Genomic DNA, 144179 nt, shown 5'->3' with positions numbered 1-144179 from the left:
TACAAAAACATAGTACAATCCAGATAAAAATTCAGCTTTTACAGAGGCCTGCAGTTTCGAATTGCAGCCATCCGTAGGTTCCCTTTGAGAGCAGTTTTGAAGGAGTCAAGGGATTCACATGTCTTAATGACTGTTGGTAGGGCGTTCCACATTTTGGTGGCATAGGAGCGAAAATAATTTAGTCCCTTGTTTGTGCCGAATCTGCAGGGTTGTACATGGTTTGTTGCACTCCCTCTGGTGTTGTGGGTGTGGACTTCGCTGCTGTCCGTTGTCGTGGCAACACCCCCCCCCCCCCCCCACCACCTCAGTGCCTGGGTTCAGTGCCTCAGTGTCTTGTTCAAAATTGGGTATTTGTGGGGATAGAAGACGTAGGGGAGCTCCCAAAAGGGTGAAAAGGGAAAAGTTGAATTTCATGTTGTAGGAATGTAGGACCTTTAGCCTACATGTTGGAAGGAGTGCATGTGGGTTGAGGTGCAAGGATCTGCCAAAAGGACTGTGGAGCAGGCCTTCTAAAGACACGGGCGGATAGAGAGAGAAAAACAGGGAAACACTTAAGTCAGACCTCCCATTAGTCCGACCCGTGCTGCGGTTTTACAAAATCACCCGTGCTGAACAGGGGCATAAGGCCCGCCCGCCCGCCCGGGCACCTTTACTATAACCTACAAAAGATACTCTTCGTCTAATAAAGTTTCACGGGAGAAATGGCCAGAGGTTCCGCGTTGTTGTCACTGTCGTCTTGTTGTCTCAGGTGTGGACTGAGATAAGGGTACAGTTTCATGCCGCCGCCCAACGGACACCCCGTGAAAGAGTAGATGTGCGAGCCGGAGCCGGCGCCCGCAGTCACGTCATAGAATGACACGAGACCCTCGCAGCGGTCCACAAACACCCCGACCTTCCGGGGCTTCCTCCCTCCGCCGCCGAGGGCGAGGCGAGTCGGCGGGGCCGTCATGGCGGCGTAGTGCTCGTCGTCGTAGTGGACGGTCACCCAGTAGCCGCTGTCCGGATTCAGACCGAGGTGCCCGTGGCGGCTCGCGTCGCCACGGGCGACTCCCAGGTCCCATCCCGTCTTCTTGTCGCCGACGTCCACCTCCCAGTACGACTTGTCCGCGCTTAGGTCGTCCCTGCCCAGGACGCTGGCGAACACGTCGAATCTCTCCGGGGCCGCCACAAATTCCTCCATCTTCTCCTCCGTGTTTCCTCCACCTCCGTCGCTCACTCGCGTCTCGCCGTCGGACAGAGTGAGACGTGCGTGTGCCGTGTTTGGGTCCAGCTTCACGTCCACTGCAAAGCAAAAAATTCACAAACTGATTTCATCACTCGACATGAACCAGTTCATATAATGGCCTGTTGTGGCGCTGTCATTGGACCCAGAAAAACCCATAGCCTCATAGAAGTCCATGTATTTGGGCCCAACTTCACCTAGACTGTATTACCGTAATAAACATGGTCATGAATACTTTCTGCTTCCAGTCACTAGTTTAAAGTCTCATTTCTAATGTCATAATATTCTTTTTGGAAAATGATGGTCCCATTTATTAAAAAAATTACCATAAAGTCGCGTATGTTCTGAGGGGCGTGGCTACCTTTACAGTCTATGATCGGGATTCCCCACCCACTCGAGTCAAAATAAAAACCAACGGAGAAGAAGGGAGGAAGGGGGGAAGTCCCGCCTCGTTGTCTGGGCCAGCCAATGGCTAGCTGGGCCAAAACGGATCTAGAAAGATGGCGACTTACAATACAAGGACTGACAGGCTTCATTTTACGTTCATGTTGGACCCGGAGAACGCTTTGTCCGTATTTTTTACAGTCTATGACATGAACCCTATATCGTCCCTATTCTGGTGGCGAAGGTTCTGTGGAAAAATAGCTGATCTGCACGCTCACAATATTATACGTTTTATGATTGGCTATTTTCACCTCATCTTTGGTGAGATTTGGTGTAGAGGGGGGGGAAAGGAGGGGGGGCTTAGTATAGAACACTGGGGGATTCCGGTCAACAAAGTATAGGGTTTATTTATGTGGTAAATTAATACATAAATAATTACACACCTGCAAACTGTGGAACCCTCTGGATTTCTGTGAAGTAAAACAATTGCAGTCATCATTTGTCATATCTATACATGCATTATACATTAACCCATTAAGACCTGAGGCCTATATTTCTTCTTCTAAATCCTAACAGTTTTCGGAACAATTTATGTTGCTATAGTCTATTTTCTTTGGTTCAAACTCATGTGTAGGACCCAGATCTTCGTGCCACGCTATGAGCTTGTAGATCTGCTATTTTTTGAATAACCAATGTGCTATACATTGTGCATCATTCTATGCTGTCTCGGTTTCAACGGGTTACGGTTTTAAGTTTAACGTTATACCAATGGAGGTGAGTTTCTCCAGCTCCACCTCAATTCTCTCCATCATGGCGGCCATGATGGATCTCATGGTGCCGAAGGATGTTGTCGTGTCAACGGCTACTGTTGTCCAGTCCCGGGCCACCTCCTTAATACCTGGATGCTGGTATATCTGACAGACAGACAGACAGACAGACAGACAGACAGACAGGCGATTGATTGATTGAATACTTTAATAGTCAGAAATATAAACGGCACGAGGTATAGTCAGAGATATAGGCTAGACGGTATAGGGTTGTCCCATCCAATCGTGTGATTGGAAATCACGGGCCGATCACGTCATTTGCATAAGATCGGAATCAGATCAGGAGCAAAGAAAGACAGCAAGATAATTGCAACTGGGAAGATATGTGTTATTAATATATTCATAACATTTCTTTACTCTATACATTAGCTTGTCAAAATGTGATACACTAGCACAGCATACAGAATATAGTAGAAACAGACAGTAATAGTAAGTAGTTGTGGTATTAAAGATGTCCTAAGTATCAGAGTATAGGTTTAACAGGACAAAATGGCTAAAAAGCCATCATTCTTCATCATTCCATTACATGTATTTGGCCATTTATTTTGAGATATGGCGTGTGCAACTGGATTTTGTTTATAATTATTATTTTGGCACGTGGAGTGAGAGGAAAGGCCATTGCTTCACCCAAATGAGTTGAGGCCGTCCTCCACAAAGAAATGCATGTGCTCGTGAGTTTCACTCATAGACTGTAAAAAATATGGACAAAGCGTCCCGCGGGTCTAACGTGAACGTAAAATGAAGCCTGTCAGTCCTTGCAATGGAAGTCGCCATATTTCTAGATCCATTTGGCCCAGTTCAGGCCAGCTGGCCCATTGGCTGGCCCAGACAACGAGGCGGGACTCACGGGACAAAAAGTATTCATGACCATGTTTATTAAGGTAATACAGTCTAGGTGAAGTTGGGCCCAAATACATGGACTTCTATGGGGCTATGGGGTTTTTTGAGCCCAATGAGAGCGCCACAACAGGCCATTATATGAACTTTCATTTCCTTAGTGGCTTCACAAAATATCCGTCTGACTGCCCCCCTGGTTTCACTGTTATGGCAACCTTTATCTTGGAAGCAAGTCTATGCAAGTCTTGTGTGCAAGTGGTAAATGTGGCACTATAGAGGAAAGGCATCAGATTCAGCCAAATCAGTACTAGGGACATCCTCTGGAGGTCATGAAGGTGCACTGAAGATTCAATATGCCAATCCAAGTAGTCTTTGAGATGTGACTTTTGGGGCTTAATTATTATAAGTGACTTGGGGTTTTTCTGTAAAGTTGCTTGTAAATTATTGGTAGTTGCGGTTTGCAGGGTTTTGGGCTCGTTTGTAAGATGTAGTTGCTTATTTGGGCTCGTTTCCCAACAGTTGTTCTCAAAATAATGTTAGTCAAGGACCCCCCCCCCCCCCCCCCCCCCCAAATGAATATGTATATTTGTCCATATTATAAATATTTGAAAATAGCAGATGCAAATAGGTTTTTTTGATTAATTGAACGAGGTGGACCCTCTTGTAAACAAGTGTAATGCTTTATTGGGTCGTCCACTGTCTTTGTATTGAGTTGTGCTTGGATTTGTGCTTGGATTTGTGTACTGTGTACTGTAATTCTGTAATTGTGTACTGTAATTCTGGAAACTGTTAATAAATATTTCAATCAATCAAAAAATGTAACTGCTCATGTGGCCTCTAATAGTCGCTTCTTTTGGGCTTGTTTTCCTAGACACTGTTTGGGGGGGGGACGACGGATGGACTATATTACACCTAAAACCGAAAATATGCCCTTTTAAAGGTAGAGTAAGTGATTTCACTTAATTCAAATATCACTTATTTTTTTGTTTTGTTGTGATTATCCTCTCTACTATAGAGTGTGCTGACCATATAAGGAGTTCCTCCCTGTCCTCAGTTAACCCCTGGGGGTCAAAAAACCTTAGGTTTCGTTTTTGACTCTCTATCCTGATTGGACGAAGGCTTAGGTCCCACAGCCAAAAACGAAACCTACGGTTTTTTGAGTGAAATCACTTACTCTACCTTTAAAACATGATTTCAGTGAGTGCTTACGGGCATCCGAATCGTAGGCCATGATAAACTCTCACCTGAAGGAAGTGGATATGATCCTCCAAGGCAGACAGGTCATCCATGTCGGCGATGGCCTTCTGGAGCTCGCCGATCTCTCTCTGCATGTCGTCCGTGATTTCTTTGGCCTCTTTCTCTGCGGCCTGTCTCTTTACTTCCAGAGGCCGTCGCGCTGCGTGCTGGGCGTCCTCCACGGCCTTCATTACGGCCGTGAACACGGCCTCGATCGACCACCACTCGCCGTCCAGCTGGTCCTATTATACAAGCAGGAGAAACTATTATGTTGTTTGTTATTTTGGAGTGGTGCAACCAGTCCCAAGGAACGGCAATGTCCGTGTTAGTTAACCTATGTGACGTTATTGAGCACCAGTATGAGTACAGGTAGGGGCGCTGTTGTGCCAGAAACGGAGAGAGAGAGAGAGAGATAATGCTGCACTGTTGCCTGCTAATATGAGAGAGAGAGAGAGAGAGAGAGAGAGAGGGGGTGGACGGGCGGAGAGGGGAGTTGCACCACTCAGTTCACACGGGATTTCTTTAATTCTAAGTCATTCATTTGTGTTATTTGCTCTTTCTTTTTGAGCAATGCACACCGTTCCAATGACTGGCCCCGTGTGTCCCTATGTACTACGTTTGTCGTATGAACAGCTGCAATATATTCACGGGGTATGACATGGCTATGTGACTATAAGCTATACTAAGTATAAACTAGCCTAGTTAACACTAGTCAGGCTTACTTTGAGGTCAGACAGAGATGTAGTGATCTCCTTCACCTTCTCCTCTCTCCTCTGGACCCTTTGCTGAAGCTCCGTCTTGGTGTCGTCAAGCTCCGACTGTGGCCCACAGACACACACACGTTAGTATTGGCACATGAATCAATAAAGACGCTAAATGAAGTATCAAAACTTGTTCAAACTGATACTGCACGACACAAACCAATTCATTACTCCATTACCTTCCTCCGCTCCCATTCCGCCTCCAGGGACACGACGTCGCCGCCTTCCTCCATGCAGAGCACGCAGACGCAGCGCTGCGCCCGCCTGTCGTAGACCTCCAGGGGGCGCCCGTGGGTCCGGCACGCCCTCTCGTCCAGGTTGTGGCCCCTCAGCCTGGCGGCCGAGTGCAGGCCGCCGTCCAGGTGCGCCTGGCAGAACGACGCCAGGCACACCAGGCACGACTTGTGGGCCTTGCGCTTCTCGGTGCCGACGCACGCGTCGCACGGCACCTTTTATAATGAGAATTATTTGTAGAATGCCAATCTGTTAAAACAACACTCCTCCACAAACTCTTAAAGGAGAATTCCATGCTAGATAGCTTTCTTACCTTTATTTGTAGTTGTTACGTCGCCACCAAAGAGGTCCAGGTGTTATTCTGTGCAAAAGCGCATTATTGGCTATTTCCTCTACCATAAGCCCTCAATGAATTGCATTGAATTGCATTGCATTGAATTGGGCTACGGGGTGTAATTCGCTTATTTCCATCGCTCAAAAATCTATATTCTTTGTATATATTCTCTCTTCATAATGTAAATAGTATCCCGAGCGGTACACTTTACTACTTATTTTGATGGAAATAAGCGAATTAGCACAAAAACCCAACCCCCATTGAGGGCTTATATTAGGGGAAATTGCCAATAATGCACTTTTGCGCAAAATAACACCTGGACCTCTTTGTTGGGGACGTAACAACTACAAATAAAGGTAAGAAAGCCTTCTAGCATGTAATTCTCCTTTAACCCATTCTGGGCGGGAACCCCTTTTGGCGTTTCAACTAATCATTATGTTATACTTTAGCTATTAGAAAATAGCAAATCTGAAAAAAGAAAAAAAGATCTGCTATTTTCCATTATAAATTATAAAAAAAGAAAGAAAATGTAATAATTATATTGTGCATGTAATGTGGTTGTACCTGTATACACCAGATTAGAGGAATTTTCAAAATATGGATAAAAAAAAAATAGAGAATATAAAAAAAAGAACACGTCTTAACGACTGTGGCATCCGGTCCATAATTGACAATAAAACGTCTTGTCGTTTATGGCTCTTAACCCATTCTGACCTGAGATCAGATTCATATGAGGTTTCCACATGGACACACACTGGTCTGATTAACCCATTCTGACCTGAGATCAGATTCTAAAAATGTCAGTCGTTCTTCGATTTTTCAAAAACAGCAGACCTACAAGCTCGTATAGTGCGCCACTCGGTGGCGCGCTATGAGCTTGTAGATCTGCTGTTTTTCAATAGCTAAAGCATAACATGATGCTAAACACCAAAATGGGTTCCCGTTCAGAATGGGTTAAATATTTTCCACAATAACCTCGTCGGCTGCACAGGCGGACTGTTTCAGGTCCTCCGCCAGGTTCCTCAGGACGATGTTCACGTCCGGCGTTGTTGTCGCGCCGCCGTGGACCTTCTTGCACAGCGGACAGCGGTCGCTGTGCGTGGCGTTGCAGGACACTAGGCAGCGCTTGCAGAAGGTGTGGCCACAGGCCAAGGTGACGGGGTCGTCGAACACCTGCAGGCAGATGGAGCAGGTCAGGTGCTGCTCCAGAGAGTTGGACACGGAGGACGATCCGGGACGCGATGATGATGAGGCGGCCATTGTCTGTTGAAGCGGGGCACACAATGAGGTCAGTCGTCGAGAGAGTCCAGAGACTCTTGTAATTAAGGGTCAATTTAGACTTAGTAACTCGGAGAGTCCCTGGAATCTCAATTCACTTTTGGGAAGTTATTTACCTGTCATATACTGTATATCGGCAGATCGACAGTGAATATTATGAAACCTGAATGAACAGAATAGTCATTTTTAAAACATTCTCTCATATTGGGGATGTTGTGAATGTTCTCGTGCTACGTAAAATGGCAGCCTCTGGTGGACAGTTCCCTTCTCACTGTTCCCCTGTAGCACCAATAACCAACAGGTGTCTGCCATCACTACCCCGATTGATTAGCCAATATAAGTGCAGGTGTGTAAACACTCAGGGCTCATACATATTCCTTGATTTTTGGTGGTGGGGTGACGTCACGAGCCGCGGTGAAGAGGAAACCAGTGAAACCGCCGCCACCGCTCCAGCCCTTCTCTCTGTTTTTACTCTCCACCGCCCAAGGTTTTTTCAGCTCCGGTGGTCAGCTCACCACCGGAGCGGTGGTCACCTCACCACCGAAAATCCAGACTATGAATAGTCACTCCACAGTACTCACTACTGCTACTACTGAGCCTAATCACTCAGCAGTCATCCCATCTCCACTGCAGACCCAAGCCATGCGTGAATGATAAAAAATGTAAGCTTTTGTTTCCCTATTGTATTTCCTTATTGTTTATTATATTTTGAGTTACAGATCTGATTTACTTTACAATATCTGATTTTGCACCGTTTAAATGCCTGGTATTAATTTGTTCTGTTTTGTATTGATTCTGTCAGAAGCATGGTTATCTGGAAATGGGGAAAATATAAACGCCAAACTCTTTTGAAACCAGTAAATGGTGCATTTATATAGCGCCTTTAGCCAAGGCATACATAGGTTGTGCATTACATTCACCCACAGATTCATACACTGATGGTGGCAGAAACCATGCAAGGCACCAACCAGCCCATATCAGGGGTCAGCAGTGTGTGTGTGTGTGTGTGTGTGTGTGTGTGTGTGTGTCCGAGGAACATCCCTTAACACCCCCCCCCCCCCCCCCCCCCGCAGCGTACATCTCAAAATGAATACATCATTAATATGATTTATATAATCACATTACCCACACTGTATACATAATTCATATATGAGAGACTGTGGAATTTCTGGGTGGATGAGTCAGATTTTCTAACAGTCAACCTTCACTGCATCACCAGAGCAGAGTTTAATAGCTCTGTCACAGGTATTATAACCAGTTATATAACTTTACATAATACAGAGGAGCCCATCCCGTGTAGGGGGCAAATAATTAACTATGGGCTTTATATAATGGGCTTGCCCCAAAACAAACAATTATTTTTGGAATTTAGCGTATAGGCTATATAAGGCACTGCGCCTGTGACATATCACTTTTTAATGAAGATGTTTATATTTTGTCCAATCTGTATGGTATCGTATGTTAATTCAATATAACTTGTACATCACTGTAGATTGTGATCTACCAGTAGATCGCAAAGGCTGTGCAGGTAGTTCACATGACACACACACACACACATAATATATATATATATATATATATATATATATTATTTTTTTTGACAGCAGAAACTGCCTGTCATAATTTAAGTATGTATTAAAGAGTGTTGCTGTGCACAAAAACGTTGGTAGCATTAAAAATTAAATACAATACTTAAACAATACAAATACTTATTCCATTTCTTCCCCCTCTATTTCCCATTCCAAGTGCATTTGTCTTATATGCAACGACAGCTCCGCTATATTCCAAAGCCCCCTCGGGTACATTACATAAACTATTTTCAGCAATGGTATACATATTTTTTTCCGGTGGGTATAGAACTTGTTGAGCTGGTCATTTTGAAAGTACAGTAGCTCTCACGTCAAAAATGTGTGGGCACCCCTGTTGTACAAGTTGTACAATCGGGGTGCTTTTTTTGTATTTTGTCTAACGCATGCTCTTCTATCGTGTCAAAGGTCATGTTTCACATCTGATCTGACACGGATTTTGACCTTGAAGGTCAATATTTGATTTAGCCCCTGAGCAAGTATATAGGCTCTGTTACTAATGGTAACTTAGAGGAAAGTTACATATAGTGCAGCTTTTTCTTAACACAATCTTCATGAAATGTTATATTTCCTTGACACACAATTAACATATTATTAAACATGGGATATGATCATGTTCATTACCTTATAGTGCTGCTGAGAGAAGGTCAGATTATATAGTCACTGCTGTTTTTACACCTCTTTCTGTCTTTTACTCCACAGCTGTTTATTGTAATCTCTGTGGTTTCATTTCCCGGTAAACGCTCAGCCAGTTAGTTTCATTTTATGAGTCACTCAGACGAATTATGCAAACTACAAGGTTCAAGGTGTGGGGGGGGTGTAGGTTCAGCGTTTGTCTCTGGGTGTGACTGTGATATACAATAATATACAGTGACTGCAGTTTTTGTGTTTTAATAGCTGAAATTCTACCCATCATTTTCCAATGCTAGATAAGCAAAAGTGTCAAACTCCCCAAAATTCTTTAATGGTTGAAAATCATGAAAAACGACATACTGTAATGTATGACCTAGTTTTTCTATTATTTTCATCTTTCTGAGTGGTGCAACCACTCCATTACACAGCTATGTGTGTCCCCGGGTCTGTCTGTCTGTCTGTCTGTCTGTCTGTCTGTCTGTCTGTCTGTCCCTGGGTCTGTCTGTCTGTCCAAGCACGAAAATAGCTTGGTTGGTATAACTCTGTCATTTCTCGACCGTTTCGGACATGGGGCGGCTCGCCAAAACCGGGCCAGCCCCCTGGGCACTTTCCTGGTGGTCTGGATGTTCCGGGGACCCTCTGGGACCCCCACATGGTAACTGTCATTTCTCGACCGTTTCGGCTAGCCGGAACCGGGCCGGTTCCTGTGGGTCTAGAACTTCCGCGGACCCCCCGGGTATGCAGAGTCCAGAGAATCCAATCGTTTTAAGATGTTAACCCATTTAGGCCTGACCTCAAAAATAGCAGACCTACAAGCTCGTAGCGCGCCACTCGGTGGCACGCTATGAGCTTGTAGATCTGCTATTTTTCAATAGCTAAAATATAACAATGTTTAAAACACCAAAAGGGGTTCCCACCCAAAATGGGTTAAGCTCCATGTGTGGAGGAGAGAAATTCACTTAATGTATTTTATATACATTGTTAGATAATTAACAAACTTTACAAACTTTACAGAAAATATTTGTAGCGAAAAGGTCCATGCCCTACAGCTTATTGTGCCTATACCCTTTTTATCTGGTATTATAATAACACAAGTAACAACTAAATGACATTATGTTAATATTTCTCTTTATAATAACAATAACAACACGTCGACATGCAAAACAATCCAGGAAGACATTTGGTTTCATCATACCTGGTGTCGATAATGAGTTATGAAAGGTTCATAATAAATAATGTTTTATATTTCTCAAATTATAATTATCTTTAAACATTTTCTCAGGGGGTTCAAACAGAAATGCAACAGCATCGGCGCTTCCTGTCCCCTCATAGTCTCGCGGTCAGCTCTTCAGAGCGCCGTGCGTCTCTCGTTAGTTTCACACCTGCCGTCTCCCCGCCTGTACCGAACAACAGAGAAACCACACAGTGTGTATTAGGCTATATGTGACACATCCTGTCCTCATTAAAGGGCCGTGAGAAGGAGAGGCTTGCTCAGTTGAGAGTGAGTATACAGTCTGGATAACAGCAGCACCACCGCTACTGTCCTATACACACACACAGATATGGATACAACATGGATTCTGGTCTACCTGCTGTGGAGCTCAGGTACAGTTAGTTGGCACTATAAGGTTTTAATGTCTGCTTGACCATATAAGGCAGTGCAGTGTGCAAATGTCTGTGTGACAGGCCTAAAACAATATGCAGATAATGTCATGATGATCCAAATGTACAGTATCGTGTGTGTGTGTGTGTGTGTGTGTGTGTGTGTGTGTGTGTGTGTGTGTGTGTGTGTGTGTGTGTGTGCGCGTGCGTGCGTGCGTGCGTGCGTGCGTGCGCGTCAAGATGGTGTCAAGATAACTGTCACATTGGGTGATGTTGATGACCTGATGTTAATGACCAGTACCCAGGGGGAAAATTTGTCATAACATACAAAGTTGTCCACCAGAAATAATATCTATGACCCCATAGGATCACAACCTACGGATCACACACACACACACACGCGCGCGCGCACACCGCACGCACACACACACACACACACACACACACACACACACACACACGTTTCCTCATCATCAGTGTTTCCTGTCCCCTAACTCTCTTGTGGTCAGCTAGACTCTAGCTGCTAGCACTAGAAGGTCTGAAGTAAAATCAGCTAAATTTGCATGTGCTTAAATTCATATTTAGAATTTTCTTCAGATGTCAATATTTTCTGAGATAATATAATGGTGATGGATGATGATGCTCATGGAAGGGGAACCTTCTGAAAGCTTCATGGGCAAAGATAATCAACTTCAAAATAATTTAAAAAAACGGTCAAAATGACCTCTCAGACCGGAGCTAGGAGCGTTGAGCGCCTCTTGTTTGTTTGTGACTTCCTGTGAGTAAGAACACCGTGAAGTACAAAAAAATCACACCCGTGTGAAGTGAGGGGCGCTCTTATCATCATACATCATCTCATGTCTGGCCAATTTCCATGCTGTATTGATGTTTTACCCTTAGGAGAGATAACAGGCAAACGTCAATCAAAATAATAATTATTTTAACTCTTGAGAGTGTAAAATGAAACCATATGGACCCATGCGGGTCCTTTATAAGTGTGTGTGTGTGTGTGTGTGTGTGTGTGTGTGTGTGTGTGTGTGTGTGTGTGTGTGTGTGTTTTACTTTTGATACTTACAGTAAGTGAGCAACTTTTATACTTTTACTTAAGTAACTTTCAAGTAGAATAACTGTACTTTTAACTTAAGTAAAAATATTTTAGTGATTTTTCCACACTGTGGTTAACATTGTCCATTGTTTTTCTCCTCATCTCTCCATGCTAAACCATTGTTTTTCTGCTCATCTCTCCATGCTAAACCATTGTTTTTCTGCTCATCTCTCCATGCTAAACCATTGTTTTTCTCCTCAGCTCTCCATCCTAAACCATTGTTTTTCTGCTCATCTCTCCGTGCTAAACCATTGTTTTTCTCCTCATCTCTCCATGCTAAACCATTGTTTTTCTGCTCATCTCTCCGTGCTAAACCATTGTTTTTCTGCTCATCTCTCCATGCTAAACGATTGTTTTTCTCCTCATCTCTCCGTGCTAAACCATTGTTTTTCTCCTCAGCTCTCCGTGCTAAACCATTGTTTTTCTGCTCATCTCTCCATGCTAAACCATTGTTTTTCTCCTCATCTCTCCATGCTAAACCATTGTTTTTCTCCTCATCTCTCCATGCTAAACCATTGTTTTTCTCCTCAGCTCTCCGTGCTAAACCATTGTTTTTCTCCTCATCTCTCCGTGCTAAACCATTGTTTTTCTCCTCATCTCTCCATGCTAAACCATTGTTTTTCTCCTCATCTCTCCATGCTAAACCATTGTTTTCCTCCTCATCTCGCCATGCTAAACCATTGTTTTTCTCCTCATCTCTCCATGCTAAACCATTGTTTTTCTCCTCATCTCTCCATGCTAAACCATTGTTTTTCTCCTCATCTCTCCGTGCTAAACCATTGTTTTTCTCCTCAGCTCTCCGTGCTAAACCAACAACATCAGGTGAACAATCAACGCTCATATACTATTTTATATTATTATTGTTCAGGGATATAATTTAATGAAAGTAATAGTAAGTTTTACGGCTTACTAATTTTGATCAGGAAAACACAAACACCACATTATGTTTGGATGATGATAATGAACAAGATGAAGATTATTATTATTATTACTCTTTAATCCGACCATTCCCTGTAGCTCAGCGCTGTGCCTCCATGCCCAAAAGAACAGTGCACGGCCGCGTGCGTATAGAGAGAGAGAGAGAGAGAGAGAGGGGGGGGTCCAGTCCCAGGCGGCACGACACATGCACGTTATGAGTATAATTTTACCACCATAGATTTCACTGTGTAGGCTATAGTTTATGAATGGAACACATTGATAAAGGTCCCCCCTGCTGCGTTTCCAATTGCTGCGGATGACTGAATATGCAAGAATCCCAATTTCTCCGCCCATTCGCATCGAGTCTACCGAAGTATTAGGTGGGAATGTGACCGCGGTTTGCATTAGGTCTATTATCTTAATGTCAACATGGCCGCGGTCTGCATTAGGTCTATTATATTAATGTCAACATGGCCGCGGTCTGCATTAGGTCTATTCAGCCCTCCGTTGACTAGGCTTCCACCTCTTGGTTCTCCAACATCACTTAAGACTGAGCTTCAAACCTCCCGAAAAGGAGCAACTTGGACGCTCAGGCATGAAGGAAGCATGAACTCAATAAAAAATAAAACTCAAACAAACACATTTGACTAAATTATAGGGCCCATTGTGTTTTATTTTGTTGTTATTTTTCATGTCTATGAATTGATTGCGTATAGGACGTGAATGGAAACAAGACAGCAAGGACTTTTTTGTTGGTGCTATCCCTTTTGGAATAAGTGTTTGACTGTACTATGTTGCTGTTCTTTTCCATTTATGTCTAATTAACTAATCAATCAATCAAAGGTAATAACCAATCAGCTCTGTCTTGTTACAGACCTGCTGTTTGAGCCAATCCTCAGCGTCTCCTGTCCCATGAAGGGGGTTTCCGAGGGCCAGCATCAGTGGCTGTGGGTGATGGAGGGGTTCAACTTCTCCATGGACTGCTCCGTCCGGCCACAGTACCCAGGAGGCTCCTTCCAGCTCACCTTCACTGGAGCCAACGCCACACACAGCTACACCCAGACAGCTGTCAATCACTCTGCACACTTCCTGTTTCCTGCTGCCGACCATGCCCGCCACCAAGGAAACTACAGCTGTGTTTATCACGTCACTGTGTTCGGCCATAACTTCACCTCCGAGAGCCACTTCCTCTCTCTCACTGTAGAAGGTAACTAACTAAACTATCTATCTATCTATCTATCTATCTATCTATCTATCTATCTATCTATCTATCTATCTATCTATCTATCTATCTATCTATCTATCTATCTATCTATGTCATGTGAGGTTGTTTCCTACATGATGTAATTATGTTAAGTATTATTAATCATCATATTTCTCTCCCACAGCCTCTCCTCTGAAGGAGAGAGTCATCAGAGTGACAGTGGTGATGATCATTCTGTGTGGACAGTTCATTTTCCAATATTTCTTCTGGAAGAGGAGGGTAAATATACTTATCTTTTATTCAAACACAATCCTTAACCCTAGAACACTAAACCCTAGATTTCACCCTAGAGCCTAGAACACTAAACCCTTTCACCCTAGACCCTAGAAGACTAAACCCTTTCACCCTAGACCACTAAACCCTTTCACCCTAGAGCCTATAACACTAAACCCTTTCACCCTAGACCCTAGAACACAACCCTTTCACCCTAGAACACTAAACCCTTTCACCCTAGAGCCTAGAACACTAAACCCTTTCACCCTAGAATACTAAACCCTTTCACCCTAGACCCTAGAACACTACACCCTTTCACCCTAGAGCCTAGAACACAAAACCCTTTCCCCCTAGAGCCTAGAACACTAAACCCTTTCACCCTAGAGCCTAGAACACTAAACCCTTTCGCCCTAGAGCCTAGAACACTAAACCCTTTCGCCCTAGAGCCTAGAACACTAAACCCTGCGTGCCGGAACCGTGTCCGGGTGAATTTCACCCAGGTTTACTGAGAAAGAATACCATACTCCCATCCCATAGGCGGGTGTTCATATACCCATCCCATAGGCGGGTGTTCATATTCCCATCCCATAGGCGGGAGTTGCACCACTCAGTTCACACGGGTGTGATTTTTGTCAAAGTGTCAAAGCAAAATAAGTGACAATACGTACACTCTAAAGAAGCACTCCTGTTATAAGACCCAAATGTTTCCCCGTCCTTTCATTCCTGTACAAAGCACCATCTTTAGCAGCGTTTTTCTCTGAAATTTTTCTCCATTTTGTAGCTCGATGAAAAATCTTCGCTGTCTCGCGGTGAGCATATTAGCGCTTCTAGCAGCACCAAAAGCAGCTCTCGGGTGGCTCGGACACTCGGGTCACGACTTTCATTCAGCGACCTCGCGTGCAAAAGCGCATTATTGGCTATTTCCCCTACCATAAGCCCTCAATGGGGGTTGGGTTTTTGCGCTAATTCGCTTATTTCCATCGAAATAAGTAGTAAAGTTTGCCGCTTGGTACATTATCAAGAGAGGATATATTTTAAAGAATAAATATTTTTGAGCGATGGAAATAAGCGAATTAGCACAACAACCAAATTAAATTAAATTAAATTAAATTAAATTCAATGAGGGCTTATGGTAGAGGAAATAGCCAATAACAAGCTTTTGCACAAAATAACACCTGGACCTCTTTGGTGGGGACGTAACAACTACAAATAACACCTGGACCTCTTTGGTGGGGACGTAACAACTACAAATAAAGGTAACAAAGCCTTCTAGCATGGAATTCTCCTTTAAAGGCTTAAATGTTAATGGCATCATTACACTGATCCAGTCAGTTCAAGTTGGGTTCAGTGTTCTAAAGGGTTCAGTGTTCTAAACGGTTCAGTGTTCTAAGGGTTCAGTCAGGGGACGCACCCCCTAGTGGCCCTCTCTGGACCAACATGCCCTTTTGTCAAGTCCATTTGGTACACTTTTCTTTCTTGTTTTGTATTATTTGTACGTGTATAGTATTTGGCCCATGGTGACCCGGTCCAAAAAGTTGCACGGTTGCACGGTTCAAGTTAAATTGATGTGTTGACGTTATTATGATATTTACCATAGGCAATATGCCAATATTGAAAAAAGTTAAAATGACCAGTGAGCAGGCTCATCAAAAATGTAAGATTACAGGCTAATTTTTGCTGTGCAGACCCGTGTTTGACCCGAAAATAACGACTTTATGATCGGAAATAACCGATTTCTTTTGCACGGGCATGTGGGCCGGTAGCAATTGGACCCCTCCATCTGTGAAGTACTGGATACGGCTCTGTGTCTGTGTGTGTGAGTGTGTGTGTGTGTGTGTGTGTGTGTGTGTGTGTGTGTGTGTGTGTGTTAGAGAAATGTTTTGTTGCAGCTCGCTGCAGCTGGTCGTTCCACGCGCCAGATAAGGTGCCCTTTTGTTTCACTTGAGTACACCTGCCCCTCAAAGTGTCTGTGCACGCCACTGGGTTCAGTGTTCTAAAGGGTTCAGTGTTCTAAAGGGTTCAGTGTTCACGACACTGATCCAGACTTGTGTGATCCAGTTCAGTCAAAGTGTGCTGCTACTGCTGCTGTGTGTCTCCCTGCAGGCCACCAGGAGGCAGCGTGTAGACTTGGAGAACGTGGAGATGCATTACGTTAACGTGGCGGCTTCCAGCGCCGACGCCAGACTCAGTGAAGAAGAAGACGGCTACGAGGAGCCAGACAAGCTTCTGGAATGATCTCGGCTCATTAGGAGACTATACGAGGAGCGTCTGGAATTATCTGAAACGGGGTGGCGGAGGCTCAGGGGTAGAGTGGCCGGATGGTAACCGCAAGGTTTCCAGTTCAAACCCGGGCTCCCCCAGAGTTAGCGTCGAAGTGTCCTTGAGCAAGACTCTGAACCCCTAATTGCTCCTGATGTGCAGGTTGGTGCCTTGCATGGTTTCCTCCGCCATCAGTGTATGAATGCGTGCGTGAATGGGTGGATGTAATGCACATCTATGTGCATCTATGTAAAGCGCCTTGGATAAAGGCGCTATATATATGCACCATTTACCATTTAAAACAATATGTCACCATTTCTGTCCACTCACTCTGTTGTTGCAGATGAAACAATGCAGTCTACCCGTTCATTGTCAATGGAAGCCAGCGACAGACCGAATGCTCCTTTAATGTACAGTCCCCTTCCTTTGTGCCAACGTTGGCACGGTACTGACATCAACACATTCTTAAAGCAGCTACCAAAGTAAAAGCTCTGGATGCTTTCATTCTTAAAGCAGCTACCAAAGTAAAAGCTCTGGATGTTTTCAAACTGGCATCACAACATTCTTAGAGCAGCTACCAAAATAACAGCTCTGGGTGTTCTCAAACTGTTTTGGAAACAGCAGACATGATAACAAAGCTATTCTGCTATTATTGAAGATATAAAATATGAATTGGTTAATGTATGTTTGGTAAGTATTGTAATATTGACATACTCAATAACCTACCTCCTAACCTACATCTAAATTGTGCATCTAAACTCGTCGCAGAGATCGCCTTTTTTAAATATAAAAATTGATTACAATTCAAAACTGATCTGTAAGCGCTCGTAGCACTCCGGTTCCGGTGCGATAGGAAATATTGGGGGAAAAAAGAAGGCTTATGCTGTCATTGAGTTGCAAGCATCCTTCCAGGATTAGTTCTGATGTAATGTTGTTGTGTTCACACTGAGAACAACCAGGATTAGTTCTGATGTAATGTTGTGTTCACACTGAGAACAACCAGGGTTAGTTCTGATGTAATGTTGTTGTGGTCACACTGAGAACACCATGAGGATTAGTTCTGATATAATGAACCATTTTGTACTTTTTGTATTGTTGCTTTTTTTTTTACATGATCTGTGAGCTCAGTTAAAGCTGCAATCCACAGGTTTTGTCCAGCTCAGGATTCATACACAGATATTGACTGTTAGAAATATATATGTGTGCATTTCAGGGGTCTGCAACCTTTTTAAATGAAGTGCCATGTTTTCTATTGTCTAAATTGTCAGTGTGCCATGTCAACATTCATTTAATGACACCACATCATGTAAACATTCATTTAATGTCACCACATCATGTCAACATTCATTTAATGTCACCACATCATGTAAACATTAATTTAATGACACCACATCATGTCAGCATTCATTTAATGTCACCACATCATGTAAACATTCATTTAATGACACCACATCATGTAAACATTCATTTAATGACACCACATCATGTCAACATTCATTTAATGTCACCACATCATGTCAACATTCATTTAATGTCACCACATCATGTAAACATTCATTTAATGACACCACATCATGTCAACATTAATTTAATGACACCACATCATGTCAGCATTCATTTAATGACACCACATGTCAGCATTCATTTAATGTCACCACATCATGTAAACATTCATTTAATGTCACCACATCATGTCAACATTCATTTAATGACACCACATCATGTAAACATTCATTTAATGTCACCACATCATGTAAACATTCATTTAATGACACCACATCATGTCAACATTCATTTAATGTCACCACATCATGTAAACATTCATTTAATTTCACCACATCATGTAAACATTCATTTAATGACACCACATCATGTCAACATTAATTTAATGACACCACATCATGTCAGCATTCATTTAATGACACCACATGTCAGCATTCATTTAATGTCACCACATCATGTAAACATTCATTTAATGTCACCACATCATGTCAACATTCATTTAATGACACCACATCATGTAAACATTCATTTAATGTCACCACATCATGTAAACATTCATTTAATGACACCACATCATGTCAACATTCATTTAATGTCACCACATCATGTAAACATTCATTTAATTTCACCACATCATGTAAACATTCATTTTAATGACACCACATCATGTCAGCATTCATTTAATGACACCACATCATGTAAACATTAATTTAATGACACCACATCATGTAAACATTAATTTAATGACACCACATCATGTTAACATTCATTTAATGTCACCACATCATGTAAACATTCATTTAATTTCACCACATCATGTAAACATTCATTTTAATGATGCCACATCATGTCAGCATTCATTTAATGACACCACATCATGTCAACATTCATTTTAATGACACCACATCATGTCAGCATTCATTTAATGACACCACATCATGTAAACATTCATTTAATGTCACCACATCATGTAAACATTCATTTAATGTCACCACATCATGTAAACATTCATTTTAATGACACCACATGTCGGCATTCATTTAATGACACCACATCATGTCAACATTCATTTTAATGACACCACATCATGTCAGCATTCATTTAATGACACCACATCATGTAAACATTCATTTAAACATTCACCAAACACATGTGCTAAAATAAAACTTTGAATTACAATATGTTGTGGATTATTACAGCTTCAAGAAGCAGTTTGTATGTGATGTATTTTCTTATCTCTATGCCCACATCATTTTGGACCATGGGCTATAGCCCATATCGTACGGCATACTATAGCACGCCGTTTTTCATCATTTTTGAGGATTTGAAAAAAATGAAAAAAACGATGGGTTATAGCAGTGATACTCAACCTCAGGCCCGCGGGACACATCAGGCCCGCGGGACCATATATGACTGGCCCACCAATGAAAATCTAAAAAAAAGAAGAAAAAAAAATCTGGAAAATGAAATAAAAATAAATAAATCTGAATGAAGTTATCTTTAATTACATTATTATAAGTAATACTATTAGAGTTGTACTATTACTCGAACGAAAATAAAAGCTTGGGGGGGGGGGGGAGATGCAATGCAAATGAAAGACATATACTGTGTATCCCTATTCCCTGACATAATTTTATAGCTAAACGGACAGAATTCTATTTTATTTGAATGATGAAACCCAGCTGCCATTAATAGTTGGAAATGGAAATGGTAATTGCGGAAATTGTGGAAATGGAAATTGCGGAAATTGTAATTGCGGAAATTGCGGAAATGGTGGAAATGGAAATTGAGGAAATTGCGGAAATTGCCGAAATGGTAATTGCGGAAATTGCGGAAATGGTGGAAATGGAAATTGCGGAAATGGAAATTGAGGAAATTGCGGAAATGGAAATTGCGGAAATGGTGGAAATGGAAATTGCGGAAATTGCGGAAATGCTGAAATGGAAATTGCGGAAATTGCGGAAATGTTGGAAATGGAAATTGCGGAAATGGAAATTGAGGAAATTGCGGAAATGGAAATTGCGGAAATTGTGGAAATGGAAATTGCGGAAATGGTAATTGCGGAAATTGCTCTTCACTTATAGCTATCTATTTTCAGGTAGATTGTTTTATTTTACTCAGTCAGCCATATCACTACTCATTTTTTTTCATGAAAAAGGTCATAGCTGGGTAATCTATTTTCAGGCAAATTGTGTTTATTGTATTTTATTTTACTCAGCCATAACAATTTATTTTCTGTTAACCAACTTGCTGGCTGGCAGGCAGGCAGACAGCTACTCATAGACAGGCAGACAGACAGACAGCTACTCATGGAGAATTGGACAGGCAGGCAGTCAGACAGCTACTCATAGACAGGCAGACAGACAGCTACTCATGGAGAATTGGACAGGCAGGCAGACAGCTACTCATGGACAATTGGACAGGCAGGAAGGCAGACAGCTACTCATAGACAGACAGACAGCTACTCATGGACAATTGGACAGGCAGGAAGGCAGACAGCTACTCATAGACAATTGGGCAGGCAGGCAGACAGCTACTCATAGACAGACAGACAGCTACTCATAGACAGGCAGACAGTAAGACAGCTACTCATTGACAGACAGACAAATAACTACTCATGGACAGACAGACAGACAGGCAGGCAGGCAGGCAAAGAGCTACTCATGTTATGTTATGTTATGTTATTATAACAGCTACTCATGTTATGTGCAATAATTTGTGCAGTTATGGAAACAGCTCTTTGTGTTTATGCAAGAAAATGTAACACATTTATTTATTTACATATTGTGTGCATGCACATTGTACTTTGATACATTTTGCGAAAATAAAGCAATTGAAAGAGAGAAGTTATCAAGTATCATTAATGTCGTAATTTTATCTACTGGCCCCTGGCCCCTTGCCATTTTTGTAATGTGGCCCACAGGTAAATCTATTTGAGTATCCCTGCGTTAGAATGAACGTTCAACGTTTACAATGGAAACAAGCCTCTGGCTCTTCTGTCATTATCTATTGGGCTTTTTGTACACAGCAAGCAGTGTTTCACTGGGTAAAGAGCCTTTCCTGGGAATCAGGAAGCCACAGGTTCAAGTCCCAGCTCCAACCGTGTGATTGTGACAAGTCAAATGGCTTCAAAAGATAATTTCTGAGAAAATCAATCCTATAGTGCAGTGCATAGCATAGTCAACCTAATTTTATCTACAAAGACAATCATTAGTAATATATAGTAGCCTATGTCGTCATGTAGTTTTTTTTATTGTCAAACGATAAACGGAAAAAAATGAAAATCATGAAAAACGACATATACTACTATACGTATTTTGTTTGTCATGATTTTCGACGACATTTTCATGAAAAACTGTCGAAAACCATGAACTATAGTATGTCGTTTTTTCATAATATTTCTTTTTATTGGCGAAAATCATGAAAAACGACATACTATAGTAAGACCATGAACTACTGTATGTCGTTTTTTTCATAATTTTCTTAATCTGTGAAAATCATGAAAAACAAAATACACGAGTATGTCATCCAAAGCCATGAACTTCGTTTTTCATATATATTTTTGGATTCATTATTTGATCCCTGAGATTAAAACCAACTGGTGTCATCATAGAAGAACATATAGTCTACAGTCACAAGGGGGCGCTATGTACAAAGACGCTCTGACCACGAGTATATGAACTGGATGAAAAATAAAACTAGTGTGTTCTTGAGATGAGCAGGACAAGGAGGTCAGAAGCAGTTAGTAGAGAAAGGTGAGGAGGGCAGCAGCCATGGTGTCACATTCCCCTCAGCTGTATGGTTGTATGTACAGTGTATGTGACAATCCACTTTCTGGAGGTGATGGAAGGAACACACCAACCCATCAACGAATACAGGCAGATTTGAACCGGTAACACATGACACCTTCTGGAAACCCGGGAACTGACCAGTGAGAATCAGTCACATGACTCACATCACAGGTTTACAGGTGTAAAGTCACTCTGGGCACACCCGAGCGTCCATGCACGGCCAAAAGAAGCTGTCTCTTCCGGGTTTTTAGACAGCTGGTGGATGGAAATGAAGCCCGGACATCCACCATCTGTCTAAAAACACGGAAGAAACGCCGGCAGACAGCGTCTTTTGTCCGTGCATGGAATCTTAGGTGTGCTTACACTGAGTTGGTGAAATTAGGTTTGGTGTTAAGTCCACCATTTTGTAGCAGCTGTACGTAGCAATGCCACTGCACATTATTATTATTACATATTAGGGCCCACCTCCTGGCAGTGGTGGTGACTGGGTGTTGTAGTTTTATTTTGTGGCGGTGGTGACTGGGTAAGAGGTTGGCACGGGTCTGCCCGGAACCCGAAGACCTGAACAAAATATTGACTTGTCCCTCGGGTACAGTCAGTTCTGTTCTGTATGGCCCATACTATACAGATTGGGATTTGTAGTCTTATGTAGTGGTGTGGTGGTGGCTGGGATTTGTAGTTTCACTTAGCAGCGATGGCCTGTAGGGTGTTGGTTCTCTTCATGATGTTTGGAACAAACAGCAGCCCTGAAGCTCTCTCGATGGTTTCTATGGGAACCAGAAAGCGCTCCAGGGGAATCTTTTCGTCGACGGGCGAGTTGGGCATGATGTAGGAACGAAGCTCCACCCCTTCTGACCGCTCCAAAATCAACACCTGGACACGATAGCAAACAGCAATAAATTCATGATGTTTTACCCATAATTTGTAAAAAAAAGGAAAAAAGAAAGAAAGAAAAACATATATTTTATGTATTCGTCATATCTGCCCTGTGCAATGTTTGTTTACCTAGCCTGGGAAGCATTCATTTTTGGGTTCATGATCTTATGTCATGTTGTAGTCACTGATATACCGTACTGTACTGCAGGAAACCCCATGATCAGTGGCCTTTTAGGGCCTACACAATAAAAGTCTTGATGTTGCGTATGAATTCGGACACGTCTGGAATAGTTTGTTTGGTATATTCATACTTTCGTAGTGACTGGCGAGACTAAAAACAAACAGGGGGGGGGGGGGGGACCAAAACAAACCGCACGCCAAACAAGCTGGAAACCACAATTAGGAATAAGAGGTTTTCTATTTATTTTATTTTATACCCTCCGGTCTGGACCGGATCGCACAGCAACTTAGAACACAGACCAGGCTTTTCCTTCCGAGGTGGAAAGCCTGCAGCGCGAGGTTATCGTTTACCAACATTGCATTTTGCATTGTAACAAAAGGAAATGTACATTTTATTCACATGTTCCCATGTTCAATGCCAAGAACACAATTAGTGTAAATAAGTTAAGTCGCAATTATTTGTATGACAATTAAAGAATCGTGAAGTAAAATGTCATGCATCGTGAAAGGCGAGGGGCTATAAAAACAGGAGTCCCACCTTGAAGAAGTGTGTCGGCACGGCAACGTGGTTTCGTCCCAACACCTGGTACCTCACATACAGCTTCCCATCAGGCTCCTGTCTGCACGCACACGCACGCGCACACACACACACACACACACACACACACACACACACACACACACACACACACGCAAGTCATGAAGAACAACGCCTTGACCAACGCACAGAATGCATCCTACCGAGATCTCGGTAGGTCAGTAGACGGCTACTGAGACCATTCAATGCTCTGATTAAAACGCACTGAGTAAGTAAAATTAACAAAGTTTTCAGTTCATTCCAGGTCAGGTGTGTACTACTGTAGTAGTTGTACTGTACCTGGGCAGGTACAGCGGTCCGGTGCAGACGTAAACATTGCGGTAATGTTTGGTCAGTGAGCGACACATTTGCTCCAGATTGTTCCACGCCTTCTGGTTCATATGGGGATTCTAGAGCGGAGGAGAGGAACAGAGGATAGGCTAACTGTCCTTTTTTTCCCATTCCGCCAAATTCCAGCACTTCCGCTTAGTAGACCATTTTTGGTTAGCATCATGTTATGCTTTCAAGCTATTGAAAAATAGCAGATCTACAAGCTCATAGCGCACCACCGAGTGGCGTGCTACGAGCTTGTGGGTCTGCTATCTTTGAAAAATCGAAGAACGACTGACACGGAAACGTAGCTTTTTCAGAAAACTGTCAGGATTTAGAAGACATTTTTAGAATCTGATCTCAGGTCAAAATGGGTTAGACAAAGAACAGCGTAGGCCTTGTCCTGCCCAGCGTGGGTGCATGGTAGGACCACTACCAGTTGACCTGTAGTAAGTCTCATGGTCGGGGGGGTAGGACCAAGTCTCATGGGATTTGGGATTTGTTTATAAACATTTTGGTATTTGTTTATAAACATTTGTGATTTGTTTATAAACATTTGTGATTTGTTTATAAACATTTTGGGATTTGTTTATAAACATTTGGGATTTGTTTACAAACATTTGGGATTTGTTTATAAACATTTTGGATTTGTAAGTCTCATGGGGGGGGTAGGACCACTTCCAGTTGACCTGTAGTAAGTCTCATGGTCGGGGGGGTAGGACCAAGTCTCATGGGATTTGGGATTTGTTTATAAACATTTTGGTATTTGTTTATAAACATTTGTGATTTGTTTATAAACATTTGTGATTTGTTTATAAACATTTTGGGATTTGTTTATAAACATTTGGGATTTGTTTACAAACATTTGGGATTTGTTTATAAACATTTGGGATTTGTAAGTCTCATGGGGGGGGGTAGGACCACTTCCAGTTGACCTGTAGTAAGTCTCATGGTCGGGGGGGTAGGACCAAGTCTCATGGGATTTGGGATTTGTTTATAAACATTTTGGTATTTGTTTATAAACATTTGTGATTTGTTTATAAACATTTGTGATTTGTTTATAAACATTTGTGATTTGTTTATAAACATTTTGGGATTTGTTTATAAACATTTGGGATTTGTTTACAAACATTTGGGATTTGTTTATAAACATTTGGGATTTGTAAGTCTCATGGGGGGGGTAGGACCACTTCCAGTTGACCTGTAGTAAGTCTCATGGTCGGGGGGGTAGGACCAAGTCTCATGGGATTTGGGATTTGTTTATAAACATTTTGGTATTTGTTTATAAACATTTGTGATTTGTTTATAAACATTTGTGATTTGTTTATAAACATTTGGGATTTGTTTATAAACAGTTTGGGATTTGTTTATAAACATTTGGGATTTGTTTACAAACATTTGGGATTTGTTTATAAACATTTGGGATTTGTAAGTCTCATGGGGAGGTAGGACCACTTCCAGTTGACCTGTAGTAAGTCTCATGGTCGGGGGGGTAGGACCAAGTCTCATGGGATTTGTGATTTGTTTATAAACATTTTGGTATTTGTTTATAAACATTTGTGATTTGTTTATAAACATTTGTGATTTGTTTATAAACATTTGTGATTTGTTTATAAACATTTTGGGATTTGTTTATAAACATTTGGGATTTGTTTACAAACATTTGGGATTTGTTTATAAACATTTGGGATTTGTAAGTCTCATGGGGGGGGTAGGACCGTGCATCCCTAGTAGTGTTATTACAGTCCAACATGCGGCCTACAGTACCTGTGGTGAAACGTTGCTCAGGTAGAAGGTGTCGTCCATGGCCTTTTGGCTCCACTTGTGATTTCCTGCTGCAGCCAGGTGGCCTCTGTCGAAGCCACTCCCCCGGTAGTCTGCGTTGGTCGATCGGTGGTACACATGAACGCTGGGAATCAATCAAAGCGTATAAATAATGGTCCACCAACCAACGGAAGAGAGCAGCGCAAAACATCCACCAATAGAAGAGAACCGCATACAACATCCACCAACCAATAGAAGGACCACACAGAAAATCCACCAATAGAAGAGAGTCAATCTGTTTCATGGAATACGATGCTGTTAATAATAACAATAATACTACTGTTACAACAGCAACGGTACTAACAATAATAATACATAATAACAATAACAACCTGTCATCTTCTCTGAAGTCACAGTTGTTCCTGTTTGAAGGTCCAGTGATGGAGGAGGGATTCAGCTGTTCTATTACCCAGGATGCCGTGCGGGTGCGGGGGTCATAGGAAGTGACATAGGACTCTCTGGTCTTGATGTTGGCCAATGAGGGGAAGCCGTACTTTGTTACCGCCCCGCCCCCCTGGAACACCTGCACAGTAGACCATAATAATGACCATTATACTCAAATCAAACTGATATAAATAAATATTAATGAATGAATGTATGAATGAATTCATTAATTAATTGCACATGCTGAATTTACTAATAGAAGCATATCACTCGAGTTTTTCTGTTTTCTTTTCATCTGTGTGTTCAAATGTGTTTACTTTGCTTTATGTCTTGATGTCTTGTTTGGAATAAGTTTGGAAGCACTTGTCGAAGTCACTGAACGGCCCTGCGCACCACCTGTTTCGAATTTGCACATAATGCTAGATGCATCACGTCCCGTCCCGTTAATAAAAAACGAGTTCTTCCAAACTCCAACACCTGCACAGAATTTCTCCAACACTACTTTCTTGACAGAAAGTGGCTCATAACATGTCTACGGTGGATTCCCAGTTTTTATGACACAAAAGCTTGGCAGATTGAAAGACGGTAATTCAAGCTTGGCCTAGAGCTTGGTGAGTTTAACGTCGTTTAATGCAGGCAGATGGCAAAAGCAAATTGGATGAATGGGGAGTCAATGGAGGGTACGTATTGCAACTCAAGATTCATCCCGTCTGAAGTGAGTGGTGCTGTACTGTATTGTAACTGTACTGTACTGTACTGTACTGTACTGTACTGTACTGTACTGTACTGTACTGTACTGTACTACTACTGTCTCTCCTCCCTGGCCTCTGTCTGTGTGTTAGGCTGCACAACATTGACTGTTGGAGCCAAAATGCTTTTTGTTTATTTGTTTTGTTTATTTACACTAATTAATGATGTCTTTCTTTACAATGACGTCATGATAATTGGTTGTCATGGAAACGTTCATTTACCGGTCCCTCTGATGGCACTCAGGTGCGACAGGGGAAGACAAGACAGTTTCGACCATGCGAGGTCGATTTAGGTTCAGTTGTTTGGTTTGTTTAAGAGTTACAGTATATTTACGTTGTACTATTGCTGAAAGAAAGTAATAAATGGATTGACATATCGAACATAAGACAAATCTCTGGACATTTGAATTAATCACACTGCACGCGTCAAACACGTACAACCCAGTTGCCCTGCTGTAAAGCCTAGTTTGAGGCTGTAGTGTACAGTGACACTTAATTGCTATTTCCGACACAGACACACACACACACACACACACACACACACACACACACACACACATGTCTATAGGAGTGGTTGGCTGCACCACTCAAAAGTCTTGAGTTGCAAATTGCGGCTAGACTCTACACTACAGCCAGTGTATTTGTAGTTTGTATTGTATTTACAGTAATGAGTGACCACTGACCACTGACTAAAAGTGTAAGTGGATTTACAGTAGCTCTGGTCCATAGCTCTAATACCTTTGCTCTAGTCTATAATTAAAAGGTAAACAGACTAACCGTGAGCTCCGAAGAGGCGGCGGCCTCTACACTGGGTATGGGGACGACAGGGAGGCGACCCAGGAGACCACCACCGGTGTCCTGTTCATGTTGCTGCTGCTGATCCCTGGAAGAATTCGCAGCCACTGAAAGCCCCAGGGCCGTTCCAACCGACACCGACACCCCGCACACAAACCACCGCGACGTCAAAACCCGCTGCATTATTATCACCACATACTGTACGCTCTATCTATCAGATAATGCAATGATATTATTATTATTATTATTATTATTTGGGTCAACCCTCTAAGGGTCAACTTGCTGCAGTTCTCCAGTCGCCGTGGGTCGCGGGATTATGACGTTGCTCAGTTTGTTGTAGTTTTAATATGGCGAATTGACAACGTGCACATTGCACAGGCAATGCATTAGCGCCACCTGCTGTTCAGCGTTGCCTCAGGGCACTTAGCCGCGTAGCCAGACAACAGTCTATATTACATGAAGTCTTTAGGTCGGCGTCCAGATTAAATCCATCTATGCTCGCGTAGGCACCTATATTTATAGTGTTGAGATGTCAGAGGTATGTCGGAGTGACGTCACCTCTGAAACCCCGGTTATGATGTCAGAGAGGCACTTCGATCGTTCCTTCGTAACACTTACACTTTATTGAATTAGACGGGGTGTGCTATAATAAAACCTCTCCATGAAAAAGCTCACATATGTTTCAAATTATACACACTTTACTAGGCGTAGAGATTAATGACAGGCCTATAATATTTCATCGTACAGTCAGTACGTCTGTTACCTTCCACTGTGTGTTTTAATTACAACTTAATTTAATGATTGTTAAGACTGCAGGGTCAGCATTAAAGAAAGAAATGGAATAGGTCACTCTCTGTTGTCTGTTCATCAACGGAACGGTCAACACCTCGTGTGCTTTGACAGCAAAGCAACAGGCTCTATGTAAGCATAGCCTACTGTATTCTGGAAGGAAAACAAGGAAGCATTCATTAAAAACACTCACACCTCTGAATAGGACCTCAAAACAATCAGTAGCTTTCCCTTTCCAAGCCTCACTGTGTCAATCCTTTCCAGTGAGAATTGAACATGTATTTGTTAAACTTGTAGAATGCTCAAACATTTGATTCAATACAATAAACACGTGTGAATGCAAAGTTGCATTATATGAGACTCTGAATTAGGTTATGTTTCATTTTGGACACAAGGGGGCAGTGTTCACCATCTGTTTGCTTACAGGCATGCAGGATTTTTACAGGCATAATGATTATGTATTTAGTTTGAGGACACTATAGTATCAACCCAAACCAATAGAGTTTGGTTAATCTCTTGCTAATACAAAATAGGCTACTCTTGAAAAGAACTGTCATGAAAAGTATAGGAGCACATCTTATTTTATTGGGTAGAATTATATGTTTCACGGTTTCACCTCTGATCAGTGTGTTCAGTACATCTCTTACTCGTATCGTTCAAGCTCACATGCAAACGATCAAAAACACTGTATATTGTCGCTGTTGTGCAGAAAACCCTCATCTCCATATTTCAACGTTATAGGATTCACATTGGCCTATATTATAATAACAGTGGTTTAGAACTTAGAAGCTTCTCAGAAATAGCAGATATAACGGTACAAAGCTCACTCACAGTCACAGCGTGACACCATCGCCGCGCTGCAAGCTTAAGTTGTAGGCCTACATCTCCTATTGTTGAACATTTTAGAAAAGTCTAGAAAGTGTTACTTAAGGCGAGACACCCCAGGTGAATAGGGGAAAAAAGTTAAATAATAGCTATCACAATGAAACTTCTCCAGTTGATTACTTATATTAAAACTAAGATTTTTTGTATTACAAGTTTTCTGAAATTATATGTTTAAATATGCAAATTAGGCATTATATGCGCTAATTTGCATACATTTCGGGACGATAAATCTGAAGATCGGATAAAGCCAGGTTCAAAATTATCATTTCATTTTGTTGACACATTAGAGACAAAGAAAATTACACATGGGATTTTTGATATCTCTAATTATCACTCCACAAATCAGAAAATAGTGTCAACAGGCATAAAAAACCCAATTTTCGGCATTTTTTTGGTATAAAATGTGATGTAAATCAGGCTGTGAATGATATATCAACAAATCCATGTGTAAATGTCTGCGGAATATAGTTAGGAATAAGACTGGAAAGTTTCGTGTATGTGAGTTCAACTGAAGTGGAGATTCTTTGTCCCAAGTATGAGGAAAACTCATTTTGAGAAAACGGCCTTTAAAGATTTGTATTGTAAAATTCCAAAACGTTTTATTTGAAGCCACTATTTTGAGACAAAATATCTCATCCAAACCTTGGCAACAACATATAATGGCATATATCATTGGAAAGGTCTGGACCTCAAGCTGACTGTGGTCTGATCCAAATATGGTCACTTCCTTTGTACCAACAACCAATCATGAAAATAGAGATGGTGGCTTTTCACCCCGAAAAACGAGCTGTCATTGGCTAAAATAAACTATCCAACTAAACATCTAAATCTGTATTTTTAATGTGTATTTTGCTTTAGTTTGAAAGAAAACATGTTTAGGAAGCAAAATAGCAAAAAAAAAAAAAAATGAAAAATCATGATTTCACCTGGGGTGTCTCACCTTAAAAAGGATCCAAAAACTACAAAAATCTCTCTTCTGGGGGTCCCTGGCACAAACATCTTAGATGGGGGTAAGCGGGCGAAAACCAGTGATTTTGGCAGCAAATTTAGATTTTAGTTTTGTTCATAGTCTTTGGAATAAAACTTAATTTAGTATTAGTCATATTTTAAGTCATCTGAAATGTTTTAGTGTTAGTCTAGTTTTAGTCGACTAAATAAGAGTTTAGGCAACTAAATCTACAGTAGATTTAGTCGACTAAAATGTATTTTGGCACAGATCTACAAGCTCAAAACGTGTGGCAAGCGCAACGCGTTGTGAGCTTGTAGATCTGATATTTTCAGCATGCAAGTTAGTTTTAGTCATCATAGCTTAGTTTAGGCCCATCTTTTTGGGGGTCCCTGGCACAAACACATTTCAGATGGGGGTAAGCGGCCGAAAATCTTTTTTTGGGCGTTCTTGGCACAAAAAAAAAAAACGTTTGAGAACTACTGATTTAGAAGGCATTTGTAGAATCGGGCTCAGGTTTGAGTCATATAAGCCATTAAGTGTCATCATGGCATGTCGTCAATGATGTCATTCATTATGAATGTGTGTTTTCACACTCGTGTCGTGCCAAACGCCTCACAACTATATGTGTGGAAGCCTCTGATGGAAAGGAATTACATTTACTGAAGATTACTGGCAAAAATAAAAGAATAAAACATCATCTAAACATGGAGACAGAAACATTCTTCAACATAAGACTAAAACACTCTGCTAGAGGTTGCAGCCACAGTGCTCACATTTATTTTGATAAAACAAATCAGTGTAAATTAATTAAAGTTAATGAAAACATATTGATTACCCGATGGTCGCAAAGTCCTCTATATGAATTAAACCATTCTTTCAATGTCCGCCAAAATAATCTAGTTGAACTGGGGACCCCCCAAAATAATTAAATTTGAACTGGGGACCGCCCAAAATAATCACATTGAACCTGGGACCCCTCAACATAATTTTATATTTAAACTGTGAACACCCAAAAATAATCAAACTGAAATGGGAGCCCCCAATATAATCATATTTGAACTGCGGACCCCCCAAAATAATTATATTTTTTGACTCCCCGTACTGTGGCGAACTGCCTGTGTAGACTGGGATGGGGGCAGGGGAGCGCCAGCATCTCGGTGCCGGCGTCCCTTTACCGGGGCTGGCTGATGTCTGTGGCCTCTGTGGACAGTAGGGGGCGCCGGCATCTCGGTGTCGGCACCGGCGCCGGCATCTCGCTGCCGGCCGTCCCTGCTGGGGCTGGCTGATGACGGCCTCTGCGGTCAGTAGGGCGCGCCGGCATCTCGGTGCCGGCAGTCCCTGCTGGGGCTGACTGCTGTCTGTGGGCTCTGCGGTCAGTAGGAGGCGCCGGCATCTCGGTGCCTGACTCTGTACACAACACCTGAGGGACAGTAAATCTCTCTACATGATCAGGGTAAGGTTGTTGTTGTTGTTGTTGTTGTGTTACAGTCACCTTCCTCTTCTCCTCTGACAGAAGGAGCTCTTCGATTATTGTGTTGATGTCCAGAGGAGAGGAGTCTGTGAGAACACGACAAGAGAAAATCCAAACCTCATGAACCTCATTGTGTTTAGACTAGTTAGTTATAGTCTCTCAGATCAAAGTCATTAGAGCTTTAAATGACAACACATCAGAGTCAACATCAACATCAACATGGACTCACATTGTAAAAAGTCCTCCCTGGTCTGAGGCTCCGCTGGATGTAAAACATCACCTGCACACACTGGAGACACAAGAGAACAGTGGACGTCATCATGACGTCACACTGAAGAATGCATCCAACTCAAGTGTCAAAAAGTTAAAGCTATTACAGCTCCATAGTATCAGATCAGTTTCATTCTGAAAATAGCAGACCTACAAACTTACAGCGCGTCTCAGCGTGACGCGTTGTGAGCTTGTAGGTCTGCTATTTTCAGCATGCAACCAAGTGTAAAATCAGCTATTATGACACCATAAGCCTGCTAAAATACATTACATAAAAACATCTAATATATTTAGTCGACTAAAACTAGACTAACAGTAAAACTCAGTTTATAGTAAAACATTTCAGTTAACTAAAATGTGACATATATTCAAACTAGAACTGCACTCTGTCGAGTGCAAGTAGGGGAGAGCCGCCAAGGTTGTAACACTTTGCACGTTTCATTTTTTTACTCAAAGATCCGTTACACATGTAACATTTTCAGGTATGTCTGCTACCATAAACCACTTCAAGTCGGGAGTTATTAAACCGAACGTGGACGCTGTTCCAGTGTTACATTTTCTGCGCATATCGGATTAATTGTAACGGTATGGTATGCGTGATAAATGTAACAACACTAAAAAACACCATTAAACATATCGTTTTCAGCTTAAAGCAATTATATTTCATTGAAGCAACTCCTTAACATTGTTTTCATACCATGGATGTGATAAGAAAATGTATCGAACATAAGGGAAATATTAAATAGTACCGGGTGTACCAGTTTGGGCGTTTGAGTCAGTTCAATGGGAAAATACATTGATTAAACAAACGTTTGATTGATTGAGTTGTACAATGTTATACAACCCTAAACTAATTTAGAATACACTCTTTAGAATACAAGACATCCATGTGGATTTTTATTCACCAACATCAAAGAAAAAATTTGTAGCCCACATATACTCCAGGTGTAAAATGTTAAGCTTTTTGGGAAAAGTCAATAACTCCCTGTATGATGAAGGTAAACACTTAAAATGTCCTGGGCACGTAGAGTACGTTGCTGTACCTAAATGTACAAATGTACATACTGACGCGATGGCGTCATGATGGCGTTGACCAATCAAGAGATAACGTTCATGTTACAACCGTGGCGGCTCTCCCCTACTGTAGACTGCTACAAACTTTCAAATCTCAGCCTCTCCGTGAAAGAACGTTTGCAATATTTAATTATTAGGTTTAGCTATTTGCTACGTACCTTGCTTTTGGAGGGTAAAAAAGTAGTATTTTGAAGTATGGTAATGATTAATTATGCCTGTTATGGCAGTGGTGTCAGATTACATACATGTATACATACAGTAGGGGCAATACGTTAGGTCCACCCGACACTGAAACATGTCATTGTTACGTCACCATCGATAACCAATTATACCCTGGCATTGGTACATATATTCATCACATCATATGCTCATATGTCTATATATACAGTATGTACTAGAATTCCGCGGACCTTTGGCGCGCTCATCCCAGAGTTACGTTGCGGCGCAATATGGGAAGAAGGAAATTGCGGGAGTTGACAGACTCCACTTCATGTTGCAGCTGTGTTTGTAATCCCAGTATTGTGTAGAAACGGATGGGTTATTAATTATTATTATGTGTTGTTGCGCGCGCGCACACGCGCACACACACACACTCACACTCACACTCACACTCACACAGTCACTGGTTACTTTGAATCCGTGGTGGGACTGGGAGATAAATAATGCGCGGAAGAACAACTAAATGTAAATGTAGTAGATACAATATGACTGGTATAGAAGAAGAGTATAGTTACATGTGGCTGGAGAAGTGGGCATTGAGCGGAATATTCTCATTCTGTGCCGCATGTCCTCCATGATCGCATCTGAAAAGTGGAGATTGGTGCGATTTAGGTCTATGGTATAGGCGTTTTATTTTGTGCAGATAGTTGGTGTACAATGTGTATGCCGTGTGGGAAGTTGTTTGTGTGGCAAAGTGGTATTTGTATTGAGGCATGGAAGTACAAGTCTGTGTCATGGACACAATGCTGCAGGGGTGATTATCAGATAACATGTTACATGATTGCATACTGTACCTGTGGCCAGAGGCTGCTCCTCCATGGACCTGGTGCGACTGTGTCCGTGGTGATCTTGGGCATGGCAGCTCTGCACAGCTGAGAAGTGAGAAGGCTGTGTTAGTGGTCTGGGTTGTGTGGTTTGTGTTACTATGACAGCAGAATGTCAGTAGTGCGCGGGCACACACACACACACACACACACACACGCACACACACACGCACACACGCACACACCGAGCAATAGCATACATTGACATGTATGCTTTATGAAGGTGACACAATGGCATCCCCATCAAATGTCTGTTCTGTAGAAATTCTGAACGTCCAATGTAATCTGTGTTTACGTGCCAAGGCTGCTCCAATTAATTGATTAGTCGTCATGGAGTTGCCGAGTGATTGGCAACTAATGTAGTGATAGATTAAATTGAATGGGCCTGAATAGGTCTGTGTGTAGGCTGCAACGACTATTTCATAGAGCGTATGTATAGTTGAGGTGAACGTTAAAAACGTTTTGAACAGATGTCTTAATTGAGTTAACTGAACGGGCGTGCTTTGTGTAAATGGCCGTCGTGAGGTTCAAAGAGTACTGTTCCTTTTTAGATGGACATTCCACGGCACCAGCGCCATGGGGGAGGGAGGGGGCACACACACACACACACAAACACTGGGCCCAGCGTGTAGGCGTACTGTAGTAAATATAGGCGACTAATAATGTGCATGGAATGGATAGTGCGTGAGTGTGGGTTCAGCGCACACTCGCAATTGCGGCTGGAGGGCGACGCGGCACACACACACACACACACACACACACACACAGGGCGATGTGTGGATAAATCACTGAGAGTTGGGGAAAGCGCACGCAAGCACAGAAAGAAGCAACGGTGCACGGGCGTGCAAACGATTAAGCACGCACAGTACCCAGGGGGCAAACCACCCTTTTTTTTTAGGAAACCTGCATTTGTCATTTAACATACAAAGTTGTCCGCCAGAAATAATATCTATGACCCCATATAGGATCGCGACTGGCTCGCAAATGTTTGGCGGCACGCGTGTGTTCAGAAAGTGCGGTGCGTTTTCTTTGTGGCATGATGTGTTTTTTGGGGGGTGATGATGGCAGAGTATTCCAGTCCAGTTGTTGTTGGCGGTGGCAAGCATGAGTCGTCGTTGTTTGTTGGCGAGTCAGTAGTACAGTGCAGTCAGAGAGTAGGTCACACACAGGAGCAGTGAAAGGGGGATGGCTGGGCTCTGTGCTGGTGGAGACCTTTGTGACGATCATGACGTCACAGCAAGTTGGCCCGTGGGATCGTGTGGTGATGTAAAACAATATTTGCACAGTAAATATGACAGCTGCGTGGATGCAATGTAGTGCAGCTGGATTCTGGGAGCGTGCAGATTTTGTTTTTGCATGGAGAGATGTGTGCTAACAGTGTGGTTTGGTAGGAGAAGGAGCACGGATAAACACGGATAAACGGCCATGTGCGTCTATTAGGGTATAGAAGGATATGTCTATATGTATGTATTATGTAATTTCTGAGTTGGTTAGTGGTATAATGTGCAGGGGCGGTTTTTACCGCTACGCAAACTACGCAGCTGCGTAGAGCCCCGACGGCTAGAGGCCTGAGAGTTCTCCCTGAAAAATGTTTAATATCGCAGCCCCGCCAGCCCGTTCCGTCGCAGACTCGCAGTTGATTTTTCGCCTATTGCGGTCGGTTAGGGCCCCCCCCCCAGGGCCATGGCCCATGGCGTCGCTTCCTCGGCGTCACTTCTTCATGATCCTCCCCCGTTAAGCGACGCCGGGTCGCGGCCATCCGTCCCGTCATGGGCTCCCCTGTTGGTCTTTGTCCCCCTATACTGCGCCTCAAACCCGGCCGTCAGAACGATTCAACGTGGAAATAATGTTGCAAAACAAAACAACAACAAAGTCAATCATACAGCCTAAAGGAATAGGACCTTGGCGCAAAACGTCATATTTACCCTGCTCTTCAATAACAAAAGTGTGTTCTTACATGATACTCCATTTAACGATTTAAACTCTAGGTGAGTAAATTAATTTAATATGAAAGTTTTCAGTGACGTAAATTGCAGATCATTCTCCTGTCGAAAATGATTGTTTGGGTATTAATACCAACCAATTGTAATTACAACAAATAGGCTTCCTCTACCAATAAGGTGTTCAGTGAGTGTCATGCATCTGTTCTCTGGTTGCATTTTCTGCTGCATCAGTTTGTTGTTCATTTGCGTTTGTACTAGTTTAGTTGAATGAGTGAGTCAGAGTGCAACTAAGAGCAACACCAATCATGAAACGAGTTTACCCCAGTGGATCTCAAAAGGACAAGAAAAAGCTGAAATGCTCCGGGGCTTCTTTACCCAACAAGTTATTTCAAGCCAGCAGAAGAACCCAACCCAATTTTAGAGGAGAGAGAGCAAGAGGAAGTGTTGCACCAGGAGGCTAATGTAGACACTAACAATAACAATGAGGTTGGTTCTGAGGCTGCAACTACTAGTCGATTGACTACAAGTGAGTTTGCTGCTACTAGGGCTGCTACTAGCATCAGTGATGATGATGATGATGATGATGATGAAGAGTTGAAGACGACGATGATGATGATGGTGGTGGTACTACTGGGGCCCCAGTAGTACCACCACAATCATCATCGGCTAGTACCAGTGAGGCTGCTGCTGCAACTAGGGCTGTTAATATTATTACTAGTAACAGTAGCAGTGACAGTGATAATGATGATATTGAAGATGGAATTGAAGATGAGGAGCCAGAGGAGGAGCTATCTGATTCTGAAGCACCTGCAGTGCCAGTGAATGACATCATAACTGATGACCCAGCTCTTTGGCCAGGACAGCTGAGTGATAGGGAGCGGTGTGACATTGTCATTAAAGGTCCTGTCCAGGTGAAAGTTTTCCCCCAAAACAATTACAATTACAATTCCACACATCCGCTTTAATTACTATAGTCTATATTATGAGTAGGCCTATTTTTTTTTTATGTCTAATGTATTTGCATTTAAATTCCTAAATTTAACATAAGAAGTAAGAACATATAAATGTATTTGTATTTCCACACGCTACGTCCAACCAGGGAAACTCCCCCCTGTCAGGTGTAAAGGAGCAAATTGGACACTCAGGCATGAAGGAAGCATGAGTTGAAGTCCGTTGCTCTCCCCTTGTCCCCCATATATGGGGACTAGGTTGGTGGAGGGTGTGTAGAGCCCAGGATCACATTAGATGATTGACACAGGGGTGAAAAGTGGGTTACAAAATCATGGGATAAAAAATATATTAAAAAAAAAAGTAAGGCATGGCTGTAAGGCATCAATTATACTATAATGCTACCCATACAGTAGTTCACCCTGCAGCAACAGAACACATTACAGATACCAAGTTACAGCAATGACACTACTGCATGGGGTCTAGTCGATCTACTTTGTTATAGCAAATGCTCCACAACAACACAGTGAAACAGTGAACAGTGAAACATTCCTTTAAATTCTGACAGTGACATGAATGTAATTATCTGTTTTGAATCTCAGGAATGTTTCCATTGCATTGTTGTCTCATCAACCTATCTGTTTTGAATCTCAGGTATGTTTCCATTGCATTGTTGTCTCATCAACCTAGAGTACACACCTTAATGAACTGACACCAACTATTTAAGATACGTTGACAAACAAAACTAGTTTAGCCTGTAGAACTTCCTGTCTCCTCATGTCCCCAAGTAACACTGTCCTCTGAAAGGCCATCTGCAATAATTCACCATTCACCTTTGCAGCTAAGGGTCCCTTTCTTGGACTGCAACTGTACTTACTGTATAAGACCCATTTATTGAAATCCCAACATGGAATATACTTGGACCATGCATTATGCCACATAATGCCTGTCTCAGGACGGCCACCTGCCAGTATACAGTGGATAACTTCCCAGTCTTGCTGGGTAAGTTAGTTGGGTAACTATATATCCAACTACTTTAACCCAGACATCCTGATTTTGGGCATGTCATTATAGGCTAAGAAGAAAGGACAATTGCTGATCTACAAGGTCACAACATGCCGTAACGTAATGTGTTGTAGCTTTTCCCCAAAAATAAGTTTTGATAAGTGCAGTGGAATAGAGTAGACACTATGACACGTCAAGAGTCTATTAGTACTGTAGGCTATACATTTGTGTTCTGGTAATATCATTGATCACTTGTTTTGCATGTCCGTGGCAAAAATAAAACATTAATGCAAATGTCGATCACATGCACAAGCTGGCATAATGCCCCCGGGTGCAGATAGCTCCTGTACTATCATGGTTATTGGTGGTGAAGGCAATACTAATAATGTTAGTCTGGATATATCAAATCCTGTGTTGAGGATCGGATCACACAAGAATAGCATGCACTTTATGAACAAAATAACACCCAAACCAGACAATTAATTAAAAGGTTTCATAATTACAGTCTGCTTGAGGTGTAATGCCGCTTTAAACAAAATAGCAGACAGGCACTGTTACATATCTGAACTCATCTTCTCCTCCTACAGTGCGTGTCAACCACATTACCACATAGAAGCAGCATGGTTATTGTTATGTGCACACCGTACACACCCATGGTACTGTGCCAAGATAACTCACAAATCAAGATAAACGCCCGCACAGGCAGTCAAGTTGTCTATCGATGTTAACCATGTCAAACCCTCACCCTAACCTAACCTCCCATGGGACAGCACACCTAAACCTAACCTAACCCACCCCACACCAACCTTAGCCTATGTCTAACCAAAGGATGCCTCCCGAGCCACTTCTAATGTGATTGAACTATAGGCTCTGGGGCTGACAAATATTAGCCCCAATGTTGAGTAAACCAACAAAGGTGTGGCGGCACCAGGAGAGTGTGACCCAACTTAATGTGTTTTAAGAGTCTGTTTAATTATTTAATAATTTCGTTTTATGAAGGTTTACAATTAATACTGTGAATTAATTGCACTAGCAAAGTGTAACATGCAGTGAGGACGGAACGTTTGTTCTAGGCCAGGTTCTCTGGGATCCCAATATAAGGAGCGCAGCTTCCGGTTCCCCTTAGTTACATTCTGGAAAGAAAAGCAACACTCATTGCTCCGTCTTTATCCCCGTTTATTCAGGTTCAGTTTTATTAATGAGGTACTCAGCAGCCCTGAGACCCGTAACAGAGGCTTGTCATGTCAGCTGTCAATCAATCAACTCAATGAAGGCCAATGGAAGACGATTTATTGGGCTGTAAAACAATATGCCCATTTTGACCTATTTTGTTTTTCTCGCAAATATTTGATGCTGCTGCTTTAGATTCTACCAGCAGAGGCCCACGGCAGAGCATACCCTGCTCTACGCATGGGGTATGGCAGCATCCTGGGTCCTTAAGGCCTTCAGGAGGCTGAAACCCTGTACTGGTAACCTGCTCTACGCAGGGTATGGCAGCATCCTGGGTCCTTAAGGCCTTCAGGAGGCTGAAACCCTGTACTGGTAACCTGCTCTACGCAGGGTATGGCAGCATCCTGGGTCCTTAAGGCCTTCAGGAGGCTGAAACCCTGTACAGGGTATGGCAGCATCCTGGGTCCTTAAGGCCTTCAGGAGGCTGAAACCCTGTACTGGGTATGGCAGCATCCTGGGTCCTTAAGGCCTTCAGGAGGCTGAAACCCTGTACTGGGTATGGCAGCATCCTGGGTCCTTAAGGCCTTCAGGAGGCTGAAACCCTGTACTGGGTATGGCAGCATCCTGGGTCCTTAAGGCCTTCAGGAGGCTGAAACCCTGCTCTACGCATGGGGTATGGCAGCATCCTGGGTCCTTAAGGCCTTCAGGAGGCTGAAACCCTGTACTGGCTCTACTGGGTATGGCAGCATCCTGGGTCCTTAACCCATTGACGCCTGGTGCAACGTATACGTTGTTCTACCCTTGATGCCGGCGCGCTCTCTGTGTCTCATCAGCTATTGCTATACATGTAGCAACATAACTATTTTTAAAAAAATCATCAGAATTTGAAGGTTTTCAGAAACCTTAGGTCAGGCCCTAGAAGGCGTTCCCAGATTCGGCCTCAGGCATCAATGGGTTAAGGCCTTCAGGAGGCTGAAACCAGGGTATGGCAGCATCCTGGGTCCTTAAGGCCTTCAGGAGGCTGAAACCCTGTACTGGGTATGGCAGCATCCTGGGTCCTTAAGGCCTTCAGGAGGCTGAAACCCTGTACTGGGTATGGCAGCATCCTGGGTCCTTAAGGCCTTCAGGAGGCTGAAACCAGGGTATGGCAGCATCCTGGGTCCTTAAGGCCTTCAGGAGGCTGAAACCCTGTACTGGCATAAGCCAGTTGGATGGCCTCCTGCACAATACACCGGGAAAGCCTTTAGTAATACTTTAGTAATATGGGTTTTCTTCAGCTCTGGTACCCCATTACACAAATACCCATACCGTTCCTGAAGGGAGATGTCTTGGTCATGTACAGTCTGAATATTTCATATATGTTGTCAGGTGTGCGCTGTGAACAACAAGTCTGACTCAGCCTTTTTACACATTACCACATTTAACCAGACATTGAAGGTAAAAAAAATATATATATATATACAAGGAACTGAAAAATTATACTCTGGGAAATCGAAACAATAAAGTTCCTTTAAGGACAGTTCCGTGAGTGCTGGTATTGACTTGTTTAACAGGTTCTTCTCAGACCGTGCACCCGATAAAATACATTAAAGGAGAATTCCATGCTAGAATGCTTTCTTATCTTTCTTACTTTTCTTTGTAGTTGTTACGTCCCCACCAAAGAGGTCCAGGTGTTTTTTTGTGCAAAAAATCCTTATTGGCTATTTTCCCTACCATAAGCCCTCAATGAATTGCATTGCATGAATTGAATGGGGCTATGGGGTGTTATGCTAGTTTGCTTATTTCCATCGAAAGAAGTAGTAAAGTGTGCCGCTTGGGATATTATTTACATTATGAAGAGAGGATATATACAAAGAAATTATAATTCTGAGCGATGGAAATAAGCGAATTAGCACAACACCCCATAGCCCCATTCAATTCCCATTCAATTCAATGCAATTCATTTAGGGCTTATGGTAGGGGAAACAGCCAATAAGGAGCTTTTGCACAAAATAACACCTGGACCTCTTTGGTGGGGACGTAACAACAACTACGTACAAAGAAAGGTAAGAAAGCCTTTTAGTATGGAATTCTCATTTAAGATGAATTGCAGTCGTGCCTGCTTCCTTGATGCGTGGTGAGACGAGAAAAAAGGACGAGACGAGAAAATAAATGCGATGAGAAATAAAAGACGAGATGAGAGAAAAAAGACGAGACGAAACGAGACGAGAAAAAAAAGACGAGACGAGAAAAAAGATGAGGAGAAAAAAAGACGAGACGAGCTGTTTTGGGGGGAAATAGTACCATCTAATAGCAATTTCATTGGAAAAAAAATGCTGTCTGTATTACTCTTATTACACTATTACACTATTATACTTATTACACTATTACACTAATATACTTATTACACTATTACATTTATTACACTTGCACTTATCGGATTGAGGGAACATAGGGCTGAGGGAACATAGGGTCTGTTTTTAAATGGGAGAACATACTAGGGCTGAGGGAACATAGGGCTGAGGGAACATAGGGCTGAGGGAACATAGGGTCTGTTTTTAAATGGGAGAACATACTAGGGCTGAGGGAACATAGGGCTGAGGGAACATAGGGCTGAGGGAACATAGGGTCTGTTTTTAAATGGGAGAACATACTAGGGCTGAGGGAACATACTGTAGGGCTGAGGGAACATAGGGCTGAGGGAACATAGGCATGACCCCTCCCTATGTTCCCTCAGCCCTATGTTCCCTCAGCCCTATAGTTCCCTCAGCCCTATGTTGTCCCATTCCAAAACAGACCCTATGTTCCCTCAGCCCTATGTTGTCCCATTCCAAAACAGACCCTATGTTCCCTCAGCCCTATGTTGTCCCATTCCAAAACAGACCCTATGTTCCCTCAGCCCTATGTTGTCCCATTCCAAAACAGACCCTATGTTCCCTCAGCCCTATGTTCCCTCAGCCCTATAGTTCCCTCAGCCCTATGTTGTCCCATTCCAAAACAGACCCTATGTTCCCTCAGCCCTATGTTGTCCCATTCCAAAACAGACCCTATGTTCCCTCAGCCCTATGTTCCCTCAATCCGATAAGTGTAATAAATGTAATAGTGTAATAAGTATAGTAATAGTGTAATACGTATAATAGTGTATAGTGTAATACAGACAGCATTTTTTCCCAATGAAATTGGCTGACAGCTTGTCTCGTCTCGTCATAATAATAGGTTCATAATAATTACTAAAATGAATGAACTTATAATTATATCGGTCGGCCTCATGGTGGCGCTATAACAGCCCACTTTACGTTTTGGCTTATAACTCTTGAACCATATCTTGTGTACGGTTGCAAGTTGGTCATCCGTCAACCTTTTGCAAGATTCTATAACCTGGACGTGGCAGAGCTTGCTATGACTCACGTAGTCCTGGGTGTCGCCTCTAGACGAGGCAGGTCACGTACATAGACTTTTAGGTTGGGGTAACTTATGTGAGTTGACCCTGGTATACCTATAGGGCATACCCTGGAGCATTTAGGTGGACCAGGACTGTCAGCTCAGTTAGCCCTTGGAGCATATAAGGGCAAGAGGGCACTTACTGTGTCATGGCGCAAAAGGCCCATTCATAGTCGAATGAAACTGTGTGCCTGAGGCACCCAGGGGTCCCTGGAAGGGCCTCTGCTGTGTTTATATGCTGGTAGAATCTAAAGCAGCAGCATCAAATATTTGCAAGAAAAACTAAAATGGGCAGATTGTTTTACAGCCCAAAACACGCCTTCATTGAGTTTAGTGACAGCTGACATGACAAGCCTCTGTTACGGCACTCCTTATATTAGGACCCCAGAGAACCAATGGGGTAGAAGACTCCTTATATTAGGACCCCAGAGAACCAATGGGGTAGAAGACTCCTTATATTAGGACCCCAGAGAACCAATGGGGTAGAACACTCCTTATATTAGGACCCCAGAGAACCAATGGGGTAGAACACTCCTTATATTAGGACCCCAGAGAACCAATGGGGTAGAACACTCCTTATATTAGGACCCCAGAGAACCAATGGGGTAGAACACTCCTTATATTAGGACCCCAGAGAACCAATGGGGTAGAAGACTCCTTATATTAGGACCCCAGAGAACCAATGGGGTAGAAGACTCCTTATATTAGGACCCCAGAGAACCAATGGGGTAGAAGACTCCTTATATTAGGACCCCAGAGAACCAATGGGGTAGAACACTCCTTATATTAGGACCCCAGAGAACCAATGGGGTAGAAGACTCCTTATATTAGGACCCCAGAGAACCAATGGGGTAGAACACTCCTTATATTAGGACCCCAGAGAACCAATGGGGTAGAACACTCCTTATATTAGGACCCCAGAGAACCAATGGGGTAGAACAAACGTTCCGTCCTCACTGCATGTTACACTTTGCTAGTGCAATTAATTCACAGTATAAAATGTAAACCTTCATAAAACTAAATAATTGAATAATTAAACAGACTCTTAGGTTAGGTTTAGGTGTGCTTCCCCGTGGGAGGTTAGGGTGTGGGTTTGAGATGGTTAACATCGGTAGACTGTAGACAACTTGACTGCGTGTACTGTACGTGCGTTTGATTTGTGAGTTCTCTTGGCACAGTACCATGGGTGTGTACGCATAACAAAGCTGAGAAATGTCGGCTATGTGGTTGACACGCACTGTGAGAAGATGAGTTCAGATATGTACCAGTGCCACCGTCTGCTATTTTGTTTAAAGCTGCATTACACCTCAAGCAGACTGTAATTATGAACCCTTTTGGGTGTTATTTTGTCCATAAAGTGATGCTATTCTTGTGTGATCCTCAAAACAGGATTTGATATATTCAGACTAAAATTATTAATATTGCCACCACCACCAATAACCATGATAATACAGCAGCTATCTGCACCCGGGGAAATCACTTTGCCAGCTTGTGAATGTGATGGACATTTCCATTCATATTTTATTTTTGCCACGGACATGCAAAACAAGTGATCAATGATATTACCAGAACACAAATGTATAGCCTATAGTACTAATTGACTCTTGACGTGTCATAGTGTCTACTCTATTCCACTGCGCTACACATTTTAAAATAAGTAATTTATCAAAACTTATTTTTGGGGAAAAGCCGATCTACAAGCTCACAACACATTACGGCATGTTGTGACCTTGTAGATCAGCAATTGTCCTTTCTTCTTAGCCTATAATGACAGGCCCAAAATTGGGATTTCAGGGTAAAAATAGCTATATAGTCACCCAACTTACCCAGAAAGACTGGGAAGTTATCCACTGTATACTGGCAGGTGGCCGTCCAGACAGGCATTATATGTGGCATAATGCATGGTCCAAGTATATTCCATGTTTGGGATTTCAATAAATGGGTCTTCCGTCTTATACAGTAAGTAGGCTACAGTTGCAGTCCGAGAAAGGGACACTTAGCTGCAAAGGTGAATGGGTGCGCAGTATACTTAATATTAGGTTATTGCAGATGGCCTTTCAGAGGACAGTGTTACTTGGGGACATGAGGAGACAGGATGTTCTACAAGCTAAACTAGTTTTGTGTTTGTCAACGTAGCTTAAATAGTTGGTGTCAGTTCATTAAGGTGTGTACTGCAATGGAAACATACCTGAGATTCAAAACAGATAATTAAGTACTGTTTAAGGAATGTTTCACTGTTCACTGTTTCACTGTGTTGTTGTGGAGCATTTGCTATAACAAAGTAGATCGACTAGACCCCATGCAGTAGTGTCATTGCTGTAACTTGGTATCTGTAATGTGTTCTGTTGCTGCAGGGTGAACTACTGTATGGGTAGCATTATAGTATAATCGATGCCTTACAGCCCCCCCACCCCCCCCCCCCCCCCCCCCCACCCCTGTCTGTTTTGGAATGAGGGAACATAGGGCTGAGGGAACATATAGGGCTGAGGGAACATATAGGGCTGAGGGAACATAGGCCTGAGGGAACATAGGGCTGAGGGAACTTGGGTACGGTCCCTCAAAGTGCACCAGATTGAAGCATTTTCATGGCAAATTTACAGATTTTTCTGGACCCCCCCCCCCCCCCCCCCCGGCGTGGCAGTGCAGGGGGACCCCTGACAATGCTTTGCTTAGAGCCCCCTGTTTGCTAAATCCGGCCCTGATAATGTGGTTACCCTGGTGGTTTGATGCGTATGTCCCTTTAGTCCACCCGACACTGAAACATAATCATCATTACGTCACCATCGTAAACCAATTATACCCTGGCATTGGTACATATCTTCATCACGTGACGTCATGGGACACACGCGGAAAACATACCTGCACGGTCTGCTTCCGTATGGTCGCCGGCCCCCATCTGAAAATATGTTGTTCCCCAGAAGCAAAGATTTGAGTTCCCAATTTTGCAACACATTTTCACGATTTTTCAAAAATAGCAGACCTACAAGCTCGTATAGCGCAGCACAGGAAAGCAGCAGTCATTTTAGATTGACGTCATACTCATTTCAACCATATTTTATACTTTAGCTATTCAAAAGTAGCAGCAGATCTACAAGCCCATTATCACGACACTTCACGTCACACGCTTTATGGGGTCCTGCGTGAAAACGTTGTGGAAACCACCGATATAAGCAACATACGTTTGTCTGAAAACTGTTAGGATTTGGAAGACATTTTTAGAATCGGCCTCTGGTTTTGATGGGTTAACCCGGCCTATAGAAATTACTGGAGCCGTTTGAAAATATGGAAACATTGGAATGTGGAAACATTTTAACGACACAGATCTTATTATGTTGGATTTCTGGGCACAAAATACTTTCAAACAAGAACAACTATTATCAGAATATCAGCTCACGTTCAGGTCCTCCAAGACCTGTCTCAGGTCTTGGAGCTGCTGGGCCTCCTGCTGGACTTCCTCCTGACTTGTCACCAGCTGTTTCTGCAAGAAACGGGAATTAAGAGACACATTTTGACTTGTAAATGTGGGATACCGATTCTATCCAATCAGGAGAGAGGGAGAGAGAGAGAGAGAGAGAGAGAGAGAGAGAGAGAGAGAGAGAGAGAGAGAGAGAGAGAGAGAGAGAGAGAGAGAGAGAGAATGAACTGACAGACAGCTAGAGAGAGAGAGAGAGAGAGAGAGAGAGAGAGAGAGAGAGAGAATTAAACTGACAGCCAACTAGAGAGAGAGAGAGTGAGAGAGAGAGAGAGAGAGAGAGAGAGAGAGAGAGAGAGAGCTCATACAGGGTAAAAAGTGAAATTGGAGAAAGTTTGGATCCACACATCCTCTTAAATCAATTGTGTAACTTCCTCAACGTATACTTTTGCAGAGGCAACGGACATGAGATATGATTCATGAAAAGTTATCAATACAGTTTTTGAATTAGTATCATTTAACTGTATAGCCTACTGTTCTGAGGCCAAATATTATTCATAATGTATACTGTTCTAAGGCCACATAATAAACCATAACTATATCAATTCATTCTTAAGTTTTTTTAGTGAAGTATTTACACATGATTTGCCATGTTATTTTGACAGTGAGTAAAAATGGCCTATAGGAAATTCTGCTACCTGACAGAGCCAACGTTGCTATATATGTCAACAATTTCATAAAGCCTTACGGAAACATTTTAGTTTTTTAAACATTATATTTTCCTCTCCAAAGTACTCCTACGAAACCATCTGAAAGGTGAAATATATCCGGGTCTTGCAGGGTTACAACTGGGACAGCATCTCTGCCATTTTAGATTTGATAACATAATGTTTTTTCAGAAATCTCATCAGAAAGTGGTTCTCAAGCAGATCTACAAGCTTACAGCGTGTCACTTTGTGCACCGCTGTGAACTTGTTAATCCCCTAATTCAATTGTTTTTAACATTTCTAAAACATATTTTAAGTTACAAATCTTCTATTCTGGGGGTCCCTGGCCCAAAACATTTTCAGATGGAGGTCCGTGGTGAGGGACACATATCTGAATTTGGGGGTCCAAATAGTGATGGCGGTGCTACCTGTTTCTCTGCAGCAGCTGACACCGTGTCATGGCCCTTGTGTTCATCCATGGCGCACAGATAAACAGACTGTGATGCTCTATTAACATTCTTTTGTGGACCTCCTGGAACCGCCGCCTCAGCAGCAAAGACAGTACCTAGAAATAGATAAAATAGAACAGTACATAGAAGTAAAAAAATAAATAATTGAAGCAATCACTGGAGTAAACCAAAATGTTTGCGGTACAAATGAGCTTTTAGTAGCTTCTTAAAGATGTCAACAGACACAGCGTTTCTCAAATAGAGTGGTAAGGTCTGTAGGTCTGTAATTCAAAGCAAGTGAAGGGTCAAGGTTGTTTTTTTTAAAGTGGCTGGATAACGGGATATCGGGGACAGAACCGGAACTCAGGGAACTGTTAACAATGGACAGTACATGCAAGCCTAAAACGTTAAAAGCATCTTTAAAAATAGTAGTTGGGATACAATCCAGCGGACTGGAGGAGGGATGCATTTGTGACTTGACTAAACTCACTTAGAAGCGGTGGGGATGGTGGGGCAAACTACTGTAGGAGTAGATGGAGACAAAATTGAGTTCCTTATATTAGTGATCTTATTTAAACCCCCTTATGGCCAATGGCGTTATTGATGTAATAAATCAATAAAAAGAATGATAAAAACATCTCACAGTCATTGTTAGAAGAGACTGGGACAGGCGTAGGAGCAGGGGTTAACCAATCTGTCGACTGTAGGACAATCCTCCAGTCTAATCCTAGACAGTCTAGGATTATTCCTATTCTTATTTATGGGTTCAGAGGACTGTTGGTCTGTGCGACAGGACACCTCCTTCAGCTTGTCATGACTGGAGCACATCTTCTCCTGCAGTTTGTTGGTGGCTGGGACCAGCTTGTGCTTCTTCAGCACAGGATCATTGTAGTGATCCTTGAGGTGAGTCTCACAGTAAGAGTCCCGACACACCGGACAAGACATGAGAGCTTTGCGACGTCCGGTGCAGAAATCACAGGCCACGTCTGCTGGACCGGCGCACAGCGGAGCAGCGGAGGCAGCAGGAGACTGCTGAGCTCCTGTACTGCTCAGCTTCATCACCACCTGGAAGTAAAGAGAAGAGGAGGGGAGGTCACTCACTGAGGACAAATACAACACAGTCATTGACCTGGAAGTAAAGAGAAGAGGAAGGGAGGTCACTCAACGGAGGACAAATACAACACAGTCATTGACCTGGAAGTAAAGAGAAGAGGAGGGGAGGTCACTCACTGAGGACAAATCAAGGAAGCTCTGAGAAGGAAGTGAAGTGGTCACATGACTGGGCTGCGCCATGACACTTTTCATGGGAGCCAAACTCACACAGGAAGTGCAATGAATACATGGCAGTGAATGGAGCCGGCTGGACCAGCTCATAAGTTACAAACATTATTCATGAACAATTGAGACCTTTTGTAAAGTAATCCCTTCTGAAAGTAACAGAAGACATATCACAGGTTGTTTTCTAATCACTTACTTTTCGATGTGCACAGAGTGCACAGTATTTAATTTTATCTGAGGATCTAAACAGCAGCAGGTATCGTTTCTGGCTCCGAAGTGTCGCGATATTTGGCTGCCAGACAGGAAACGGTGGGAAGTCTCGCGATACTTGGTGCGTTCAGAAATGTACTTTGTACTTTATGGTATCTCTATTTTTATAGAGATACTGTACCATACCTCTATAAAAAATTACACAGTGTACACATCGAATAACAACACAGCAGACAATAGTCTGTTAAATGTTATTATCCAGAAGTGATTACTTTACAAAAGGTCTCAATTGTTCATAAATAATGTTTGTTCATGAGCTGGTCACTGAGCTCTCATTGACTCCATTGCATTCTGCCAAACTACCGGGTAATTTGGCTCCCATGAAAGTGTCCATGAAAGTGTCATGGCGCAGCCCAGTCACGTGACCACTTCACTTCCTTCTCAGAGCTTCCTTGGACAAATACGCTGACACGAAACAAGACAGGAACGCCCCAAAACGTCACATCCGGGACATTTACCCTGGCAGAATTTTCTATGGCTGCCAATGCAACTTTTTCCAATCCTTAATCACATACGGACAAACATCTATGCCGATAATATCTAACTTGCGGAGGGTAGCGTGCCTTGTCCACGGGCAACAGATCTTTCAACCTATGTCATTGCAAATAAGTTTGATAATCGCTACTCTGCGCAATATTGTTTTGGAAATGCCGCAAATTGCATTGCAGTGAACGAGAGCAAATCACAACTTACCCCGGGGGTGGTGACTCCGCCCTGAGTACGCGTTGTCGTGTCGGTGTATACAACACAGTCATTGACCTGGAAGTAAAGAGAAGAGGAGGGGGAGGTCACTCACTGAGGACAATACAACACAATCATTGACCTGGAAGTAAAGAGAAGAGGAGGGGAGGTCACTCACTGAGGACAAATACAACACAATCATTGACCTGGAAGTAAAGAGAAGAGGAGGGGAGGTCACTCCACTGAGGACAAATACAACACAGTCATTGACCTGGAAGTAAAGAGAAGAGGAGGGGAGGTCACTCCACTGAGGACAAATACAACACAGTCTTCATGGTGATAAACGCATTGTAACATTATCTTAACACTGATTCAGAACTTTGCATCTAACTATAAACATGCCACATACTGTACGTCACTGTCTGTGTGCGTACCTGTATGTATGTTACCGTCCGTATTTAACACAAACGTCAAAATCCGGTAAAACACAATTGTTGTATAGAGCTGCTCGAAATGGGGAGAGCAGCAGCAGCTCAGTCTCTCTCTCTCAGTCTCTTTCTCTTTCTCAGTCTCTCTCTCTCTCTCTCTCTCTCTGTGTAGTGACAGTCCTCCCCACAGCCCCCACCTTTCCAAGTTCCCTCACACATCCAGCGTCATAGTTTTCAACTCAAGACAAGACATGAAGCCAACTCACATTGTCCATTATTATTTTGTCCACGCTTTGCAAAGTAAAATCCACATGGTGTAGCGTTAGTATTTAGTAGGCTGTGTTAACCAGCGTTATAATGAAGAACTGTGCAGGGAACCCCTTTTGGTGTTTTAAGCATTATGTTATACTTCAGCTATTGAAATAAAATAGCAGATCTACAAGCTTGTAGATCTGCTATTTTTTTTTAATCGTGAAATTGTGCCTCAAATCTTTGAATATATATTGTTACAGAGTGAACGTTTTTTAACTCAATCTTTGCTACTGGGGGGTCACTGGAACTACATATTTTCAGATGGGGTCATGGCCTATTACATATAATTTCTGGGGTCCTTGACATGAAATATTGAGCACCACTGATATAGAGATACAAATAGAAATATAGATGTCAGGCCTAAATGGGTTAACAACACCAGCCAGCTGCAAATGCTTCGGTCTTGATTGTGTGTGTGTGTGTGTGTGTGTGTGTGTGTGTGTGTGTGTGTGTGTGCGTGTGCGTGCGTGCGAGGCTCTCAACCTAAAATGAAACTGAAAGGAATGCAGGCCTAATATAATGCACAAAAATAAATGTTTTAATAACTAAAGGATTTTGCCATAATATATATATACTGTGTATATATATATATATATATATATGCACACACACATACTTTTGGTAATCATTTTCGGCCAAATACAACAAGACCGGGGGGGGGGGGGGGGGGGGGGGGGGCACCGTGCATCACGGCCAAAAAGGTTTGGGAACGCCTGATGTAGTGAAACAAAACATTTACAAGGACCGTAGAAACTCAAGCGGGATTAAAAGCCACGGTATAAAGGTGGGTCTTTAGGCGAGATTTGAAAGTCTCGATGGAAGGGGGCCAATTTGACGCGGGAGGGGGGAGTGCGTTCCATAATTTGGGGGCTACAACAGAAAAGCCTCGGTCGCCTCTGGACTTTAAGCGGGTCTTCTTTGTGTCCCTGAGATTAAGCTGGCCCTCAGACCGCAGTGACCTTGGAGGAGTATAGACCTCATCAATAAGGTCAGACAGATATAGAGGAGCCAGACCATTAATAGATTTAAAAACAAACAATAGCATTTTAAAATCAACTCTAAAGCGGACAGGGAGCCAGTGAAGGGAGGCCAATGGAGCATGGATAACCCGCTCAAAATCGCCAAAGGACAGCACAGACTTGATTTTAGCCAGCAGCCTTAGGTGAAAAAGAACTTGAGCTGACTACCACATTTACCAGTTCATCAAGTTTAAGGGCAAGTTTGACCCCAAGGTTAGAGACCACATGATTCACATAATGGCTGCAGGGAACCTAGGTCAGGTGTATATATATATATATATATATACACATATATATTGTTTACAGTGGCTAAACAGACTGTGATGCTCTATTGACATTTTTTTGTGGACCTCCTGGAACCGCCTCATGGACCCCACTTTGAGAACCACTGGTCTAACACTGTATCTAAATAGCATTCTTATTATTTATGGACAAACAATGTAGCCTATATCATTATCAACATAAACATACAATGTGAACAAGTAACCATAGAGCCTACACATCATGTGCATAGTAGAACTGCTGTAGCAGAAAATGTAGTTTAATGTGTGGTTGTAACTTGTAAGGTCATCTCACCCATATGGTCCCTCTGCACTGGGGACAGCTGTAGACTCCAGTCTCCTCATACTGGTGCCAGTAGCCTTCGATACAGCTGCTACAGTAACTGTGTCCACAGTGTAGAGTCCTCGGTTTCTTTGGAAGGTCCAGACAGATGGGACAGCAGAACCTGTTCTGGTCCAGCTCCCATCCCTGTTGTTGTTCTGCCATTTTGACACACAGCCAAAGTCACAAAAAAAACACTCCGAAGAGAGACTGAGAGAGTTTTGTTTCTGAAGAAAACTGGGAGAGGCAAAGAGGGAGGGATTTCCTGGATGTTTGTACGAGGCAGTGGTTTGGTTTGACTTCACACATTACACACATACATGGAACATTTAGAATAGCAGGTGTACAGACCAAATGTATAGGCCTCGAATGTTTCATTGTAATGTAAAATACACTGGAAGGTATACCAGACTCTACATGGTAGACTATATGGTCAACACCTCGTGTGCTTTGATAGCAAAGCAAGTGCTGCACCGAATATTCGGCCGCAGAAAAAAAATCGGCAGAAAATGGCTAAAAATGCATTTTCGGCCTATTCGGTTTCGGCCCAAATAGAAAATATATCACCGAATAGTGTATGCAATTAATGCATTCAACAGAGCAGAACAAATGTTTTATGGATCCATAACAGTGATTATTATTTAAGTTAAGTTTTGCCATAACCATAACATTTGTAGAATCAAACTCAGGTCTTAATGGGTTAAGTGGGGATACTAAAACAGCGATATTCAGTTACACTTCATACCAAGTATACTGTGCGGGTGTAGGTATGTTAAGTGATAACCACTTTCAACATGGCATTATAGGCAAAAGCTTTCTAAATCTTTCACATTTTCCAAACAGCAAACATCTACAAGCTTGTATTTGTAGGTCAACTATTTTTGTTGTACAACAAAGTATATAGTGCTCAAGTGGCATTCTGGACTAGACCTGTATGGCTGGAAACATTGTGGTTGCAAGGACTGACCTTCTGACCTTTCAGCTACAGGACTGTGTCACAGTCATTAAGAGAGATTATTTATTCTTTACTTCTGAATAAACATACTATTTTAACTAGTGATGCACCGAATATTCGGCCACAAATGTATCCCAATATAAATAGAAATCATCTAAGTGCGGTTGGAATAACGTGTTCCTTCCACGCGCTACGTCCAACCAGGGAAACTCCCCCCTGTCAGGTGTAAAGGAGCAACTCGGACAATCAGGCATGAAGGAAGTTCAAGTCCGTTGCTCTCCCCTTGTCCCCCATATATGGGGACTAGGTTGGTGGAGGGTGTGTAGAGCCCAGGATCACATTAGATGATTGACACAGGGGTGAAAAATGGGTTACAAAATCGTGGGATAAAAAATATATAAAAAAAAATCATCTAAGCATAATAGCTTACAGATTAGTCAGATTTCAGGAGGTGTAGTTACAGACGTACAGATAAGGTGGGCATAATACGCTTCGGCTTCAGCCCAAACCTTTTCAGTCAAACTGTAACTTTGTTACCCTCATTCTGAATGTTCAACTGTATTGTTTAAAAGTGACTGAGATAAATAAACTGACTAACTAAAAACTCTATATAGCATTCAGAGATTGTGGAATAGTTGTCTGGCTACACGAGACAAATGTCCGACTCTGACTGGAACCAGACAGACAGACAGACAGGCTTGGTTTGAACTACAGTTCAAGTGGAGGAACTGAGAGTCACTCTGTGATGTCACAGATTCCACAGATTCCACAAATTCCAAATAAAAACAAAGAAAGCACTGCCAAATCATGTTTATTTTGTCCTCAATTTAATTAAAAAAAAACAGAATCATCTGGGTTCAAAATCAGGCTAGGGGGACTCTGGCATTTTAAGTCTGTCTAACGAATGAAAAGCATTGAAGTGAGGCTTGTGACTAAATAATAACATTGGATGTATGCATTTATTTTATACATATAAAGGTATTTGGGGGCGTAGCTGAGTGGAGGGTCCACCAATTGTCAAGGACACACTCCTTTGATATGCACTAGGCTACGGACCCCCACCTCCATTGGTTTCCTACAGTCACTATCAACAATTTGGAGCTAGGAACACCACCCCTCAGTCCCCCAAAAAAGGACCCCTGGGGGTCCACCAGACCCCACTTTGAGAATCGTTGCATTAGAGGTGCAAACAGGGAGAGTGGTTCTACCACGCTAGCAAACAACCACAGCTATCCGTCAGTTTGTGAGAGACTCACAAAGTCAAAGATACGGTGATATCGTTGTCTATCCTAGCGCAAAGCTACAGTTACTGTTACAGTGGTTACTGTAGGGCAGGACAACTTGGACTACAATGCCCAGGATGGCAGGGTCTTAACTCTTAAGTGTGGTACAGTACAGGCATGACAAAAAAGAAGCCAACAGAAGAATCACCTTTGCTTGCACCTCCAACACATTTGCGTTACGTCAATTCCTTTCCCCCATGCACTGTATTGCGAGTGTGACATACTACGATTGAAGACATGATTGAGTCGAAGCTACAGACATTCGGAAAGTCATACTTCTTCGGTCCATTTCCGCCACGTCAACAAACTACGAGTATGTGTATTTCACCTACTGTGACTCAGTGATGTACTGTTTGCTTTAACGTTTAGGAACTGCAAGAGCAACAAAGATGATCACAGCTGTGCATAGATGTGAAATCTCAAAGTAATGGAGAATGCAACAACATGAAGCTGCTGCAGCTCTTTGGGACTTGTTCATTTTCTCACAATGTAGTCATTTCCCCCCCCCCCATCACTGCCAACCCCTACTGTTTGGCATGCACACATTTGAGCTTACGTGTCCAAACAGAGAGATCAAATAAAAACATTGTTTTTGAGTGGTGCAAGCACTCCTACAACCAGCAATGTCCGTGTACACCAATGTACCCATGTGGTCATGTATGTATGCATGTACCCATGTGGTCATGAGCACCAGTATATGACTATAGGGTACCAGTAGGGGGCGCCAGAAACAGAGAGAGGGATAGAGAGAGGGATGTTGCCTGCTAATGAGAGAGAGGGAGAGAGAGAGAGAGGGGGGGGGCTGAATCACTTTGCTGTTAATTGCTTTGTCCGCATGGTAGAGAGCAGTTGTTCCCAAACCTTTTAGCTCGAGACACAAAAGACAAATTAGACGTCTCCCCCGAGACCCAAACTAGTGACAATAGCAGATCTACAAGCAACACAAACACATCGCGATGAGCTTGTAGATCTACTAATTTCACTACTTCTTTAAAAGTGTTTATTCATTCATGGGATTCCGAGCAGTTGAGACGAATAAGCAAACATTATCCATAATGTAAGCCGGGTTTAGGACAGATAGGCCATATTTGGGATATTGCCCAGGTCCCGTTAACAAAGTGCAACCTCATCATTCACAGTTGTGCAACAGACTAGTCCCGATTCAGAGCTATACAATATTATGACAACTAACTTTGCTATAATCTACTAATAGCCTATACTAGGTTACTGTATAGTTTACATTAATCATTGCCTCTCAAACCCACATAGCACACGTTGTAATGTGCGTTGCCTAACCAAAAGAACAGACATGTACAAACAATCAACATGCCGCTCGATATATGGCGTGTCGACAGCTTGCAGATCTTTTATTTTGGGCAGTGGGCGCACGATGAGGCGTGCTGCGATACGATTTGGAAACCAAACAGCTGTAGCCTACAGTGGACTGTAACATTGCTTCTTGGTCATCATGTACTGTAACTGTATTACGTGTATGCAGGCGCTTTCATAGTTATATGGAGCATTTACCGTGGTGACTGGTGACGTTGATTAGGAATAGCCTAATTTAGCTTATTCACCCAGCTGGGTTCAACGAGACCCCCGACGTTTCCAAAACGAGCTATTGCTGGATGAATCGATGGTCTTATAAAACATTTAAGCATAATATGGCGAGTTAATTAACTTAAGTTATATACTTGGTGCTGAGCACTAAGCAGCTCATTTGGCTCACGAACCAGAGGCCAGCCAGCAGTAGCAAGTTCAACAACCACCGTTCTAATCTGTCACTTCTCTGGTGCGCTGCTACTGATCATCACCTCCTCCTCCACCATGCAGTCACCTAATAGTAGGCTATAATAGCCTAAACTGTAAAAGTTAATCGCCAACATTCACCAGCTCAGCCCTCTTCATATTAGATAAATAGTCAAATACATTACACAAACAGAATTGTTATTTTTGTTATAAAAAATAAAAAAAAAAATCACGGAAAATCACAGAGCCCGAGGCTCGGCCCTAGCCTGGCTAATAAACCAGACCGAATCAGGCGTTGGCAAAGAATAATTGCCCACCGGCGGTACGTGTGGTATTAGTCTGGTTCATTAGCCAGGCTAGCTCGGCCGGGTCGGTTCGGGCAGAGATTGAGAACTCTAATTAATTTTGAATGTAGGCAGACAGACAGACAGACAGACAGACAGACAGACAGACAGACAGACAGAATAAAACATCATCTAAACATGGAGATAACTTTCACAGAGAGACAGGAACATTCTTCAAAATAAGACTAAAAGACTCTGCTAGAGGTTGCATGCAGCCACAGTGCTCACATTTATTTTGAAAAACAAATCAGTGTAAATTAAATAAAGTTAATGAAAAACATATTGATTACCCGATGGTCGCAAAGTCCTCTATATGAATTAGACCATTCTTTCAACGTCCGCCAAAATAATCAAATTTTAACTGTGGACCCCCCAAAAATAATCAAATTTCACTGGGGACCACCCAAAAATAATCAAATTGCACTGGGGACCCCACAACAAAAACAGTGTGTACTGTTGAATGAGAACACAATGTTCTGACCCACAGTTTGAGAACCAGTGCATTACACTACTATTAAAGTATAACCAATCTACAGACTGACAGAGGGCTCTGTAGTAACATCGACAAGATAACAGGGAATATACTGTACAATGATTGATCTGCAAAGAAACGCATTGAGCGGAACACAATCAATTGATCGTGATGGTGACACATCATTCTAGCACACGCTTCATCTAGAAGGGAGAGTCTAGAATCAAATGAAGAAAACTCAGTTTCCAACTGAATATCGTCATCAGTGTTCTTAACCATGTCTACCATGTCTTACACAGCTCTGCTGTATCTCCATAGTACCCAACCCCTATCCCTGGATACAGAGGTTGTGTGAACGTGGTTTGAACTGTGTGGAGGAGGGTCATTGTGTCAGAGACACTGTAGAAGGACAGAGTACCGGCCTTGTGATCCAGGTACACCCCCACTCTGGAGGAGACAGGCCCTGACACTTTAGTCTCAACACTGTTGTGTATGAACGTGTAGTCTTTATCAGTACACTGTAAAGACCAGGATTTATCAGTGTTTCCAAAGCGGGTTTGTCTGTCGGTGTCTTTATAACAGACTGCTATACGAGCCGCACCACCACTCCTCTCTACTTCCCAGTAACGACGTTCAGACAGACCCTCTGTACACAACACCTGAAAGTTAGTAAATCTCTCTACATGATCAGGGTAAGGTTGTTCTTGTCGTGTAGAAGTCACCTTCCTCTTCTCCTCTGACAGGGAGAGCTGTTTGCCTATTGTGTTGATGTCCAGAGACAGAGGAGAGGAATCTGTGAGAACACAACAAGAGAAAATCCAAACCTCATGAACCTCATTGTGTTTGGACTAGTTAGTCTCTCAGATAAAAGTCATTAGAGCTTTAAATGACAACACATCAGAGTGAAACGTCAACGTTCAGAAACAACATCAACATGGACTCACATTGTAAGAAGTCCTCCCTGGTCTGAGGCTCCGCTGGATGTAAAACATCACCTGCACACACTGGAGACACAAGAAAACAGTGGACGTCATCATGACGTCACACTGAAGAATGGATCCAACTCAAGTGTTTGGTCAAAAAGTTAAAGCTGTTACAGCTCCATAGTATCAGGTCAGTCGTTTTATGCTTGGTTTCATGCTGAAAATAGCAGACCTACAAACTCGCAGCGCGTCTCAGCGTGACGCGTTGTGAGCTTGTAGGTCTGCTATTTTCAGCATGCAACCAAGTGTAAAATCAGCTATGATGACACCATAAAGGCCTGCCAAAATATAGAAATCAAAATGTGCTGTGAAAATCAACACTAATTGGTTGGCTATTAAAAAATAGCAGATATACAAGCTCATAGCGCGTCACTCTGTGCCGCACAAACATACTGTACTGTCCCCCATACTACAGTATAGGCTTTAGTAGCCTATCCTTCCTAGACATACTTCCACCTGTTTATAATCCATTCAACACTTAGAAATGTACTGTACAGTAGAGGCTGCTTAGAAAAACTATAAACACATTGAAATGTCACCTTTGAGTAATATATTCTTACTTCATTCTTACATTTTACTGTCCAATCTGACAGACAGCCAACCTGTGTACCATCAGTCTGTTCTAGTTCAAACATCTCCAGTTGCCTTCCGGGCTTCATCCATCCATGCTTACTATGAACAACTAGAAACACACGTAAATGTCACCTCTCTCTATCTGTGGCCAAGTTGTCTTCAGGATGTCGTCTAGTTGGTCTCTCAGACCAGACACGACATCAGTCACATCTGTGAAGGACCTCAGAGGACGGATGAGCACACTGGGGGAGACTGGAGATCCAGTGGAACTGGAGAGAGACTGGAAACTCTGGAGAGAGACAAGCAGAGAGACAAGAAAACCACTTTAGACAGGGATGGCAGATCAATAGATTAGTGCATTGATCACACTTGGTGGAGTTGAGCGGATGTGCTCGTTCAATCAGTAAAAATAACATGTGCGCACGTACGCACACACGTGAAACAAAAAACAAAACAAAACAAAACTACACAAAACTACACAAACACACAAAAAGACAAAAACAGAAGAAAAAACTAAAGAAAATAAAAATAAAATCAAGTCACCTGAATTCACAGAAAAGTTGAAAAAAGCGAAACAATAGGAACCAAGTATTTTAGACACCCTAAACGGCGAGGTCGCGTGCACGCATCCGCCTCGTTGACGGCAGTCTGCTGGGCGAGCGCTGGCGCTTTGGCATGGGGGAGGGGTCAGATCAACATGGAATGAATTATATACTGGCCATATAAGGAGCATGTCTTGACTGTACAGGGTTTGATGAGGTCAGAACAGGTCAGCTCCATACAGTATATGGAGATCTAAGGGTGGTAGCGGGGACATTCTCTTGAGTGTACAGAGTTTGATGAGGGCCCAGGACCCAGGTAGGGCCGGGCCTTCATTTTCGGGCCTGTAAAGTCTAGTTAGCTTTGCTTTGCTTTGCGTCCGTGAGCTCTAAATCCGAGTCACTGCCACCGTGTATGAAATCTAAAATAACTCTTCCCAGGAGATCGTCTTGTGCATGTCCATTAAAGCGTTAAGCAAGCGTTCTGATTCAAAGTTACTAGCCATCACAAACGAACAACAAGAATGATGTTGTGTTTACTGGCAGCCTGAACAGCCTGATCGGCTACGTGAAACTGGAGAACCATACATAGGTATGGCCAATCGAAACAGCTCTATGTAAATACGTGCAGGAATGTTCACACCCCCAAAATACGGAAAATAATCTGTAATTATAGAGACATTTTTGCAATGTAATTACAACGACTTAATGACACTAAAACGACTTTCTGATGGAATAAAAACATTCTTTAGCATTCCAACTGTGTTAATGTGGCTAAAAATGAAAACCACCAAAATAATTTGGTCTATTGTGAAGTCTCATTAGAGGCGACTTGAAAATACTGGGAGGGGTCACATAATGAGACTGAATGAGTCTTGTGACTGAATTTAATTAATTTAATTTGTCTTTAATTCTCATATAATTGCAATTCAACAATGTATTTGTGTTTTTGGTATTGAACACTGGAATACAAATGATATTTATCGAGATATAGCTAATAATTTTATACTTTCAAAATATTAATAAATTGTGAAAATAGCCAATCTACAAGCTCGCCATCTGATCTTGTAGGTCTGGTGTCTGTAAAATGTTTGAATGATAAGATGGAGTGGAATGAAATCCTGTACTATGAAGCCCATTTGTCCTAAAGGAGTGGAACCAAAGTGTAAAAAAGCCAGACGTGGAACCTGAATGAAAGTGATGTTGTCCTCAGTGTTGGACAGCTCCTCCAGATCAGCATGTCTCCTCTCCAGCTGCTCCAGGGTCTGTTCCAGCTGTCTCAGGAGAGCCTCAGTCTGAGCCACTGCATTCTGCTGCTGATCTCGGATCAGTTCTTTAAGCTCACCACGTCTTCTCTCAATGGAGACCATCATCTCACTGAAGATCCTGTCACTGGCCTCCACTGCTGCTTCTGCAGACCTCTGCTTAACGCGCACGAACACACACACACACACACACACACACACTTAGGCTTGACGTCGAAATTTAAATAAGGTCTTCTAAATACTGACAGTTTTCTGAAATACCTATACAGTATCACTCAATATGTCATGTCAAGGACTCCAAAAATGATATGTAATTGGCCGCCGACCCCCATCTAAAAGTATGTTGTTCCAGGGACTCCCCAGAAGCAAAGATTTGAGTTTAAAACGTCCTGAAAGAATAATGTTCCCAATTTGCAACACATTTTCACGATTTTTCAAAAACAGCAGACCTACAAGCTCGTATAGCGCGGCACAGGAAAGCAGCAATCATTTTAGATTGACGTCATATACTCATTTAAACCATAATTATTTTATACTTTGGCTATTCAAAAGCAGCAGATCTACAAGCCCATATCACGACACTTCGTCACACGCTTTATGGGGTCCTGCGTGAAAACGTTGTGAAAACCACTGATATAAGCAACATACGTTTGTCTGAAAACTGTTAGGATTTGGAAGACATTTTTAGAATCGGCCTCTGGTTTTGATGGGTTAACCGGGCCTATAGAAATTACTGCAGCTGTTTGAAAATAGCCGTTCTACAAGTTCACAACACAATATGTGGAAACATTTTAACAACACAGATCTTATATGTGGCGTTTCTGGCACAAAATACTTTCAAACAAGAAGAAGAACAACAACTATTATCAGAATATCAGCTCACGTTCAGGTCCTCCAAGACCTGTCTCAGGTCTTTCAGCTCCTTCTCTTTCTCCTGGATCTCCTGCTGGACTTCCTCCTGACTTGTCACCAGCTGTTTCTGCAAGAAACAGGAAGAGACACAGTTTGACTTGTAAACATTTTAATGTCGGGATGCCAATTCTATCCAATCGAGAGAGAGAGAGAGAGAGAGATACAGGGGTAAAAAACTAGTGAAATTGGAGATAGTTTGGATCAACGCATCATCAAATTGTGTAACTTCCTCAAAATATAGTTTATTAATGGACATGAAATATGATTCAAGGAAAGTTATCAATCCCTCCGTTCTTGAATTAGTCCTTTAGCCCATTAAAACTTTGTCGTTTTAGATAACTTGGCTTTCAAGAAACCCAAGGACACTTTACAATACAGAAAAATAAACAACAATCATAAAAGCGTCCTTGGGTCTCTTGAAAGGCGGTAAAATTTAAGTAACATTTTAGATTTTATTACAAATGTTTTTCAGAAAACTCTTTAGTATTTAGAACAGCGGTTTAGAACAAACTTGGCTCTCGTTCTCAAGCAGATCTACAAGCTCATAGCACGGCAGTTTGTGCCACGCTGCAAGCTTATTGATCATTTAAAACAAATATTTGAACACAAATGTTCTCTTCTGGGGCTCACTGGCCCAAAACATTTTCAGATGGGGGTCCATGGCGAAATAAATGTGAATTTTGGGATCCTTGGCACAAAAAAACTACTGTTTTAGAAGGCTTTGTAGAATGGGCTCCAGGTTTTAAGGGGTAATTACTTTTTATTATACAACACTCTGATTTGTACTGTTATTTAGTGTTGCTTCCATCTTTAAAACATTATCCATGGGATGGGTCTTCAAGTGATGGCGGTGCTACCTGTTTCAATGCCTTCTCTGCAGCAGCTGACACTATGTCATGGCCCTTGTGTTCATCCATGGTGCACAGATAGCAGATAGACTGTTGGTCTGTGCGACAGAACACCTCCATCAGCTTGTTATGACTGGAGCACATCTTCTCCTGCAGTTTGTCGGTGGCTGGGACCAGCTTGTGCTTCTTCAACACAGGAGCATTGTAGTGAGGCTGGAGGTGAGTCTCACAGTAAGAGGCCAGACACACCAGACAAGACATGAGAGCTTTGCGACGTCTGGCTCCGGTGCAGAAATCACAGGCCACGTCTGCTGGACCGGCGTACAGCGGAGCAGCGGAGGCAGCAGGAGACTGCTGAGCTCCTGTACTGCTCAGCTTCATCACCACCTGGAAGTAAAGAGAAGAGGAGGGGAGGTCACTCACTGAGGACAAATACAACACAGTCATTGACCTGGAAGTAAAGAGAAGAGGAGGGGAGGTCACTCAACTGAGGAGGACAAATACAACACAGTCATTGACCTGGAAGTAAAGAGAAGAGGAGGCGAGGTCACTCAACTGAGGAGGACAAATACAACACAGTCATTGACCTGGAAGTAAAGAGAAGAGGAGGGGAGGTCACTCACTGAGGACAAATACAACACAGTCATTGACCTGGAAGTAAAGAGAAGAGGAGGGGAGGGGAGGTCACTCAACAGAGGACAAATACAACACAGTCATTGACCTGGAAGTAAAGAGAAGAGGAGGGGAGGTCACTCAACTGAGGACAAATACAACACAGTCATTGACCTGGAAGTAAAGAGAAGAGGAGGGGAGGTCACTCAACCAAAGAGATTCTATATAAAGAGGCGACACTCTCATTAAACCCCATAGTAACAACCAGCGCCCAGTGCCTCCGCCATATTGGTGTGATGACGCAACTTCCGGTTTCTCTAAAAAACATGGGTGCGTTCGCAAATGCTCACCGGGAGCTCACTCTCGTATTAGTTTGCATTGCACAGTGCGCTCTTTCCGAACGCTTCCAAAAAGAGTCTTTGAAGTCATTCTATTCCACTTCTAAGATTATCCTCTCCCGCCGCCATCTTGGTGTGATGACGTCAAAGCGCTACCGATGCGCCATCTAGTGGTGATTCCAAATATTTGAGAGTGTCGCCTCTTTATATAGAATCTCTTTGACTCAACTGAGGACAAATACAACACAGTCATTGACCTGGAAGTAAAGAGAAGAGGAGGGGAGGTCACTCAACGGAGGACAAATACAACACAGTCATCGGTGTTGGGACAGTTACTTAAAAATAATTAACTAGTTACAGTTACTAGTTACATCAATTCAAAAGTAATTTAGTTACTTCACTGATTACTTTTTCGTTACAAAAAAATAAAATAAAAAATCACACCCATTCCAGGCTATTCATTCATGCCTTCATTTCAGTACCGTTAGTGATAATAACACCAGGGGGGACTGGTGGTGATTTTGATGATGCTGTGTAGGCCTATCAATACATATTGTTATAGCAAACAACACAAGTAGGCAGAGTAGGTACAACCAACACAACATGGGGGTTCCAGTTCCACGTGTGCAGAGGCTGAGGTAGCTCTGCTCTTATTGGTGGTGGTGGCAATACTAATTTGAGTCTGGATTTATAAACAAAGTAAGACCAAAACCAGAATTAATAGGTTTGATTATCTCACACACACACACACACACACACACACACACACACACACAAAGTCTCTTTCAGTATCTCTCTCTCTCTCTCTCTCTCTCGCTCACATGTACTGTTCGCACACTGTCACACACACACACACACACACACACACACACACACACACACACACACACACACACACCCACACACACACACACAGCCTCTTTCAGCGTCTGTCTGTCTATCTGTCGATCTGACGATCTCCCTCTCTCTCGCTCACATGTGCGTACAGGCACACACGTCACACACACACGCAATCACACACGAAATTAGAGACAGTTTGGATCCACACATCATCTTAAATCAACCGTGAAACTTTACTTTAAAATAAAATTTAGCAGGGGCAAGATGAATGGACATGATGAAATATGATTCATGAAAAGTTATCAATCCCTCAGTTATTTGACATCCTTTAACCCAGGCCACGTCTGCTGGACCGGCGTACAGCAGAGACTGCTGAGCTCCTGTACTGCTCAGTAACATTATCTTAACACTGGTTCTGAACTTTGCATTGTTTAAAGTTAGAGTCGCCTTGTTAAAGATGTAGCCTATACATACAGTGTAAGCATTTAGCAGACACTCTTAACCACTAGAACCATTCAGGGACGGATTAACCACCATGAGGGCCCCTGGGCCGGTAATATTTGCAGGGTCCCCATAGCGCGCTATTGTGCGCAACATTTCCATGTTTTTCCGTGTTTTTATCATCTTTTTAACCTAAATTTAACAAAATCAACAGCCAATGAAGGGCCCCAGGAGCCCTTTTCAGGGCGTCAAACCTAGTACCTCACGGTCCAATTTCCCCAAAGGGCCCCTGATAGCCAAGGGCCCCTGGGCCACGGCCCCACTGGCCCAATGGCTAATTTGTCCCTGGAACCATTATGTTTGCATAATATGAATGACATGCCACGAATAGGGACGTTACGGTTGAATGATTAACCAGTGACTCACAGAGTCAAAGATCAGTGTAAATTACCCTAGCAGCATAAAGTACTGCAGACAGCAAAGAAACTAAGATACCATCAAATATATTGCATATCGTGTTGTGAGCTTGTAGATCCTTTATTCCAGCGATTTATTCCTCCATTCTCACTCTCACACACACAGAAACACAGAACCACTGACGGCACGTGCGCTGCTGCCCGACAAATAAAAAAAAGAACAATGCATGGCCTAATTTAATGTGTGGTTGTAACTTGTAAGGTCATCTCACCTCAGCCAGCATGGTATTTTTCCTCAGGACAGGCCTAGGACTGAAGCTCTCTCTGCACTGGGGACAGCTGTAGACTCCAGTCTCCTCATACTGGTCCCAGTAACCCTCGATACAGCTGCTACAGTAACTGTGTCCACACGGTAGAGCCACTGGTTCCTTTAGAAGGTCCAGACAGATAGGACAGCAGAACTGGTCCTGGTCCAGCTCACATCCCTGTTGTTGTTCTGCCATTTTGACACACAGCCACACTCACACTGAGAGGAGAAAACACACCACTCTGGTTTACTCTGAAGAGACACTGAGAGAGTTTCGTTTATGAAGAAATCTCTGAGAGACAAAGATGGAGGGATTTCCTGGAAGTTTGTACTATGAGGCAGTTTGACTGGTTTTAAAGAGACAGTGCGTGTTGCACAAACAGTATCAGCTTGTGGTTGAACATCGTAGCCTATCTGTACACACTCATATATGGAAAGTTGGAAACGCCTGGTGACACAACTTCACACAAGGTTATAAGATAATAAGGTGTATTGTTTTTTAGTTACGGAGCTATTTGTCTCTGCCTGGGTCCGCCCCTGGCTGACTGCCAGTTTCTCACTGCCACTGTTGCGCAACCACACACACACACACACACACACACACACACACACACACACACACACACACACACAAACACGACATGCACATAACTGTATATATACAGTATATTTTGTGTGTGACAGTGCAGTACAGTACAGTGGAGGGACCACCTTGGGGACCCCCACACGGTAACTGTCATTTCTCGACCATTTGTAGATTCCGGCTGGAATCTACATTAACATTGTTAAAGAAAAGACCGTTTTAAGACTACTGTCATCCAAAGATGGACGTTGCTTCCATCTTCTGGCCACACATGATTACTACAGTTATTAATACTATGCAACCTGACATCTAGAACTAAACTGTATATGCATTGCAATATAAAGTAACACTGTTTTCTATCAAACTGGCCTGGAAAAAAATTAAAAGGACAAAAAATTTGTCGGACCTGTAAAGAACACTATAGTTTTTGCCGGCTGCCGGGCGCGGCTGCACTAATAACTGGGGCAGGCCCGTCTAGAGTTTAAATGGGCAGGTATCAGTCAAAAGGGAGACGTCGAAGAGGAAGGATCAACATGTCAGAAGAGGTCAGCTCCATATATGGAGATCTAAGGGTTTGAGGTCAGATGTAGAGTTGCTGGCCAATATTGATGACATCAGGGATCTCCATATATGGGGGCCTGGGTGACGGCAGACTGCTGGGCGAGCGGTGGCACTTTTGCAGATCAACATATGGAATGAATTCTGTACTGGCCATATATGGACTCCACAGGGTTTGATTAGGTCAGATATGGAATGTCAGAACAGGAAGGACGGGTGCGGAAGGATCAACATAATTATGGAATGTCTGAACAGGTCAGCTCCATATATGGAGATCTAGGGGTTAATTTGAGGTCAGATGTAGAGTTGCTGGCCGGCTCCATATATGGAGATCTAGGTGATGATCCAGTCTTCTCCATGTATGGTTATCCAGGGTTAGATGGGGTCAGTGTTATGATCTTATATGGAGATGGCCATATATGGAGGCGTGATGTCACGAGGCGTGACCATATATGGAGGTGTGATGTCACGAGGCGTGACAGTATATGGAGCCCGACCAACTGATGGGAGACGCAGGATATGTAGAACTAAATAAGATCTGGAAGAGTGCGTCCACTAAGGAAAGTAGGCTTTCTATTGACACAACCCGCCTTTGTTTTGGTGAGTAGCAAAAACGTTCTTTTTATTTTCGCTAAAGAGGAGAGGCTGGTCTGATATCGATTTGAGATTTAAAATTGTAAGTCCCATAGCCTTGTACTGCAGGGCAGAATCGTAGAAGCAGTAGAAGGTTATGAATCAGAGCTATCCTTCCCCCTACTAGTGAATAAGGGCAGGGCCCTGAGTTCCGATAATTATGTTTTTAAAATACGTAATACGTTTAGATTAATTTACCTCTTGTGTTTCAAGTGTATGCCGGTACAATAACATACAAATGGTTCTTTCAAAATGCAAACACAAAATAAACTCAAAATCACAACCCTAGTTGTACACCTATACGGTCAGAAATAATAATCACACCAACCAGAAAAATACCTGTTGTATAATGTCAACTAGTGTAAACAATGTACCTTTTAGAATTAAACCCTATACCAAAACCCTGTTTTTAGAATCCTATTTTAAACCTAATTTAAACCCTGTTATAGACTAATATATATTAACCCGGTGGATTACCTTAAATAACAGAAAAACACTTTGTTCAAAGAACTGTAGATTTAAACCACAATCACACAAAGGAAACTGGTAAGACTTAAATGTGGGCCCACAACCTTTTACACCCTGACGATAAGGAATTAATCACTATTAAACCCCGTTGCAGGCCTGTAGATGCTCGGGTACGTTGTGGCCTAAAACGGAATGGCCCCTTCACTCTCCTGAGCCAGGAAAATAAAAAGGTACCTTACGTTCGTGTGACGAGCGTTTGTGGGTGATGCAACAGTTCAGAGCTCCTCTCCAACAGCAAACCGGTCCCGACGTCCAAACGAAGAACAGCAGAAGAATGTCCTCAGAGCATGCAGGCAGGCAGCTCACCGCAGAAACATCTAGGGGTTACGTATGTAACCAAAGTTATATAACAGCGAGCAAGGCTGCTCACTTATGGGAGTTTGCGCCCCCTAGCGTAAACACAGAAGCATTATATAAACTCACAGACAATTTTGGCTGGGACTTTGAGACGTGATGACGTTGAGAACCGCCCACCGGTGCGCTAGTATAAAAGCGCGTCAACGTCCCTTAGTCTCCATTCGATAACAATTGTTCTCTTCTCAAGCAACAAGAAGGGAATCCTAGTGAGCAGCCTTGCTCGCTGTTATATAACTTTGGTTACATACGTAACCCCTAGTTATATTAATCAGCTTAGCAAGGCTGCTCACTTATGGGAGACTTTATTAACTCCCTTATTGTCATCGCGAAGTCTGGACCCTTAGGGCCCGTACCATCTGTGAGCAAGGACCACAGTACGTCCCCAAAAGGACTACTGCCCCTCCTTGGGAAAGCCAACCAGGCCCAGGTCTGTCATAAGCGCCTAAGAGGAGCCGACAGAACAACCAGCTCAGCACCCTGGAGAAGACCAATGTCCCCCCAGGGAGCCGAGTCACTCCACTAACTGGAGGCCACGCTCAGGACCGCATGCGCCATCGGTGCTGCTGTCACATCCAGCCTATAGAAGGTGGCAAAAGTGGAAGACGATGCCCAACTTGCAGCGGAACAAACATCCTGAACAGAGACCCCCCTACAGAGGGCCCAGGATGACGCCATACCCCTCGTGGAATGCGCCTTCAACCCTATGGGAGGCACTATATTCCTACCAGAGTAAGCCCGCTCTATAGCCTCCACGATCCACTGGGAAAGCCTAATCTTCGAGATAGGCAGTCCCACAGTCTTGGGATCCCAGGAGACAAACAGCTGTGTAGTCATCCTTGTCGCCTTAGTTTTGTCCAATACAACCTCAATGCCCTCACCGGACAGAGGTTATGCCTCCTCCTCTCCTCCTCAGAGGCAAAGGGGGGCGGACAGAACGCCACCAGGTCCATCGGTACCGGGGTAGCCAGGCGGTTCTTAGGTAAAAACGCCGGATTGGTCTCCATGACCACCCTAGCATCCCCATTAAACCTCATGCATTCCGCACTCGTGGACAGCGCATGGATATCACCGACCCTCTTAGCGGTCACCAAAGCTATTAACAACGCTGTCTTCAGCGACAATAGCTTCATACTCAACCCCTCCAAGGGCTCAAACGGTGGTCGGGACAGAGAGTCCAGAACCAAAGCAAGGTCCCATGAAGGGACCAGAGACTTAGTCACCGGAAGGAGACGACTAGCTCCCTTCATGAACTGGCGTACCAGCGGGAGCTGGCCCACCGTCCTGTCCTCAAAACCGATGTGGCAGGCAGAGACAGCAGCCAGATACACCTTGACAGTACTAAAGGCTCTGCCTTTATCCAAGAGGTCCTGGAGGAACGACAGAACGACCCTCACTGGCGCTTGAAAAGGCACCACTTGAGCTGGTGAACACCAGTCCTCAAACAACCGCCACCTCAAATCATAGGCATCCCTGGTCGACTGCGTCCTCGCACACTGAATAGTGTTGATGACACTCTGGGGAAGACCCTCCGCGCCAAGATTCAGCCTTTCACGGGCCAGGCCCAGAGGTCTAGATCTTCCGGCCGCGGGTGGAATATCCCGCCCCCCGCCTGAGTCAATAGGTCCCTGCGTACTGGAAGCTGCCAGGGCCGATCGTACAGGAGAGGGACAATGTCCGACCTCCAAGGGCCCCATCCTGGGGCCACTAAGATCACCGACAGGCACTGCGTCCTCACCCTCTCCAGTGTGGGAAGGGTGAGAGACAGCGGGGGGAAAGCGTAAAGAAGGCCCCAGGGCCAACGGTGCGCCAAGGCATCCAGACCTAGCGGAACCGTCCCTGCTATGAAGAAGAACAGAGGACACTTGCTGTTCTCTTCCGACGCAAACAGATCCACCCGTGGCTCGCCGAACCTCCCCCACATCTGCCTGGCCACTGTCTTGTGCAGTGACCAAGCCGCGTAGAGGTATCGGCCCCTGGATAACGGATCCGCCCCCGTGTTCTGGAGTCCCGGAACGTGGGAGGCTCTGACCGAAAGAAGGTGCTCGTCGCACCATAGCGTCAGCCTGTGTGCTAACGCATGCAGTTTGGTGGACCGTAGGACCCCTTGCTTGTTGATATAGCACATCGTCTGTGTACACTTCACAAAAGTCCTTGGACTTAGTGACAGTCCGAACGGAAGGACCAGATATTTGTATATCTGTCCCTTGAAGCCGAACCGCAGGAATTTTCTGTGTGGTGGGTAGATGGGAATGTGGAAATACGCGTCTCTGAGATCGAGAGTTGTATACCAGTCCCCTCGACGCATCATGAGCAGCAGAGCCTTGCTCGTGAGCATTTTGAAGCGAAACACTTTCAAATAGCCGTTCAGAGCACGTAGGTCTAGAATGGGCCGCATGCCCCCCCCTTTCTTCTTCACGAGAAAGTAGCGGGAGTAAACCCCGGCGTTGCTCTGTTCCATAGACACCACACGTATAGCCTTCTTCTCCAGCAGAGACGTTATCTCGTCCTGGAGAACCTCGGCTGACTGACCACTCGCTTGCGAAAACAGAACGCTCCCACAAGTGGGAGGTCTCCTGGCAAACTGTAGTTTGTTACCCTTCGAGGTGGTGTTCAACCCCCAAGGATGAACACCACAACGATTCCAGTCCTGTAGACAGAGGGGCCAGAGGGGTTGAAGCCAGCTCCGAACCTTTTCGTGGTAGAGCGGCGTCCCTTCCGGTCTGGCGCGTGGAAGCTGAGAGTAGGGCCATCTATAGCCATCATCACAGACCGTCACACAGCGCGGAAACCAAACCGTTTCCTGAGGTCGCCCATTTGTGGGGGACCGAGTTGGCATTGTCTAGGTGGAAGCCGGGGCAAAGCCGTCAGGCTGGGGTTAGCCACTTTCCCCTGTAGACCAGGAAACACGTGACTGGAACCGTAGACCAAGCTCGCCGGTGTCATAGGCATGTGGAAGCTGAGAATAGGGCCATCTATGGCCGTTATCACAGACCGTCACACAGCATGGAAACAGGCTGTTTCCTAAGGTCGCCCACTTGTGGGAAACCGAGGCGCGCGAAACCGTCACTTTATCTTGTAAGGTCAAGAAATACGTGGACAAGCAAGCCGCAGGCCGGGCTCGCTGATTATGGAGCTCTAGTTACGCAAGTAACCTCCATAGCGGCTTTCGAGGCTGGGTGCCTACAGTAGCCGAGTCGGCAGGCAGCCACGTTAGAGTGAGGGTCCGGGCCGAGCTATTGCACGTTGCCGAGGGACAGTCACTCTCAACTTACGGGCTGCCAGGCCACCGAGGAAGACGCCACACGCGTGTGGGAGCTGAGAATAGAGGCTATTGTTAGCCGCCACCAGAGACCATCACACAACGCGGGGTCGGGCAGCATTATCATTAACACTGCCCAGAACAACCCACCATCGCGCGCTTAGGAAGGTTGCGGGACGCGTATGTGGAGGCTGCAAAAAGGGCTATCGTTAGCGGTTTAGCAGGTACCGTCACACAACGCGGGAGCTTAAACAGAATATTGCTATATGCTGCTCAGTTCGCCCCATCGTCGCAGACCCAAAGCCACGGGGCGTGTAGGTGTGTGTCTCGGCTAGAGCGGGCTACCAGTAGCTACCGCTAATGCCGGCACCGTGTGGAAGCTAACATGAGGTTGTACACCGTTCACGGCTCTTCACACGTTCGAGACCTGTAGGTCACCGAGGGTTCGTGTGGAAGCAAAACGGGCCGTAGCTAGCCGCGTTACAGACCGTCACACTGGTAAAGAAGCCTGCTAGGCCAACACACAGAGCTAAATTACCCATTGAGTTAGTGCTAACTTAGTAAAGAAAGCGGACTTACTGTTTAATAGAACTATGGTCACAAGAGTAACCCCCAGTTTCAATAAGCAGTTTCACAAGGTCGCCCACTTGTGGGGGACCGAGTCAGTGAGGTCCAGGCAGGAAGTGGCATGCCGCTGCGAGCAGCCGCCTCATCCTGTAAGGTCAAGAGAGGCGTGGGCGGACAGGTCGCAGGCAGGAAGTGGCATGCCGCTGCGAGCAGCCGCCTCATCTTGTAAGGTCAAGAGAGGCGTGGGAGGACAGGTCGCAGGCAGGGCTCGCCGATTAAGGAGCCCTAGTTTCGTCAGTAACCTCCGCTTCAATGGCCGCTCTTACAAGCTAAGTGCAGCGATAGCTGAGTCGCAGACCGCCACATCAGTGGGGTGCGAAGCAGCAGCCCGAGCCATCAGCCACGTAGGCGGAGGCTCCGTGGGCGAACACGCTACCTGCATGGTTCGCTGATTCATGCCACCCGGGTTACTAACAGTACCCTCGAGTTTTATTAATCAGTTTTACAGGGCTGTAAGTTTCAGACCAACACGCTGCCGTGGGCTCGAAGGGCCGCGGGACGTCGTGTGTGGAAGCTGGGGAAAGAGCTATCACTAGCTGTTCACCCAGACCGTCAACACAGCGTGAGAGCTAAACAGGCATATCACTATATGCTGTTTGAATCATCGGGGCGTCGGAGAGCGGCGCCTCCATGTCAGGGGACCAGTGCCTGGCTCCTTGTTTCAGAGCGGCAGTGTAGGCCTTCTGTGCAATAGAGGTTGCCATAGCCCAGGAGACACTCGTCATGCAAGTCGTCATGGGCGAGCAGGCCCTTGCAGGTCTTGCACGCCCCTTGTATGCACTGGCCGTGAGCGTCCGCGTTGGCGACGGGTTGTCGGGGACTCTGCCATCACACGAGGCTTAGAAGCACGTGGAAACGAAGAGCAGAGTTACAAGCAGCCACGTAGGTGGAGGCTTCGTGGGCGAACACGTTACAGGCAAGGCTCGCTGGTTCATATAACCCTGGTTACAACAGTAACTGCGAGTTTTAATCAACCAGTTTCACAAGGCTGCGCGTTTCAGATCACCACGCTGCCGCGGGCTCGAAAGGCCGCGGGACGTTGTATGTGGAGGCCCGAGAAAAGAGCTATTACTAGCTGTTAACGCAGGCCGTCAACACAAACGTGAGAGCTAAACAGAAATATTACTATATGCTGTTTAGAATACACGGCGCCACGGGCTAGAAGGCCGCGGGGCGTTGTATGTGGAGGGCGAGAAAAGAGCTATTATTAGCTGTTAATGCAGGCCGTCAAACAGACGTGAGAGCTAAGCAGAAATATTACTATATTTCGTGCAGCTCGCCACGCCGTCACGGGCTTCGGGGCCGCGGGACGTGCGTGTGCTGTGTCGGCTACACTAGCTGTTAAAGCAGGCCGTCAACACAGACGTGAGAGCTAAGCAGAAATATTACTATATTTTATGCAGCTCACCACGCCGTCACGGGCTTCGGGGCCGCGGGACGTGCGTGTGCTGTGTCGGCTACACTAGCTGTTAAAGCAGGCCGTCAACACAGACGTGAGAGCTAAGCAGAAATATTACTATATCTTGTGCAGCTCACCACGCCGTCACGGGCTTCGGGGCCGCGGGACGTGCGTGTGCTGTGTCGGCTACACTAGCTGTTAAGCAGGCCGTCAACACAGACGTGAGAGCTAAGCAGAAATATTACCATATTTTGTGCAGCTCACCACGCCGTCACGGGCTTCGGGGCCGCGGGACGTGCGTGCGCTGTGTCGGCTACACTAGCTGTTAAGCAGGCCGTCAACACAGACGTGAGAGCTAAGCAGAAATATTACTATATTTCGTGCAGCTCACCACGCCGTCACGGGCTTCGGGGCCGCGGGACGTGCGTGTGCTGTGTCGGCTACAGCGGGCTATGGTAGCAGCCACCGATGCCGGCACACGTGTGGAAACTAGCAAAGGGTCGAGACCGTTTCTAGCCCGTCACACGTTCGGGACCTTAAGTCACCGAAGTTTGTGTGGAAGCAAAAACACGCTATTGTTAGCCGTGTCAAAGACCGTCACACGGGTAAAGAAACTTAGCAGGGCTCGAGCCACCACACAAGTTACATTACCCACCAAGTTATTATTAACCTTGGTTAAGGAAAACGGACTTACCGTTTTTCTTTACTTCTCGAAGCCTCTAGGAAAGCAGTTTCCGCGGTACCGAGAAGTTTTCTCGTCCTTATGGAAATAACTCAGATGCTAAACCTTAGGGAGACTTCGCTTGCGCTGTGTTACACACATGAGAAGAAACAAATGAATGGAGACTAAGGGACGTTGACGCGCTTTTATACTAGCGCACCGGTGGGCGGTTCTCAACGTCATCACGTCTTAAAGTCCCAGCCAAAATTGTCTGTGAGTTTATATAATGCTTCTGTGTTTACGCTAGGGGGCGCAAACTCCCATAAGTGAGCAGCCTTGCTAAGCTGATTAATATAACTCTCCTCCCGTCCCGACGTTAGCAGAGACTTGAAGGCTGACGGTCTCCAGCCCAAACAACGTCTCTCTGAGCTAGTGTAGTGAGACGTGCGGCTAAAAAAAGTCACTTGCCCTCGCTGATTTAGCAAGCACTGATAATCACTTAGTTCACACGCAGCATATCACGGTATAAAACGTTGTGTAGACGTTCAGTCCGAGTCCACACGTGATTACTGCAGCTTCACTGTAGTTGTCGAGCAGACACACACAGAAACTACAGCTAAATACTATTTTACATTGTAAAGTTAAAACTTTAGATCACACAGCAAAACGGACGCAGCCTCTGTGTAGGCTACTCTCCTTCTCTCTCTCCTTGATTGGAAAATCACAGGCACCTGTACACTCACTGACTCCGGTTCTCTGAAACTACCCAATTCCCCACATCTACCAATCACACTAGGCAAGCTATAATTGACACAATAATGACATCATCATTAATTCAGCTTTGACCAAAACATACAGACCCATAGAAAATAAAAGCACCAGTCAATGTTACAAAATAAAACACTGTTCCACCAGGAGCATTTGGAGCATTTACCGTGGTGACTGGTGACGTTGATTAGGTATAGCCTAATTTAGCTTGTTCACCCAGCTGGGTTCAACGAGACCCCCGACGTTTCCAAAACGAGCTATTGTGGATGAATCGATGGTCTTATAAAACATTTAAGCATATGGCGAGTTAATTAACTTAAGTTATATACTTGGTGCTGAGCACTAAGCAGCTCATTTGGCTCACGAACCAGAGGCCAGCCAGCAGTAGCAAGTTCAACAACCACCGTTCTAATCTGTCACTTCTCTGGTGCGCTGCCAGAGGCGGAAAGTTCTTATAACGGCAGGGGGTTCAAGCAGCCACGCCCCCTCCCCCCCCCCCCCAGCGGTGGAAAAAAAACGAGTTTTGTTTTTTCGAACAAAAGCCACCTTATTAGCATTTGAATGCGGCATGCGCGGCGGCCCAACACCTATCTTAATGTAACCCCTCGTAAAGGTATGTGTCTACGTGCATGACAACATGACCACTGGGGAGGGGGAATTTCAGTGGACAGTCAGTGGGTGCATAATTTACTGCAGTGCATATAGATATATTTTGCCAAAATGCAGTGGGTTCAGTCGCGCCTTTGCCAAAATGCCAGGGGGTTCAATCGCGCCTCTGAACCCACGGAGTTTCCGCCACTGTGCGCTGCTACTGATCATCACCTCCTCCTCCACCATGCAGTCACCTAATAGTAGGCTATAATAGCCTAAACTGTAAAAGTTAATCGCCAACATTCACCAGCTCAGCCCTCTTCATATTAGATAAATACATTACACAAACTTTTTGTTATAAAAAATAAATAAAAATCACAGAAAATCACAGAGCCCGAGGCTCGGCCCTAGCCTGGCTAATAAGCCAGACCGAATCAGGCGTTGGCAAAGAATAATTGCCCACCGGCGGTGTGGTATTAGTCTGGTTCATTAGCCAGGCTAGCTCGGCCGGGTCGGTTCGGGCAGAGATTGAGAACTCTAATTAATTTTGAATGTAGGCAGACAGACAGACAGACAGACAGACAGACAGACAGACAGACAGACAGACAGACAGACAGACAGACAGACAGACAGACAGAATAAAACATCATCTAAACATGGAGATAACCTTCACAGAGAAACAGAAACATTCTTCAAAATAAGACTAAAAGACTCTGCTAGAGGTTGCAGCCACAGTGCTCACATTTATTTTGAAAAACAAACCAGTGTAAATTAAATAAAGTTAATGAAAAACATATTTATTACCCGATGGTCGCAAAGTCCTCTATATGAATTAGACCATTCTTTCAACGTCCGCCAAAATAATCTAGTTAAACTGGGGACCCCCCTAAAATAATCAAATTGCACTGGGGACCCCCCAACAAAAACAGTGTGTACTGTTGAATGAGAACACAATGTTCTGACCCACAGTTTGAGAACCAGTGCATTACACTACTATTAAAGTATAACCAATCTACAGACTGACAGAGGGCTCTGTAGTAACATCGACAAGATGACAGGGAATATACTGTACAATGATTGATCTAGAATAAATGCATTGAGCGGAACACAATCAATTGATCCATTGATCATGATGGTGACACATCATTCTAGCACACGCTTCATCTAGAAGGGAGAGTCTAGAATCAAAATGAAGAAAACTCAGTTTTCAACTGAATATCGTCATCAGTGTTCTTAACCATGTCTAACACAGCTCTACTGTACCTCCATGTCCATACCAATAAAGACATATCCCTGGATACAGAGGTTGTGTGAACGTGGTTTGAACTGTGTGGAGGAGGGTCATTGTGTCAGAGACACTGTAGAAGGACAGAGTACCGGCCTTGTGATCCAGGTACACCCCCACTCTGGAGGAGACAGGCCCTGACACTTTAGTCTGAACACGGTTGTGTCTGAACGTGTAGTCTTTATCAGTACACTGTAAAGACCAGGATTTATCATTGTCTCCAAAGAGGGTTTGTCTGTCGGTGTCTTTATAACAGACTGCTATACGAGCCAGACCACTCCTCTCTACTTCCCAGTAACGACGTTCAGACAGACCCTCTGTACACAACACCTGAGCGTAAGGAGTAAATCTCTCTACATGATCAGGGTAAGGTTGTTGTTGTTGTGTTAAAGTCACCTTCCTCTTCTCCTCTGACAGGGAGAGCTGTTTGTGTATTGTGTTGATGTCCAGAGACAGAGGAGAGGAATCTGTGAGAACACGACAAGAGAAAATCCAAACCTCATGAACCTCATTGTGTTTAGACTAGTTAGTCTCTCAGATCAAGTCAACACATCAGAGTGAAACGTCAACGTTCAGAAACAACATCAACATGGACTCACATTGTAAGAAGTCCTCCCTGGTCTGAGGCTCCGCTGGATGTAAAACATCACCTGCACACACTGGAGACACAAGAAAACAGTGGACGTCATCATGACGTCACAATGAAGAATGGATCCAACGCAAGTGTTTGGTCAAAAAGTTAAAGCTGTTACAGCGCCATAGTATCAGGTCAGTCATTTTATGCTTGGTTTCATGCTGAAAATAGCAGACCTACAAACCCGCAGCGCGTCTCAGCGTGACGCGTTGTGAGCTTGTAGGTCTGCTATTTTCAGCATGCAACCAAGTGTAAAATCAGCTATGATGACACCATAAAGGCCTGCCAAAATATAGAAATCAAAATGTGCTGTGAAAATCAACACTAATTGGTTGGCTATTAAAAAACAGCAGATATACAAGCTCATAGCGCGTCACTCTGTGCCGCACAAACATACTGTACTGTCCCCCATACTACAGTATAGGCTTTAGTAGCCTATCCTTCCTAGACATACTTCCACCTGTTTATAATCCATTCAACACTTGTACTGTACTGTACAGTAGAGGCTGCTTAGAAAAACTATAAACACATTGAAATGTCACCTTTGAGTAATATATTCTTACTTCATTCTTACATTTTACTGTCCAATCTGACAGACAGCCAACCTGTGTACCATCAGTCTGTTCTAGTTCAAACACCTTCCGGGCTTCATCCATCCATGTTTACTATGAACAACTAGAAACACACGTAAATGTCACCTCTCTCTATCTGTGGCCAAGTTGTCTTCAGGATGTCGTCTAGTTGGTCTCTCAGACCAGACACGACATCAGTCACATCTGTGAAGGACCTCAGAGAACAGATGAGCACACTGGGGGAGACTGGAGATCCAGTGGAACTGGAGAGAGACTGGAAACTCTGGAGAGAGACAAGCAGAGAGACAAGAAAACCACTTTAGACAGGGATGGAAGATCAATAGATTAGTGCATTGATCACACTTGGTGGAGTTGAGCTGATGTCCTCGTTCAATCAGTAAAAGCACGCAGGCACGCACGCACACACGTGAAACTAAAAACAAAACAAAACAAAACAAAACAACACACACACAAAAAGACAAAAACAGAAAAGTTGAAAAAAGCTAAACAATAGGAACCAAGTATTTTAGACACCCTAAACGGCGAGGTCGCGTGCACGCATCCGCCTCGTTGACGGCAGACTGCTGGGCGAGCGCTGGCGCTTTGGCATGGGGGAGGGGTCAGATCAACATGGAATTAATTATTTACTGGCCATATAAGGAGCATGTCTTGAGTGTACAGGGTTTGATGAGGTCAGAACAGGTCAGCTCCATACAGTATATGGAGATCTTAAGGGTGGTAGCGGGGACATTCTCTTGAGTGTACAGGGTTTGATGAGGGCCGAGGTAGGGCCGGGCCTTCATTTTCGGGCCTGTTAATAATATGAGACTGAATGAGTCTTAATTGTGACCTGTGATTGAATTTAATTAATTGAATTTGTCTTTAGTTGTCATAGTTGCAATTCAACAATGTATTTGTGTTTTTGGTATTGAACACTGGAATACAAATTATATTTATCTAGATATAGCTAATAATTTTATACTTTCAAAATATTAATAAATTGTGAAAATAGCCAATCTACAAGCTCGCCATCTGATCTTGTAGGTCTGGTGTGTCTGTAAAATGTTTGAATGATATGATGGAGTGGAATGAAATCCTGTACTATGAAGCCCATTTGTCCTAAAGGAGTGGAACCAAAGTGTAAAAAAGCCACACGTGGAACCTGAATGAAAGTGATGCTGTCCTCAGTGTTGGACAGCTCCTCCAGATCAGCATGTCTCCTCTCCAGCTGCTCCAGGGTCTGTTCCAGCTGTCTCAGGAGAGCCTCAGTCTGAGCCACTGCATTCTGCTGCTGATCTCGGATCAGTTCTTTAAGCTCACCACGTCTTCTCTCAATGGAGACCATCATCTCACTGAAGATCCTGTCACTGGCCTCCACTGCTGCTTCTGCAGACCTCTGCTTAACACGCGCGCACACGCGCACACACACACACACACACACACACACACACACACACACACACACACACACACACACACACACACACACACACACACACACACACACTTAGGCTTGACGTCGAAATTTAAAAAAGGTCTTCTAAATACTGACAGTTTTCTGAAATACCTATACAGTATCACTCAATATGTCATGTCAAGGACTCCAAAAATGATATGTAATTGGCCGCCGACCCCCATCTAAAAGTATGTTGTTCCAGGGACTCCCCAGAAGCAAAGATTTGAGTTCAAAACGTTCTGAACGCTCTGAAAGAATAAATGTTCCCATTTTGCAACACATTTTCACGATTTTTCAAAAATAGCAGACCTACAAGCTCGTATAGCGCGGCACAGGAAAGCAGCAGTCATTTTAGATTGACGTCATACTCATTTAAACCATATTTTATACTTTGGCTATTCAAAAGCAGCAGATCTACAAGCCCATTATCACGACACTTCGTCACACGCTTTATGGGGTCCTGCGTGAAAACGTTGTGAAAACCACTGATATAAGCAACATACGTTTGTCTGAAAACTGTTTTGGATTTGGAAGACATTTTTAGAATCAGCCTCTGGTTTTGATGGGTTAACCCGGCCTATAGAAATTACTGCAGCTGTTTGAAAAAAGCCCTTCTACAAGTTCACAACACAATATGTGGAAACATTTTAGCAACACAGATCTTATATGTGGCGTTTCTGGCACAAAATACTTTCAAACAAGAAGAAGAACAACAACTATTATCAGAATATCAGCTCACGTTCAGGTCCTCCAAGACCTGTCTCAGGTCTTTCAGCTCCTTCTCTTTCTTCTGGATCTCCTGCTGGACTTCCTCCTGACTTGTCACCAGCTGTTTCTGCAAGAAACAGGAAGAGACACAGTTTGACTTGTAAACATTTTAATGTCGGGATGCCAATTCTATCCAATCAGGAGAGAGAGAGAGAGAGAGAGAGAGAGAGATAGAGATAGATACAGGGTAAAAAACTAGTGAAATTGTTGATAGTTTGCATCCACGCATCATCAAATTGTGTAACTTCCTCAAAATATAGTTTATTAATGGACATGAAATATGATTCAAGGAAAGTTATCAATCCCTCCGTTCTTGAATTAGTCCTTTAGCCCATTAAAACCAGGAAAGCATCTTTGTCTTTTTAGATAACTTGGCTTTCAAGAAACCCAAGGACACTTTACAATACAGAAAAATAAACTACAAACATAAAGGCGTCCTTGGGTCTCTTGAAAGGCGGTTAAATCTAAGTAACATTTTAGATTTTATAACAAATGTTTTTCAGAAAACTCTTTAGTATTTAGAACAGCGGTTTAGAACAAACTTGGCTCTCGTTCTCAAGCAGATCTACAAGCTCATAGCACGGCAGTTTGTGCCACGCTGCAAGCTTATTGATCATTTAAAACAAATATTTTAACACAAATGTGCCCCTTCTGGGGCTCACTGGCCCAAAACATTTTCAGATGGGGGTCCATGGCGAAATAAATGTGAATTTTGGGATCCTTGGCACAGAAAACTACTGTTTTAGAAGGCTTTGTAGAATGGGCTCCAGGTTTTAAGGGGTAATTACTTTTTATTATACAACACTCTGATTTGTACTCTGACATTGTTATTTAGTGTTGCTTCCATCTTTAAAACATTATCCATGGGATGGGTCTTCAAGTGATGGCGGTGCTACCTGTTTCAATGCCTTCTCTGCAGCAGCTGACACCGTGTCATGGCCCTTGTGTTCATCCATGGTGCACAGATAGCAGATAGACTGTTGGTCTGTGCGACAGAACACCTCCATCAGCTTGTCATGACTGGAGCACATCTTCTCTTGCAGTTTGTCGGTGGCTGGGACCAGCTTGTGCTTCTTCAACACAGGAACATTGTAGTGAGGTTGGAGGTGAGTCTCACAGCAAGAGGCCAGACACACCAGACAAGACATGAGAGCTTTGCGACGTCTGGCTCCGGTGCAGAAATCACAGGCCACGTCTGCTGGACCGGCGTACAGCGGAGCAGCGGAGGCAGCAGGAGACTGCTGAGCTCCTGTACTGCTCAGCTTCATCACCACCTGGAAGTAAAGAGAAGAGGAGGGGAGGTCACTCAACGGAGGACAAATACAACACAGTCATCGGTGTTGGGACAGTTACTTAAAATTTTTTAACTAGTTAGTTACTAGTTACATCAATTCAAAAGTAATTTAGTTACTTCACTGATTACTTTTTAGTTACAAAAATTAAATTAAAAAATCACACCCATTCCAGGCTATTCATTCATGCCTTCATTTCAGTACCGTTAGTGATAATAACACCAGGGGGGACTGGTGGTGATTTTGATGATGCTGTGTAGGCCTATCAATACATATTGTTATAGCAAACAACACAAGTAGGCAGAGTAGGTACAACCAACACAACATGGGGGTTCCAGTTCCACGTGTGCAGAGGCTGAGATACAGTAGCTCTGCTCTTATTGGTGGTGGTGGCAATACTAATTTGAGTCTGGATTTATAAACAAAGTAGGACCAAAACCAGAATTAATAGGCTTGATTATCACACACACACACACACACACACACACGCAAAGTCTCTTTCGGTATCTCTCTCTCGCTCACATGTACTGTTCGCACACTGTCACACACACACACACACACAGCTTCTGTCTGTCTATCTGTCGATCTGACGATCTCCCTCTCTCTCGCTCACATGTGCGTACAGGCACACACGTCACACACACACGCAATCACACACGAAATTAGAGACAGTTTGGATCCACACATCATCTTAAATCAACCGTGAAACTTCACTTTAAAATAAAATTTAGCAGGGGCAAGATTAATGGACATGATGAAATATGATTCATGAAAAGTTATCAATCCCTCAGTTATTTGACATCCTTTAACCCAGGCCACGTCTGCTGGACCGGCGTACAGCAGAGACTGCTGAGCTCCTGTACTGCTCAGTAACATTATCTTAACACTGCTTCTGAACTTTGCATTCTTTAAAGTTAGAGTCGCCTTGTTCAAGATGTAGCCTATACAGTGTAAGCATTTAGCAGACACTCTTAACCACTAGAACCATCATGTTTGCATAATATGAATGACATGCCACGAATCGGTTGAATGATTAACCAGTGACTCACAGAGTCAAAGATCAGTGTAAATTACCCTAGCAGCATAAAGTACTGCAGACGGCAAAGAAACTAAGATACCATCAAAAAATATTGCATATCGTGTTGTGAGCTTGTAGATCCTTTATTCCAGCGATTTATTCCTCCGTTCTCACTCTCACACACACAGAAACACAGAACCACTGACGGCACGTGCGCTGCTGCCCGACAAATTAAAAAAAATAACAATGCATGGCCTAATTTAATGTGTGGTTGTAACTTGTATTGGTCATCTCACCTCAGCCAGCATGGTATTTTTCCTCAGGACAGGCCTAGGACTGAAGCTCTCTCTGCACTGGGGACAGCTGTAGACTCCAGTCTCCTCATACTGGTCCCAGTAACCCTCGATACAGCTGCTACAGTAACTGTGTCCACACGGTAGAGTCACTGGTTCCTTTAGAAGGTCCAGACAGATAGGACAGCAGAACTGGTCCCGGTCCAGCTCACATCCCTGTTGTTGTTCTGCCATTTTGACACACAGCCACACTCACACTGAGGAGAGAGGAGAAAACACACCACTCTGGTTTACTCTGAAGAGACACTGAGAGAGTTTCGTTTCTGAAGAAATCTCTGAGAGACAAAGAGGGAGGGATTTCCTGGAAGTTTGTAAGACGCAGTTTGACTGGTTTTAAAGAGACAGTGCATGTGTTGCACAAACAGTATCAGCTTGTGGTTGAACATCGTAGCCTATCTGTACTACACACTCATTTCCCCGCCGTATGGAAAGTTGGAAACGCCATGGTGACACAACTTCACACAAGGTTATAAGATAATAAGGTGTATTGTTTTTGAGTTACGGAGCTATTTGTCTCTGCCTGGGTCCGCCCCTGGCTGACTGCCAGTTTCTCACTGCCACTGTTGCGCAACCACACACACACACACACACACACACACACACACACACACACACACACACACACACACACACACACACACATGCACATATTAACTGCATGTATGTATATTTTGTGTGCAGTACAGTACAGTACATTCCGGCTGGAATCTACATTAACAGTCATTGTTAAAGAAAAGACAGTTTTAAGACTACCATCATCAAAAGATTGACGTTGCTTCCACTTCTGGCCACACATGATTACTACAGTTATTAATACTATGCAACCTGACATCTTGAACTGTTTCTATGCATTGCATGATATAAACTAACACTGTTTTCTATCAAACTGGCCTGGAAAAAAATTAAAAGGACACAAAATTTGTCGGACCTGTAAAGAACACTATAGTTTTTGCCGGCTGCCGGGCGCGGCTGCACTAATAACTGGGGAAGGCCCGTCTAGAGTTTAAATGGGCAGGTATCAGTCAAAAGGGAGACGTCGAAGAGGAAGGATCAACATGTCAGAAGAGGTCAGCTCCATATATGGAGATCTAAGGGTTTGAGGTCAGATGTGGAGTTGCTGGCCAATATTGATGACATCAGGGATCTCCATATATGGGGGCCTGGGTGACGGCAGACTGCTGGGCGAGCGGTGGCACTTTTGCAGATCAACATATGGAATGAATTCTGTACTGGCCATATATGGACTCCACAGGGTTTGATGAGGTCAGATATGGAATGTCAGAACAGGAAGGACGGGTGCGGAGGGATCAACATATGGAATGTCTGAACAGGTCAGCTCCATATATGGAGATCTAGGGGTTAATTTGAGGTCAGATGTAGAGTTGCTGGCCGGCTCAATATATGGAGATCTAGGTGATGATCCAGTCTTCTCCATGTATGGTTATCCAGGGTTAGATGGGGTCAGTGTTATGATCTTATATGGAGATGGCCATATATGGAGGTGTGATGTCACGAGGCGTGACCATATATGGAGGTGTGATGTCACGAGGCGTGACCATATATGGAGGTGTAATGTCACGAGGCGTGACAGTATATGGAGCCCGACCAACTGATGGCAGCAGTGAGACTTCAGGGCAGCGGCTATGAAGCAATATAGCACTAAGGGGCAACGGTTAAGGGATCTCTTAAAGCCAAGACTGGTGATTGGTTAAATTCTGTTTCATTATTGTAACGCCCCCACTCCTAAATCCCCAAATAGTGGCTTTATAAAGACGAGACAAAAATGGAGCCCAAAGTCCCTTAACAGGGCTAAAGCAGCTCTCCCATGTAATGTAGAGGGGGTAACAGATCCAGTAGGCATCGCTGCCCTCTGGAGGCAGCATTATGCAACACTATTTAATTGTGTTAATGGTGAGCCTTACCATGTAGGATTGTAGGTAGCCTACTATAGAAGAGGAAAGTACTTTTCTTAACACCCACGAGGTTGTTAATGCCACACGGCAACTTGCTGACAGAAAATCCAGTGGTCTGGACAATAGTACAGCAGAACACTTAAAGCTAGCTGGTCCCAGATTGGCAGTGTTGTTGTATATCTGCTTCTCAGGGATGTTGACTCATGGTACTTTACCAGACTCCATGCTGTCTGTCGTTCTGGTTCCTATAATAAAAGACAAGGCTGGGAAAGTAGGAAGTATAGAGAACTACAGACCCATAGCTCTTGCCAGTATTGTGTCTAAAGTAGCCTACTAGAAAAACTACTCCTTGACAGATTAAGTATATACATTTCCACCACTGACAATCACTTTGGCTTCAAGCCCAAACATAGTACAGACTTATGTATGTAATACTATTTATGCTCTGAAAGAAGCAGTGGAGACATATAGAAGGCAGCAGAGCTCTACTATGCAGGTTGGTTTTATTGATGCATCGAGAGCTTTTGATAGAATCCATCACTACAAGCTTTTTAATAAGCTCAAGCTTAGGGGTGTGCCAAGCTGTTTAATACGCATTCTAGTTTACTGGTATGCTAACCAGAAAATGCAGGTGAAATGGGGGAGAACATTATCCAGCCCTTTTCGGGTGGGTAATGATGTCAGGCAGGGAGGGATTTTATCCACAGCCCTCTTCAATTTATATATGGACAGCCTGTCAATGCAGATAGGGGCGGAGGGGGGGGGGGGGGTGCAGAGCAGGATGTATGATTGGTGATACCCTAATTAATCATTTTATGTACGCAGAGGACCTTGGCACTTGCCATACTTTCCCCTAGTAGCAGTGGGTTCCAACAGCTATACTCAATATATGTTCAAATTACGGTATTGACTTTGATATTAATTATAATGGTAAGAGCATGCATGGTACTGATATGTAGAACTAAATAAGATCTGGAACTTACGTTTCCTGCCTTTCACCTGGCTGGTCAAATCATGGGTGTGTCCAAGAGTACAACATATCTTGGGCACATCATAACAGATACCTTAAGAGGATGATGAGGACATGTTTAGACAGAGGAGAATGCTATATGTACAAGCCAATGTAAAATTCACCATTGTAGCTACTATGGACGTTATGGTAAACCTGTTTAGAGCTTATTGCACCCCTCTCTATACAGCTCCACTGTGGGTGAAGTATAAGAAGGAGAGCTTACGCAAGCTGCAAGTAGCCTACGTATAATGAATATATAAATGAATTCTAGAGCCAGTGGGATTTTCTGTTCGTTGGGTCTCACTACCTTCATGGCTCTGTTGAGTTGAGAAACCTGACTTTCAAATTCATGAGCAGGCTGGATCGATCACTGAATGGACTCATTGGACAGATGACAGACCCAGGCCGTAGTTCTGTCAGGTACACTTCTACCATCAGAGGACACTGAATGGACTCATTGGACAGATGACAGACCCAGGCCGTAGTTCTGTCAGGTACACTTCTACCATCAGAGGACACTGAATGGACTCATTGGACAGATGACAGATCATAACATAACCATAACATTTGTAGAATCAAAAAAGTGGGGATACTAAAACAGCGATATTCAGTTACACTTCATACCAATTAATACTGTGCGGGTGTAGGTATGTTAAGTGATAACCACTTACAACATGGCATTATAGGCAAAAGCTTTCTAAATCTTTCACATTTTCCAAACATCTACAAGCTTGTAGGTGAACTATTTTCGCTATTTGTTGTACAACAAAGTATATAGTGCTCAAGTGGCATTCTGGACTAGACCTGTCTGGCTGGAAACATTGTGGTTGCAAGGACTGACCTTCTGATCTTTCAGCTACAAGACTGTGTAACAGTCATTACCAAGCCTCACAGTCACAGTGTCAATCTTTTCAAGTGAGAATTGAATGTATTTGTTTGTAACACAAATTAGTTTAGTTTGCAAGGCATACTGTTTTCACTTTGGACACAAGGGGGCAGCGTTGCTCATGCAGGACTTTTGCTGTCAATGCAACTGGAACTCATTTTTTTCTAGAGCAAATATCAGTGTGTAAAACATTTAGTTTGAGGACACTGTCAATCCAACAAAATAGTGTTTGATTTATCTCAACTGGTTATTACAAAATAAAGGTCCACAGCTCTTGAAAAGAACTATGACATGAAAAGTACATTTATTTCATGTTTTATTGGATAAAATGAGGCTTGTTCAAGCTCACATTCAAACTATCAAAAATACTGTATATTGTTTGTCACCGTTATGCAGAAAACCTTTATATAAATATTTCAACTTTATATGTTTTTTTTTCATAGACTAATGCCCTAGTTCGAGATGTGACACACTTTTGCGCGAAAGTAGTGAAAATAATTAATTTTGTAAAAACATAGCAAACAATACATTTTTGTATAATGAAATGCCCAAAATAGGGACACCAGGTTGAAAGTCAACACTGTTTGTGGTGGGAAAGAGCATTAATATTTACAATTTACAATTTACAATTTTACAATTTAGGCATTTAGCAGACGCTCTTAATCCAGAGCGACTTACATTAAGCAAGAACATTAATATTTGAATTTGGCATTTAACTGTTCCCAAACCTTTTCATGTAAAGGACCCCCAAATTGACACTGATTAGCCCACGGACCCTCATTTGAAAATAAATGCAGGGACCCCCATAAGAAAGGATTTTGACGTCTCTAGCAGTGATTCTCAACCCGTTTAATTTCAAGGACCCCCAGTTTGACATGCATATTAGTCTACAGACTCCCATTTAATGTAATTTCTATCTCTGAGACCCCAATTTATATTGTAAAATCAATGTTAATTTAACTCTGAGTTAAATGTAGGCTACAAATTTGTACACTCCCAGAGGACTCCAGTTTATGTCAGACTATAGTCTCGTGTTACCAGACTGTTGCCTCTCGCACATTTTCAAATGCTTTCATCATAGAGCCTGGAGCACTGAAGCTCTGATCATGAGTAAAACATTATATAAGTCTTTACAGTGGTGCAAATGTATCCTAATATAAATATAAATCACCTAAGCTAGCTTGCTGCTTAGCAGAAAAAAGAAAAGCTCTATAGATATTTTTTTAATATATTTTTGAGAACAGAAATGACAAACGGATTACTCCGATTTCAGGAAGTGTATAGTTACAGACGTACAGATAAGATGTCAGGGTCTTAACTCTTAAGTGTGGTACAGTACAGGCATGACAAAAAAAGAAGCCAACAGAAGAATCACCTCTGCTTGCACCTCCAACACATTTGCGTTACGTCAATTCCTTTCCCCTATGCTGTGACTGTGACATACTACGATTGAGGACATGATTGAGTCGAAGCTATACAGACATGCGGAAAGTCATACTTCTTCAGTCCATTTCCGCCACGTCAACAAACACGAGTATGTGTATTTCACCTACTGTGACTCTGTGATGTACTGTGTGGCCACATGCACTGTACTACAGAAGGAAATACAGCTTCATATGGAGTGTGACTAGTGATGACTAGTCATCAAATGACGACCCTGTTGTTTGCATTTTAATACAGACCCCTTGGCTCAAGGGGTTATAATTTAAAAGCTATACGCCCATAAGTACATTTTAACCACTTAAAACTGCAGAAAAAGGGATGCTTATAGGGTACAAGTGGTTAAGACAAATAGTTTGAGATAGCCTATGTGCTTTAACGTTCAGGAACTGCAAGAGCAACAAAGATGATCACAGCTGTGCATAGATGTGAAATCTCAAAGTAATGGAGAATGCAACAACATGAAGCTGCTGCAGCTCTTTGGGACTTGTTCATTTTCTCACAATGTGGTCATTTCCCCCCCCATCACTGCCAACCCCTACTGTTTGGCATGCACACATTTGAGCTTACGTCCAAACAGAGACCAAATAAAAACATTGTTTCATATTAATCACTTTGCTGTTAATTGCTTTGTCCCCATGGTAGAGAGCAGTGGCTCCCAAACCTTTTAGCTCGAGACACAAAAGACAAATTAGACGTCTCCCCCGAGACCCAAACTAGTGACAATAGCAGATCTACAAGCAACACAAACACATCGCGATGAGCTTGTAGATCTACTAATTTCACTACTTCTTCAAAAGTGTTTATTCATTCATGGAATTCCGAGCAGTTGAGACGAATAAGCAAACATTATCCATAATGTAAGGGTTTAGGACAGATAGGCCATATTTGGGATATTGGGGATATTGAACCAGGTCCAATACTGTCCCCGTTAACAAAGTGCAACCTCATCATTCACAGTTGTGCAACAGACTAGTCCCGATTCAAAGCTATACAATATGACAACTAACTTTGCTATAATCTACTATAATAGCCTACTAGGTTACTGTATAGTTTACATTAATCATTGCCTCTCAAACCCACATAGCACGCGTAATGTGCGTTGCCTAACCAAAAGAAGATGTACAAACAATCAACATGCCGCTCGATTGCAGATCTTTTATTTTGGGCAGTGGGCGCACAACGAGGCGTGCGGCGATACGATTTGGAAACCAAATAGCTGTAGCCTACAGTGGACTGTAACATTGCTTCTTGGTCATCATGTAACTGTATTACGTGTACATGCAGGCGCTTTCATAGTTATATGGAGCATTTACCGTGGTGACTGGTGACGTTGATTAGGTAGCCTAATTTAGCTTATTCACCCAGCTGGGTTCAACGAGACCCCCGACGTTTCCAAAACGAGCTATTGCGGATGAATCGATGGTCTTAAGCATATGGCGAGTTAATTCACTTAAGTTATATACTTGGTGCTGAGCACTAAGCAGCTCATTTGGCTCACAAACCAGAGGCCAGCCAGCAGCAGCAAGTTCAACAACCACCGTTCTAATCTGTCACTTCTCTGGTGCGCTGCTACTGCATCACCTCCTCCTCCTCCACCATGCAGTCACATAATAGTAGGCTATAATAGCCTAAACTGTAAAAGTTAATCGCCAACATTCACCAGCTCAGTCCTCTTCATATTAGATAAATACATTACACAAACTTTTTGTTATAAAAAATAAATAAAAATCACGGAAAATCACAGAGCCCGAGGCTCGGCCCTAGCCTGGCTAATAAGCCAGACCGAATCAGCCGTTGGCAAAGAATAATTGCTCACCGGCGGTGTGATATTAGTCTGGTTCATTAGCCAGGCTAGCTCGGCCGGGTCGGTTCGGGCAGAGATTGAGAACTCTTAATTCATTTTGAATGTAGGCAGACAGACAGACAGACAGACAGACAGACAGACAGACAGACAGACTAAAACATATCTTCTAAACATGGAGATAACTTTCACAGAGAGACAGAAACATTCTTCAAAATAAGACTAAAACACTCTGCTAGAGGTTGCAGCCACAGTGCTCACATTTATTTTGAAAAACAAATCAGTGTAAATTAAATAAAGTTAATGAAAAACATATTGATTACCCGATGGTCACAAAGTCCTCTATATTAATTAATTAATTAAACCATTCTTTCAACGTCCGCCAAAATAATCATATTTTAACTGGGGACCCCCCAAAAATAATCAAATTGCACTGGGGACCCCACAACAAAAACAGTGTGTACTGTTGAATGAGAACACAATGTTCTGACCCACAGTTTGAGAACCAGTGCATTACACTACTATTAAAGTATAACCAATCTACAGACTCTGTAGTAACATCAACAAGATAACAGGGAATATACTGTACAATGATTGATCTGCAAAGAGACGCATTGAGCGGAACACAATCAATTGATCCATTGATCATGATGGTGACACATCATTCTAGCACACGCTTCATCTAGAAGGGAGAGTCTAGAATCAAAATGAAGAAAAATCAGTTTTCAACTGAATATCGTCATCAGTGTTCTTAACCATGTCTACCATGTCTTACACAGCTCTGCTGTATCTCCATACACCCCAACATGCCCCATCCCTAACCCTGGATAAAGAGGTTGTGTGAACGTGGTTTGAACTGTGTGGAGGAGGGTCATTGTGTCAGAGACACTGTAGAAGGACAGAGTACCGGCCTTGTGATCCAGGTACACCCCCACTCTGGAGGAGACAGGCCCTGACACTTTAGTCTGAACACCGTTGTGTCTGAACGTGTAGTCTTTACCAGTACAATGTAAACACCAGGATTTATCATTGTTTCCAAAGAGGGTTCGTCTGTTGGTGTCTTTATAACAGACTGCTATACGAGCCCCTCTACCACTCCTCTCTACTTCCCAGTAACGATGTTCAGACAGACCCTCTGTACACAACACCTGATAGCAGTACTCAGTAAATCTCTCTACATGATCAGGGTAAGGTTGTCGTTGTTGTGTTAAAGTCACCTTCCTCTTCTCCTCTGACAGGGAGAGCCATTCGTTTATTGTGTTGATGTCCAGAGACAGAGGAGAGGAATCTGTGAGAACACGACAAGAGAAAATCCAAACCTCATGAACCTCATTGTGTTTAGACTAGTTAGTCTCTCAGATCAAAGTCAATAGAGCTTTAAATGACAACACATCAGAGTGAAACGTCAACGTTCAGAAACAACATCAACATGGACTCACATTGTAAGAAGTCCTCCCTGGTCTGAGGCTCCGCTGGATGTAAAACATCACCTGCACACACTGGAGACACAAGAAAACAGTGGACGTCATCATGACGTCACACTGAAGAATGGATCCAACTCAAGTGTTTGGTCAAAAAGTTAAAGCTGTTAAAGCTCCATAGTATCAGGTCAGTCATTTTATGCTTGGTTTCATGCTGAAAATAGCAGACCTACAAACTCGCAGCGCGTCTCAGCGTGACGCGTTTTCAGCATGCAACAAAGTGTAAAATCAGCTATTATGACAAAGCCTGCCAAAATATAGAAATCAAAATGTGCTGTGAAAATCAACACTAATTGGTTGGCTATTAAAAAATAGCAGATATACAAGCTCATAGCGCGTCACTCTGTGGCGCACAAACATACTGTACTGTCCCCCATACTACAGTATAGGCTTTAGTAGCCTATCCTTCCTAGACATACTTCCACCTGTTTATAATCCATTCAACACTTAGAAATGTACTGTACAGTAGAGGCTGCTTAGAAAAACTATAAACACATTGAAATGTCACCTTTGAGTAATATATTCTTACTTCATTCTTACATTTTACTGTCCAATCTGACAGACAGCCAACCTGTGTACCATCAGTCTGTTCTAGTTCAAACATCTCCAGTTGCCCTTCCGGGCTTCATTCATCCATGTTTACTATGAACAACTAGAAACACACGTAAATGTCACCTCTCTCTATCTGTGGCCAAGTTGTCTTCAGGATGTCGTCTAGTTGGTCTCTCAGACCAGACACGACATCAGTCACACCTGTGAAGGACGTCAGAGGACAGATGAGCACACTGGGTGAGACTGGAGATCCAGTGGAACTGGAGAGAGACTGGAAACTCTGGAGAGAGACAAGCAGAGAGACAAGAAAACCACTTTAGACAGGGATGGAAGATCAATAGATTAGTGCATTGATCACACTTGGTGGAGTTGAGCTGATGTCCTCGTTCAATCAGTAAAAATGTGCGCACGGCCGCACGTACGCACGCACGCACACACGTGAAACAAAAAACAAAACAAAACTACACAAACACACAAAAAGACAAAAACAGAAGAAAAAACAAAACAAAAAAAAAAGAAAATCAAGTCACCAGCTGAATTCACAGAAAAGTTGAAAAAAGCGAAACAATAGGAACCAAGTATTTTAGACACCCTAAACGGCGAGGTCGCGTGCACGCATCCGCCTCGTTGACGGCAGACTGCTGGGCGAGCGCTGGCGCTTTGGCATGGGGGAGGGGGTCAGATCAACATGGAATTAATTATTTACTGGCCATATAAGGAGCATGTCTTGAGTGTACAGGGTTTGATGAGGTCAGAACAGGTCAGCTCCATACAGTATATGGAGATCTAAGGGTGGTAGCGGGGACATTCTCTTGAGTGTACAGGGTTTGATGAGGGCCCAGGTAGGGCCGGGCCTTCATTTTCGGGCCTGTAATGTCTAGTTAGCTTTGCTTTGCGTCCGTGAGCTCTAAATCCGAGTCACTGCCACCGTGTATGAAATCTAAAATAAATCTTCCCAGGAGATCGTCTTGTGCATGTCCATTTAAAGCGTTAAGCAAGCGTTCCGATTCAAAGTTACTAGCCATCACAAACAAACAACAAGAATGATGTTGTGTTTACGGACAGCCTGAACACGTTGCTATACTTATGGGGCGGTGATCGGCTACGTGAAACTGGAGAACCATACATAGGTATATGGCCAATCGAAACAGCTCTATGTAAATACGTGCAGGAATGTTCACACGCCCAAAATACGGAAAATAATCTGTAATTATAGAGACATTTTTGCAATGTAATTACAACGACTTAATGACACTAAAACGACTTTCTGATGGAATAAAAACATTCTTTAGCATTCCAACTGTGTTAATGTGGCTAAAAACGAAAACCACCAACAAAACAAAAGGTCTATTGTGAAGTTTCATTAGAGCCGACTTGAAAATACTGGGAGGGGTCACATAATGAGACTGAATGAGTCTTGTGACTGAATTTAATTAATTTAATTTGTCTTTAATTCTCATATAATTGCAATTCAACAATGTATTTGTGTTTTTGGTATTGAACACTGGAATACAAATTATATTTATCTAGATATAGCTAATAATTGTATACTTTCAAAATATTAATAAATTGTGAAAATAGCCAATCTACAAGCTCGCCATCTGATCTTGTAGGTCTGGTGTGTCTGTAAAATGTTTGAATGATATGATGGAGTGGAATGAAATCCTGTACTATGAAGCCCATTTGGAAACCAAAGTGTCAAAAAGCCACGCGTGGAACCTGAATGAAAGTGATGTTGTCCTCAGTGTTGGACAGCTCCTCCAGATCAGCATGTCTCCTCTCCAGCTGCTCCAGGGTCTGTTCCAGCTGTCTCAGGAGAGCCTCAGTCTGAGCCACTGCATTCTGCTGCTGATCTCGGATCAGTTCTTTAAGCTCACCACGTCTTCTCTCAATGGAGACCATCATCTCACTGAAGATCCTGTCACTGGCCTCCACTGCTGCTTCTGCAGACCTCTGCTTAACGCACACACACACACACACACACACACACACACACACACACACACTTAGGCTTGACGTCGAAATTTAAAAAAGGTCTTCTAAATACTGACAGTTTTCTGAAATACCTATACAGTATCACTCCATATGTCATGTCAAGGACTCCAAAAATGATATGTAATTGGCCGCCGACCCCCATCTAAAAGTATGTTGTTCCAGGGACTCCCCAGAAGCAAAGATTTGAGTTCAAAACATTCTGAACGCTCTGAAAGAATAAATGTTCCCATTTTGCAACACATTTTCACGATTTTTCAAAAATAGCAGACCTACAAGCTCGTATAGCGCGGCACAGGAAAGCAGCAGTCATTTTAGATTGACGTCATACTCATTTAAACCAGATTTTATACTTTGGCTATTCAAAAGCAGCAGATCTACAAGCCCATTATCACGACACTTCGTCACACGCTTTATGGGGTCCTGCGTGAAAACGTTGTGAAAACCACTGATATAAGCAACATACGTTTGTCTGAAAACTGTTTTGGATTTGGAAGACATTTTTAGAATCAGCCTCTGGTTTTGATGGGTTAACCCGGCCTATAGAAATTACTGCAGCTGTTTGAAAATAGCCGTTCTACAAGTTCACAACACAATATGTGGAAACATTTTAACAACACAGATCTTATATGTGGCGTTTCTGGCACAAAATACTTTCAAACAAGAAGAAGAACAACAACTATTATCAGAATATCAGCTCACGTTCAGGTCCTCCAAGACCTGTCTCAGGTCTTTCAGCTCCTTCTCTTTCTCCTGGATCTCCTGCTGGACTTCCTCCTGACTTGTCACCAGCTGTTTCTGCAAGAAACAGGAAGAGACACAGTTTGACTTGTAAACATTTTAATGTCGGGATGCCAATTCTATCCAATCGAGAGAGAGAGAGAGAGAGAGAGAGATATACAGGGTAAAAAACAAGTGAAATTGGAGATAGTTTGCATCCACGCATCATCAAATTGTGTAACTTCCTCAAAATATAGTTTATTAATGGACATGAAATATGATTAATGGAAAGTTATCAATCCCTCCGTTCTTGAATTAGTCCTTTAGCCCATTAAAACCAGGAAAGCATCTTTGTCTTTTTAGATAACTTGGCTTTCAAGAAACCCAAGGACACTTTACAATACAGAAAAATAAACTACAAACATAAAGGCGTCCTTGGGTCTCTTGAAAGGCGGTTAAATCTAAGTAACATTTTAGATTTTATAACAAATGTTTTTCAGAAAACTCTTTAGTATTTAGAACAGCGGTTTAGAACAAACTTGGCTCTCGTTCTCAAGCAGATCTACAAGCTCATAGCACGGCAGTTTGTGCCACGCTGCAAGCTTATTGATCATTTAAAACAAATATTTGAACACAAATGTGCCCCTTCTGGGGCTCACTGGCCCAAAACATTTTCAGATGGGGGTCCATGGCGAAATAAATGTGAATTTTGGGATCCTTGGCACAAAAAAACTACTGTTTTAGAAGGCTTTGTAGAATGGGCTCCAGGTTTTAAGGGGTAATTACTTTTTATTATACAACACTCTGATTTGTACTCTGTCTCTGACATTGTTATTTAGTGTTGCTTCCATCTTTAAAACATTATCCATCTCATGATGTGTCTTCAAGTGATGGCGGTGCTACCTGTTTCACTGCCTTCTCTGCAGCAGCTGACACTATGTCATGGCCCTTGTGTTCATCCATGGTGCACAGATAGCAGATAGACTGTTGGTCTGTGCGACAGAACACCTCCATCAGCTTGTTATGACTAGAGCACATCTTCTCCTGCAGTTTGTCGGTGGCTGGGACCAGCTTGTGCTTCTTCAACACAGGAACATTGTAGTGAGGCTGGAGGTGAGTCTCACAGTAAGAGGCCAGACACACCAGACAAGACATGAGAGCTTTGCGACGTCTGGCTCCGGTGCAGAAATCACAGGCCACGTCTGCTGGACCGGCGTACAGCGGAGCAGCGGAGGCAGCAGGAGACTGCTGAGCTCCTGTACTGCTCAGCTTCATCACCACCTGGAAGTAAAGAGAAGAGGAGGGGAGGTCACTCAACTGAGGACAAATACAACACAGTCATTGACCTGGAAGTAAAGAGAAGAGGAGGGGAGGTCACTCACTGAGGACAAATACAACACAGTCATTGACCTGGAAGTAAAGAGAAGAGGAGGGGAGGTCACTCACTGAGGACAAATACAACACAGTCATTGACCTGGAAGTAAAGAGAAGAGGAGGGGAGGTCACTCAACTGAGGACAAATACAACACAGTCATTGACCTGGAAGTAAAGAGAAGAGGAGGGGAGGTCACTCACTGAGGACAAATACAACACAGTCATTGACCTGGAAGTAAAGAGAAGAGGAGGGGAGGTCACTCACTGAGGACAAATACAACACAGTCATCGGTGTTGGGACAGTTACTTAAAAAAATAATAACTAGTTACGGTTACTAGTTACATCAATTCAAAAGTAATTTAGTTACTTCACTGATTACTTTTTCGTTACAAAAATAAAAAAATAAATCACACCCATTCCAGGCTATTCATTCATGCCTTCATTTCAGTACCGTTAGTGATAATAACACCAGGGGGGACTGGTGGTGATTTTGATGATGCTGTGTAGGCCTATCAATACATATTGTTATAGCAAACAACACAAGTAGGCAAAGTAGGTACAACCAACACAACATGGGGGTTCCAGTTCCACGTGTGCAGAGGCTGAGGTAGCTCTGCTCTTATTGGTGGTGGTGGCAATACTAATTTTAGTCTGGATTTATAAACAAAGTAGGACCAAAACCAGAATTAATAAGTTTGATTATCACACCACACACACACACGCACGCACGCACGCAAAGTCTCTTTCAGTATCTCTCTCTCTCTGTCGCTCACATGTACTGTACGCACACTGTCACACACACAGCCTCTTAAATCAACCGTGAAACTTTAAGCTCTAAAATTTAGCAGGGGCAAGAATAATGGACATGATGAAATATGATTCATGAAAAGTTATCAATCCCTCAGTTATTTGACATCCTTTAACCCAGGCCACGTCTGCTGGACCGGCATACAGCAGAGACTGCTGAGCTCCTGTACTGCTCAGTAACATTATCTTAACACTGGTTCTGAACTTTGCATTGTTTAAAGTTAGAGTTGCCTTGTTCAAGATGTAGTCTATACAGTGTAAGCATTTAGGAGACACTCTTAACCACTAGAACCATCATGTTTGCATAATATGAATGACATGCCACGAATAGGGACGCTACGGTTGAATGATTAACCAGTGACTCACAGAGTCAAAGATCAGTGTAAATTACCCTAGCAGCATAAAGTACTGCAGACAGCAAAGAAACTAAGATACCATCAAAAAATATTGCATATCGTGTTGTGAGCTTGTAGATCCTTTATTCCAGCGATAAGTCCATTGAACTCCGTTCTCACTCTCACACATACATACACACACTGAACCACTGACGGCACGTGCTGCTGCCCGACAAAGAAAAAAAAGAATGCCACTTTAATGCATGGCCAGCGCAGCTGCTGCGCGGCCATGCATTATCGGGCTTCAGGCCCAACATTATGGTAATTTTTAGGGTCGGGCCGAGCTTCGGGCTGACACGGCCAGTTAAGGCCGGGACGGGCCGAGCTTCAAATTTCGGGCCCGATGAGAACTCTACCGAGAGGGGCTAATTTAATGTGTGGTTGTAACTTGTAAGGTCATCTCACCTCAGCCAGCATGGTATTTTTCCTCAGGACAGGTCTAGGACTGAAGCTCTCTCTGCACTGGGGACAGCTGTAGACTCCAGTCTCCTCATACTGGTCCCAGTAACCCTCGATACAGCTGCTACAGTAACTGTGTCCACAGTGTAGAGTCACTGGTTCCTTTAGAAGGTCCAGACAGAGAGGACAGCAGAACTGCTCCCGGTCCAGCTCACATCCCTGTTGTTGTTCTGCCATTTTGACAGACAGCCACACTCACACTGAGAGGAAAAAACACACCACTCTGGTTTACTCTGAAGAGACACTGAGAGAGTTTCGTTTATGAAGAAATCTCTGAGAGACAAAGAGGGAGGGATTTCCTGGAAGTTTGTACTATGAGGCAGTTTGACTTTGATTTTGTGTGCAGTACAGTACAGTACATTCCGGCTCTACATTAACAGTCATTGTTAAAGAAAAGACAGTTTTAAGACTACTATCATCAAAAGATTGACGTTGCTTCTGGTTATGAATCAGAGCTACGTTGCTTCCATCTTCTGGCCACACATGATTACTACAGTTATTAATACTATGCAACCTGACATCTAGAACTAAACTGTTTCTATGCATTGCATGATATAAACTAACACTGTTTTCTATCAAACTGGCCTGGAAAAAAATTAAAAGGACACAAAATTTGTCGGACCTGTAAAGAACACTAGTTTTTGCCGGCTGCCGGGCGCGGCTGCACTAATAACTGGGGCAGGCCCGTCTAGAGTTTAAATGGACAGGTATCAGTCAAAAGGGAGACGTCGAAGAGGAAGGATCAACATGTCAGAAGAGGTCAGCTCCATATATGGTTTGAGGTCAGATGTAGAGTTGCTGGCCAATATTGATGACATCAGGGATCTCCATATATGGGGGCCTGGGTGACGGCAGACTGCCGGGGCGAGTGGTGGCACTTTTGCATTGGGGGGTCCGGTCAGATCAACATATGGAATAAATTCTGTACTGGCCATATATGGACTCCACAGGGTTTGATGAGGTCAGATATGGAATGTCAGAACAGGAAGGACGGGTGCGGAGGGATCAACATATGGAATGTCTGAACAGGTCAGCTCCATATATGGAGATCTAGGGGTTAATTTGAGGTCAGATGTAGAGTTGCTGGCCGGCTCCATATATGGAGATCTAGGTGATGATCCAGTCTTCTCCATGTATGGTTATCCAGGGTTAGATGGGGTCAGTGTTGTGATCTTATATGGAGATGGCCATATATGGAGGTGTGATGTCACGAGGCGTGACCATATATGGAGGTGTGATGTCACGAGGCGTGACAGTATATGGAGCCCGACCAACTGATGGGAGACGCAGGATATGTAGAACTAAATAAGATCTGGAACTTCAGTTTCCTGCCGTTCTCATTGGACAGATGACAGACCCAGGCTGTAGTTCTGTCAGTAAGGCATCGATTATACTATAATGCTAATGCTACCCATACAGTAGTTCACCCTGCAGCAACAGAACACATTACAGATACCAAGTTACAGCAATGACACTATACTGCATGGGGTCTAGTCGATCTACTTTGTTATAGAAAATGCTCCACAACAACACAGTGAAACAGTGAACAGTGAAACATTCCTTAAACAGTACTTAATTATCTGTTTTGAATCTCAGGTATGTTTCCATTGCAGTACACACCTTAATGAACTGACACCAACTATTTAAGCTACGTTGACAAACACAAAACTAGTTTAGCTTGTAGAACATCCTGTCTCCTCATGTCCCCAAGTAACACTGTCCTCTGAAAGGCCATCTGCAATAACCTAATATTAAGTATACTGCGCACCCATTCACCTTTGCAGCTAAGTGTCCCTTTCTCGGACTGCAACTGTAGCCTACTTACTGTATAAGACGGAAGACCCATTTATTGAAATCCCAAACATGGAATATACTTGGACCATGCATTATGCCACATATAATGCCTGTCTGGACGGCCACCTGCCAGTATACAGTGGATAACTTCCCAGTCTTTCTGGGTAAGTTGGGTGACTATATAGCTATTTTTACCCTGAAATCCCAATTTTGGGCCTGTCATTATAGGCTAAGAAGAAAGGACAATTGCTGATCTACAAGGTCACAACATGCCGTAATGTGTTTACTTTTCCCCAAAAATAAGTTTTGATAAATTACTTATTTTAAAATGTGTAGCGCAGTGGAATAGAGTAGACACTATGACACGTCAAGAGTCAATTAGTACAATAGGCTATACATTTGTGTTCTGGTAATATCATTGATCACTTGTTTTGCATGTCCGTGGAAAAAATAAAATATTAATGGAAATGTCCATCACATTCACAAGCTGGCAAAGTGATTTCCCCGGGTGCAGATAGCTGCTGTATTATCATGGTTATTGGTGGTGGTGGCAATATTAATAATTTTAGTCTGAATATATCAAATCCTGTTTTGAGGATCACACAAGAATAGCATCACTTTATGGACAAAATAACACCCAAAAGGGTTCATAATTTCAGTCTGCTTGAGGTGTAATGCAGCTTTAAACAAAATAGCAGACAGTGGCACTGGTACATATCTGAACTCATCTTCTCACAGTGCGTGCCAACCACATAGCCGACACTTTTTCATACCAATCGTTGAATAGAAGCATCATGGTTTTGTTATGCGTATACACACCCATGGTACTGTGCCAAGAGAACTCATAAATCAAACGCACGTACAGTACACGCAGTCAAGTTGTTTACAGTCTACCGATGTTAACCATCTCAAACCCACACCCTAACCTCCCACGGGGAAGCACACCTAAACCTAACCTAAGAGTCTGTTTAATTATTTAATTATTTCGTTTCATGAAGGTTTACATTTTATACTGTGAATTAATTGCACTAGCAAAGTGTAACATGCAGTGAGGACGGAACGTTTGTTCTACCCCATTGGTTCTCTGGGGTCCTAATATAAGGAGTCTTCTACCCCATTGGTTCTCTGGGGTCCTAATATAAGGAGTCTTCTACCCCATTGGTTCTCTGGGGTCCTAATATAAGGAGTCTTCTACCCCATTGGTTCTCTGGGGTCCTAATATAAGGAGTGTTCTACCCCATTGGTTCTCTGGGGTCCTAATATAAGGAGTCTTCTACCCCATTGGTTCTCTGGGGTCCTAATATAAGGAGTCTTCTACCCCATTGGTTCTCTGGGGTCCTAATATAAGGAGTGTTCTACCCCATTGGTTCTCTGGGGTCCTAATATAAGGAGTCTTCTACCCCATTGGTTCTCTGGGGTCCTAATATAAGGAGTGCCGTAACAGAGGCTTGTCATGTCAGCTGTCACTCAACTCAATGAAGGCGTGTTTTGGGCTGTAAAACAATCTGCCCATTTTGACCTATTTAGTTTTTCTTGCAAATATTTGATGCTGCTGCTTTAGATTCTACCAGCATATAAACACAGCAGAGGCCCTTCCAGGGACCCCTGGGTGCCTCAGGCACACAGTTTCATTCGACTATGAATGGACCTTTTGCGCCATGACACAGTAAGTGCCCTCTTGCCCTTATATGCTCCAAGGGCTAACTGAGCTGACAGTCCTGGTCCACCTAAATGCTCCAGGGTATGCCCTATGCCCTATAGGTATACCAGGGTCAACTCACATAAGTTACCCCAACCTAAAAGTCTATGTACGTGACCTGCCTCGTCTAGAGGCGACACCCAGGACTACGTGAGTCATAGCAAGCTCTGCCACGTCCAGGTTATAGAATCTTGCAAAAGGTTGACGGATGACCAACTTGCAACCGTACACAAGATATGGTTCAAGAGTTATAAGCCAAAACGTAAAGTGGGCTGTTATAGCGCCACCATGAGGCCGACCGATATAATTATAAGTTCATTCATTTTAGTAATTATTATGAACCTATTATTATGACGAGACGAGACAAGCTGTCAGCCAATTTCATTGGGAAAAAATGCTGTCTGTATTACACTATACACTATTATACGTATTACACTATTACTATACTTATTACACTATTACATTTATTACACTTATCGGATTGAGGGAACATAGGGCTGAGGGAACATAGGGTCTGTTTTGGAATGGGACAACATAGGGCTGAGGGAACATAGGGTCTGTTTTGGAATGGGACAACATAGGGCTGAGGGAACATAGGGACGACCCCCACACTTGGGAATCAAATTTTTTATCTAGTAGATCATGCTATTTTTGCTCTTTTTTAAATTGAAATTATGAATTATTTTTAGCTATTTCTGAATTGAAATCTTGAAAAGTTAATGTTTTATTTCATTTCAAATACTTTTTTTTTTTAATATATTTTTTATCCCACGATTTTGTAACCCATTTTTCACCCCTGTGTCAATCATCTAATGTGATCCTGGGCTCTACACACCCTCCACCAACCTAGTCCCCATATATGGGGGACAAGGGGAGAGCAACGGACTTCAACTCATGCTTCCTTCATGCCTGAGTGTCCAATTTGCTCCTTTACACCTGACAGGGGGGAGTTTCCCAGCGTGTGGAAATACAAATACATTTATATGTTCTTACTTCTTATGTTAAATTTAGGAATTTAAATGCAAATACATTAGACATAAAAAAAACGTAGACCTACTCATAATATAGACTATAGTAATTAAAGCGGATCATGTTTGCATGTGTGGAATTGTAATTGTAATTGTTTTGGGGGAAAACTTTCACCTGGACAGGACCTTTAATGACAATGTCACACCGCTCCCTATCACTCAGCTGTCCTGGCCAAAGAGCTGGGCCATCAGTTATGATGTCATTCACTGGCACTGCAGGTGCTTCAGAATCAGATAGCTCCTCCTCTGGCTCCTCATCTTCAATTCCATCTTCAATATCATCATTATCACTGTCACTGCTACTGTTACTAGTAATAATATTAACAGCCCTAGTTGCAGCAGCAGCCTCACTGGTACTAGCCGATGATGATGGTGGTGGTACTACTGGGGCCCCAGTAGTACCACCACCATCATCATCATCGTCGTTCTTCAACTCTTCATCATCATCATCATCATCATCATCATCATCATCACTGATGCTAGTAGCAGCCTATAGTAGCAGCAAACTCACTTGTAGTCAATCGACTAGTAGTTGCAGCCTCAGAACCAACCTCATTGTTATTGTTAGTGTCTACATTAGCCTCCTGGTGCAACACTTCCTCTTGCTCTCTCTCCTCTAAAATTGGGTTGGGTTCTTCTGCTGGCTTGAAATAACTTGTTGGGTAAAGAAGCCCCGGAGCATTTCAGCTTTTTCTTGTCCTTTTGAGATCCACTGGGGTAAACTCGTTTCATGATTGGTGTTGCTCTTAGTTGCACTCTGACTCACTCATTCAACTAAACTAGTACAAACGCAAATGAACAACAAACTGATGCAGCAGAAAATGCAACCAGAGAACAGATGCATGACACTCACTGAACACCTTATTGGTAGAGGAAGCCTATTTGTTGTAATTACAATTGGTTGGTATTAATACCCAAACAATCATTTTCGACAGGAGAATGATCTGCAATTTACGTCACTGAAAACTTTCATATTAAATTAATTTACTCACCTAGAGTTTAAATCGTTAAATGGAGTATCATGTAAGAACACACTTTTGTTATTGAAGAGCAGGGTAAATATGACGTTTTGCGCCAAGGTCCTATTCCTTTAGGCTGTATGATTGACTTATTTGTTGTTTTGTTTTGCAACATTATTTCCACGTTGAATCGTTCTGACGGCCGGGTTTGAGGCGCAGTATAGGGGGACAAAGACCAACAGGGAGGGAGCCCATGACGGGACAGATGGCCGCGACCCGGCGTCGCTTAACGGGGGAGGATCATGAAGAAGTGACGCCGAGGAAGCGACGCCATGGCCCTGGGGGGGCCCCCCTAACCGACCGCAATAGGCGAAAAATCAACTGCGAGTCTGCGACGGAACGGGCTGGCGGGGCTGCGATATTAAACATTTTTCAGGGAGAACTCTCGGGCCTCTAGCCGTCGGGGCTCTACGCAGCTGCGTAGTTTGCGTAGCGGTAAAAACCGGCCCTAACACTTGAGAAAATAACAAACAGTGACTTTTACAGGCTTAAATGCCTCCTGCGATGAGGCCCTGGCTCACAGTTCTAACCTGTTGCTCTTAGTTCTTACTAGCCTCAAGTGAGACTGAACAGGTGGGGCAAACCATATCCTCTAATCAGTAAGTGATCATTAACTCACCACACGGCTAACTAAAGCCTACGAGTAATCTTTCACACTACTATCTTTTAGAGGAATATACAATCGACTACATTTCACACATTTCATTTACTAGTAAGACAACATAATACAATGACAAAATGCAACATAAAAGGAACAAACACAACACCCCTCCTCCTCCATAGTACTTGGCACCCTCCAATCTAGAGAGGAGTGCCAGCCCTGCAGAGGGGAGACGGGTGACAAATAATGCAACCTCAGTGTCAATACAAATATTATTTAAACCTCTTGCAATCACTGTGTGGAATAATAACAATGTCATTTGTACAATATATATATAGGGCACGTATACATATATACTTGCTGGAACAGGAGGATTGACAGATAGAAATACTGTATAAAAGATCAGAAGACAGACAGACAGAAAGGGTTGCCTATCAGCTATCTTTGTTGCCACAGTAACAGAAGCTACAGTGAGGTTCAGTTAGCATTATCAGAGAGAGAGAGAGAGAGAGTGTGTGTGAGAGAGAGAGAGAGAGATAGAGCTTTAGATGAGATGAGTTCCTTTTGGTTCCATGCAACCTACATTTATCTCTCTCTCTCACTCTCACTCTCACACACACACACACACACACACACACACATGACACAGGTTAATATTGTGTAGGATCAAACAACCCGTGTTCCCTACAGAAAGAAAGAAAGAACTAAAAGTATAGAAACCAGATTTATATGAGAGAGAGAGAGAGAGAGAGAGAGAGAGAGAGAGAGAGAGGTGTGTGTGTGTGTGTGTGTGTGGGGGGGGGGGGGGGAGCAATCTGTCTAAGTAGTTGCAAATATTTCAAACCACCCTGCCCTGGTTTACAACCACATCATTTGTGCGTGTGTGTGTGTGTGTGTGTGTGTGTGTGTGTGTGTGTGTGTGTGCACACGCAAGCATTTATGGGAGGCTGCAGGCAAATAGGAGAAAAACACCTCATCCATTACCCATGAGGCTTTGCAGCTTGTTGACAGCACAATAGCAGCGTTCCTCGGGGTCTCTCTCTCACACACACACACACACACACACACACACACACACACACACACACACACACACACCTTTGAAGTCTCTCCATGTTCCTATACCCTATACTTTTCTCCTCTCCTCGTATAATATTCATAAATGATACCGGAGATTAATTCAAAGGATGTGTTATGTATGTCAGCCTGAGCCTTGACACAGCTGTGCTTCTCACCACGACGGACCGCCACAGCACAACAGGCCTGCATAGGCCGCATAATTACGATCATGAGATTTATGTAATAATTGTGATAATCGCAACAATCTTTTGCATAATCATTTCCACGTTGAGAAAGCACTTTTAAAAAAAATGGTTTATTCACTGTCGTATGTGCTGTCTACAAGCTCAAAATGTGTCACGTGACGCGTTTTGAGCTTGTAGATCTGCTATTTCCACAATTTGTATCGTCGTCATTGTCACGTCTGTCCTGTCTGTCTGTGCGCCGTTTGTTCAGGAAGGGCTAAAAGCCAAACAAAATGCAACCGTCATTCATAATGTTTCAACGACAGAAACACAACTAAATTGTCAATCGCAATTAACCGTCAAGTAAAATGTCATAATCATGAGTAACCTTGCAAGTTGCAATTCAGTAAGTCTTCAGCTATGTCCAAAAGTCTTGCTTTTCACTTTCACTGAAGAAAGAAAAAGAAGAAGAAAGAATAGCAGATAATCACATTTCTGGTAGTTTTGTGACTGTTTTGTTTGACGTTGAAGCATTAAAGGAGCATTCAGTGATTTGGGATGTGCATGCATGCACGCACTACAGTGGGGGGGGGGGGGACACCCGTCAGGCCACACACACACACACACACACACCAAGGCCCACCCCCGCTCGATCATGATTGGCAGAAGGCCCCTCTCTATCCTGATTGGATGATGATGGTCCACCTAGCCAAAAACGAAACCTACGGTTCTTTGACCCCCCCCCCAGGGGTTAACTGGGGACAGGGATGGAACTCCTTATATGGTCGGCACACTCTATAGTAGGGAGGATTATCAAAACAAAACAAAAAAATATATATTTGAATGAAGTGAAATCACTGAATATACCTTTAATTTACAAGACAAAACGTATTGAAATATGGAGATACAATGTTTTGTATATGTTGGGGAAATGCTAAGACCCGCTTCCAATAATTCCATTCCCTTTTAGCCTGATTTATTCACTGTCGTAATTGTATGCTGGAGTATAAATTGTTTAGAATCCTTTTTTCCACTTTAAGAGTATAGCCAATTATGTTCACCCTTTTTTTTTGTGGTGTCCAATCAACCCTATAGCCACACATTTCTGCGACTGCCACTGCAGTTGTATAACCTGACGCTGCCAGATCCAAAAAGCTTGCTACACAAATTTGTTTCCCAATACCGCCCTCATCTGGCAGCGTCAGGTTAGCAGTTGTATACCCTGCTGGCTGGCTCACCTGCCAGTGAGGAGGAGCCTCTACCGGACGGCCTCCCATCCAACATTCCCTGGCACTGCACAAAGATGGGCCGTCTGGCTTCCCTCTCTCCTGAACGCAGCCTCCTGATTCCTGAACAGGGCTATATATGTGTGGTCGTCAGCCAAATCCAGACGCACCGCGGTGGATTCAAACCTTCCGGTGGTACTATATGGACATGTATACTTTAGCCCTGTGCCACACACAAGCTTTGGTCACAATGCGTCAGGATGAACTCAACAGTCTCCTCGGACGGACAACGATTCTACCGAAACTATACGTACCACAGCGGCTGATTCTGCACTCGGAAAAACACACTGAGGATCTGCCCCTACTTCAGAGTGCTCTGCTCTGGTATCAGTCAGTTATTATTAATGTTGCCAGTTTCAGCTTTTGAAGCTCATTACAACGGTTGTCAATTCATCCATATATAAATGTGATTATTACCCGTTTTGTTAAACAAATATGGCTGTTGAATACTGCCTATATTATGCACAGTTTCCCAAACAGTGGGTGCGTGCACTCTGTCTAAGTAGACCCATTTGTGGACCATTTTTTTATGGGTCATGACATGTTTTCCTTAAAAAATAAAAATAAATCTATTAATCTTAAAAACAAACAAATCTAAGAAATCACATGAATAAAAAAATAGCCAATCTACAAGCTCTATGGAGAGACAAGCTGCAACTATGACATTATGTAATGGCGTCCTCCTCCATTATTCAGACACTCGGGGACAGTGGTCAGCTTGCATTGATTGGTCAGATCTCTGCTGTCGGGGAGAAATTAAAGTTGAAACTACAAAAGGTTAATTTTTTCAGTTTCACTTTGTATCGTCAATTACTTGCATGAGAGGGGGAGAGGTGGTGGAGTTAGCAGCTTTATAGCACCGCAGACAGTTTGAGGGGTCCAATGCGGTAAAGGTTTTGTCCAAAGCGCTTCCTAATACTTTTAATTTGTTCAATATTTGTTTAACGAACACAAACACACGATTTATGGGGGGGGAAAAAATCAAACGCCTATAAAAAACGGAGTTAGGTGGTTTCTTCACACACAGTGCAAATAAAGGCTGTGTGATAAAATACTGTATTCTGATCATGCTTTCATAAAGCACGTGCGAGGCCCCTGAAATATACATCAAACTCCTCATGAATATTGATCGGTGTTCGTCAGTCGACTGACCCGAGCACAATCTGTGTTGTTGTTTTCAACTGCTAATTAACTCAAGGCTCGTTAACTCCTCTCCCCCTCAGGGTGCGTTTTGGTCTCATCTTTTAATCTTTTTATAGAGAGCAGAACTCCAGTTTGTTTACAACCCCCTCGTATATCGGATGTTTATACCAGTAAGACGCGGGAAGCGAACGCAGCTCGTACATATGACTCAGCCATAACCATAGAAGGAGTCCCCAAAGCAGCTATACGTCCAAATATGGAGTGTGTTGCATCAATCACAAACAAATCACTCAGCTCCATATATGGGCACAAAGGGGGGACACACAGACAGACAGACAGACAGACACACAGACATGATCTGCTAGGTCTCATAGTAAGTGCTCACAGCGTTCGCAAAAAGCATATAGCTTTGCAGTATCCAAACAATATGAGCATGGCCCTACAGTGTAGGCTACACAGTAGGCCTATAGGCATAGGCCATATATGGAGCACCTGGGTGTGATAATATGACATCAGACTGTGCCTAGACTCCATAATATGGTCATAAAAGGGACACAGACGGGTACAACGGGCATTCCACAATGAATATAAGAACGCTCGCCCCCAGAACAGAGCTCTGGTCAGCCTATATAGATTGTATGAGCATGCATAAAGTTAGTAGCAAATCGAGTGCCAAAGTTAGTGGCAAAGTGAGTTTAACGTTGTTTAATGCAACGATAGCACTTTTCCTTTTGGATGTTGTAGGCTGTCAAGGCAAGAAAGACGTTTTTCGCCACTCAGTAGGCGTTTCCTCCTAACTTCCGGGTAGGATGATGAATGATGTCACACGCATACCCTCTGTATAAAGTGTAGCAGACATTTAAACACATGAATGCCCATAGATAACCTCTCACATTGAGAGCCAGAGACACAGAGACAACCTCTCACATTGAGAGCCAGAGACACAGAGACAACCTCTCACATTGAGAGCCAGAGACACAGAGACAACCTCTCACATTGAGAGCCAGAGACACAGAGACAGAGAGATATAGACGGAGACACGAAGCAAAAAGGGGTGTGTGTGGACTTTTTATTAATTGGAATTAATCGATTTAGGAAACCTGTATCATTGATCATTTGGTCACAATGTTGACACAGCACAGCATCTTAAAATAAAAGAAATTTTATTTTTCCAAGTCTCAAGTCTAAGGAGTTTTACTTCTTTGTTTATACGGTGAGCGAGTCTTTTCCTGTCAAAGTTTCCCTTATGTTTTTGAGACCACCGCTACCGTAGTCTAGTTTAAAGAGAAAAAAAGGACGAAGAAAGGCGCAACAGTTTTCTCAGTGTCACAATGTTGACCAAATTTGAAAAGAAGTCGGCTAGCCGGGTCAAAGGATTAAGTTTCCACCCCAAGAGGCCTTGGATTCTTGCGAGTTTGCACAACGGCGACATCCAGCTGTGGGACTATCAAACGGGCACGTTGATTGACAAGTTTGAAAATGAGCACGACGGTCCCGTCAGAGGAATTGACTTTCACAAGCGGCAGCCTCTCTTTGTGTCCGGAGGACATTAAGGTCTGGAACTACAACCTGAAACGCTGCCTCTTCACTCTACTGGGACACGTGGACTACGTCAGAACCACCTTCTTTCACCACGAGTGCCCCTGGATCCTGAGTGCCTCGGACGACTGGACCGTTCGCATCTGGAACTGGCAGTCCCGAACACAGGTCTGCCTGCTGAGAGGCCATAGACACTACGTGACGTGCGCCCAGTTTCATCCCTCCGAGGACCTGGTGGTGTCGGCCAGCCTGGACCAGACCGTGCGCGTGTGGGACATCTCCAGTCTGAGGAAGAGGTACCAGTCTCCCGGTGCAGTGGAGCATGAGGTGCGTGGCGGCAACTCTGGCACCGATTTGTTTGTACCCTCGGGTCCGGTTGTCAAGTATATTCTCGAGGGTCATGACCGTGGGGTCAACTGGGCAGCCTTCCATCCCACCCTGCCGCTCGTTGTATCAGGAGCCGACGACCGGGAGGTCAAAATCTGGAGAATGAACGAGTCCAAGGCATGGGAGCTGGACACGTGCCGTGGTCACCGCAACAACGTGTCCGCTGTATAGTCTTCTGCCCGCGCCGGGAGCTCATTCTGTCCGTCTCCGAAGACAAGAGCATCAGGGTGTGGGACGTGGCCAAGAGGGTGGCTGTCCAGACATTCCGCAACAACGACCACCACCACGGCCGCTTCTGGGCCATCGCGGCCCACCCCAACCTCAACTTGTTTGCCGTCGGTCACGACAACGGCATGCTGGTGTTTTAAGCTGGAGCGGGAGCGGCCGGCCTATGCCGTCTGCGGTGACACGTTGTATTATGTCAAGGATCGCCTCCTCCGCCGACTCGACTTCAACACCGGCAAGGATACGACTGTCATGCGGCTACGCGGTGGGTCAAAGCTCCCCGTCTTTAACATGTCTTACAACCCTGCCGAGAACTCCGTGCTGCTCTGCACCAGGGCGAGCACCCGGCCGGGCAGTATCTACGACCTGTACTCCGTTCCCAAAGAGAGTGACTCTCAGAACCCCTCTCAGGGACAGAGGTCCTCTGGTCTAACAGCTGTCTGGGTCACCGGGAACAGATTTGCCGTCCTGGACAACAACAGGCATTCACTGCTGATTATAAAGAACCTGAAAAACGAGATAGTGACGACGGTTCCGGTACCGGGCGGCTGTGAGGAGATTTTCCACACCGGCATGGGTTCTCTGTTATTACTGCGCGACGTAGACGGCATAAAGCTGTTTGACGTGCAACGGAGACAGTCGCTGGCTACCGTCAGGATTGCCAACGTCAAGTACGTGGTGTGGAGTGCAGACGCCAGCCACGTGGCCCTTCTAGCGGAACACGACAGACACACACACACACACACACACAGACAGACAGACATGATCTGCTAGGTCTCATAGTAAGTGCTCACTGCGTTCGCAATGAGGAGATGTCACACAATATTCCATCAGCTTCCCAGTATAACCGCAGTCTTCCACTGTTGCACTGGGAAGCTAACCAGTACAACAGTATCAGACTGTGTTTGTACTGGTCAGCTCCCAGTACAACAGTAGAAGACTGTGGTTGTACTAGTCAGCTCCCAGTACAACAGTATCAGACTGTGTTTGTACTAGTCAGCTCCCAGTACAACAGTAGAAGACTGTGTTTGTACTGGTCAGCTCCCAGTACAACAGTAGAAGACTGTGGTTGTACTGGTCAGCTCCCAGTACAACAGTATCAGACTGTGGTTGTACTGGTCAGCTCCCAGTACAACAGTAGAAGACTGTGGTTGTACTAGTCAGCTCCCAGCACGACAGTAGAAGACTGTGGTTGTACTAGTCAGCTCCCAGTACAACAGTAGAAGACTGTGGTTGTACTAGTCAGCTCCCAGTACAACAGTAGAAGACTGTGGTTGTACTGGTCAGCTCCCAGCACAACAGTAGTAGTCTGTGGTTGTACTGGTCAGCTCCCAGTACAACAGTAGAAGACTGTGGTTGTACTGGTCAGCTCCCAGCACAACAGTAGTAGTCTGTGGTTGTACTAGTCAGCTCCCAGTACAACAGTAGAAGACTGTGGTTGTACTGGTCAGCTCCCAGCACAACAGTAGTAGTCTGTGGTTGTACTAGTCAGCTCCCAGTACAACAGTAGAAGACTGTGGTACAGTCTTACTTCATCAGTGTTTAATCCATTAAGTGGTGCTCAAACTTTTACATATCAAGGAGCCTCAAAATTGTATTATTTGGCCATGGACCCGACCCCCCCCCCCCCCCCCATCTCAAAATATCATGTTCCAGGGAACCCCAGAAGCAAAGATTTGAGTATAAAGGTTTGCTGTCTCTCTCTCTCTCTCTCTCTCTCTCTCTCTCACACACACACACACACACACACACACACACACACACATTTCATGATTTTTGAATATCCAAAGTATAATGCTTTTTTTTAGCTCAAATCTAAAAAGGAACAGATACCAATGGGATAAAAATAAATATTACAAAAACCACATCCTCGACTCCGACTTCAAACAAGAAGCAAACAGTAAAACCCCAGAGACCTTTATAGAAAAAAAAGAAACATCTTTATTTAATCATACTTTTCCCATCCCCTCATCTGTCGTTTTCTCTCCCCGCCGCTCACATCTGAGCGACGGAACATCATTCTCATTGGGACAATAGCGTTGTCCTCATTTCATATAAAAACCTGAATTATGTACACCACATTTTTATATTTACACTATTTTACATTTATTACAATCAACACACTAGCTCTGCTTATGACATCACTCCCTCACACACACACATGGGCTCTTACTCCCGACTTATGACCGAAAATAAGCCGACCTACAAGCTCACAAAATAGCTACGCAAGCTTGTATAGGTCGGCTAATTGTCAAATAAGAAGAAAATGCCAGCGCTCAATATTTGTCCTTTTTTCCCCCCACATGATTCTAAATACCTCCGACGAGCAGACAACGTTGACGATGTCGTCTGCTCGTTAGAGGTAAATACAATCATGTGGGAAAAAAGGGGACATATTGAGTGCTGGCATTTTTCTTTCATTCCATTATGCATTATCAAGCTTTGCACCTATAAGAATCTGTTCTCTAACCTGGAGTGCAGATCTACAAGCTCATAGCGCGCCACTCGGTGGCGCGCTATGCTATGAGCTTGTAGATCTGCGGGTTGTCTGCCTCAGCAGTACGCTTCTCTTCTCTGGCTAAATCGTCAGCCTATGTTTTCTTTTCCACTAACAACAACAATGTGTACAGCCCCCCCCCCCCCCTGCCGAACAGATTCAGCAGCGCAGCTCGCGGGAATCTGTTCTTGAGAAGTATATAAATCAGGCTTTAGACTTCCTTTTCACTTCCTGGTTCAGAACAAGGACTGTCTAAAGAGGGACGAGACGCGAGGACAACATGGTGTCGTACGGGCGACGCCATGGTGCTCCATGGAAGGAAAGAAACATGCGCAGTGGGCTTTATGCAGCCGACACTTCCTCCTTCAGCTTCCTTGGTCTCAACTGCGCATGTTTCTTTCCTTCCATGGAGCACCCATGTGAGCAACATGGCGGCGCCCTTACGGTCTTCGCGTCTCGTCCTCTTTTAGACAGTCCTTGGTTCAGACGTTCGTTTGCTATAGGCGGACCGTCCGCTCACTGGCTGAAGTTGTGTTAAGTTTGTTGCCCAGGAATGGCAGCATATTGGAAAAAATGCACTAAGCAAGTGTTCTTTGGAAGGGAAGGGGGGGGGGGGGGGGAGGGGCTTTCACATTGGTGTCTAATGGCTCTTTCCAACCAGACCCTTCCATAACCTGAAACTTTCCAAAAACCTGTGAGGTTCTGGTGATGGTTATATTTTTATGTGCATGTTTCGTTTAATAATAATAATAATAATAAATAAAAAAAAAGAACTCTGGGTTAGTGCCACCTCCTGAGCGACGCCCCAAATTAGGTTCCGAGAACCTTTTTTTTTATCACAAACAGAGCCGTACCGGAAACGAATCCAGAACCTGTGAAATTACGTCAACCCGGCACCGCTCTCGAACGGTCGAAAAGAGCCATATGTTCAATTTATTAAATCAGCACTCGATCTCCTCTTGCTTTGGAAACGTGATCGATTCCAGACTTTCAAGCCTCGCTTGGAGTAGAACAAGGCCGCAGCGAGTTCAAAAGACACATAACCTGCAGTCACTCATGCTTCGTGGAAATAATATACCAGAATGCTCCGACATCCCGTATAGGACATTCTATGCTCGATAGAACCCCTCATATCCGATGTTAAAAAAAACGTCTTTGCAATAGAAGGTTGGGGGGAGCCTTCAGTCCATCGCCGTCTAGTGGTCCAGCTGGCGTACAGTAGCAGCGAGGTTCACATGTTTAACCCATTATTCTGACCCGAGATCAGATTCATACGAGGTTTCCACCGGACCACACACTGGTCTGATTAACCCATTCTGACCTGAGATCAGATTCTAAAAAAAAAATGTCAGTCGATTTTTCAAAAATAGCAGACCTACAAGCTCGTAGCGCGCCACTCGGTGGCACGCTATGAGCTTGTAGATCTGCTATTTTTCAATAGCTAAAGCATAACACGATGCCTAACACCAAAATGAGTTCCCGTTCAGAATGGGTTAAACAACACACTGTAGAGTCAAACATAATATTCTACATTATGATACAAAGTGGACAGAGCACTCACTCTGGGAGACAGTGTTCAGAGTCGGACGAAGTTGGGCAATGTTGCAGGTCAAAGGAAAGGTTTAAGGAGGTTGAAGAATGATGCCCCGACAATGAAGATGGTTCATGATGAGTTTATAACAATAGCTGGAATGGGTCGAGAGAGAGAGGCCGTTTGGGGAAACAGAAGGTCACGGGTTTGCCCCTCCTCTCTCTCTCTCTCTCTCTCTCCTGGACCACCCAAGTTTGTGTCCCTGGGGCAAAACACTGCTCCCCAGAGCTGTGTTAACACTATAGCACTTCTACACTGCTCCTAATAGCCAAAGGACAAATCGCTGAAGTCACTGACTGAACCCCTTATCTTCTTTCCGGTGAGCAGGGTGATGCCCTTGCATGGTTTTCCTCTACACTGTCGTCGTGTACTGTGAATGTGTGCGAATGTGAAATACATTGTAAAAAGCTTTGGAGAGAAAGGAAAAGGCGCTATCAAAAAAATGCAGTCCATTTACAAAATGGTCACGTACGTGCAAATGTACAGTGACAGAAAATACCCCCCCAAAGGATCGCGGTCAAAATGGTCTGTTATTTATAAATTATCGTTACAATGTGTGAGCGAAACATCATGTAAAATAGTCTAAGTACAATACGTATGTCAACCCCCCCCCCCCCCCCACTACCTCACACCCACAAATCTGCAAAACAAAGCATGATCAATCGTCATCTTCATTGATAAGTGAGTGACAATATTTAAGGACATCGATGTTCAACCCTCCAGCACAACCACACCCACACACACGCTCGCTCTGATGCAACATTTCCCAACTGCGCCACCTCCACAAGGTACCCACTACCCACGTGCCCCGGGGGCCGCGTTAAGGTTCGGCGCGGGCCCATTCCGATTGGACCGACTCGAGCGGTGCCGTTCCTTCCTCATCGGTTCAGCAGCGAGAGGAAGGAAAAAGTCCAGCTTTCATTGGCACCACCAATCACATTCAGGCTTCTTCAGAGGCCAATTCCTTTAAGCCTTCATCACCATCGCCGCCGTCGTCAGTCACAAAAATAACTGTCCCTGTGTTTTTGCCTGTCCGTCCACATTCGGTCGGTTCGAACGATCCATTCATCGATTGGTCGGGAGTCCCAAGCGTCCAATCATTGACCGTGTTCTGTACATCCATCCATCTGTCCGTCCGTCCGTCCGCCGGGGGCTGTGTCTCCATCCATTTGTCTCCCGACCGTACAGCTGTCCACTTATACGCTCGAGTTACGTCCCACTCAACACTTCGCGGGACACGAGCGGTGCCAGCCGTGCGACAAAGTATACGAACTGGGCTTTTTTACATTTAATTAGTCCGGGGTAAACATTCACTTCGCTTCAAAATGGCGTCTTATAGTAACTGAAACCCATGTCGTCGTGTCGTGTCTCTGTCCTCTCGTGGGGTTCCAGTCGTCTACTGAGGGACAAGTTGCAACATTCATGTGTGTCTGTCTCTCTCTGTTTTTCAGTGTGGGTTTCAAACTGGGAAAGAAAAAAATGTCAAGGACCCCCCCCCCACACTCTGAGATTGTACAAATGTACATTTTTGTAAACTCTCAGAGTTACGGACCTGTAAGGGCTCCATTCGAGAACCACCGCTCTACTTATAGATCCAGCCATGAGACTTTGGTCAGAAGCAAGGTGTGTGCGTGCGTGTGTGTGTGTGTGTGTGCGTGCCAGTGTATTCCTCCAGTTTTAAAAAATCTTTAAGTAGTGTAAAGGCCAAGTCATACAGTACAGTCATAAGGTGATGAGGTTGAGGACCACCGTTTCGGTTGTCGGCAAAAAACCCGGAGTATGAATTTTTAGGCATTCATCTCGTCACTTTCCTCTTCCTCCCTATCCCGTCGCAGGGTGGTGATGACATCATCATCGTCGTCACGTTCACCGTCACTCGGGCGCCGTCTTTCCGCCGCCGTCCTCGGCGTCCTCGTCCAGGTCAAGGTCAAGGTCAAAGTCCAGCACCAGCAGTTTGGTCTCCTCCGTCCCGTTGCGGCTCCCGGCCGCGCACACCAGCGAGTGTCGGACGCTCTGATTCGCCACACCACGCCGCCTGTCGGCGAGTTGAAAGAAGAAAGAAGACATGGATTGGTCAGCGGCGGAAAGTAAGTGCAAAGTGCTGCAGTTCCTTCTACATCCTGAAAGTTTTCTAGAAAAAAGCTATGTTTCTGTGTCAGTCGTTCTTCAATTTTCAAGAATAGCAGACCTACCAGTAAGACGCGCAACGCGGGAAAGCGAACGCAGCTCGTACATATTTAAGTTAAGTTATTTTTAAGTTACGTTTTTAACTTAGCCATAACCATACAAGGAGTCCCCAAAGCAACTCCATATATGGGCACAAAAGCGTGACACACAGACACACGGACGGACACACAGACATGAGCTGCTAGGTCTCATAGTAAGTGCTCACTGCATTCGCAAAACAAGCTCGTAGCGCGCCAGCAGCTTGTAGATCAGCTATTTTTCAATAGCTAAATTATAACAATGTTTAAAACGTCAAAAGGGGTTTCCAGCCCAAAATGGGTTAAGTACAATTTTGAGGTATTTGAGTATTTCCAATAATTTTACTTCTACGTCCACTATACATCTCAGATCCAAATACTGTCTACATCTGTTTGACATGCTTTAGTTACTAGTAACTTTGAAAATGTCGATTATTATTTAAAAAAACATACTGTAACCACTTCCGCTGTAGATCTGCTATTTTCTAAACATATTCAGACCGCAAGGACGTGTGGAAACGTCATATGAAATACAACCGATGGATCCAGAGGACGTGTGTATACACGTCCTAGCGCTTTTTCCATTTAAAAAAAAATTCAATTCTGATATTTTTCTCTTTTTTTGGGGGGGGTTGGCCTCTCCTTCTGCACCATACTCCTTGCTGTTCGCGCATGCGTGCCGCCGTTCACTTGCTTGTTCGCGGCTCAGAAAGAACGGCTCGTCTCTCCTAATCTAGGGAGCTCTCCGTGTTTTTGTTGACCAGTCTTCATTTCTGACTCCAACATGCCTCTCGTTTAGAATATTAAAGGGGGTGTCAGTGATTTCAGTCAAAAACCCTTAGGTTTCGTTTTTGCCTTGGGACCCAAGCTTTCATCCAAACAGGATAGAGAACAAAAACGAAACCTAAGGTTTTTTGACCACCAGGGGTTAACTGGGGACAGGGAGGAACTCCATATATGGTCAGCACACTCTATAGTAGAGAGGATTATCACAACAAAACAAAAAAATAAGTGATATTTGAATTAAGTGAAATCACTGACTCTACCTTTAATGCTTCAAGAGAAACTTAACGTATCGTAATCATCGCACGGTAAGCAAGCAACATCATGCATAGCTGCCATATCTGCCCCGGCACCACCGAACTCATTAACTAAAAATGAAGAAGAAAAATAATAATAACCATAAAAAGGCAAAAATCTGGAATTATGTGTTTACCGGTATTCCAAAATCTTACAAGATTTTCTGCGTCACAAACTGGCCAATAAGTACATGAATCTTGCCTCCTCCTCAGTAGAACACTGATTGCAACTTTGCAACTTGTCCACAACTTGTCTGTGCACAACAATGGGTAGCACTACTGCCACAATCTATTAGAACACAGGGCAGTGTTGCCAGGTTTGCGAATTGTAAGCGAGTTGTAGTGTGTGTAAGTAGCGTGGTTAAAACTAAAAGGCCTTGTTTCTGGCCCTGTTGGCCTTGTTTCTGGCCCTGTTGGGGCAACAGCATATGTCCACCAGTTATGTTCACAGCTTTTGGCGGTTTTCATTGAATTCATTCAATTGTAATAATAGATATGCCTAAATGTAATGTTGTCCTTTGGCGCGTCTCATACCGGATCCTCGGCTCTGCAGGGCCACCACGTCCGGAGCCACGCCCCCGTCTTCAGGTCCCACAGTTTGACCGTGCCGTCGTCGGAGCTGGACAGCACCAGGCCTCGGCAGAACTGGAGGCACGTCACCGCCGACTGGTGCTTGTTGGGCCCTGAGAGAGAGGAGCAGACCGCGAAGAGTTAAAACCATTCTGACCTGAGATCAGATTCATACGAGGTTTCCACTGGACACACGCACTGGTCTGATTAACCCATTCTGACCTGAGATCAGATTCTAAAAAAAATGTCAGTCGTTCTTCGATTTTTTCTAAATAGCAGACCTATACAAGCTCGTAGCGCGCCACTCGGTGGCGCGCTATGAGCTTGTAGATCTGCTATTTTTCAATAGCTAAAGCATAACGTGAAAAAAAAAAACTCATTGACCGACCAAACAGCCCCATCTAGTGGCGGCTCCAGAGCGCCAGCGGATTTCAGTTTTTTTTTTTTTGAGTGGTGCAACCACTCCTACAACCAGCAATGTCCGTGCGTATCTATCTATGTATCAGTGGTCATGAGCATGAGTATATGACTTATTAGTACCAGTAGGGTGGCGCCAGAAACAGAGAGAGGCAGCAGTGCTGTGCCTGCTAATGAGAGAGAGGAGAGAGAGAGAGAGAGAGAAAGGTGGGGATATTTATATATCAATGCTAAAAGCGAGTGGAAGTGTGTAGGGCGAAGTAGCGAGGAGCTGGTTTCAAAAAGGGGGGTTAGGGTTCCATTTGTACTCTCTCCGACTTACAAATGGTGTGTTTTTTTTGTGTCATTTTCCAAAATAATGAAATCAAATAATTTTAATTTTAATAAAAACAAATCCCCCTCACGGATTAGAAGGACAACCAGGGGAAAAAAGGACAGGTGATTAATCTATCGTGGTTAAAATGGGAGCTTGAAGTTTACAATCAAGTAATTTTTAAACTGTCCAGCAGGGTGTTCCCAAAAAATATGAAATGACCCCCTAAAAAGGTCAGGTAGGTAGGAGACTTAATACACATCTTCATTTCAGATTTTGATCTCTTGCCACAAACGCCACACTGTCAAATCATTGGTTTTGTCTTGGCTCATTGGAGTCTATAATTGCATCCTCAACCAAAACACATCAAGGAGTGCAAAAAACAGTGCTGATCCGAATCTGTCACTATGTGTTCGCATCTCAAGCAGCGGCTTTAAAAACCGTCACCGTGTTCACACAAACAAACATCTTCTCGTGTTCAATTAAAAATAGTTTCTACTTTTGCGGCATGTTTTTGTCGTTTTGTGTTTCTTTGTGTCTGTTGGAAAGCTTGGGGGGGGGGGGGGGGGGGGGGGGGGGGGGCATTGGGAATTGGATGTTTGCACTGTGAATGAATACGATACAGAAAATAAAATGAAAGAATACTTCTGAAGATTTTTCAAGGCCATATTCTCTCTCTCTATCTCTCTCTCTCTCTCTGAGTGAGGACTGTCGTCTATAGTGTTACACTGCTGAATAAGCCACTATCTGACCTACATACGTAGTGTACAGAAAGTATACACAAGTAAGACGAGCAAACGCGTGAAGCGAACGCAGCTCGTGTGTGTGCATGTCTGTCTGTCTGTCTGTGTGTGTGTGTCTGTCCCGCTGTTACTGTATATGTGGACCAAATCACTCAGCTCCATATATGGGCACAAAGGGGGGGGGGACACAGACAGACAGACACACACACACACACACACACACACAGACAGACACGATCTGCTAGGTCTCATAGTACGTGCTCACTGCATTCGCAACAATACACCAGTGGTGGACAGCAACGAAGTGCATGCACTCAAGTACAATTTTGAGGTTTTTGTACCGGTACTTTACTGGAGTATTTCCGATTTTCAATACTTCTACCTCTACTTCACTACATCTCAAGAGACAAATATTACTACTTTTACTCCACTACAATAATTTGAAAACTTTAGTTACTAGTTACTTTGTAGATATGGATTGTTATTTCAAAACTTGACCACTTCGGCACTCCATATACTTTTCGGCTATTTAAGAAAAAAAAAATATATATTTTATATACATTTGAAAACTTGAAATGGGACATTCTACCGGTACTTCTACCTTGGTGCTTTAAGTACATTTTGATGCCAATACTTGTACTTTTACTTTACAGTACATTTTGATGGATAGAATCATTACTTTTAATTTTTAGAATTTTACTAGTATTGATACTTTTACTTAAGTATGTGTGTGTGTGTGTGTGTGTGTGTGTGTGCGTGTGACTGTGTGTGTGTGTGTGTGTGTGTGTGCGTGTGTGTGTGTGTGTGTGTGTGACTGTGCGCGCACACCTTGCAGTGTGTGTAGACATTCTCCCGTGGTGATGTTCCAGACCCGTACGGTGGAGTCGGCGTTCCCAGACACCAGGATGTTGTCGCGCAGCTCCATGCCGCTCGTCAGCGATTGGTGGCCGGTCAGCGTGTGGACACACGCACCTGGGGACGGGACAGAAAGTGATCAGGGAAGTCAACCTTTCTCACAGTACAAGTATCCACACTTTTCCTGGGCTGTGTGTGCTCCAGTTCCTGTTGATTTCATTGGATATCATTGGTCATCTGACCAGTTTCATTGGCTTTCATTGGATCAAATTGACAGGAACTGGAGCACACACAGCCCAGGAAAAGTGTGGATATATTACGCTGCAATTAGACACTATAGACATGGTTCCCAAAGTGGGGTTAGGAACCAAATGGACCCTTATGGGTTTGTAACTCAGAGAGTGTACAAAATGGATTTGGTTCCATTTGTACACTCTCAGAGTTAAATTAACATTGATTTTACAATATAAATTGGGGGGTCCCAGGGATAGAAATGCCATTAAATGCATGTCAAACTGGGGGGTCCTTGAAATTAAACAGGTCGAGAATCACTGCTAGAGCCATAAAAATCTTCTCTTATGGGGGGGGGGGTCCCCTGGCATATCTCTTCAAATGGGGGTCCGCGGGCTAATTAGTGTCAATTTGGGGGGGGTCCTTGATGTGAAAGAGTTTGGGAACCCACTGCACTATAGTCATGAATAAAGCCAAAAATAAATACTCAAGAACTGAAAATGAAATGATGTTTTAGGTGTGGTCATTCTAAAACCCATTGTTGCTGCTGTTTCCACATGACAGCCGTGTTTCTGGAAGACGCTTCTATAAACCTGTGTTCTATTGCTAGTTTGACCACTTCAAATACTCTCTTTCCTCTTAAAATAACTAATGAACGAAAATAGCCGATCTACAAGCTCACAAAACAACACATTTTTGTCTTAATTCTGGACTACTATAGCCTAGTATTATATGAGTGCAGGTTCAAGGTGTGTGTGTGTGTGTGTGTGTGTGTGTGTGAGCGTGTGCGTACCTGTTTCTGCATCCCACACTCGTATGGAGGTATCCAAAGACCCACTGACAACATACACACCATCAAACTACAGAGAGAGAGAGAGAGAGAGGAGATTAAAGTCTGAAATGCAATTGTGATAATAATTCACTGAGGTATAGCCTGTGACTGCTTATTTATTGACTTCACCTTGTGTGTGTGTGTGTGTGTGTGTGTGTGTGTGTGTGTGTGTGTGTGTGTGTGTGTGTGTGTGTGTGTGTGTGTGTGTGTCTACAAGCTCATCTACGAATTTGTAGGTCTGCCATTTTTGAAAAATCGTTAAAATGCGGCGCAAATCTTTTAAATAATATTCTTTCAGAGCAAACGTTTTTAACTCATATCTTTACTTCTGGAACATCATATTTTCAGATGGGGGGGGTCCGCAGCCAAATTCAGACAATTCTGGGGGTCCATCATGGTACATGAAAAAGGTTGAGCACCAACTGACATAGAAACAGACGTTTTTTCAAAAAACTATTAGGATTTAGAAGCTATTTTCCAGGTCTAAAATGGGTTAAGTGAACATCAACTGTCAACCCCCGTTATATTTGTTTGTATTGTAATTTGTGGAATCAAATAAATAACTAAAATGTGTGTGTGTGTGTGTGTGTGTGTGTGTGTGTGTGTGCGTGTGTGCGCGCGCGTACCTGCAGCGAGTACACTCTGTTGGTGTGTCCCTGCAGCGTGTGCAGACACCGCTCCGTGTCCGGGTCCCAGACCTTGACCACGTAGTCGTAGCCGCCCGAGACCACGCGGCGCCCGTCGTACTGGACGCAGCGCACGGCCGCCACGTGGCCCGTCAGCACGCCCACGCACTCCCCCGTGCCGGTGTCCCAGACGCGCAGCGTCGAGTCCCGGGAGCCGCTGACCACCCTGGAGACACACACACACACACACAGCACGGTAGTAGAGAGAGAGTCAGTGGAAACACAGATTTGTGCGATTGTGGCGCTTCATGTCTGCTCCCCATCCGTCTCTCCCGCAAAATATGAACGCTTTTTGGATCATACATCGTATAAATTAAAATGATCGCAATGTGAGGTCAACTTTTTTAGGAAATTGTTTCCGGTTCATGGCTTTCAGAGTAAAAGCGCTCAGACAACACAAAAAATTAAACAGCACGGATAACACACACAAAAGAATATGTATTAACCCATTCTGAACGGGAACCCCTTTTGGTGTTAGCATTACGTTATGCTTTAGCTATTTAAAAATAGCAGACCTACGAGCTTGTAGGTCTGCTATTTTTGAAAAATCGAAGAACGACTTGACATTTTTTTTTAGAATCTGATCTCAGGTCAGAATGGGTTAATCAGACCAGTGTGTGTGTGTGTGTGTGTCCAGTGGAAACCTCGTGTGAATCTGATCTCAGGTCAGAATGGGTGTGCGTCCCGTCCTATACCTGTTGCCGTGCAGGTGCATGCAGCGCACGGTGGACGTGTGTCCGTACAGCGTGTGCACACACTCGCCGCTCTCGGCGTCCCACACGCGCAGCGTCCGGTCCGTGGAGCCGCTGATGACCGTGGCGCCCGCCATCTGACTGCACCACACGCCTCCGGTGTGCCCCGTCAGCGTGCGCAAACACTGAGGAGCGCACACACACACACACACACACACACACACACACACACATACAGTGTTAAAGAAAAAACATTCATATAATTGACTAGAGGCTTTGATCGGCATCTTCTCCCATTGCGTGCACTGTGGTTAAGGGGGTTTGTTGCCCATTGGTTTGGTGCACCTGAAACTCCTCCAGTGAGAACTGTGTTATTACAAAAATAGCAGGTCTGCAAGCTCACAACTCATGGCATCGTTGACAAATACTAAAACTGAGCTAAATTGTTTTCAGATTTTTCATATTTCAGTTCACTAAAATTGTTTTCTCCAATACTAGTTTTGGTTTAGGGTGCGCCCGATGGCTTGCTATATGGAATGTCTCCTATCCAACGTTCCACAGGCTTTCTTTCTGTCTGAGAAGGCAAGCCTATATGTGGTCCCAGGTTACCCAAACACTGTGTGGGCGAAACACGTCTGTTTTGACTGACTAATAAAAACACGCTGGATGTATGCACACACACACACACCCCCCAACACACACACACAGTGAAACAGCTATGGAATAAGGCTGCTGGCCCCTAAAATGGCAGTACAGAAATGTGCAGCATTATTATACTGCGATGGAGCGTGCAACACACACACACACACACACACACACACACACACACGTCTTGCTGACTCAGGCCGAGTGCGTGTGTGTGTGTGTGTGTGTGTGTGTGTGTGTGTGTGTGTGTGTGCGAGAGAGGTGAAGGAATTTGTATTTTTACTTTGATACTGCTGACTACTGCATTCCGAAGACAGATACATGGGGAGGACTGTGTGTGTGCGCGCACGTGTGCATGTGTGTGTGTGTGTGTGTGAGAGAGAGAGAATAGACAAGAGACAGTGAGTGTAGGTTAAGGCAACTTGTGTTATAGCACATCTAGAATTCAGCCAATGTGTACATACAGTGTGTTACATAATGTATACAGTATGCGAACACGTCATATCATTATAGATGACAAAGTCCAATATTTGAGTCAATATCCGTCTTCCGTTCACAGAGAGAGCGAGAGAGAGAGAGAGAGAATGGAAGGAGAAAGACCTTTGACCTTAGAGGTGCTGTTGCCGTGGTTACCAAGGCAACGGGGGTAAACAACACTGCCTGGGAAGCTTATGTAAACATTTGTGAGATTTCTGATAAAGGGGGAGGAGGAGAGCAGGGTGGAATGACAGATGGAGGGAGGGGGGGAGAGGGAGAGAGAGAGAGAGAGAGAGAGAGAGAGAGAGAGAGGGGGATGGAGTGATAAATGAAGGGAGAGTATAGATTTTTTTTTTTGACGATCCCACAATTGTGTAACAAATATTTTCACCTGGTGTCAAATGCCTAAGCTGTAATTCTGGGGAGAGCCCGGAAGTTCATGCTTCCTTCAATGCATGAGGAGTGAGCAGACAGCTTCACCTGACAGGTGGGGGGGGGGGGGGTTTCCCCGGTAGGACGTAGCGCGTGGAACGAACACGTTATTCCAACCTTTACCCTCCATCAGGCTGACCAGGGGGGAAGGCAGTATATAAAGAACAGGATTACTGTTATGTTTTTTGTGACGGTACCTACCCTATAGGGGACACAGGGGATAGAACATGCAAACTCCACACAGAAAGGCCCTTTTCGCTAACCCCACCTTAGGGTATGGCTGCTGATGACGCGGACACGGATGAAAGAAAATTTAAGCAAACAAATAAATAAAAATAACCTCAACAACCTTTTGGAAATACGACATACATGTGCATATAGATATATGCCGAAATTCCAAAATGTCAAAACAGCAGATCTACAGGCTCTAAAAAAACGCATTGCGACCACGTTTTGAGCTTTTTAGATCGGCATTTCCTTTCTTTATGTTTAAAAAAAACCCTTCTATAATGAGTGGTGGGACACATTGGGCTGCATAAGTGCCGATACCGATTTAGTACCTAGAAAAGACACAAATGAAATAATTGGTCGATATGTCAGCCAGACAGACTGGTTGTAGAGAGGAGGTGTGGAATGGAGTGATTAGGTGGCGGAGTGTTTTCACACCTGACATTCCACACATCCGTGTGTGCGTGTGTGTGTGTGTGTGTGTGTGTGTGTGTGTGTGTGTGCGTGTGCGTGGTAACGAGAGAACGAGACAAGGTCAGAGGTAATAAAAGGAGTGCAGTAGAACCAGACTGACTCCTACTGTACATGTCTTGTCACCTAACTATGCATCTATCTATCAATCAATCATCACCCCTCCGTCCTTTATTATAGTTTGTCTGTTACAGAGTACACACCGTCTGAAAGGTTTGCTTTCCATAATCATAATCCCTGGCTAAATCTTCTCTCTCTCTCTCTCTCTCTCTCTCTCCCCCTCCCTCCCCCTCTCACCGTTTGGTTTCGGTACAACATTTCTTTGTCCAGACACACCTGTTCCAACCTGCCTCAACAAACAACCCCCCTGTGTGTGTGTGTGTGTGTGTGTGTGTGTGTGTGTGTGTGTGTGTGTGTGTTTTACACGCAAAGTGTAAAAGGTGTGTTTTCTTTCCATTCTGTTCAAAGTTCAAAGAACGTCCGCACTTGAGTTGAAGAGGAGGGAACGAGAGCAACAGTTAATTGAACGAACCGATTAAATTGATTATAAAAATGATGACGACGACGATGAGGTATAAAATAGGGCTTAGGTGGTCAATCGATCGGACTAATGAATTTAGTCGATTCTCAATGTAAGAGGAACATACATATATAAAAGAAAAGACGCTCCTCGATTTAAACAAAATGAATCAATATAATAATCACTAATAAAAGGATTGATAGTTGCCTCAATCAGAAATCATGTGTTGCTTTAGATGTGTGGGTGGGTCCTGTGAATTAATAATCACGTTGCAGACCAATTGTCCCTCCAGTCTATAGGACACTGTATGCGTTTGCAAGGACTTATTCCATCGGGTGCAGTGCTGGAAGCTTTACGTTCTAGCATAATATGGGATCGTATAAGCGCCTTGCTCAAGGACACTTCCAGCATGTAGTAGATCGTAGACATGAGCAGGCTGGGGAGGTGAAACGGTGACCTTCTGATTACCAGGTGGCCTCCATCATCCACTAATAACTCTGATGCTAATTGGAGCCATTTCATCCCACAGGGGAAATTCCCTTTTTCAGCTTCATCCAGTTGAGAGCTTCTCAAGTAAACGCATGGGGAGGGGGGGATCTCAGTTAGGGATTCAGGGTCTTTCTCAGGGACGCCTCAACACATTGCCGGGGCCCGGGAATCGAACCTGGGAGTGCTTCCCAAGCGGGCTCTCGATACATTCAGATATGGTGTTTTGTTGTCATTGTATTGCATTGGGGAGAGATACATAATCTGTTCCACACTGAAGCATATTCAGGGAGAGAGATACAGAGACAGACAGCAAGAGAGACAGACGGACACACAGTGAGAGAGACAGATAGCAAGAGAGACAGTGAAAGAGAGAGAGGCACAGCGAGAGGGAGAGACAGAGGAAAAACATAGACGACGCAGTTTCTTTGACGTGGTTAAGACAGTGTTTCTAGAACACGCCTCTGGGTGAAGATGTGACCGATTACGGCACAAACTCACAAGAACAGTGCATGGTTCTCAAAGTGGTGTCCCGGGGGCCCCTAGGGACCAGGGGGACGCTAATTAAGTCAATTAGTGTGGTTGCAGTAGGCAACCAGACCTTCCGTTGTGACGTCATGTGACGTCATGTGGGGTCAATACATCATCAGTACTGTACTTAGTGAGCTGCTGGAGGGGAAATTGCAAGCACATCGATTACTGTACACAAGCGTGCTTTGACAGCGAAAATGTGTACCGGGTAGGGTACGCACACAACGCATATACAGGCCAGCCAGGTGTTGGATCTCGTCTTCGGCTGTTGTGACCTAATTATTGTTCTACTTCACGTTTCTATGGCGAACGAAAATAACACGTGGCCTCTCTGATTTTGACCCAGGGGGGGGGCACACACACACACACACACACGCACACACACGCACACACACACACGCACACACACACACACACACACACACACACACACACACGGTAGTGCGTACCTTTCCAGTGTCGGCAGACCAGACTTTGAGCGTGTTGTCATCAGAACCGCTGACGATGAGGTCACTGCTGAACTGAAGACACGTGATCACGTGATCATCGTGACCTTTTAACACCTGAGAGAGACACAAGAGACAGAGAGACAAACGCAGTGTGAGTGAGAGAGAGAGAGAGATATGATGATGATGATGACAGATGTTAAATGTTTTGTGAAACAGTATTACATAGGGATGCACCGAAAGGGAAATTCTTGGCCGAAACCGAATACCGAATATAGGAAACAGTTGGCCGAAAACCGAATACCGAATAGCCGAATACATCTTTGTTGTAAAGCTACCTGATTATGGAAAAAGACATGATTATGGCAAAACCTAAACACTTATGGGTCCATTAAAAAAACATCTAATTAATTGGAGGCTTTGTGATTAATTAATCTCAAATAATCACATTTTAATCGCATATCAATAGGCCTATTTGACCTGAGCAGTGAGCTTTTTTTTCTACATAAGCATAGGCAATAAAACAAGTAGTAATAATAATAGTGATAATAATATTATTTATATAATGCTTCTCTGAGTACTTAAAGATGCTTTTCAAGGGGAACATGAGAAAACTAATAAAAAACAACTTTATTAGGGAAAAACTAAGACTATGGAATAAAATAAATGAAAGTGGAATGAGATAGCTGGGGAAAGTAATATTCTAGAGGTGGGTTTAGCATGTCTCTGAGAAGTGCATAGTTTCGACAGGTCTTCCTGCTGTGGACACTGGACAGTGAAACTAAACACGGGCAGATGCAAGGATAGTCTATCATTCATTTTATAATGGAAACCAGCAACATGTTGATGCAAAGACGTGTAGCTGCTCCAAATGATATTCCCATTCGTCTTTGTGTCTGCCCGTGTAAACCTGGTGTAAACGCAGCATCGAGTGTGAGGTGTTTAGTTGGGGAACGGATGGAAAGTACTATAGTGTTATTAAGGAGGACTCCTTCTAACGATATGGACCAGAGCTAAAGTAATGTTAGCTCCCATGCTAGCTAGTAGCTACACTCGTCAGACAACACCACCACCATCCAGATCGGGTGGAAGGCAGCTGCTGATATCACGTTGCTTGTGCCCGTGGATGGGAAATAAGATTTAAAAGGCTATGGAAGCGCGGATGAAAGCACAGATGTGTGCAACAATAAAGTTGTGTCGGACTCGGATCTGTCTGTGCATTCCGTCTGCTGACTGCTGCTCGTGTGTTGTGAGTGACTGTCTTAAAGAGCGTCATAAGCATGCGCCCTTCCTGCGCTGGAAGTAGCAGATCTACAAGTTATCTACCCGTCGCAATGCACAGCGCTTTGGGCTTGTACATCTGTGTTTTCCCCGCAGTTTAGTTGAATTATATCGATTCACAACTTTAGGACCACTACTACTATTCGGTGATATTTTTCGGCTTATTTGAGCCGAAACCGAATAGGCCGAAAATACATTTTTAGCCATTTTCGGCCGAATATTTTCGGTGGCCGAATTTTCGGTGCATCCCTAGTATTACACTATCATTTCATCATTAGTTGACTGTACAAATAAACAACCAATCGAGTCGCTTTCCATTGATCACACAGCTGTTACCACAGCGACAGAGGTGATTATGGCCCAAGTAGCTGTGTGCGTGCGTGCGTGCGTGCGCATACCTTTGGCGTGCGCGTGTCTCCGGTTCTCCAGTTCCTCTCTATGCGATGTTGTCTGATGAAGGCAGACTTCCATGGACTATTGTTAACACTCCTCCTCCTACGAGACAACACACACTCTGGAATACCTACAGAAAGAGAGAGAGAGAGAGAGACAAATATTACATTTGTATTTGACGGCTTCATAATATAACATAATTATACATACACATATCTATAAAGCTATAGCATCATTAGGGCGATGCGTATCGAATAAAAGGCGGTTCGGCTCTGTAGAGCCTACAATGCGACGTCATTTGAGGGGGGGGGGGGGGGGGGGGGTTAGTACCGTCCTAAAGTCGCCTCTTCGGTGCTACTGAGATTTTTTGACGAGCCGAAATCATTTCGGCACTACAGCGGTAAAATGGGAGTATGTATCGGCCCGTGGAAGCCGACATACAGCTAGCACAGGTTATGTTATGACAGAAAGCATACAGCTAACACGTTATCTTATGACAGAAAGCATACAGCTGACAGGTTATCTTATGACAGTAGCGTACAGCTAGCACAGGTTATCTTATGACAGTAGCATACAGCTAACAGGTTATCTTATGACAGTAGCGTACAGCTAGCACAGGTTATCTTATGACAGTAGCATACAGCTAACACGTTATCTTATGACAGAAAGCATACAGCTGACAGGTTATCTTATGACAGTAGCGTACAGCTAGCACAGGTTATCTTATGACAGTAGCATACAGCTAGCACAGGTTATCTTATGACAGTAGCATACAGCTAACAGGTTATCTTATGACAGTAGCATACTGTAACCTGTGCTAGCTGTACAGCATGTGCCATCAGTAGCACACACAGATGCATTAGTACGACAGTAGCGTACGCCTACAAGCTAGCACATGCTGGCTTCATTAGGACGATAGCAGCAGCCAGGTGCCGCCCGGTGTTAATACTGCATCCTTTGGTAAAGCTAATACGTAGCCAACCTAAGAACACACATTCTAGGTTGGCTACGTATTACACACACGAATTGGGCTTAATGCCCAATTCATACGCACTTGGGTATAAGACTTAGTTTTGCCGTATCTTTAGCATCGTTGATATCCCTGAAGAATAGCTAGCTCGCTTCATTGGTATTGGCTGTGGCACAGTGGGCAGCTAGCTTCATTGGTATGCTAGAAGTGTAATGCTAACGCTAGCTAGTTTCATTGATATGGCTGCAGTGTTCACAGTACATTTCTGTTGGCTGGCACAAAGCCCAGGCGCGTGCGTGCGCACACACGCGCACACACACACACACACACACACACACACACACACACGGTATGTGGTGCAGTGCAGTGGCTATGTGTGTTTCTAGAATATGTCAGTGTGTGTGTGTGTGTGTGTGTCATTATGTGTGCGTGTGACTGTGAGAGTCGGTATAGCTGTGTATTGTGCATGCATGCGTGTAAATGTGTGTGCGAATATCTCAGTGTGTGCACGATTGTGTATGTGCATGCCTGAGTGTGTGCGTGCGTGCGTGTCGTGTGTGTGTGTGAGTGAGTGCGTGTAGTACATACCCTCCTCCCTGCATTTCTCCCTCCACAGCAGATTGTCTTCAGCCAGGATCCTCCAGTACCTGCACGTCTGAGAGGCCTGGAGTAGGTCCTTGGGAGCCAGGAACGTTAGCACGTACAGAGCCAACTGCACACACACACACACACGCACACACGCACACACGCACACACACACACACACACACACAGGGGAGACAGAAGGTGAAGTCAGTGATGATCAGCATTTCCGTTGTGGTGCCAAAGTTGGGTTTGGAGTGGACTATAGACGAGAGCTGCTTCACAAAGTGACCCGCAGAGGTCCTTAACCCATTCTGACCTGAGATCAGATTCATACGAGGTTTCCACGGGACACACACTGGTCTGATTAACCCATTCTGACCTGAGATCAGATTCTAAAAATGTCAGTCGTTCTTCGAATTTTTCAAAAATAGCAGACCTACAAGCTCGTATCGCGCCACTCGGTGGCGCGATATGAGCTTGTAGATCTGCTATTTTTCAATAGCTAAAGCATAACATGATGCCAACACCAAAATGGGTGCCCGGTCAGAATGGGTTGAGGGGGTTCCAGGGGGTCCACCAGCGAAATTATAAGCAACAGTTTAAAAGTTCACACGTTGACAAAAGTGAGAGAAAAAAAATCACTCAACTCTTTACAGGTTCGTGGCCTGGGGTGGGCGATTATGGAATAATGTAATAATAACACGATATTTTTTCAAGCTGTATCACGATATCCACGATATTATCACGATTCTTTTTCATGTTGGTTTTTATGGTTATTTTACAAGTCACTTAACCCATTCTGAACGGGAACCCATTTTGGTGTTGGCATCATGTTATGCTTTAGCTATTGAAAAATAGCAGATCTACAAGCTCATAGCGCGGCCACCGAGTGGCGCGCTACGAGCTTGTAGATCTGCTATTTTCGAAAAATCGAAGAATGACTGACATTTTTTAGAATCTGATCTCAGGTCAGAATGGGTTAATCAGACCAGTGTGTGTCCAGTGGAAACCTGGTATGAATCTGATCTCAGGTCAGAATGGGTTAAACAGTACAACCACCTACAGGCCGGGTGACAAAAACCTTTTTTGGTGAACGGAACCGGTAATTAAGGTATAGAACTGCAAATCATAGAATGTGCATTTCATTGTATCACAATATATACACACAATGGCTGGGTTTTCCCATAGAGATTCTGGGTCGCACACATATGCCGTTAGAAAAAAAAGGTTGCACGTTCGTAGCTTGGACAGGAGTTGCAGCGCATGCGCACATGCCCTCTAGGCCGCACACAGAAGCCTGTGTGTGCGGCTGCCTGCATGGCAGCCAATTACACACTTTTTTTTGGGAAAAACACGACAATATAGACACATACAACCTAGACTGGAGCACTAACCCTAACCTGCATGAATACATTTGGAAGCAAACCCGTTTCCCTAAAGCCTTTTTAGCCTATACACACACACACACACACACACACACACACACACACACACACACACACACACACACACACACACACACACACACACACACACACACACACACACACACACACACGTGTCGACCTGTGGGCAGTAACGCTACCATTTTGCAGAGAAATGTGTGATGTGAGTGGTGACTTTCTTCATCTCATTTAAATATTAAAAAGTCGTAATTAAATTAATATTTTTTACCACAGCATCATCATCTAGAGAATTTCCGCCATCTTGCCATATTTTTAAGTGGTGCAACCACTTCTACAACCAGCTTGCAATGTCCGTGTACCTGTTTGTTTGTCTGTTTGTCTACGTGCAATGAGCACGAGTATGTGACTTATTCATAGCAGTAGGGGGCGCCAGAAACAGAGAGAGGGGTAGTGCTGTGTCTCTGAGAGAGAGAAAGAGAGAGAGAGAGAGAGAGAGAGAGAGAGAGAGAGAGGGGAGTTGCACCACTTGGTTCACACAGGTGTGTTTTTTTAAGATTATTTGATCATCCGTGAGAGCAAATTTAGGAAAATTCAGTCTCTCTCTCTCTCTCTCTCTCTCTCTCTCTCTCTCTCAATAGAAACTGATAGTCACTTGACCATGCTCTCTCGCATTTTGAGACAGAGAGGGGGGAAGAGAGAGAGCATGCAGTGTTTGGTCAGCACAAGTCACTATAAAAAAAGAACAAGTAAGATATGAAATTTCAACAAGTAGTCTGGAGCTCTGCAAATCCCTGAATCCCTGTGAGTAATAATGATATATAGGCTTAAAAAAAGGGGGGAAAGAAAGGGTGTGTGCAGTCAGTTGCCAACACAGCAGGCTTAAAGCTAGCTAATTCAGCATTCTTTTATTGACCGGGCGGTCACAGTGAAAGGGACGTGTTGTGGAAGACTGCCCTTAAAGGTATATTCAGTGATTTCACTCAAAAAACCTTAGGTTTCGTTTTTGGCTGGCACCTAAGCCTTTCATCCAATCAGGATAGAGAGCCAAAAACGAAACCTAAGGGTTTTTTTTACCCCCAGGGGTTAACTGGGGACAGGGAGGAACTCCTTATATGGTCAGCACACTCTATAGTAGAGAGGATTATCACAACAAAATAAATAAAAAAAGTGATATTTGAATTAAGTGAAATCACTGAATATACCTTTAAGAACCACACCCCCACTCGCTATACGCATATATGTTCCCTTTGGGAAACCCAGCCAATATCTCTGAAAATGGCATATCGTTGAGACATTGTACAATGATATATTTATCACCATATCGCACACACCTACCAAATACATATTATTACTCTGTGGGTCCTGTTTGAGAACCAGTAGACTCAAGGTCTTCACAGGTCAAACATTATGGACCTCAAGCCTGACGGAAGTGTAGGAGATTACGCCACAAATAACTACTCTTAAAAAGGCCGTTTGAAAAGTAGATTGAGTATGAACTTCTTATATCGTTTGTCGTCGACGCCACATTTCAACCGATGAAATCAATGTCACTTCAACAGCGACAATTTTGTTATCAGCTTGTCACATTACTGTGATGGCATAATCCGTATAGCTTTGTTGTGGACAGTGTTGTTTGTGCGTGTGCGCGCGCTCACGTGCGTGCGTGCGTGTGTGTGCGTGTGTGTGTGTGCGTGTGTGTGCGTGCGTGCGTACCTCTTTAGGCAGTAGCGATATAAAATCTCTCTGGAACTGAGGTTCGATGACCTGCAACATGTGTTTGACCTGATTGGTCTCACACCTGTCAATCAACTCATCCAGAGCCAATAGCCTCTCAGGACCGCTCCACGCCTATCATGAGAGAGAGAGAGAGAGAGAGAGAGAGAGAGAGAGAGAGAGAGAGAGAGAGAGAGAGAGAGAGAGAGAGATATGAAGGACGGATTGAAAGAGAGAACAGTTTAGTGAATATAACTGTGTTTACATGAATGTGAATGATGCATTCATTTGACGTGTGTGTGTGTGTGTGTGTGTGTGTGTGTGTGTGTGTGTGTGTGTGTGTGTGTGTGTGTGCGTGTGTCGTGTGCACACCTGAAATGTACGAAGCCAGTCTTGTAGGCCTGTTGGGGGCGGACCTGAAGTGACGCGTCTCCGCTGCGCTGAATGCCCATTGGCTAACCGCAGGTCACCAAATGTAGTCGGTGTGGTCTGAAATGGAACGAGACTAGAGGGACTGAGAGAGAGAGAGAGAGAGAGAGAGAGAGAGAGAGAGAGAGAGAGAGAGAGAGAGAGATATTAGTAAGCGCAATATAATTAAGTTCATGTTCAGGTTTATTTGTATAGATACAGAGTATAAATACAATGAAAATTATTTTGCTCAGAGCACTCTCAGTCTTACATACACAGGAGACAGGACATAAACAAACATCTATAGTGCAAGAAAAAGACAAAGAAAGTGACAAAACAGTGCAATACAGTTCAAGCCTGACTGCCTGGGGGTATAGAAACTGTTACTGAGACGGGTGCTGCGAGATTTGATGCTTTGGTAGCGGGTTTTTTGGAAGGGATTGGTTTGAAACAGGGTATTTGCGGGGTGGCTGGTGTCTTCCATGATGTTGTGGGCTTTTTTCATACAGCGAGTGGTGTAGATGTTATGGAGACTGGGTCATTCTGTGCTGCCGATGATTTTAGCTGCCGTTTTTAACGGTCCTCTGCAACCTGTTGCAGTCCTGAGCGGTCGTGTTACACGTACACACACACACACACACACACCTCATCAGACCATCACATTGAACTGCCCCCAGTTTCACACTGCACTGTTATTACAATGCATCATCTATCGTAAACAGAGTTTACAAAAGCCTGGGGAAATTAACTTCAACTTTCAACCACAGAACGATAGAAGTACAACTCTGACATAACGACGTTATTGTTAAAGCAACAGGAAGACAAATTAACCCATTCTGAACGGGAACCCATTTTGGTGTTAGCATCATGTTATGCTTTAGCTATTGAAAAATAGCAGATCTACAAGCTCATAGCGCGCCACCGAGTGGCGCGCTATGAGCTTGTAGGTCTGCTATTTTTGAAAAATCTAAGAACGACTGACATTTTTAGAATCTGATCTCAGGTCAGAATGGGTTAATCAGACCAGTGTGTGTCCAGTGGAAACCTCGTATGAATCTGATCTCAGGTCAGAATGGGTTAACAGAGCTCATTTGGTGGCGGTGATCACTGACACTTGTGCACAGTGTCATTTGCCAGGAGACTTAAAGGGACACTTCACCCTTTTTGCTAAAATATATATGTTAATGACATTTAGAAGCTTTAGAACACTTTCCTGGGGGGTCTTTATGTGTGCAATATGTGGTTTTAGATATTTTAGATTGTATCAGTGAGCACAGTGTCTCTGATGTCATGGGACACTGGGATGACTTACTTCCTGGACTACCATGTGGTCTCAGTAAGACAGACCTCCCCCCTATCCACAAGGAGGAGCAGTGCACCAACGTATTATGGGAATTGTAGTCCAGGAAAGAAGTGAGCCCAGCTGTGTCCATGACATCAGAGACACTGTGCTCACTGCTACAATCTAAAAATAAAATATCTAAAAACCACATATCACACACATAAAGACCCCCAGGAAAGTGTTCTAAAGCTTCTAAAACGTCATTAACATATATTTTTTTGCAAAAAGGGTGAAGTGTCCCTTTAAGGACCCCCTGGTTTGGCATGCATCAGTCTCTTATCTCTGGGACCCCCAATTTATATTGTAAAATCAATGTAAATTTAACACCATTTTGGGGGCGGGAACCCGTTTGTGTTTTATAAAGCATTACGTTATACTTTTAGCTATTGGAAAAATAGCAGATCTACAAGCTCGTGAACTTGTAGGTCTGCTATTTTTTTTGAAAAATCGTGAAAACGCGGCACACATCTTTGAATATATATTCTTTCAGATGCCTTTTTTTTTTTTCTCGACGTCGGGCCTGAATGGGTTAACTCTGAGAGTGTATACAAATGGTTCAATTTGTACACTCTCAAGAGTTACAGACCCATAAAGGGTTCCATTTGGTTAGCTGGAGGAGACCCCCTGGAACTCCCTCAAGGACCCCTGGGGAACCACTGTACACTAAGTTACTTTTCCTCCACTGCCAGCAGTGTAACAGCATTGCATTGAGAATATACCCATCGCACCGTGCCAGCTGTGCTCTGCACACGCTGATTGGGCATGTGGAGATGAGGAGGTGGAGGAGGCGTACACACCACCTGTGCACTGCATTGCACTGTAACTGTAACTGTACCGTATGTTATCAATGTGAGACTGGGCATACAAAATGAAGAACAGCGTGTTCCCTGACGGCAGAGCTACAACGAGCGCGTGTGTGTACAGTATTTGCGCAAACGCACACTGAAAAGCCTACTGGTGGTAGCTCGGCCATTATCTCGCATAGACACATAGCTTATCACCACCAGACTGAGCTCACTCTCTGTGGCCGCTTAATGGGAGGGACCTTTCGTTTTATCGTATCGTTTTGCCTTTCATTTTGGGAGAAACGGGAAATCTCCTGCTGTCTGGGCCGTGGGATTTTGTGTCGTTTTGTTTTCATTCATGTTTTGTTCTTGGGTTGGGGGGGGGGGGGGGGGGGGGGGGTGTTGTACACCATTTTTTATACAATTGTGTCAAAAAAATAACTAACTAACTAAAACTAGATAGGCTATTTTTGACAGTCGACACGTAGTATAACTCGGGCATTAAGTCTACTACACCAGGTGTCTGCAACCTTTTTTCAAATGAAGTGCCATGTTTTTATTTTCTATAGAAGATAGTCGATGTGCCATGTCAACATAATGAATAACGATGAATTGCATTTTATAGCGCTTTTCCAAGTGCTCAAAGCGCTTTACAACGGTTCATTCATTCATACATTTGGAGGTGAAGCTGCGAACAGTCGACGCCAGCGTCCTCACTTCCACCACATTCACACACCAATGGTGGCGAGCTCACACCGACCGACTCATTGGAGGCAACGTAGGGTTCAGTGTCTTGCCCAAGGACACTTCGACATGTGGACAGGAGGAGGTGCCGGGATTCGAACCGCCGACCCAGGGATCGTTGGACGACCTGCTCTACCTCCTGAGCCACAGCCGCCAAACATAAATTGTAATCAACACCACATAAAAAAAACTCCAACCTATTTTGATTGATCATTAGACTCCATTAGCAACAATCCACCTATCCCCAGTCAAGAGTTCAGAGTTTGAATGAACTAGAATTATGTGCAGGATATTTACTTACTAATGTGAAGGACTTCCATTTATTTGACAAAACAATATAAAATGAAATTGTTTATTTTAAACAAAACTCCTCTCACACACTTATGCCCCCCCCCCCCCCCCCCTTTGTGCCAATGTTGGCACTGTCTGGTGCCAACATTGAGCAAGTGCCAAATTGATATTTAGCTCAGGGCAGAATCATGTAATGATGTGTTTGTATTGTTATTACATATTTAACGTTCCCGTTCATGTACTGTATCTACTGTATACATGATGTGGCAATACTGTGTGTGTGTGTGTGTGTGTGTGTGTGTGTGTGTGTGTGTGTGTGTGTGTGTGTGTGTGTGTGTGTGTGTGTGTGTGTGTGTGTGTGTGTGTGTGCAAGTATGTCTTTGCAGGCGTTTCAGTGTGTTGACCTGCAGGTCAGTCAGCTGTGAGAAAACTTTGACCCTATCAACCCCCCCCCACGCCACACTGCGTGCGTGCGTGCGTGCGTGCACCAACCTGAGGTAGTTCTTGTCTTTACAATGTTTCTTCCCGGAAGGAAACGGCCGGCCGTCTGGTCCGTGATCCAACTTCCTTTTCATCTGATACAGAGAGAGAGAGAGAGAGAGAGAGAGAGAGAGAGAGAGATGCAGGAGGGGATTAGTTGCGACCGTAGATTACGATGAGAACCTGCTAAATCTGTCAGTCACGCTAAAAAACCTGTCAGTGCTTGCTATAAGGTAGGTTTGTTTCCCTGCCCACATCCCCCTGTGAATTTCACCAGTGTTTAGTGATGGAGAAAAGTCTATATATATATTTCATGTCATGATGAAATATTAAAGAAGAGTACCTCGAGTTGACATGTATCGCTGTATTTTTTTTAATGGAACACATTACATTGGGTAAAATATACCAGTTTTAGTGATGGTTTGCCGTGATTTTTTTTGTATTTTTCATATGAGGCGACAGTACTTCGTTAGACCCCTTTGGTGTGGTCGTTACATGTATGTGGTCCCATTTGTATTCTCGGGTTATTCCTGGAGAGGCTGAAACCTTGACAGTCAAACGTTCCAATAAAAAAAATAAACCATTGATATTAGTGACATTACAATATCGCCCCCTCCCCTAACCCCTCCGCCTTTATCATAATTTCTGAAAGGCAAACATTGGAGGGGCTCCAATGTTGGGTCTTTTCACATTCTAGCGTGAAACGTGTCTGCTAGGTGCCTGTACGGCTGCATCCGCCTAGAACCAGTTTTCACGTCACGATATATATAAACACCGCACACACACACAATGTCCCGTCACTGAGTCCCGACCTCATTTGATTCTTGAGACAGCTATACCACCACACCGCTAAGCTTATACACCACCACCACCACCACCCACACTGCATGGGGGGGAGGAGAACCAGAGGTCCCTCGTTTTGCTGCTTTTGCACGCGTCTGTCGCCGGTCTCAATCAATTGTTATTACGTGCAGCCGATGCGGTTTCACCGACATCCATGGCTTGTGAATGAATACAGCCATGGATATAACAGTGTTTTTGACGTGATTATCGGTGCTTGTGGTTCAAGAAAAGAAAAGTACAAAATAAAAAAAGTGTATGTCGTTATGTCATGGCTAATCATTTACCAATCATCTAATTAGTGTACCCTATATATAAGCTGGGGGGGGGGGGGCTGCCTGGTCCGCCTATACCTCGTATTGTTGCCTTACTCATAAAGATTGCCTGGCTCCGCCCCTGCTTGGCCACACACATGAGGTCATGGGTGGAACACACAAAGCCAGGCATTGGAGGCATTTATATATATATATATATATATATATATATATATATATAGAGAGAGAGAGAGAGAGATAGATAGATAGATAGCTGTGTTAAACTGAGATATGCTATATGCTAGAATGTTAACGTTCTAGCAATATTAAAGGGACACTTCACCCCTTTTGCAACAACAAAAAAATATGTTAATGATGTTTAGAACACTTTCCTGTGTCATCGTGAACGTGCACAATGATAGTCAACGGACCAGCGCGCTCATGTGTTTGGGGCCCACGCTGCAATACCAAATTCGGCCACTATGTCCATTTCGCCTCAGGGTTTCCTCCGGGTGCCGTCTCTATTCATAATATATACTCTAAGTCATAGACACTGGGCTCACTTTCTTCCTGAACTATACAATTCCCATAATGCTTTGGTGCACTGCTTCTCCTTGTGAATAGGGAGAGAGTGGCTGTCTTACTGAGACAACATGTATAGTCCAGGAAGGAAGTGACAGCCCAGTGTCCATGACATCAGAGACACTGCATGGGCTCACTGCTAAAAAAAAATCTAAAACCACACATAAAGACCCCCATGAAAGTGTTCTAGACTTTCTAAACGTCATTAACGTATATTTTTTTTGTGCAAAAAGGGTGACGCGTCCCTTTAACAGAGTTTGACTCGTCTTCTATAGAAACAACAGAGCACACACACACACACACACACACACAAACACACTATCCTGTGGGTAAATTCAACACCAGCAGTAAACATGAATCCCTAGTTGTCTCTACTGTACATACAGTGGACCAAATTGGGTAAGATTTCACAGCTGTCCTATTTACTTCTTTCCCCCTTTCTGTCGCTCTTTCCCTTTATCCTCTCTCTCTCTCTCCCTCTCTCCCTCTCTCTCTCTCTCTCTCTCTCTCTCCCTCGCTCTCCACACCCTTTCATTTCCCTGCCTCACCTCATATACACCATTCTCTCTCTCTCTTTTAGGACCTTGTTCGTCTCAGTATATGCACACATTCTCTCGTACTTCTCATAAAAATACCTACATTCTCTCCATCGCTCTCATCCTCATTCTATACATTCTCTCTCTCTCTCTCTCTCTCTCTTCTCATTCTTCTGTTCTATACATCCTCTCTCTCCCGGTGGAATGTGGTAAACGAGGGGAATGTGGAGCCGAGTGTGTTGAACCAAAAATAGAGGCTGCTGCAACACGTGCTGCGTTCAGCACACACACACACACACACACACACACACACACACACACACACACACACACACACACACACACACACACACACACACACACACACACACACACACACACACACACACACACACACACAGTGATGTTCATTGCACACACACACAGCCTCCTCCCTTACACTGTCACTCTTAAATCGATATGTACTCTCTCTCTCTCTCTCTGTGTGTGTGTGCGCCATTCATATAATCCCATTAATTTGTAATTTAACCCATTCTGGGCGGGAACCCCTTTTGGTGTTAGCATCATGTTGTGCTTTAGCTATTGAAAAATAGCAGATCTACAAGCTCATAGCGCGCCACCGAGTGGCGCGCTATGAGCTTGTAGGTCTGCTATTTTTGAAAACTGTCAGGATTTAGAAGACACTTTTAGAATCTGATCTCAGGTCAAAATGAGTTAAAGAACCACCATTCTTCTGTGCGTTAGAATCTGATCTCAGGTCAGAATGGGTTAATCACCTACAGCGGACACTGCAGTACATGGATGCTCTGTTTTCCGACTGCAGCAGTACCCACACCCACTAATACGATGTAGTGCATCCATCTCTCCATCCATCTGCCCACCCACCCAAATACCCATCCATCCTAACCTACCTAGTACCTACATACTAGACATCGATGTAGTGCAGTGTTCATTCTGAGAGAAAATGTTTAGCCTTAGTCTTTTAAATACGTTTTAGTTTTAGTCCTATTTCAGTCACCTGAAATTGTTTCAGTCTTATAGTCGACTAAAAATATCAAAATCTTAGACTTATAGTCAACAAAATGAACACCGATTTAGAAGTTGTATTTATCTATCATAAGTTGTAATACGTTCGCTGGGTTGTATCAGATAATTAATCGGCACATGATATTTACAGTTAAATATCTGCTGTTAAATATCCTATCCAAGTAACCCTGCAGGGGAAGATGCAAATCCAAATTATATATTCATACTTAATTCATAATAACAATAAGGGTTATTTGAAAAATGTTCTACAAACTTACAAGCTCAGTACACGCGTTATAAACCTTGTTAGTATAAGAGCTCGTCTTTAATGATCTTGTTTTGTCTCATTCCACGTAGTACATTGCTAGCAGTCTGGCAGAGCATATATGTCACACCTACATTCCACTCACTGCACATACTTGCATGATCATGTTACAAAATATTGACTCTTAAATCCATCTACCATACAGTACAAAATGACTATTTATCCATCTAATGAATCCATCCATCTATGATTCTGTCCATGTCTTTTCTGTAGGTTTCAGTCACTCAACTTTTGGAGCAACTGGTCAATTAAGGACCACCACATGTATATATATATATATGTACATTTAGCCTGGAAATCAAACGAATCTGCTATATACAGGGAAAAATACTAAATAAATCCCTGGGGGAGATTTATTTCGCTCACCCCAGAGTCGTGGGGTGACCAATCATCAGACTATAATAATCAGACTAATATGATATCAGTCTGGACATGCCAGGCTATAGTGTAGAAATATTTGGAAACCACCAGCGACCCACATACAAGATGTAATGTTGTTAAAGTATTTCTTAACCCATTTTGGGGCGTGAACGAATGTTATAATTTAGCTATTGAAAAAAAGCAGATCTACAAGCTCATAGCGCGCGCCACCGAGTGGCGCGCGCTATGAGCTTGTAGGTCTGGTCTGCTATTTTTTGAAAAATTGTGAAAATATTTATTTTTTTTAAATTTCGAGGTCAGGCCTAAAATGGGTTAAATATCTACTTTGCAAGATTGGCTGTTTTCAAACAGCCGATGTCTATACCGGATTAAAGTGGTCCAGATTATTTAGATTCTACAATGGACTAACTTTGCTGGGGACCCCCTGGAGACTCATGGGGGTCCCCCTGGGGGGTCCCCGGGCCCCACTTTGAGTACCACACAGTGCTCTACAATGAGTAGCCTACATACATTGCAGATTAAAAAAACAAAAAAAATCTGATTATTATGCAGATTATGATTTAAACAGCAATGAGGCCATATCTGCTTTCATCGGATATTAACTGCACTGCCCATGTCATGTCAATGCATCTATATACAGCTCATTTGCATATGTATGCAAATGAAGAATACGTTGAGTATGCTATTTTTTTTTTTTTTAAACCAAGGCTAGGTGAGTAGAGAGAGAGAGAGAGAGAGATAGAAAGAGAAGCAGAGAATTAAGGAAGGAGAGAGAGGAGAGATAGAGAGAGAAGGAAGAGAGAGGGGGGGGGGTCCACGATTTAGTGTTTAAAAACCTGTTTTAATGAAACAATTAATTTAATTACGCTCCAAAATTCCAAAGATATCTGATCTATAAGCTCACACAACACGTCACAGTTGTTGGACAAAATATAAAATGTGGCTTAATCGATGAGAGAGAGAGAGAGAGAGAGAGAGAGAGAGAGAGAGAGTCACATTCTGTCCTCTCTCTCTCTCGCCGGTTCCGCAGTGGTTCAACTGACAAGCATGCGCGTTCGCACACACTGTCATTTCTTCCCACACTCGGAAAACGCCTTGTCATCTGAACACACACACACACACACACAGACACACAGACAGACACACTCACTTTATAGAAGATGAGCTTCAGAGTGCCGTAGAAACCCATGGTTGGTTCCGATAAGATGGAAGTAGAGCAAACAAAATCCCACGAGAAACGTCCGTTAAAGAGATGTATGTGTAATAAAACACCCGGTTTTATTTATCCATTTTAAAGACGCATCTTTTCCAGTGTACCATGATGATCGTATTATTCACAAGACGATAAAAAAATCCACAGTGAAACAGCGCATGCAGCCGTCATCCGTTGCTACAGTGCGCCAATAATCTGCGTGTCATTCTATATGGAACGAAAGAGTGGAGAATCCGCGCTGCCTTCCTCATGAATACAGTCCAAATGCAAGCTCTCTCTCTCTCTCTCTCTCTCTCTCTCTCTCTCTCTCTCTCCCTCTCGTATAGAATGAGAATCCTCGCTTGTCCTCTTCGACAAGTGCAGTGCAAATGAGCCCTCCTCTCTCTCTCACACACTCTCTCTCTCTCTCTCCCTCTCGCTCTCTCTGAGGAACACGCTAGGACATGTCTCTCTTCCTTGTGCGCGTGTGAGTTGTGTGTGCGCGCGCGCGTGTGCGTGTGTGTGTGTGGGGCAGGCTTGGCTGGTAGTTTTAGTTCTCTCTACCATAGAATGGAATGGAATGAGAGAGAGAGGGAGGAATGTGGAGAGAGAGAGAGAGAGAGAGAGAGAGGGGTGGAGCCGGGCTGATACACCACGCAGGAGTGGTGTGGTGTCGATGCGTTTGTGTCGATAATGGTCTACTTTGTACCATCAGTGGGGAAGTGTGTGTGTGTGTGTGTGTGTGTGTGTGTGTGTGTGTGCGCGCGCGCACGCGTGCGCGTGTGTGTGCATAATAGGGTTTACTGCCAAAAGGTTTGAAAACACGACAAATGCCTAATCATGTCTAATTATCTCATTCAAACAAATGATCCCTTGAAGGACTTCATTCACAAAACCCTGTTTATCACATCAAGGTAAAGCACAAACACACACACACACACACACAAACACGCAAAACCAGCAGGGGGGGGGGGGGGGGTTGAAGGGGTCAACGTTTTCTCACAGCTGACTGACCTGTAGGTCGACACACTCAAACGCCTATACACACACACACATACACACACACACACACACACACACACACACACACACACACCCCCTGCCTGCTGGAAGCGGAGATAAGAAGCAGATAGAACTATAGATAAAGTGCCCCCTCTCCCCACCAGACCCAGGTGGTTTTGAGGTTAATCGTTTTTGTGAGGTTAAGATCGGGGGGTTATAGGTATAAGGTGACCATGCGTCCTCCTCTCATGCCCGGACATGTCCTCTTTTGGGGGGGGCTGTCGGGGGGGGGGGGGGGGGGGGGGGGGGGGGGGTTCTAAAATCCTTCAAACGTCCGGGGTTTTGAGTTTGGGTAACGTGTATAGTTATATCCGTTTATCACTGACAGACAGACCAGGGTTGTATTTACAGTGCACGTTCACGGTGGTTGATCTGGAAAAATCACACCCGTGTGAACTGAGTGGTGCAACTCCCCCCCCCCCCCCCCCCCTCCCTCTCTCTCATTAGCAGGCAACAGTGCAGCACTAATACTATCTCTCTCTCTCTCTCTGTTGGCACAACAGCACCCCTACTGGTAGTCAGTCGTACTGGTGCTCATGCTCATGGACACATACATGGGTGAACGACACACACAGGCGGACACAGACGTTGCTGTTCCTTCACCACTCAAAGACGCACTCCGAGAGGCCGCGTTCCTTCCACCCCCCCAACATTCATTCATGGAAAACAGCGGCTCGTGTGGGACTATTGGTAAACCGGACTAACGTACAGTATGCCCCCCCCCCCCCCATATAGAAATACCCCCCCCCCCCATCTCTCTCCCCATTTCCTGTCAGTCCACTTTCAATCTATCCCTCTACAAAGAAATAAGAAAAAGAAACACCCCGTTAGATGTAAAAGTCCCGAATTCAACCTTTACTCGAGTAAAAGTACAAAAGTAATTCCCCCCTGTCAGGTGAAAAGAAGCAGCTTGGACTCCTCATGCATAGAAGGAGGCATGAGGTCAGTCCGCTGCCCCCCCAGGTTGGCAGAGGAAGTGTAGCGCCCAGGATTACTTAGATAATTGGCACTGGGTGAAAAGAAAAACTGGGTTACAAAATCGTGGGATAAAAATTTAAAAGAAATAAAAGTATTGGCTGCGAAATGTACTTAATGTATACCAAAAGTAAAAAGTACTAATTATTATGCAGAATGTCCCATTTAAAGTTTTGGAATGTATAATAATAATAATGTTTTGAAAATAGCCGATCTACAAGTTCACAATGAGTCGCATCGTGAGCTTGTAGATCGGCTAATTTTCCAAAATGGCCGCCCTGAGACTGGGAGATGGGGGGGTTCAATCCACCTGCAGAGTAAGACTATAATGGTACTACCCAATGCCTGCTTGCTTGGCACTCAGCATCAAGGGTTGGATTGGGGGGCTAAAGTTGCGGGGGAAAGCTCGGAAACAGGGGGATAAGCTTTATCCAAAAGGGGGTACCCTTTTGTACCGCATGGCTTGGGAACGGCTGTTTCCCCCAAGGCCGACTACTACTTTAGTTTGAGTTTCTGCGGTTGGCTGGCCATAGCTGAATGGGTAAAGTCTGGACAACTGTCTGGGGAACAGAAGGTCCTGGCTGGTTCGCCGCCCGCTCCCTGACCTGGGTCTCTGTGTCAAAGTTTTTCCCTGTACTGAGCAAGACATTTAACCCCCAACTGCTCCCTGGATGGGATGCTGTATTAATGGCACTTACCCACTGCTCCTAATAGTTAGGAGGGGTTAAAATTAAATGCAGAGGGTAAAACAATGTCATGTATGTGCAAGTGTACCGTCCGTGACAAAAGAAAATACCCCAAACTCCCAAAGGAG

General features: G+C 43.8%; 5 protein-coding genes and 1 pseudogene across 6 annotated transcripts; 1 reads left to right on the top strand and 5 right to left on the bottom strand.

Moving 5' to 3' along the window:
- Window positions 1-111: 111 nt before the first annotated feature.
- Window positions 112-7095, bottom strand: LOC308335851 (E3 ubiquitin-protein ligase TRIM21-like; the record flags this gene model as incomplete). Its single annotated transcript, XM_080793070.1, has 7 exons — window positions 112-1281; window positions 2050-2076; window positions 2373-2511; window positions 4509-4748; window positions 5229-5324; window positions 5447-5716; window positions 6811-7095. 7 exons carry the CDS (start codon window positions 7093-7095, stop codon window positions 680-682), a joined length of 1659 nt encoding a protein of 552 aa, XP_080649196.1. The 3' UTR covers window positions 112-679.
- Window positions 7096-10894: 3799 nt separating this feature from the next.
- LOC308335850 (uncharacterized protein) lies at window positions 10895-16669 on the top strand (the record flags this gene model as incomplete). The annotated part of the gene is made up of 5 exons (XM_080793069.1): window positions 10895-10937; window positions 12835-12861; window positions 13832-14164; window positions 14346-14440; window positions 16538-16669. 5 exons carry the CDS (start codon window positions 10895-10897, stop codon window positions 16667-16669), a joined length of 630 nt encoding a protein of 209 aa, XP_080649195.1.
- A 4321-nt stretch (window positions 16670-20990) lies between these two features.
- Window positions 20991-27998, bottom strand: LOC308335762 (endonuclease G, mitochondrial-like). Its single transcript, XM_080792946.1, has 6 exons — window positions 27685-27998; window positions 26107-26297; window positions 25718-25859; window positions 23921-24030; window positions 23582-23663; window positions 20991-22860 (listed from the first exon to the last, which is right to left on the bottom strand). The coding sequence occupies exons 1-6, from the start codon at window positions 27883-27885 to the stop codon at window positions 22669-22671; spliced, it is 918 nt and encodes a 305-aa protein (XP_080649072.1). The 5' UTR covers window positions 27886-27998; the 3' UTR covers window positions 20991-22668.
- A 28377-nt stretch (window positions 27999-56375) lies between these two features.
- Window positions 56376-82292, bottom strand: LOC308335849 (uncharacterized protein). The gene is made up of 16 exons (XM_080793068.1): window positions 81991-82292; window positions 80281-80658; window positions 79356-79451; window positions 78323-78556; window positions 77287-77443; window positions 76554-76613; window positions 75933-76421; window positions 68917-69899; window positions 68321-68731; window positions 64671-64919; window positions 61761-62138; window positions 60875-60970; window positions 59914-60147; window positions 58320-58476; window positions 57576-57635; window positions 56376-57424 (listed from the first exon to the last, which is right to left on the bottom strand). The coding sequence occupies exons 1-16, from the start codon at window positions 82219-82221 to the stop codon at window positions 56913-56915; spliced, it is 4725 nt and encodes a 1574-aa protein (XP_080649194.1). The 5' UTR covers window positions 82222-82292; the 3' UTR covers window positions 56376-56912.
- On the bottom strand, window positions 75389-97079 carry LOC308335745 (tripartite motif-containing protein 16-like). Its single transcript, XM_080792918.1, has 8 exons — window positions 96830-97079; window positions 94751-95128; window positions 93830-93925; window positions 92855-93088; window positions 91259-91415; window positions 90542-90601; window positions 89506-90390; window positions 75389-75574 (listed from the first exon to the last, which is right to left on the bottom strand). The coding sequence occupies exons 1-7, from the start codon at window positions 97058-97060 to the stop codon at window positions 89864-89866; spliced, it is 1683 nt and encodes a 560-aa protein (XP_080649044.1). The 5' UTR covers window positions 97061-97079; the 3' UTR covers window positions 75389-75574; window positions 89506-89863.
- Window positions 97080-114538: 17459 nt separating this feature from the next.
- LOC308335744 (F-box/WD repeat-containing protein 7-like) lies at window positions 114539-141694 on the bottom strand (annotated as a pseudogene). Its single transcript, XR_013966259.1, has 13 exons — window positions 141287-141694; window positions 136205-136287; window positions 132515-132656; window positions 132143-132277; window positions 129027-129150; window positions 127474-127598; window positions 125798-125911; window positions 121562-121743; window positions 120807-121032; window positions 120142-120208; window positions 119091-119234; window positions 116754-116902; window positions 114539-114971 (listed from the first exon to the last, which is right to left on the bottom strand). The product of XR_013966259.1 is annotated as an F-box/WD repeat-containing protein 7-like (transcript).
- Window positions 141695-144179: the final 2485 nt, after the last annotated feature.

The sequence above is a fragment of the Protomyctophum bolini genome (genome assembly GCF_963924005.1).
Source record: "Protomyctophum bolini genome assembly, chromosome: 20".
Classification (NCBI taxonomy): Eukaryota; Metazoa; Chordata; class Actinopteri; order Myctophiformes; family Myctophidae; genus Protomyctophum; species Protomyctophum bolini.
Note: the sequence above shows the minus strand (reverse complement) of the source record. Positions and strands in the feature narration are given on the sequence as shown.

Bases quoted from the DNA above. Each gene is read 5' to 3' on its own strand.
- LOC308335762 (XM_080792946.1), bottom strand. From the start codon at position 27,885: ATGCAGCGGGTTTTGACGTCGCGGTGGTTTGTGTGCGGGGTGTCGGTG. The intron at 25,860-26,106 runs GTTGTTATTGTT...ATTGATTCCCAG, and splicing joins GACTTCAGAGAAGATGACAG to CGTTCATGTGTACCACCGAT. The intron at 24,031-25,717 runs GTACTGTAGGCC...CCTCCGCTCTAG, and splicing joins TGAGCAACGTTTCACCACAG to AATCCCCATATGAACCAGAA.
- LOC308335849 (XM_080793068.1), bottom strand. From the start codon at position 82,221: ATGGCAGAACAACAACAGGGATGTGAGCTGGACCGGGACCAGTTCTGC. The intron at 68,732-68,916 runs GTGAAAGGCTGA...TCGTTCCTCCAG, and splicing joins TAGACCTCTGGGCCTGGCCC to GACCTCTTGGATAAAGGCAG. The intron at 57,636-58,319 runs GTGACATTTACG...TTGTGTCTCCAG, and splicing joins TTGGCCACAGATAGAGAGAG to TGTGTGCAGGTGATGTTTTA.
- LOC308335745 (XM_080792918.1), bottom strand. From the start codon at position 97,060: ATGGCAGAACAACAACAGGGATGTGAGCTGGACCGGGAGCAGTTCTGC. The intron at 95,129-96,829 runs GTGAGATGACCT...CTTTACTTCCAG, and splicing joins AAAATACCATGCTGGCTGAG to GTGGTGATGAAGCTGAGCAG. The intron at 93,089-93,829 runs GTGAGCTGATAT...TGCGTTAAGCAG, and splicing joins AGGTCTTGGAGGACCTGAAC to AGGTCTGCAGAAGCAGCAGT.